The sequence below is a fragment of the Ammodytes marinus genome (genome assembly GCF_949987685.1).
Source record: "Ammodytes marinus genome assembly, chromosome: 2".
In the NCBI taxonomy this organism is placed as follows: domain Eukaryota; kingdom Metazoa; phylum Chordata; class Actinopteri; order Uranoscopiformes; family Ammodytidae; genus Ammodytes; species Ammodytes marinus.
This window is the reverse complement of record NC_137231.1, coordinates 29,085,472-29,203,337: the sequence shown is the minus strand read 5'-3', so window position 1 is coordinate 29,203,337 and position 117,866 is coordinate 29,085,472. Positions and strand designations below refer to the sequence as shown.

The 117,866-nt window shown below is 38.9% G+C and overlaps 2 protein-coding genes across 2 annotated transcripts; both read right to left on the bottom strand.

Moving 5' to 3' along the window:
* Positions 1 to 12,246: 12,246 nt before the first annotated feature.
* npffr2a (neuropeptide FF receptor 2a) lies at positions 12,247 to 26,960 on the bottom strand (the record flags this gene model as incomplete). Its single annotated transcript, XM_080050156.1, has 3 exons — positions 12,247 to 13,123; positions 15,087 to 15,186; positions 26,633 to 26,960. The coding sequence occupies 3 exons, from the start codon at positions 26,958 to 26,960 to the stop codon at positions 12,247 to 12,249; spliced, it is 1,305 nt and encodes a 434-aa protein (XP_079906282.1).
* Positions 26,961 to 54,477: 27,517 nt separating this feature from the next.
* On the bottom strand, positions 54,478 to 110,835 carry slc4a4a (solute carrier family 4 member 4a). Its single transcript, XM_080042712.1, has 24 exons — positions 110,748 to 110,835; positions 102,209 to 102,388; positions 91,400 to 91,535; positions 87,347 to 87,507; positions 85,537 to 85,716; positions 81,350 to 81,426; positions 76,744 to 76,901; positions 75,795 to 75,882; positions 74,774 to 74,928; positions 73,821 to 73,934; positions 73,319 to 73,493; positions 72,776 to 72,909; positions 72,155 to 72,429; positions 70,185 to 70,255; positions 68,923 to 69,108; positions 68,217 to 68,330; positions 67,087 to 67,248; positions 65,959 to 66,137; positions 63,998 to 64,070; positions 63,594 to 63,662; positions 62,903 to 63,076; positions 60,321 to 60,479; positions 56,802 to 56,878; positions 54,478 to 54,623 (listed from the first exon to the last, which is right to left on the bottom strand). Exons 1-24 carry the CDS (start codon positions 110,818 to 110,820, stop codon positions 54,503 to 54,505), a joined length of 3,291 nt encoding a protein of 1,096 aa, XP_079898838.1. The 5' UTR covers positions 110,821 to 110,835; the 3' UTR covers positions 54,478 to 54,502.
* Positions 110,836 to 117,866: the final 7,031 nt, after the last annotated feature.

Below are 117,866 nucleotides of genomic sequence, written 5' to 3'. Positions count from 1 at the left end.
CTCTCTCTCTCTCTCTCTCTCTCTCAGCACTCTTCACCTTTTTAATTGGACTGTTTATACTGCTGGCATTATATGAACTTCCCTTGATGGCATCATGAATCCATGTAATTACAACAACAACAAAAAACAGCCATAGGATGTGTAGAATTGCCCTGCAGATAGGCATTGGGATTTGGGATGGTAACATTGAAATTAATATTAAAAAGGAAAAAGCCACATCACTCTCATTTTCAGTTTGGACCGTGCTACATATTGACATACACATTAAATTTTAACACAATAACATACAATACTTCAAACCTTTACCTACTGCCGGTGTCCTAGCAATTAGCCATAATCTGTGTCAGTTGCTATGCAGAAAACCTAATTCATTAATTACACTGCCTAGTCAAAGGTACCACAAGGAACTTTTAAATATTTCTGAAACAGTCACATTTTTCCTCTGATGATCAAAAATGACATGTAACAGCAAACGAGACCATCAGTGCAAAGAATGCTATTTTTATATAGTTTTTTTTAAATGCCTTTGACTTTGGGTTTGCTCACCCAGGAACTACAGCTGGCGTAGTAAAAACAATAGAGCTTTTGTCTGACAACTTTTTAACAACAGCAATGGCTTCAAGTCTGGGGTACGTAGAATGAATGTAGAAAAAAAATAAAAGGGTATACAGAATGGCTCTTCAAGAATCTCATAAGCTTCAAATTGGAAAAGAGTATGCTGAATTATGTGACCTTTTTTATTAAAAATTAAAGTAAAGTATTACGCTATGCTGGCAGCTCTCTAGGGTTATGAGATACTATCTGAAGCTAACAGCCCTGTGTGTGTGTGTGTGTGTGTGTGTGTGTGTGTGTGTGTGTGTGTGTGTGTGTGTGTGTGTGTGTGTGTGTGTGTGTGTGTGTGTGTGTGTGTGTGTGTGTGTGTGAGTGTGTGTGTGTGTGTGTGCGCGTGCATGTGTGTGTGCGTGTGTGTGTGTCTGTCGGTGTGAGAACCTTTGCCCTTTATAACAGAGCCTTTTTGATCCATGCAGATCAAAAATCTTGACACCAGAGCGCAGCTTTTCATGAGAACAGCTCAGGTTAATCCACTCATGGATGTGATGTACGTATCTATAAATAAATTACTATAACTTACAGAGCTGGCCCGAGGCATAAGCGAACCAAGCCCTTTTTTTCTTTTCTTTTTAAATTTTGTGTGCTTGATATTAACATCATATAATGCAAATGTAGGTTATCATACAAAAAAGGAATAGGGGAGAACGGGGGAATCTGAGGCATCGGGTAATGTGAGCCACCCCCTGTATCTAGGCAACGGAAAACATTTGTGGTCATGAGAGATATATGTTTTCAAGCCCCTCTCATTTCCCCATGGCCCTGAAAGAGTGGACATCATGGTGCTGTAGTAAGCATGTTATTTTTTACCAAAATAGGTATTTTGCATGTAAAAGTAAATGTTCTTGCTGTCAACTTAATCAACTGTTGTGCCAAAGCAAATGTATTCACGTAGAAAAACGTCTATCATATGTGTTGATGAACTACCAACATATGAAACCATGTGATGCTGATAACTGAAGATTAGCCTGAAATGCTAAGAGAATTGTGGTGGTGGGGGAAAGTGAGCCACTGTGTCACTTTCCCCCACCATGAGGCACAAGTTAAGTTTAGTCTTAAACATATTTTAATGTAATATTACATGACATATGTTTTATTTTAATGTCATACACATTGTAGAAAAGCCATCATGCCAAGGAAATACACCAGAAAGACGACCTGGGGCAACCACATGGAAAGAGCACCTTCTCATCTTTCCCTGTAACCTTCAGGGCTGGAATGTAGAGTAGTATATAGGCCTAGTTGCAGAGTATGACAGGCTGATGTTATAATCCAGTTGGGTCTTCTCCTGTGTTCTGAGTCCCAAGCTGTTCTCGCTGGTTCTGATTTTCCTATGCTTTGACCCCCAGACACTAGCTGGCTCTAAGGGTTCTGTGTTCTGACCCCCAGACTGTGTTCTAAGCTAACTGGTTCTATCTTTCATTTGAATCTTATTAAAACCTTTTGAATTATAATATGTTGTATTTGATTTTGTATTTTGTTCAGAGTTACTTTCAAGTGTTTAGAAAATTTGCTTTGCTTAATTGACCAAACCCCATCATTCTTTTACTAGTCCGACATTAGTTCTGGAATGTGTGGCTAACTTTCAGGATTCTTACTGTTACAATATGTGTTGTTATGGTAGTTTCAGAGTGGAAAAAGTAAGTGGATCAGTTTACCCCACAGCTGGGGTAAAGTGAGCCACATGACAACTTTTTTTAAAACAATCATATTTTCACTGCCCTTTGTCTTGAAAAAAATTCTGCTAATGCCCATTTCTAGGAAACATCCTGAATTAATGGGAAATGTGTACATTTGAGTGATAAATCATTTTAGCTCGCTTAGAGGGGAGCAAATGTAAAAATTGGTTCAGATTACCCCGTTCTCCCCTACAATGTTTTGGTCTGAATAATTAATAATCACGTTCACATCGATGCACAGTGTGTATTGAGTTTATTTAAAAACATTTGAAAATGGGGCTGCCCTCAGTTGTCCATGAACTGTCTATAGTCTATAACCTATTTCAGCCTCGTCTGTGAAAAAAAATATAGTTGGACAACAGAGTTATTCTGCTTCGTTCTTCTCACTGCATTTAAATGCATTCATTATATTACAGAGAAATATGTCCCGTAAAAGAAAAAGAGCACCAAGCCCAACCCAGAGGACCGTCCATAATATTTTATTTTAAATTAATATTTTAATGGAAAATCCAATCTTTCTTCAATAGCTTCAAACTGGGTGTGTGAATGACATTTAACAAAAGTAGTTCATTTGGGCAGCGATATCATTGGAGAGGGGCCCCTTAATCAAATTCCGCTTAGGGCCCCATGAAGGCTTGGGCCTGCTCTGAAAACGTATAATTAATTTCCTTCATGGTAATCTTGCATTACTGGCCCTCGCCATAAAAATTAAACTGACTTATCAAAGGTGGAGTCAGTGATTCTGGAGAATGTTTGTTGACAAAATTACTTTTTTTCAAAATCAGTGAAAATCTGCTCATCCACTACTTGTCCATACTGTGTGCTCCCTAACATCTAGCAACATGCCTGTTTAAAGAGCCTAGGCAGATTTTGTTTTCAACAAAGACATATGGACAGGTATCAAATTGTGATGAGATATTCACTGATTTTTGTCAACAACCATTCTCCTGAATCGCTAACTCCGTCTTTAACGTAAACTGCAATGTGTGACATAGTTATTTGTATTATTTAATACACGCTGAATCAGTAACAGTGCCAAGAAAGAGTTTTTTTTAGATCTTTATTGTTAAAAACAATAACTTTATATTTTATCATTTTGCTTTTACATTTTACTGTTAACAAAAACACAGATCCACCCTCTCCTCACATAGTTTTGGGCACATTGAAATACTATATCTCTTGATACAAAGGCAAATACAGAAATGAGCTTGACATAATTTGTTTGAAAGCATAAACACAACTGCAACTCTTTCTCATTGATTCAAAACGCTCATGTACTGTACATAGTATCAAAATAAAAATATAGCCTAGACTCAGTGACAAGAGAAAAATGGAACATCCGCCCTGTTTTATAATGACAGAACCATTGTATTGGCCCTCAGAATATAGATATCAAAATATTGGACAATGTACAAATAAGACTTGATTGGGTGTGAGTGTATATACAAAACATTTTAGTAGTTAAAGGTTCTACGAGGGACTTTTATATTTTTCTGAAACAGTCTAATTTTTTACTCTGACAATCATAAATTCCATCAGTGCTCTGCTATTTTTATATAAGTTTTCTAAACACCTTCGTTATGGGTGAGCTCGCCCAGGAAAAACAGCTGGCGTAGTAAAAACACTACCGCTTTTGTCCAAAGGGGGTGCAAGGTTCTGTATATTTTCTCTCGTCACTGAGTGTAGATAGAAGGCAAGCGTCAAGCTTTTTAAGCTAAATAGGCCGAGACAAAAACAGAAAAGAATGAAAATGAGTTTATCACGAAATCACTCTCACTATAACCTACTCACAATACAGACTTATAGTGTGTTGGGTTCTGTAAATTCCTAAGATACATTTCAAGCGTTATTCTGGTCATGGCTTTTGTGTTAAAAGTAATTTCTGGTCTATACGTTATACTGTGGAATAGTTTACGCTTATAATACTAAAGCGTACTATGAACAGTAAGAAGCCTCACTGTTACCATGGTTCTCTTGGAGATGAAAAAACACATTTACAACATTTCTCATACAGCCCCGGAAAAAATTAAGACACCAGTCTGGATTTTTCTTAAATCTTCATCTCTACATAACTTATTGATAATGCTCTTAATGACCAAAAATGTATATGAATTTGGTAGAAATGTTGTCAGTAATTTATATTATAAAACCAAAATGTTCGTTCTACTCAAACATATGGCTATAAATAGTAAAACGAGAGATACTGAACTTTTGGAGTGGTCTCTTCATTTTTTTCCAGAGCTGTTTACAAAGTAATACAATTTAAACAATACTTAAGTGTAACCCTGTATTGGCAGAATATAAATGATACAACAACAGTATGAATTACATGATAAAGTTTCTTGAAAGAAAATAAAATCCCAAAAAATTAAGGAAAGCACATTGCAAGGAGGAATTCAGTGAACAGATACTTCTATTGTCAATATTTACCATTCTTATCATCACAGCAAAGATACAGAAAAGTTTGTCCCATCCACACTTATAACCAAAGCTAAAATAACATACACAATACACATTAGGGTTATTGTTATTTTTCTTTAAGCTAAGATTTAAGAATGTTTGGGGGGGAGAGTGCAAATTTAGTGGTTGCTAGCTTGTCAAATGTCATTGTTAGAAATGAATGGTGTCCATTTGTATTGAGTGAATCCTCCTCAGAATAGCTTCTAGCTCATTCAGAAATGGTTGATTTCCAGAGTTTGGAATTTGGCCCGAATGAGTCTATATGATGGACGGTATGTTTCTATTCTGCTTCCCGAACTGGGATTGAACCTTTAATGAATCAAACTTTGAAAAAAAATATATCATTAAGCTAAGTTTACATCAGCTATTTTTGAATTATTCCAATAACGTTCCAGATAACAAGAAATGTGTTTTTCGTCTGATTAAGTGTTATTACTCGGACCATGTAGTCATTACTGAATAGTTCTATCATTCATTCATTCATTCATTCATTTTTATTTTGGTTTTTGTGTCCTGCACTCAAAGTGCCCAACCCTCATGGGTTTATAGGACACCATCACATACTACATTACAATCAAAATACAGAATATTGTACAGCTGGGTCTCTGAACAACATACTTCTTCTTCTCTCCCAGGCTTTACAGAGAAAGGTTGCAACATAAAAGGTACACATTTAAAATTGTGTACCATGACACTTAAAGTCTTAGTAGTAAGACCAAGTGTGTAAGATACATTTAATTGCAGACACCCATTCACACTAAGTGGTGCCATAGGCTAGACTGACCCTCCTTGGTGAAACTAACAACGAACACACTTGAAAAAATGGAGGATATCTTAAAAAATAATTGCCTTCCTTTGTCTTTGGTCACAGGCAATCCTTCTCCACTGTAATCTTTTCTGATATGTGAACATTACAGAAGTGGTGGAAGAAATGCCTCTGTTTTAAAACACGGTGTTCTTCATATCCTTGTAGCCTATTATGTTTTAATGAAAAATTAAAAGAACGCTCCTTCTATAGTTCATCGGAGGGTCAGTTAGACCCCAGTATTTTAGCTGAAATGCTTTCTCGTCTTAGCCTGGTCCTACCAGACCATCATACTTCATTTCATTTGTACAGAAGGTCTGGAAATCGCACAATTTACAAACGTTCCCTCACTTGAAGACAGGTGTCTGTTGAAGTTTAAAACTATTGGATCTGCCCATTGCCACTCTGGATTTGCCAAACAAACGCATAACATTTGGTCGTGGCGTATGTCATGTGCTGATTCGACTGGCAGAAATCTGGCTGGATAGAACCCACTAATATACCGCACACTACTTGAGGGAATTGACAAGTGAGCGTAAGTATGTTGGCGGGCGATGCCAGGCTACTCTCGTCTATGCTAGTTGTAACGATTAAAAGTTTGTCAATGACTTTTCAAGTTAGCAACCACGGTAAGGCCACGTTCAGACTGATCTAAGACCTGTGTGAGAAAAGGCAGCGCTCTCATGTATTTGTATGGAGCCAGTTTATCAATGGGGTTTGGGTTTGCCAGAAGGCTGGTGCCAAAAAAGTTTTACCCCAATAAACTAATCAGACAGCAAAACATTTCGCTGGCCATATTTGTGCTGTTTACTTTGATCATTGTGATAAAAAATAAAACTTTTTTCCATTATTACTTTGATAGGTGTGAATCCTTTCTTTTGGGTAACACAAATTGTCGTGGACTGGGTATCTGAAAGCATTAAAGTGGTTAGGTGTACTTTCAGTTTGTGTTGATTCTAGTGCCCCCCTTTGGACAAAAGCGATAGTTTCTTTTTACGACACAAGCGCCTGCCGCCCTTAAGATCTCTGCAGTATGCTTCACAATGAGGGAATGTATTTATATGCGACTATGTCAGATTAATATTAGTAATATGATGATGGGGAAGCAAAGTAACAATCAAATAAATGACATAACAGCAAACGAGACCATCATTGCAACGAATGTCATCTTTGTATAGTTTTTCTTAATGCCTAAGTCATGGGAACGCTCACCCAGGAACAATGGCTGGTGTAGTAAAAACACTACCACTTTTGTCTAAAGGGGGTGCAAGAATGAAAAAAAAATGAAAGTTCCTCGGAGCACCTTTAACTTTTATTTCATCGTGGGAGTTTGCTTAATCCCATAGGCACAGCAGTTTTTAATAATTTAAAATCGTCTAGTAATCAAATTCTAAATCCTCTTTTGTATGTATCATATCACTTGAGATTATGTGCAGAAAATTTGTCATTATACCCCTATTGCCACAAATCAGTGGCATTAACGAGCATGTTAATACTCAAAACCTTTACTATAAACCTTTCTATTATACTTTGTGCTGACAATCAGAGGTAATAGGTAATGTGATGAATAGCCCTTCACAATTAAACAGGACACCTTTTAACGTCACACTCCCTGTAAAAAACGCTACCAGCATTCGTGACCTGGACAAATAAATCCTTAAAATAGTTTTAGTGTTTTTTAACAATATTTAAGAATGTTTATACAAAAAACACACATGCTAACCACATACAAGATATTCACGTGCAGACTAATACAAAGGTACCAAGAGTTTCGAGATCCCAGAAAACTGAATGAACAACAACAAAACTGAAGCAAAAATTGTTTGTTTTTTCACTGCACAGGCACCAAAAAGTACAATATACATTCAATATCAGAGCATCACACAAATAACATAGTGTTTGTGCAGTTTGTCACGCAAGCGATTCTTTAGATGCCTTTCAAGAGTCGTGTATTGTTTCAAAATGTTCCATAACTGACTTCTTTGGCAGGAATACATCAACTTAAATGGCTGCTTGACAACCCATAAAAAAACGTTACACTATTATACTGTAGCTGTTAGAAAACAAGTTGGAAATTGAGACAAACCTTTTTTTTTACATTTGAATGACTATTTTTGTTTGATGTAGAAGCAGAAGTTAGAGAGTAAAAGTTGGTCTGAAACTCTTAACAAAAATAAAATTAAAACTTTTTTTTTCCGCTTTTTACTAGAATCTTTTTAATGTTGCACTATATGTCAAATATCAGACGGGAGAATTTTTTTTTTATGTATGCGGGTACAAAAAAAATTACAATAAATAACCTTGAACCATAATACAACTTGACTACAGACTGAACTTAGAATTTTTTATCGTTTACATGCACATCGATATTCCGATAATAACCTATAACTAGATCATATTCCGACTGAGACTTCACCATGTTAACAGCAGTTTCTCCCCACCTTAATCAGACTAAGGTCATAGTCGGAGTAAACCATAATCAAATAAAGACAGCTGGACTATTCCTATCTTAATCGCATTATTGAGGCATGTACTTTATATCCTACAGCTTAATCACACTAAGTATTACCATCGTAGTTTTCACTGCATTTTTCGGCATTTTCTGCAGTTTGCGACGCATGCCCTGGTTCACAGGTTCACAGTTGTTTGACTAGCATGTGCAAACCATTGTGTCAACTCACTTAACAGGAGAGAGGGTCAGTTTTGGCTGACAAAACAATGCAAGACAACGGTAATGACATAAAGAGTGTTAATTTTCCTTTTCCAGAATATGCTGATTGACGGGTAAATAGGACTATTCAGACAGCTGGTGCACATGTAAACACCTTATTTAGAATATTGTCTTACGAGTGAGGACTTTGATCAGAATATTGCTGTGCATGTGAACGTGACCCATTGTTGAGTATTGAGAGTTGGCAGCAAATGATTGTTCCAATTCTTACTAAGAAACAAACTAAAGACAGTCTTCCTTAAAACTATCATTATCCTTTTAGCTTATATTGTTGAATCAAGGAAAAATAGTTAAAACAAATCTGATATTTAAAAACGCAGCTATTGTTTTGGCATGAATCAATTTGTATGTATTTTTTTTAACAAAGACCTAACAGAACATCAAATAGCAACGGATGAATTTGCAGAGAATTAATATTAGATACTGATCTAGACTTAATTAAATGCCTTGCAGCTAGCATAACAACACACGCATATGCACTAACTTTGTTCAGTGGCCTATAGGAATTTGATCTAATTATAAACTGGAGACAATATGAGCACGCTCGCCGGACAGATGGATGGGCAGTCAGCTAGAAAATCACTGACTAAAATTCAGTCAGAATGTAGAGAGGTTAATTGCAATCAACCCGAGTTATTGGCAGTATTCAATCAGGAAGTGTGTGAACGGGATTTGCAGAAAGACTTTTTCACACATACAGTGCCATAGGGTAGACAATAACCCTTTTCTTCGGTCAAGGTCTTGCATTGTACAAAATAATGATTTTTGGGCACAAAAAAAAACAATGGGGTACAGTTTACAGTGTGGGCAGCCAGCCGTGCATATTGCCAACTTTGAAGTCCTTTCCTCCTCCATAGAAATGGCAGTTTGTTTTGTGATCCCTGTTTTTTTTTTGTTTTGTTTTTACACTGACAGTTTTTCACACCAGCAATTCTCATGTGAAATAAAATGGCTGAAGGGCCCGGCCAGTCAAGACAAGAGACGCAGCCTATTTGGATTGGAGTGGCAAGCAGTGTTCTTGACATTGCGCTGTTACTAGACATCCAATGACCTGGGAGAGTGATTGAATCTTTGACAGGCCACTATCATTCCCAAAGTGTCTGCTTAGGACAAGTATCAAAATAGTTGCAAGTAACCATATCCCCTACAATGCAGCAGAGTTTTCTTTAGGAAATATGTATCAGAACCCGGATGTTAAGGTTCTTATGAACGGGACAGGATCACTTGTACACACTGCCATTGTGCAGATAGAAGAGCTAAGGACCACCAATAGGGATATTTGTGGATTGAGATATTATCATGTTTTTGCTTATAATTTTGCTATGACATTTTTTTCAAATTGGCCCCCTTTTGAAACATGTAACAGACACCATAAAAAGTGGATTAAAAAATGGATTTCAAAACAGTTTGAAAATATGTAAAATGCTTTTTGAACCAAAGGTAGTTGAGTACACTATATACCCTGCAATAATTTTCACAATTAGTCAGTCGTATCACAAAAACAGATCCACATTAGAACTTGTGATGTAAGCATTACACTCAGATACATTGACTTACAGCAGACAATACATGTTTTGGGGTCCAAAGCGAGGCCCATTTTACTGTACGGCTTTAAAATGCACAAGACTGTTCAAAGAGAGGTTCAAAGCAAAACACTGCATCTGAGATTTTTACATGAAACATTCATAACTGGCTCATGAGATATTCATGAATGAATAGAATTAAAAATGAATCATCATTTCACCCTTTCTATGTACGTGTTTGCAGAGCATATTTCAGAATGAAAAGCCTAAATAAAATATTACTTAAAAGGTTTTTAAATACTTCTGAAACATTCAAATTTTTCCTCTGATGATCATAACTGACATGTAACAGCAAACGAGACCATAAGTGCTAAGAATGTAATTTTTTTTATAGTTTTTCTTGACGCCTTTGTCATGGGTATATACGCTCACCCAGGAACATAACTAAACACTACAGCTCTTGTCCATATATAATAGGGGTGCTAGAATTAAAACAAACTGAAAGTTCCTAGGAGCACATTCAATAGATGGCTCAAATATGATCATAATAATAGCGGCCTAACCCTATCCCTCTTCTGTGTAAAACCTTTTTAAAGTCTGATTTAAAAAGTGTGTGTGTGTGTGTGTGTGTGTGTGTGTGTGTGTGTGTGTGTGTGTGTGTGTGTGTGTGTGTGTGTGTGTGTGTGTGTGTGTGTGTGTGTGTGTGTGTGTGTGTGTGTGTGTGTGTGTGTGTGTGTGTGTGTGTGTGTGTGTATTCTAAGCTAAAGCCAAATGACGCACAGATGAAACAAAGAGAGGAAGCTTGAACAACACCAGGAAATACATGTCCAAACTGATAGCAGCAATTACAATATACTAAGGTTTAATTAATCAGTGTAATGACTGTTGGCCATTGGCAGGCTTTCAAAGCGCCTTGTAGTTAGTGAATGCTAATGGGCTGTCTTTGTTCACACGCCAAGGTGTTCAAAACCTACAATAATGGTTGCCATGGTATTCTGTAAAGTGGATAATGGACAGAAAATGACACTATGGCTTTTTGTCTGGACTGGTAAAACAAATTATATATTTCTAAACCAAGGTTAGTTGGATTATTTTTTTAAGCTTTGTTTGTGAAGAATCGATAAAATGTTACTTGAAAAATTCTACTTTTGAAGTGGAATAGCAAAATAGCCTTGAAGCTGTTCAATTATTTACTTCTCAAGCCCACATAACAACTGTTGAACAAGGATTTATGGAGATCATTACATTTGAAAAAGTTTAAAATGGTGTGTTGCTAAGTGGGAATTCACAGTCCCTTTGTTTTGTCAAAGGGAAGCTGCAGGGATTATTCTTTGTAGAATAACACTTGATTCTATGCGATGATTAAATAAACCTTGATCGCCATTAGTTTAGTGTCAAAGCCATTGTGCTATAAGAACATGTTCAAATAAACTTGTTATAGAATGGCTTTTTAACTTCTGCCACTGCTGAAGACTTGAGAGCCTTGTTTCAAACTTTGTACGGCACTTTTCTAAAAATAAAAAAATAAAAATAAAATCTTTATAAATTAGTTGAGTAGTCAAGAGGGCATCTAAAAAGGACATTACATGACTTCATTTTTTAAATGTGCTCTGCAAACATCATAGACTGATGCATTGTTGTACTTGTATACATACAGTACAAGGTATGTCATGGAGCAGGACGGTAGCCTGTTAGGGTCAATGCAATATCAACCGATCCTAATCGATGAATTAAACCAACTGACCAATAAGATCAATTATCTGTTGATACCTACAACTGTAAACAGCACAACCTGCTTCCGTTCCAATATGGCACAATATGTGCATTATACATTGCGTGCCTTAAAAGATGATAAGAAAATATTAACAACCACACACTGACCCTGCATTCCAATTCCCATACTTCCCTACTATTAAGTATGCCAGAAAAAGATTTAGGATGTCCCAATATCTGCACGTCAATTGTAGTATGCTGAAAATACATAAATGCTACGCAGGGCAACTATTGTCTTTTTAAATTGGTTAAATCCAATATTTAATTATAATTTGACATGTATTAATTTCAGGAGAAATCCCTATGAATTGGCATGTTGTCTTAATTGTATTCAATGGTGCAGGACAGGCAAAAAGATCAAATAGTGTTTAACTTAGAGTTGTCCTTTTATTGTCCTAAACGGATATGGAATCATAATTTTTTTACTGCCTCTGTTTTTCCTCTCTTTTTTTTCTCTTTGTCTATTTCACTTTCACACGACTTGAAATTGCCTGCAAAACAATTCTACAATCCCAGTCAGGTGCACCTTGCAATTTTACTCACGCTCTGTCAGAGTGCTGTGTCTGAATGATAAGGAGAAGGGCAATTTTCTTGAAAAACACACACCTTTGCTCATCATCTAGAAGAATGTTCTCTTGTGTCTCTCTCTGTCTCACTTCAAAAAAATTAAATGGACACCACGGTCACCCCCCCGCTGCTGCACGAGCCCTTGTCCAGATCCTCCATGACCAAGTCCTGCTCCGCCACGTGGTTGACCCGCCTGGCAGGGTTCTTCTCCAGGCTGTGGAGAGAAATGGGCTCCAGGGACGTGGTGTTCTGCGCATTAATGTTGTTGTTGTTGGCGGGCAGCACCGAGTTGGCCTGTAGCCTGTGCGAGTAGGTATTTCGCCGCTGCCCTTCCGCCGTGCAGGGGCTGAACTTGAACACGGCTTGGAACCCTCGGCGGAAGTTCTCGTTGAAGAAGCCGTAGATGATGGGGTTGACGCTGCTGTTGAAGAACGCCAGCCAGTGGGCGAACGGGTAAATGTATATGTTGATGATGCGGTACTGTTGCTCCGTCAGACTGGCGTAGTCGCTCAGCATCATGAGGGTCCACAGAGGCAGCCATGAGAGAATGAAAAGCAACGCCACTATAAGGAGCATTTTAATAACGCGCTGTTTCTTCTTGGAGACAGTGTGCCGGTTGTTGTTTTTGTTGCCCGGCTCCACTCCGGTGGGCACGGACGTTTTGAAAAGCGTGATGCCGATCCGTGCGTACATGACCACAATGAGGGATAGAGGGGCGAGGTAGATGTTGGCGAACAATACGGTGGTGTAGATTTTTCTCATTTCCTGGTTGGGCCAGTTCTCTCTGCACCAATAGAAAGGCGTGGTTTTGTTGTCGTAGCCCAGCAACACTCGAATGGTCTGCTCCTTGGTCACTTGCAGCATCACGCCGGAGGGACACATGATGCAAATGGCCAGAACCCAGATGATGACAATGATCAAGCTGGCCGTGGATATGGTCAGCTTCTGCTTGAACGGGTAGACGATGCATCGGAATCTACGAAGAAAAGGATGTAAGACAAGAAAGACTGGATGAGTAAAATGCATGAAGACATTTTAACCTGCTTTCAAAAAAATTGAGTGACAGTGAAGAAAATGGTACTTTAAATGGCACAACATTGTATAGTTCAAAATTGTAAGAAAAGAAAAAAAGGGTATTATCGTAGCCAACTATAGAATACATTAGCATGTCAATAAAAGTTATTTAGTGTCCACCCCAAACTGTGCACTGGACCACAAAAACACACACAACCGTACATTTTTCAATCACTTTTTTAAGAGACACAAGAAAGCAAAAATTTGAGTTTTAATATTAATGAAATAACTGATGAATATATCATGTATCATGTTTGTTCATCTACAGCGTGCGTGTGTGTGTGTGTGTGTGTGTGTGTGTGTGTGTGTGTGTGTGTGTGTGTGTGTGTGTGCGCATGCGTCTGGGGATGACGGCCTCTATGACGTCAGATAGTTTCATGTGACCTCAATAGCTGTGACTCTGCTGTTGTGGTGTCTGATGTGCTTTTTGAAAACCTTTTTGTTTTCTGTTACTGTGCATTTAAAAAAATATAGCGTCACAGGCAGTTACAGGCGCGTTTATACACAGACAAGTAAGAAAGAACACTTGATTTTGATCTATTTATTATCTGGGACATTTGGCACTTTTTGCTGCTGGGAAATTACAGGGAAAGGACCAGCAATCATTTGCAGCTTTAGACTAAACGGCTGACAGGTCAAAGTTTAGCTCTCGCTGTCGGGAATAAATCTTGTGGTTGTTATTTTGGCAACAAAGGCAAACAGAGACATCCAGACACAAAGCTGGTGTTCATTTTGAGTCTAGAAAATAGAAAGGGGATTTTTTGGTCTGCACCATTAAAGGTGGAGTCAGCGATTCTGGAGAAAGCTTGTTGTCAAAATGTTTTTTTTGTCAGAAATCAGTGAATATCCCCTAACGATACGCTACCTGACTGTATTGTGTGTGAGTTGATAAATAAAAATAAATCATACAGTTTAACAGGTAGACAGGTAGCGGATCGTGAGGAGATATTCACTGATTTTGTAGAAAAAGTGATTTTGACAACAAGCGTTCTAGTGAATCGCTGACTCCACCTTTAATATAATAAACTGTTTTCATCAAAACATATGAGTATTTAAAAAAAATGACATACCCTACTAATTAATAATGGTTTGATAACAATACGCTCGCTAGATTGAAGAGTAAAGCCTGCAAAGTTGAATTAAGGTGACTGTGACTTTTGGATGTCAAAGCAGTTTAAACTGCATGGGTCCCTCGGGGGGAGCAGACACCCTGTAGTGTGTTTCAATTAGGTCAAAGTGAGTGACATTGCTGGTCTAGTGCCTGTGGTTCCAGCTCTGTCCTTTTCACAGCTTGGAGAGCTGTTATAACAACACCGAATGTATGTGTTAATTTGTGCTCTAGTGTCACCAACAAGTTAGATTCTGCACCCTCCTTTAAAAGTTTATAAAGTGATTAAGAACAAGTTAATCCAACTGTTATATCTCAATGGACAGCAATAAGGCAATTCAGCATGATCGTTCAAGTCAGGAAAATTACCAGATGAAAATGAGGAGGCTCTTAGATATTTCTAATATGATTTATAAAGCATTGCAAAATAAGGTAAACACAGAAATAAAAATGACGTTTTGTTTTCAAGAAAATATTAAGAAACTTGATGTTTTTTGCAAATTTCTAATGCATTTTTACAGTTACTTGACATACTTAAATATTGGGGGCGCTTGTGGTGTAGTGGTTAGAGCCACTACATCCACCCCCAAAAGAGGCTCAGACCTCATCGCAGCAGACCCAGGTTGGAATCCGGCCCATGGTCATTCTCTGCATGTAATTTCCCTCTCTCTGCCCCATTTCATCTCTGTCTCTCCAAACTGTCTTATAAAGAAAAAGAAGACAATGCCGAAAAAATGAAATACTTAAAACACTGTACCTGTCGACAGCAATAGCGACCAGAGTGAAGACGGATGCCGACACGGAGATGCCTTGGACCATGCCGCTCATTTTGCAGACCATGCTCCCGAAAGGCCATCCTGTTGAGGAACCATTTGAATCAAATCAAATCAAATCAAATCAAATCAAATCAAAACAAATCAAATCAAATCAGTTTTATTTGTATAGCCCAATATCACAAATAGACATTTGCCTCAGTGGGCTTCACATTCCATTCAGTAGGACACCATCTGCCCTTAGACCCTTAGCTCGTCTGAGAAAAAACTCCCAGTAAGAAAACCCTTTATGGGGATTAATCCTGCAATAGATGTCATAAGTAGAGAAAATCACAAAGGAATTCAATCATTCATCACCACTTAAGACAAAACAGCAGTTTATGTTTGAATTCAGACTCAAAGACATCAGAGCACTGATGGAGCTAAAGGGATTCTGGCGAAATTCCGTTTTATTCTGTCACGTTTTTATACAAGCAAGCATTTAGTAGATCGACCCCTAAGTGTTCTGGGGGCAGTGGAAATGCAAGCCAGGTCTAGGTTTACCGAACCGTGCTGCTCAGTGGAAATTAGGCATTTTTGTCTTGAGGGGGAACTTTCCTTTTCTCATTCGAACATGATCTTGAAGCGCTGTTGGTGGCTTGTAGCAGAGGTGTGTTATTGTGACTCTAAATAATCACAATGACTGCAGGCTGTCGTCAGTATAACGCCCAGCTTCTGTAACCTGTACTTGGGCTTTTAATTCTTACACACTTTAGAGGTAACACTGGGGATATAAAGCGTATTTTATATAGCACAACAGTGGTCACTGATTATAGAGTATACTGTAGTAGGTATAAATAAAATGAAGGTAGGTTGTTGCAGCAAGGTAGACTTTTATTTATGAATTCTTGACGGGCACACCAGCATTTTTACACATTAAAAGCCGCTACAAGGAACTTTTAAATTTTTCTGAAAGAGTCAAATTTTTTCTCTGATGATCAAACATGACATGAAACAGCAGATGAGTCCATCAATCCATTTTTTTAATTATTGTTTCTTAATGCCTTTGTCATAGGTACGCTCACCCAGTTGTAGAGCTAGTGTAGTAAAACACTACCAATTTTGTCCAAAGGTGGTGCAAGAATTAACACAAACTGAAAGTTCCTCAAAGCACGTCACAAGCTCAGTTCGATTGCCTCTAGCAGGACTACTCATCGTGTGGAAACGTTTTTATATTGTCCCCTGTAGCTCTGAGGGCATTTCTTTTTTGAAGGTTGAAAAAATTATCCTCAGATAATATATCTGTAATCTTTATTTGGCCTTGAGACTTAAACATTTTAAGTCTGACCGTGGAAAGACAAATAAAGGAGTGCCCAATCGAACCAAACCAAACTGTACCGCTCGGCTCAAATCCTTATCGAGTCCCACAAGGTTATGAAAGTGCATTGCTCAATTTCTGGGGAGAATATCTTTTAAATTGAAGGATTTAGTGGGCAACAGATGATGGCAATTTTTTCTCTTTTTAATATGTATGAAACTTCATGACCATCTTCTGGCGGTAACTGCCATGATGCAACACCGAGAAAGGAAGATGTTTGCCTCGTGGCTGTTTTGTTAGGTCTTTTCACTACATATTTGATGAAATGTGCTCATAGGTATGTGAGCAATCTGTTCCTAAATGTTTGAGGAGCCTGAGGTAGAAAAACCTGCTAGTATGAATAACTTCAAGGTTGATAATTTATTTATTTATTTATTTATTTATTTATTTATTTATTTATTTATTTATTTATTTATTTATTTATTTATTTATTTATTTATTTATTTATTTATTTATTTATTTCAAAATCTGACCACTTTTTTTTTAAGATTTCTTGTTGGCATTGTTATGCTTTATTGATAGTGTAGAGACAGAGTTGAAATGGGGCAGAGAGGGGAGTGACATGCAGAGAACGACCGCGGGCTGGAATCGAACCCGGGTCCGCTGCTGGCCGAGGCCCATGGGGGGGACGCCCTACCAACTGAGCTAAGGGCGCCCCCCTTAACCTTTCATTTGTATTTTATTAAAATGTTTTATTTCTTTTATCTAAATGTTTTATTTCTCAATCGCTTTTATAATGTGTATTTTATACTTGATGTATTCTAATCTTGTCCCTGTAAAGCACTTTGAATGGCCTTGTGTCTGAATTGTGCTATATAAATAAACTTGCCTTGCTTTGCCTATTTTCGATCGCCTACATGTGATCAGTGGAAGAATTGCTTTGTTTTGGCTTGTTTTCCAATTTTTATTTTTGTTTGAATTTTTTTGGCATTTTATGCTTTTATCAGACAGTTTGGAGAGACAGAGATGAAATGGGGCAGAGAGGGGAATGACATGCAGAGAACAACCACTGACCAGATTCTAACCCGTTGTCTGCTGCTTCTGAGGACTGAGCCTCTATGCTCTATAACCACCACACCACAAGCACCCTTGACTATGATGAATTATAAGCTTATTCACCTTCTGTGCCCTGCCTTTAATAAAAAATATTTTCACTTTAACGCTTGTCATTCCTGACCTTTCAAAGCTATTTTCCAATCAGGTAACAGATGACCAAGATTCTTAAGCCAAGGACACACCGGCCCGATAATCGACCATTGGAGAGTCTGGGGACACAAATCTGTTTGTTGTGTTCGGTGACGTCGGCCGTCGTAGATGTTGTCGGGCTTCTTTTCAGTCTTTCAGTCGGAGCAATTTGATTGGTGGAGGGCCAGCGAATCAGTGAAGCCCGGAAGTGAGGCGGGTAGCACAAACGGCTGACAACAGTATCGCATCGCTAGCCATTGTTTTAATGTGTTTGTTTGTTATGTACAGCGAGTACTCACATGCATCAACCCTTCTTGACTGCTCGACACCATGCTCGACACTCTCTTCAAAAAATTGTGCTTTTATGGTCCATAGATATAATACGTATTTATATCTATGTTTATGGTCTAGAGAGCCGTCCCATCATTTCCAGCTTCCGTATTTTTTGGGCCACAATACAGATTAGCGCGGCCTGCTGTTATGGAGACATTACGTCCCTGAAACGGCAGACTCCATTTTCGGGCGACGGTCGGTAGTCGGACCGGTGTGTCCTGGCCTTTAGAGGCAGAAAAATCATCTCCCGATTCCAGGAAAAAAGATTGTTCTCAATTCAAAGTACGAGTTGGCATTTCTTCAGCATGATTTTTCACAGCTCTTCTTTATAAATTATGCAACTGATGCGATGGCGTGTAACTTGGCATCAAGCTCAAGTCTTGAAACTCTCTATGGAGGCACGCAGTGAAGGCTCTGTTCAGTGATTTGTAAACAAAGGGGGGTCACTGTACCTACAAACATGCCCTTTTACAGAACCTAGGCTGCGGATTAACACTGGATTTATTTTCAGCGCTCACACAGTACATTGGTAGCGGATCGTGAGGAGATATACAATCCAAATATGTTGATAAAAAGTGATTTTGATAAAAAGTGATTTTGACAACAAGCGTTCTCCAGAATCGCTGACTCTACATTTGAACTTTTGTCAGAACTGAAACCAGCGCTTGCAGCAGAAAGTCAGGCTCCATATGAAAATGGTTCTCCACTAAAAACAGTAAGAACCACGGCCGGCCCGAGGCTCTGACGGATCTTGAGCTGCCTCCTAACTACATGCTTGTTATCACAACCTACAGGGTAAAAACCTTTTTCAAAAATGTGCTTTTGCTTTTGGGCAGTTCACAAAATTCCAAAGACACAAAAATTGCTGCCGCAGATGGACAGAAACACCCAATCATTGTCAATTCATGTGCAGTAAACATCACCTTACTGGTCATTAAACGAAAGCTTTCTTTGAGAGACCCACAGACTGAACAGGAGGCTGATATCAGTGCAGCAAAGCAGACAAAGTAACATAAACCTCAACTACACACACACATACACACACACACACACACACACACACACACACACACACACACACAAAGGGAATTTGTTTGAACCATCATCTCTGCCTTCACATCATAGTCCTATGAAAACGCGATTTGTCAAATGTCATTGTCTGAGCGTCCCACTCTCTGCTGCTGAAAAGCAACAACACACACACACACACAGCATGGGATGAGTCATCACAAAGCTTCCTGGTAGGGATGCTGATGGACTAGTGATGAGCTGTTATCTGATGGACACAGCCCAGCGACTTCAATCTCCATCTCTGTATCAAAACACACTTCTTCAGAACAGCACATTCACCTTACAACGGATTGTATATGTTTATTTTACATTAGTTTCACTTTCTTTTCAATATACATGTCTTGGCTTTTGTTTACGGTGTGTTGGGTTTATTGCTACAGCTGTTTTTAATGTGCCTGTGTACTAATTTGATTGTAAAGTGTATTTAAGTACCTAGAAAAGCACAATAAATAATACATGTATTATCATTATTATCATTACTAACAAGTATTTGGCATCCTGCTCTCTATCTCTTCCTCGTGCATTTATATTCATACTGCAGTCTGACTCGTTGACCCTCTTTTTCAGGAATCAATTTCTTTGTTACCCCCACTCGGCTCAGATTTGAGAATTTGCTGCTCTGACATTCCCTGCGTTCCAATCCCCATACGTTCTACTACTTAGTTTGGTAGACATATATGTCTACTACATCCGTCCGAGATCTTTAGGGCTGAAATCAGCATGATATTTGGGCGATTATGACCCACAATCCAGTGACGTCACATCGACGGAGCCTCCGTATGAAACCAACCAGGGATGCGACGGATATAAAAGCAAGAGGCAAGATCAAGGCGCAATGTTATGATACAATTAAATAAGGTAAAGTATGTCCCAATTGTATGCCTACTGCATGCTCACTAAAATAATTTTTATGGTCAGATGTAGTATGTAGAATATAAATAAGATAGAGCACGCGATTAGGGACGCAGCCATTATATGGGGAAAACATCTGACTGGGGTTTTTTTAAACACAGGTTTTTCAGAATGGTGGAGATGGAGAAAAAGGGAGGGTTGATTTTTTCTCAAACTTTGGCAGTCAAACCAGCAGGAGCTCATAATAATGTTTGTAAAAAGCATGAGAAAGTGCATTTGGAATATTAGGTGACCTTTAAAAATCTACTGAGGATACATTCCTAATTAAAATGCTGTGTTAAAACGTCTTACTGCTGAAGCCTACTGTGCTGTAATTAAATCCCAACACTTAAGAAATGGCCTTTGCGATTTAGTGGTTATCCATTAGCGGACAAAAATATGGAACAAAATAATGGTGTAGTGGTTGTTTTGCAACACACACACACACACACACACACACACACACACACACACACACACACGCAGGGTGCAAACTAACCATTAGAAGCAATTTGGGCTTCAGTTTCTTTCCTAAGTACATTTTTACATGTGGCGGAGGATTGAACCACCAACCCTGCAATCCAGTGGATGACCACCCTATTCTCGAAGTGCATAACACATTTTCTTTTTCTTCCCGTGCCCCTTATAATCTCCCGCTAACAACATCATGAAATAGAGCAAAAAAAAGAACATTTCTCAGTATAGAAACGTGTGGTATTTCTGATCATTGGTTTGCATTATTAATGATTCACTGAAATAGTCGATTGATTTTCTGTCCACTGACTGATGTTGTTTTGTGGGCCAAAATGTCGTACTGACTGAGTATCAGTCAATGGATACTACTGCCACGCCGCTCGCAAAACACAACATCAAAAGAGATGTTTCTTCTTGTGATTTGCATTTGCTGTGGCCAGTTGAACTGTTGTTCACGACTCAAATCAAAACACATTATCCCTGCGGTCCAACACCCATACTTCCCTACTATTTAGTAGGGGTGTAACGGTACACGTATTTGTACCGTACCGTGACGGTACAGGCACGTATTTGGTGTTACAGAGGTGGACCGCGGTCCGTTCGTGGCGTACATAACGTTATTATATGGCGAATGTACAGGCTTGTTTTGCGGTGTGGAACTTAAAACTTGTCGTCGGAGTTCCCCCCGGACCATTTAGCCTCCAATTACCAATTACTGACAAGCTAGTGAAGACTGAAAGCTAGCACCAGATTTCAGAAGAAATTAATATTTCAGCTAAGATTTTTTCTTCTACTTAATTTTTTTCTGTCCAGCCCAATGGCAGACATTAAAATGGCACTGAGTGGACATGCAAAATATGAACATTTAATTCAAACTTTTCAGAGAGAGAGCGGATCCCCTCCGACGGCCCCAAATGGCACCAGTGCTGATAGCAGTTTGGGTGGCCAGTGCCAGGAAGAGATTGAGAGTGAGGAGGAACTGACAATGCCAATTTCAGAATCCACAATGTGTGTTGGATCCAACTGCACAACGTTCACCTCAAAAGGGCCGCCGGCAAAGCGTAGGTCCCTCCAGAGAGATGACACGTCGGAGACCTCACAGGGCCTCATGCGTTTGATAGGGGCTGTGCTCGAGAGGACATTGGTCGAGCCAGCGGAGGACTTCATCAAAGTGGCCCGCAAAGGCATCGAGCATAAGTATAGAATGATGCCACCACCTCTCGTGACCCGCCTGGACAACACTATTCAGAATGTCATTTTTCGTTTTGGCGAAGAGCACAATTTCCGTTTCGGTGAATAGAACAACCAGACACAACTGTGATGACTCTGCACTGGATCATTGACATTTGTTATAGAAGGGGAAGGGGAGAAAACAAAAACACAACAGAACTGTAAAGGGCCACAGGCTTCCTTTACGAATTCAAGAGTAAGGAGTAAGTGAATTCATGCGAGTAAGGGGCATAATGGGCTCTGGAGAACTGTCACTACCTAAAAACTCAAATTGTCGAGATAAGGCATCTGGCCTCAGATTCTTCGAACCTGGACGGCACTGGGGGTAGCACAGGTGAGGCCGACTGAACTGGGAGACTTTGAGGCAGAGGCGCTGGTGGCTGCAGGGGGCTCAAGGCCCAAAGGTTGGAGTTGAACAGAGTCTGATTCCTTCATGTGAGATGCACAGCTTGGGCCCCAGCTCATCACCTGCCCAGTCCTTCAATTGATGTGAGGGTTGTGTTCCTTGAGCCAGGGGTTTCCCAGAATGAGGGGTAACTGAGGTGTATCAATAAGAAAACACGTGATCTCTTCCGTGTGATTGCCAATGCGAAAATATAAAGAATAAATAATATGCAATAAAGAAATCGAGCAGGTGTCCTTCCCAACCCTACCCCTACCCAAAGGTTGCCCAATCCACTGCAGTAATTGTGAATGGACAAGGAAGATCATAAATGAGTAATTTGAGTTTTTGGGCCAGGGTTGAGACCATAAAACTACACTGCTGCTCCTGAATCTACAAATGCCGAGAAGGTGCACCAGTGTCCATAACAAAATCACTCAAAGGACAAAGAGGTGCGACTATTGGCCACGAGAGGGGATTTATTATTATTATTATTACTACCTTGTCTCCCTGTGTATTGTGTTTCTGAGTGTAGGGCCACTGGCGAATGCAGTGACCCACACTCCCACAGCATAGACAAGCGGCACTGCTCATGCGCCTCTGTCTTTCCACTGAAGTAAGCCGTGTGTGTTCTATTTGCATGGGTTCCTGATGGTCATTGTTAAGGGACCCCCTCAGGCAGGTTAGGTCTCCCACAAGGGAGGTTAAACTCCTCTGACATATGGCGGGTGTACGCCTGTTTTCTTTTTCATTTAATTTAATTTTTATTAACAGCTCTCGGCCACAGCACATGGCATGCAGCACAACAATCAAATCATGACAAAACAATGGTGCACGGCAGGGGCAAACACACTACTTAAACAATGGTAGTACATAGTTCATCTCTCTCTGTTCACGAATACTGTTGTCAATTCTAATAGCCAATGAGATTAAATCCTCAAGTGAATCTGGAACCTCACGGGAAGCGAGCTCATCCTTGACCGTCTCAGACAACGCATGACTAAAAGTGGTTACAAGAGCCTCCCTGTTCCAACATGATTGCGTATAGCTAAAGTTCGGAATTTAATTGAAAATTCTGCAATGCTTGCAGAGCCCCGACGTAATCTGAGAAGGCGTTTGGCTGCTTCGTGGCCACATAACATCGTGGTCGAACACCCGCCTCAACTCGGAGCTGAAAGATTCTGTGTACTCACACTCAGAAACAGCAGACAACCGGTTCGAATCCGGCCCGTGGTCATTCTCTGCATGTCATTCTCCTCTCTGCCTCTCATTTAATCTCTGTCTCTCCTAACTGTCTAATAAAGCCTTAACAATGGCAAAAAGTAATCTTTAACAACAAAAAAACATGAAAATGGAGATCATACACTATTCATAGCGCAGCAGATGTTGTTCACTTGTGTTTTCCTGAAAGTCCAAAGAGGAATGTACTGCCAATGAGATGTAACTGTATATAAAGCTCCCGCATAATTATAATTTTAAATGCGATAATCTACTGCAAAACTAATGAGCTTCCATTTGATGTTTATGTCTGATAGCTGCAAGCTGTTCACAATGTTGGTGTGTGTGTGTGTGTGTGTGTGTGTGTGTGTGTGTGTGTGTGTGTGTGTGTGTATGTGCGTGTGTGAGTTTTTTTTTCAGTTATGTAATCGCAGCAAGGATTTACCCATACACAGCGCTCCAGCTGAATCTTGCCACACTCTGAAATCGCATCCAATTCTTCAGTCAGTCCAATTGGCTTTTTTATGGTTGCCGAAATATATATGAAGGATGGGATTATTTTAACAAATCTGTCATTTAAAAAAAAAAGCCTGAGAATTTGTTTTTCGTGCTGCTTAATCATCTACATTTAAAAAAGAAACTTGGACCATCCTAATTAAATTACTATGTATGGTTTTCGTTTGATGCATCTTAAAGACCTACTTGAAATACCGAAATATGAAGGTGTATTGAAATCTGAGATCCTATGTAGTATAAATGTGCATTTTTTTATTTATTTTTTAAAATCGGTTCATCCTAGCCTGAGAAAAGGCAGAAAGAGTATTTTTATGGTCTCACTGTTTAACCCTAAATTTTACTGATGTGACATCACTTCTGTAAAAATGTAGGGTTAGGATTAACAGGACAGCTGGGCCAAGGGAAGACTGAGGAACTACTGAAGGAAGTAAAACCTTATTCCTCATATAATCGTGATTTTATAATGATAGAACGCCGGTTCCGTATGGGTGAAGTATTCCTTTAACTCTCAGCTACTAACACTAGCAGACAGTGGCCGTAGAGAGCTTTATATGAAGTCTGTGGTCGAGAGCCAAGTGTCAACTGCAATCAGCGCATGTGTAAAAAAGCCCTGGTTATTGTTCATACGAGCAACGAAAGGGCCTGTCGCTTTGATGACACATCAAAATGTCTCCTCTAAGCTTCCTCTACTTCTGAACACCACAGGCTGCTAAGGGGGGGGAAATATGTGGTTGCAAGATTATCAGAATCCTAACCCTCCACATAGATAATAACAATTATGTTGTAATACAATTATTTAAAAAGGTGCTACAAGGAACTTTGAAATATTTCTGAAACAGTCTCATTTTTCCTCTGATGATTATAAATGACAAAAAACAAGCAAATGAGACCATCAGTGCAAAGAAAGCTATTTTTATACAGTTTTTCTCAATGCCTTTGTCATGGGTATACGCTAACCCAGGAACTACAGTTGAAGCAGTAAAAACACTATCGCTTTTGTCCAAAGGGGGTTCAAGAACTAACACAAACTGAAGGTTCCTCAGAGCAATTATTAATTGATTTGAGGACATCATGCCTTTGTTGAACTTTAAACACAATGGCCTTGAACATTGAATATAATTATACTTAGAAAGTATAGTTAAAGAAAAAATAAAAATAAATAAGTAAAAACTGTCTTAAAAATGTATTAAATAAATAGTAGCCTATGTAAAAAAAATATAGATTGAAATAGCAGGAATTTAGTCTGTTCCAAGTCAGACTGCTCTGTTTCCAGACAGTAAATCGTTTATTCCAATCATCTTGGTTTCATTATTATCGAGTGCAAGCTAAAATCTTAATCAAAATTTAAATTCAAGGAATAACCCAGCCCTTCTTAGTATTCCATATTAATGCAAGACTTCACTGGAAAACCAAGGCCGCCCTGCAATGGCTTGAATAACATCACTAACGAGGGATTAAGGGAAATGAAGGTTAATCAAAGTATTAACAGGCTAACAGTCCCTGTGAAGCTGTGGTGCTTATTTATACATGCAGCAGGGTTGGTTGGAGACAGCTTTAAAGATTTAAACACAAAGTGAGAGAGAATGTAATGACAGTGTGTGATATCGGAGTATTTAGCAGCATCTTGTGGTGAGATCCTAGACTACAACGCTCCCTAGCTAAACCCTCACTTTCTGAGAACTTACAGGAGCTACGTTGGCCTTCAAGGACAGGAAGCAAAGATGGCATTATCCACCACTGCCTCAAGTGTTTCCACAATATCAAGTGATGAGGTTTAGAAGATGTATTTAGTTATTTATTCTACTTTTTCTTTGTTTTCCAACAGTGCATTTCGGGGGACACCTACTTTATATAAAAAAATGTGTAAGTCATTTAAGTTTGTCCATTCTGTGCTACCGCAGCAACATGGCGGTGCAACATGATGGCACGCTCCAATGTTGATATAAAACACTCATTCTAAGGTAACAATAAAACAAACAAAAAATTCAAGGGATTTTACAACAATTAAAACATACTTATGAAAATCATATTCCATTTCTACCAAGTCTGTTTCGAAAAGTGCCGACTAATTCTTACACAATGCACCTTTAAAATCACCATGGTGACCATTAATGCTTGTGTCAAATTGCCACAGTAGTATAGTGGTTGAGATATTTTAGTCTTGACCAATGTGTTGAAACGATCTACCAATTGATAAAAGCACTCCCTCTTAAAGGTGCATTATGTAACTTTGGGTGTGTCGGAGAAGTGAACATTTCCTAAGGTATATTCTCATAACTGAATAAAGAAACTTTCCTCACAGGAAAATGTTATCCCTGGAACACTGTTTGAAACTATTAGAAATATTCCTGAAAAGTTACTGTTTCACTGTTGTTGTTTACAGCAGCAGGGCCCACAGTTTGGTTCACAAACATAGTCCTACGTTTGGTTCCAGGTGCCTCAAAATAATTTAGTTTTGATTTATGATTGAAGAATTATTCAATACTAAGAATTACATGTAGAGTATTTTGTAAACTAACTGCAGGCTCTGCACATGTAAATTAAATCCCACTACTTAAAAACTGTGCACACATAAGATCACACAGCCGCCAGCTTGGTTGAAAGTTCCTATACTTCCTTCCTTGATGGCAAAAAAGGGTTTATGATTCTCTTTCAATACTAAGAATTACACGTAGATTAAACATGTTTTGTAAACTAACTGCAGGCTCTGTTAATGTAAAAAAAATCCCGCTCCTTTGAAACTGTGCACATATAAGATCATGCAGCAGCCATCTTGGTTCAAAGTTCCTATACTCTTGATGCCAAAAAAAAGGGTTTGTCTTGAAAGTCAACAACAACAACAACACCACAAAGAAAGCCCTCTGCTCGCTCACCTGTAATTATGTTGTCAAGCAGCGTGGTGGGCATGCAGAAGATGCCCACCAGGAGGTCGCTCACTGCCAGGTTTAGAATGAACAGGTTTGTGACCGTCCACATGTTTTTGCTCCGCAGCACGATGAAACAGACGACTCCATTTCCCACCATGCACACCAGGAAGATCAACAGGTAGGACACAATGAAAATGGCCGCCGTGGACGGGTGGTGAAGGTAAAATCCGACATAGGTGATGTTGTTCCGGGGCGCCATGGACTCCGCCGACGAGTTGTAGAAGGTCCAGTTGTCGTACAGTTCAGTCAAGCTGCTGTTGTCGAATTCGTTCATTTTAAACCTGGAAAAGGGAAAAGGGAAGATATTAAAATATGGTGAATAAGCTTATTTTTTTGTGCAATTTCAAGGAATAGCACAACATTGAAGTGTGAGAGATTTATATATATCAAAGGTGCTCTGAGGAACTTTCAGTTTGTGTTCATTCTTGCACCCCCTATGGAAAAAAAGTGGTAGTGTTTTTACTATGCCCATAGTGAGCGTACCCTTGACAAAGGCATCAAGAAAAAAATATGTTAAAATAGCATTCAAGATTCAAGATTTTTATTAGTGTCCCAAGAGGGCAATTTGGTTTACAGCGAGGAGAGGCGACAACACATAACAGTACAAAACAGTGATGGACACAAACATCACAACATGTACGCAGGCCTGGGCACTAAAGTGCAAAGTGCAAGAATCAGGGAAAAACCAACACAACAAAGTCAGTTCCTTTCCCTCCATAGCTTAAGACGGGCCACGCTGGGGATAGAGTCTTGCTGTACGGCAAAACTCGCCCGAGATATGACCAGAGAATTCGGGCTCTTAGTAAAGAGTGTTCCCGCTCTGAGAAGGCAGTCCAGGGCAACTTTCTCCTACTGTTATCCAAGCTCCGACAGTTAGACACAGGTCATACCGTCATAAAATAAAATAAATAAAATCATAAAATTAATAAAAATTAAATAAAATCATAAAATAAAATAAATCAAACATAAAATCCTAGAATCGTAACATCATAAAGTGCCAAGATAAAGTGCTGTGTGGTCAACAGCAAACAATCAATAGCAGCAAAATAAAGTGCAGAGTGCCGTTAGCAGCCATGCTCACAACAGCAACAACATCAACAGTGCAGTACAATAAACACCATCAACAATATAAAAAATTGAAAACCCAATCAACAATAGCAGCATTTATCTGCTGCTGGCAGCATTGGTTGCTCGAATCGAGGCAGGGGCAAAGGAAAACTTGTATCTGTTTTTGGTGGTCATAGGGACAAACAGGCGACGGCCAGATGGCAACACCCTATATTCAGAATTAAGAGGGTGGGCACTGTCTTGTCATTCTTTGCACTGATGGTCTCGTTTGCTGTTACACGTGATATGATCATCAGAGGAAAAATGTAAAAGTTCCTCGTTGCACCTTTAAAAATAAAGCTTTGTTTTTATATTCTTAGGCTGCAACGCTGCCAGTTTCTCTGCTTTATGGTTAAAAGAAGAAACAAAATAATTTGAAACAAAACTTTGAAATTGACATCCAAAGCCTTTTTTTAACAGCATCCATGTTTAAACGGCTTTTAATAAAGACCATTCTGCTCTTTTTCGGAAAATTATACATTTGGCAATGTTCAGGTTAGGTGTGAAAAGGTTTTAGTTTTTGAGCATATTCTAAGAAAAATACACCAAGCAATGGAAACTAGACACCATTGGCAAAATGCAGCCATTCCTATTTTATTTTTATTTTATTTTTTTATTTTTATTTTTATTTCAGACATATCAAAAACAATACAAAACTAAATGAAAAGCACAAAAATACAACAAACAAAATGTATGTTTAAAAGACTTCACAAAAATAAAAAATAAAAAAAATAATTATCTGTATTGATGTGACATGCCCGAAAAGGAGCAGGAAGAAGTATACACTTATTTAATCCTACCCCTTTTCCATAGTAAAAAAATAAAAATATATAGAAAAATAAAAATAAAAATATAAATATAAAAATATTTATTATATTCGCTTCATGTAATCCATATAATCTCTATACAATTTGCGATCTATACATACATACAACTTAATATACTATGATTTTTTTTATATTTTATATATTTATACAATGCATATATCTATAATTATATTTATAAACGATCAATATGTCCATATCTACATACATATATATACCATCAGTATATAATTAAGTATAATTATACTATTAAGTCAGCAAAGGGTCTAATAGTTCCTTCTCATTATGTGTGAATATAACTGTGTGGGCGGCTGTGGCGTTGCAGGTAGAGCGGTTGGTGTTCGATCCCCCGCCTGGGCAAATCACTGAAGCCCAAATTACTCCTGATGGTTAGTTTGCACCCTGCGTGGTAACTGCTGCTATCGGTACGTGTGTGTGTGTGTGTGTGTGTGTGTGTGTGTGTGTGTGTGTGTGTGTGTGTGTGTGTGTGTGTGTGTGTGTGTGTGTGTGAGAATGAGATAGTGAGTGATTTAGTGAGTGAGTGAATGCATGTGTGCGTTTGTTTGTGCGTGTGTGTGTGTGTGTGTGTGTGTGCGTGTGTGTGTGTGTTTTTGAGGGCGGCACACAGAGGGCAGGGGAGAGCAAAGTGATGAGTAGATATTCTCAGAACACTTCACCTACATATAGCTGAATGGCTCATATGGCATTTTTGCCAAATACTACAGTGAAAAAGTTACCCACCCTAGCTTTAAAGCCCTCTTCTAATTTTTTTCTTAGATTATAGTAACAATGGATCAATTGGCAAAGTACAATGTTCATAGTTACGAAGTTTAAAAAATATATAACCAGACAGATCTGAACTGCATGGATTTGCAAAACACTTAGGGTGTATTCACACATGCCGTGTTTAGTTCGGTTGAAACGAACTCAGATGCACTTCTGCCTTCGGTGCGCATCTTTCAGGCATGTGTGAATACAGCAATCGCACTCGGGGGCGGACCAAACAAACGCTCCGAGACCCAGCTGAAGAGGTAGTCTCGGTGCGTTTCCAAACACACTCTGCTGCAGTTCGTTTGTGGTGTGAATTTGTCCAAACTCGATCCGACCCAAATGCAGGACGCACTGTGCCTTTTCTTTCTTTTCTTTTTTAATAAATTGCAGTCAGCTTCACATTATGGGAAAGTGTTGTTGTCGCCATTGTTAGGACGATAAGTTGTGGTTTGACCGGGAGCCCAGAACAATATATTACTACATTTGATCGAGAGGCCGCGTAAAAATGCTGAATCCCGCACAGTGCCAACAGGTTCACGCTGCGCAAGAAGTGTGTGTTTTTATTTTGCTTCCCATGTACGGGACCGTCAATACTATCCCTGTGTCAGTTTGGAGCTGAACTGCGCCGACCCAGCTGATACACAGCTTAATCAGCTGAGTGTCATCTTGTGCCTATTCTTCTCGCGAGCCGCGTGTCCAGCACCAAAAATACAGTAAAAATTATGTTTCATATCGTAGGCTACAAGCCACATAACGTGGCATTGACATAGGGCTACATATTATAACCATATGAAACAACAATAATTTGATGTTTTTCCTCTTTATTTATAGGTTAGATGTAGGCATTTTTATTATTTTTAACCCCATATTATATCAATGGTATATTTCGCAGTTTTAACTTCGTGCTTCCTGTTTCTCTCCACCCCAGAATGTCTGTCCAATGAATGAATGACCTCAGCTCACGTGTGGTTTTGCTTCGTAATGCTGGTTCACTTGCAAAAGGGGCAATATGAAAGTGGACCACACCAAACAAAAAAAATCAAAACTCTATTTGGTCTGGACCAAAGCAAGTGAACTAGCGGACTTTCCCAGTGTGAATACACCCTTAGTGACAACACTATTCTTTTGATTCCCCTCTTGCAAAACATTATGCATTTGACTCCAAGACATTCAAGAGAGGTGAAATTATTCTGACTTTAATGTTCCCCTGACTTTTTCTTATATTTCCAACAAGTTTTGTTATAGCCTTGAGAACAATCTCAACATCTGCGGTATTGATTAGCTAAAATTTTGCAAATTTTTAGACATAATTTTGAACATGAACGTTCTCAAGAAGATGAATTCTAATGACTGTGTTGATCTACTGACCTTTCCTTTAGCGCCACGAGCAATTTCAAAATTTTATTTGATTTTTTAAGTACAATTTCTTGACAACTATTCGATGGGTTGCCATGAAAAATGAAATTTGGTTCATCTACCCACAATGCACAGATAATGAATGCTAATGACTCTAGTGACCCGCTGATTTTTTCCTTTTGGCACCAGCACAAAAGTAATTTATTTGACAGTACTGCCCCAAGTTCAAAATAATATAGTCTTCATTTTGCTTCAGTAGCCCCTTTTACACAGCCAGTGAAAGCCGGGAATATGTCGGAATTTCGGCCCTCCGCCCTGCTGTATAAATGCGACCGTTGCGGAACGAGGGAAGAAAGGTGCGAGAGATTGTTCCGGGAATTTTACTACCTCGGGGGGGTAGTAAGATTGCCGACACAATCAGTTCCGCCTCTCTGGATAAGTGCGGCCAAATTGTTGTTGCGGAACAGGGGGGCGTTTGACGTTCCATAGCCTACGTTCTAAACATGCGACCATGTTAGCAGTTGAAGGACGTGTGTTAAACATTAACCACGGCGGCCTGATGTTCCGTAAAAATCTCCAAATAAAAGGAACGGTGTATAATCTAGCTGGTCATAAGGTCCGCTGCTCAATACAAAGCCCCACGCTTCATTTTGCAGAGTGTATGAGTCTATTTCTGCCCGGGGGAAGTTGTACAGTGAATGGGAAAGCTAGGCTAGGCTAGGCTAAGCTAGGCTGCGACCGGATCGCCGCCGCTATTATTATCCTAAGTCTGAGCGTATATCCACACTATATTTCTGTCTACAGTAACGTGACTTCACACACTGTGTGTATGTGTATGTGTATGTCTGAATGGCAGAACACTGCTCTCAAAGTGACTCGCTCACAGCCAACCTGTCACACAGACACCCACACACACACACACACACAGGTGACGCAGTGAGCGGATCTGTTGTCAGTTTGGTTAACTATCCCAGAGATGTTGGACAATCGGCACATCACGGGCACAGTAAAATACGGCCCTCTTAGTGCAAGCCCCAGCACTTCTGCTCTCAATTCAGCGGCCAGTGTTGTTGTTGTAAAGCAGCTGACCGGCGTGGTGCTAAATGTTTACGTCACACCTGACGCTGCTTACAAGCACCTCATTCATTCCGGAACCCTGTGTAAAAGGGGCTACTGATGCGCCAACATGCCGGCTTTGCATGGTCCTGTGTAAATAACACCTAACCAAGCAGAGCCGGCAAATTGCCGCTCTTTCGTTCCGTCAATATGCCGCAATCTCTGTGTAAAAGGGGCTATTGTAAAGTTGAACAGTTTACTACATTGCTTGAGACTCACTTTTGTTGCAGCATTGGCCTTTAACACAAGTTGAGACTTTGACACTCCTAACTTTTTTTTCATGTATCTTATATGTTATTTTGTACTGTATCATGTACAGCACTTTGGTCAACTGATGTCGTTTTTAAATGTGCTATAGGGAAGTACGGGGGAATGTGAGATACCCCCTGTATCTAGGACAGGGAACACATGTTTGGTCATGTGAGATATTTGTTCTCAAGCCCCTACAGCTGGGGTAAATTGAGACACATGACAACTTTTTTTAAAACAATCATATTTTCACTGCCCTTTGTCTTGAAAAAATTCTGCTAATGCCCATTTCTAGGAAACACCCTGAATTAATGGGAAATGTGTAAATTTGAGTGATAAATCATTTAAGCTCGATTAGAGGGGAGCAAATGTAAAAAGTGTCTCAGATTGTGTGTGCATATTGATGACTAACCAATATGCAGTGTTTTTAATGAAGGAACTTATGTCTGTGAGTGAGTGAGTGAGTGTGTGTGTGTGTGTGTGTGTGTGTGTGTGTGTGTGTGTGTGTGTGTGTGTGTGTGTGTGTGTGTGTGTGTGTGTGTGTGTGTGTGTGTGTGTGTGTGTGTGTGTGTGCGTTGCGTGCGTGCGTGCGTGCGTGCGTGCGTGTGTCTCCTGTCCGGTGCTATATAGCAGCGCTCACATGTCTGGTTTAATACATTTTAATTTGCTGTCATCTTTATACATTCCCATCCACTCTTCCTACCACACATGCAGTATTTAATACACACAGTCCTGGTGGTGCGAGGCCTCATCATTAAATCAGCAGCATTACTGATTTAACCACATCTACTGTTGCTAATGCATAGCCCGCACTGCTAAACAGTCTTGCTTTACATTCTGATTGGTGAATGTGTTATGTTTTGTGTAACGCCTATACACACTCGACATATGAGGGATATTAGGGATATCAGTGGTGACATTATAAATGCTATGAGGTGAATACCAATTGTGGTGCTCAGTCTGTGTATAAACTTGTGGTGGTAAATTGTCTGAAATAAGAGAATTTTTCCATCAAGGTAAGTCAATCAATCAATCAATCAATCGCGAACAACACTGGGGGATTAGGTGGGAGTGTGCATAGTGTGTGTGTGTGTGTGTGTGTGTGTGCGTGCGTGCGTGTGTGCGTGCGTGTGTGTGTGTGAAAATGCTTTAAAAGTGGAGTCCATTTATTCATGAGTGGGTGCTATTTATGTCACATTTCATGACCACCTCCTTAACGACCAATAGGAGACTCTCAGGGACACTCTTGCAACCTACTGTAAATCGGTGCTTTCTACATTACATTTTTATATTCAGTCCGCGCATAGTCCTGCCCTTATATTGTACATTTTGATTTCTTAGTTTACTGTTCATTGCACATATTGTAAATAATGTTCTTCTTTATATTGCAAATTGTTTAATTGATTTACTTTCCTACTATTTGGTTTATATTTTTTTTTTTACTCATTGCACTTGTGGGTCGGAGAGAAAAAACAGATTTTAGATTCCTCTGTATGCCTGACACATTTTACAGCAATTGGCAATAAAGTCGACTTGGACATGAATACCAATAGAAATGCTGTGCCATTCTGGAGTTAGGCTCCATATGTCCCTTACTGTGAAATCTCCACAGTTGGGTATAATCACACTTAATGCGTTTTTGCTTTCTGTAAACAAGCAAAATAAAATGTGAATAAATGGGCAAATTGAGGCCATGAACTATCGGAGCCGGGGGAAGTAGTATGAACTTGTTGCATTATGATTATTATTGGTTATTTCGGAATAAATAACCACCGCAATTACAGTATGTGTGTTTTTGCCAAGGCCACACTGCCATGTAGTGCTTGTCCTCAATTTTGAAATTGCTCCCAATATTCCAACTTCAACAGCCTGCGAGACACATAATAGGAGCAAGTAGTCAAAAGGTGACTGGGATGCTAATGTAAAATGACACACACAGCCAACTCTCATTCAAGCCTGAAATGTTTTCCTATCAGCAAAAAAGAAGAAAATGGGTATTTTTCATAATGTAATTTTTTTACTTTACTCAGACTCTCCTCTGCCAGGTTAAACCGCCCGTGACCGACATGTAGACTTCTGTTCCCTCTGATTATTTCTCACTGATATTAAAACTGTTGTTCCTATTGTCGGGCTTTGCGGTTACTCTGCCAGCTCTTCATTTGCGATTCTTCATTTTTTGTTTGGCAATTTTTTTTGCACAAACCTCTCCTGGCGAGGGCGTGTGTTTTCTCTAGGGGCTCATCCCCATTGGTTAATTACTAATTTAAAGATAATTTTTTGGCATTTTCAAGCTTTATTAGACAGTACAGAGATGAAATGGGGAGACAGAGAGAGAGAGGGGGGATGACCTACAGTAGAGGTCCACAGGTCGGACTCGAACCCGCGACCACTGCAACGAATGCTGGAGCCGATATGGTACGCCCTCTATCCACAACACCACCAGAGCGCCCCCGTTAATTACTTTTTGATTGACAGCTCAGTGCTGAGGACATTGTTTGGAAAGCCCCTGGTGTGACAAGCTATTTATCAGAGCAACAGCTGGCTGGCGGCTGCTACTGAAAAAACACAGTAAGGTTGTGGGCAGTTACACTTAAGGAATAGTCCATAGAATCAAATACATACTTGACCGTCACAGGCACACCTTGGTTTCCTTCCAGTATGTATTTCGTTTTTTATTGACATAACATGTATAAAAAAATATATATATAGAGCGCAAAATAACGTGGGAAATATCGCCAAACGAATGGACACAAAGTCGATCAAGCCAATCAGCTCCACTAAACTCTCTCTGTGTTTCTTAGTATTGGCAGCGTTTACAAACTGGTGTGTACTGTGCCCACTTTTCTTCTTGGTGGAAGTCAGTTTTTTAATATGATTTGATATTTGGATTTGTGCTCCATTTTTTTACAATAATCACAGAAGTGAAATAAAGTGTGTGTGTGTGTGTGTGTGTGTGTGTGTGTGTGTGTGTGTGTGTGTGTGTGTGTGTGTGTGTGTGTGTGTGTGTGTGTGTGTGTGTGTGTGTGTGTGTGTGTGTGTGTGTGTGTGTGTGTGTGTGTGTGTGTGTGTGTGTGTGTGTGTGATGATAATATCAAGGGAGCGTGACTTGTGACCTAGGCTACTGTACAAATGCTGTTTTCTCCTGTTTGATAAGATCTATATGTCCAAAGGAAAGACAGAAGGTCTAGTCCTACAGTTCCACCAGTTGGTCTTATGATTGTTAACAAACAGACTATAATGGTTGGTTCATATCGGTTGGTTAATGAGGTTAGACTCACATGGTATAGGGGAAGGTTCAGAGGTTATGACTATAGATCAAACCTGACAAAACCTCTTCAGGCTGTATTGGTTGGACGGTTAAAGGTTAGATTCCCACGGTGGGGGGAGGCTAGAAGGATGTTTAATCTGCAAAAAACTACAACAGCAAATTCTGAGCAGCATATCAGTGGTGTATGCTGCTCAGAATGGAGTTAGGTTTTTTACAGTTGTATATCGTCCTACAGTCAAGTAGTTTATAGTCGAGTTGCTCCTCCCGACTATAAAAGGAAATGCACACTGGAAACAAAACCAGAAAGTGCCTGTGATGGTCACATATTATGTGTTTGATTTGAAAAATGACATAACGTGTAAAAATATAGAACGCAACATTAGCTGGTGAATAAACAAGTCCCAACAAGCACACAGGAGTATTTAGTGATGTTGTAGAGTTTATCTTTTGACCTGCTCCCCTTGACTACCAGTGTATGAGCTAAGCTAACCTGGATGAGCGACCTTTGCGCCATTTCTATTATAAAAAACACAGTTGCCCTAACAGTTTCTGTCGCACTTTTGTCTTGAGCCGGAGAGTGAGGGCAAAAAGCTAAATATCCTAAATGTTGAACTATTCCTTTAAAAACAACCTTGAGACCATAACTGTATAACTTCATTAAACCCCACAGATGAGACTGATAATAGCCTCACTGCACTATAGCACGTGCCACCTCCACTAACACTGGCACTCTCACGGAGCTTCATTGATTCCTCTCTGGTCAAACTATCTAATGAGGATTCAGCTGTAGATGTCTGCAGCAGCATGAGGCGAAAGCCATTCACTGAAAATGACCTGATAAAAAAAAAGAATTTCTTCATTTCTTGTGCAGTCAAGGGGCTTTCAAAATCAATGCACAGTGTTAGATCAACAGGAGGACTGTGCTCTAGGTCATGAACATATAATGAGTGCTTGATTATACAATAGATCAATAGAATATGAGTTGTTATTATTGGTATTGCATTGCCTAAGACAGGAGGATCATTGGTTGCAACCACAGCCTTGACACCAAAATCAACTATCTGACAATGTGTATTTCTCGCGGCTGTGGTGAAGTGGGCAAGGGCATTCGACCATTTGATTACAGGGTCGGTGGTTTGATCCCCCGTCTCCCCGCCACATTTCGAAGGCTCCCTGGGCAAGACACTGAACCCTAAATTGCTCCAGATAGTTAGCTTGCATCCTGCGTGGTAGCTGCTGCTATCGGGGTATGAATGTGTGTGTGATTGGGTGAATGTAAAGCGCTTTGGGTCTGTGAAAAACCAGGGAAAAGCATTATATAAGTGGAGACCATTTGAATTGTAAATACAGTAAGTACACGTGAAAATGTGAATGAGTTTTTTAGAAAATGTATTTGTAATTACAATATTCTATTACATAGTAGACCATGAAATTGCTTCTATCATTCCAATACAGCAGAATAATGCATTGGCACACTCATTCTTCTATGTTCCCGTATAGGGTTAAGTCAATCTTGGAAAGTAAACCCCCCTGTTTAACTGTGGTAAGGGACAGATGACATGTTAAATCATACAATTTTGGATGCCTATTCTCTAAGATGTCATCTGAAACCATCTATCATCGCGGGATCAAAACCAATTCTGATATATCAGATGAAGAGGAAGAGCTTGAAATAGGATTGGATCCCACATGGCTTATCACACCATCCTTAAAGAAAAATTCGATTCCAGAGAAATAGTGTGTACCTATCGCACCCAAATCCAATTTAAAGGCTGACATTGGTCTTCCATTTACTGTCTGAAAAGACACTGATGCAAGAGAGACATTTTCTGCTCATTTCTGCAGGTAACTGGGTCCAGAGGATGCATCAAGCTTGTTTGGCATTTTGGAGAAAAAGTGACGTGTGATATAAGATTCAGAAAATGTCTTATTTTGAGCCAAAGTTAACCTTCAGCCACAATTTTGGACTCTCAGTCACACAATGTCCTGCTTAAAGGTGCTCCGAGGAACTTTCAGTTTGTGTTCATTCTTGCACCCCCTTCGGACTGATGCTGTAGCTGTTTTTAATACGCCAGCTGTTGTTCCTGGGTGAGGGTACCCATGACAAAGGCATTAAGAAAAATTATATACAAATAGTATTCTTTGCACTGATGGTCTCTGTTGATGTTACATGTAATTTATGATCATCACAGGTAAAATGAGACTGTTTCAGACTAATTTAAAGGTTCCTCGTAGCACCTTTAAAAATAAAGCTGCACATCCCCAGTTCTGACAATCAGCTACTAGTGCCCTTCATATTTACATGGAGAAAGCTGTAGAGTGCCTTAAGTGTGTCTATACAAACTGTGAGCATTTCACAGTTAGGAGACAACTTAAAATGGCACGTACTTAGAGGAAATGGCCCATACTTGGCTATAGTGCGTAACTTCTGTCGCCCGCATGAGGAATTCTGAGTAATTACAACAACACTGTCGGTGCATCTACATGAGGTACGCCTTCGGTGATGGCACATGGATTTCATACCTTCTGCTGCACGTCCAGGTTTTTTTCTTAGCAGTAGAATCGACAACTGAAACATTTCTTTGGCGCTTTTTCTGAGCTCCTGCGTCAGTGTAGGGGACGACGACACTAGTTTGTAAACACTTTGAAACACAAAGAGAGAGTTGTATGGAGCTGATAGGGCGCTTAATCAACTTTATATCAACTTGTTTGGCAATACAGTAGCTTGAATGGAACTGACATTCATTTGTATGGAAAAGTTACGCACTATAGTTTAATGAACAAAGTTAATGAACAAAATATTCTGAGGAGGCGAATCATCAGACAAGCCCAGAAGGTCAGTGTGACTCAGAGTAAATACGTTTCATTTTCCACAAGAAGCAACATCCAATCATGATTACACGCGGTTGTAATCAGACATACTTAGCAGGGTCCATAATCAAAACTGCTTTGCTTATTTGATACTTATCATACCCTCTCCACCGATTTCACGGGTGTATTCCGTCACAGCTGTTTATTGGCTCTTGACTCTGAGGAAAACAATAGAGTATGACTTAATGTTGTTGACCATTTAAATTGTAGTTACACCAAGGAGGGTACTTAACGCTCTTATTAGTATGAGTCTGTAATAGCGGTGTTGCTTGATTTGTATACACACAGCCAGGGCAATTTGATTTGAATGAATCAATAAACAACTTGTGAAAAACAGCCAAAAGTTACCAGAGCCCAAGGTTTGTAAGTGACATTCAAGCCATCGCCAAACGAATGAAAACAGCTAATTTTTAATAGTTTAAATGACTTCAGAAAAATTAAAAAAATTAAAAAAAGTATCTGTATTGATGTGATATGCCTGAAAAGGAGCAGGAAGAAGTATACACTTATTTAATCCTACCCCTTTTCCATAGTAAAAAAAAAATATATATTTATTATATTCGCTTCTTGTATTCCATATAATCTCTATACAATCTATCTATACAATTGGCGATACTATATTTGACATTTACGATCTATACATACATACAACTTAATATACTAATATAATATACTGATTTTTTATATTTTATATATTTATCCAATACATATATCTATATTTATATACAATCAATATATCCATATCTACATACATATCTATACAATCAGTATATATATATATATCCATATATATCAATACAACCCATATATATATATATATATATATATATATATATATATATATATATATATATAGGGGAAGGTGGGGTGATTTGTGCAACTTTTTACTCAAAGTGATTTTAAAGTGAGGCCTTGACAGTTATGTCTCCAACTCAAATATGTACATATATTTCAGGATGTTGTGCATCCCTGGCAATAAAAACTTTGGATCTGGAATAAACTGTTTAAGAAATATAGCTTTCGGAAAAAAAGTTGTCTTGTCGCACAAATCACCCCACGTAGTGGGGTGATTTGTGCGTCATTGTGTCACAATGACAAAGTCACCATCATCATCTTTCTGGCCATCTGAACTCTCATCAGTGGTGTCGTTAAGTGGAATTGAGATGTCACTCTCTCCTGAGCTACTGTAGACTATCACTTTCTTTTGGTGACCAGCGTATACAGCCATGCCACTGGCACAACTCTCAGAAATGTACTTTGCACTAGTTGCTCCGTGCTTGTGGAACCAACTGCCACCTGACAAATGTGATTCCCCCTACATTTCTGCCTTTAAATCAAGGCTCAAAACCCATATGTACACCCTGGTGTTTCCTCCCCATTAACCTCTGCACTACTTACTTACCTCTGCACTACTATCTGTGTTTATGTGGATGTATGGGCTTTACGTCTTTTATTTTGGTTATTGTTATTTTACCTTCATTGTTTACCTACTGAATGCACTATGTACAGCACTTTGGACAGTGCAAACTGTCATAAATGTGCTTTTATAAATACATTTTACTTACTTACTTACTTATAACTCACCCAGGCCCTTGCGCACAAATCACCCCATCCCCAGAATTTTGGATAATAGGCATGATGCAGCAATTTAGGGTTGACATTGTGCTAACTATATAGACTCAAAGTGTAGCATACCAAAGCACTAAAACATGTGTCAAATGTTTTCAAACGTGTCTATAATTGTTCAGACACAATAATCAAAAAACCTTGATCATGGAAATTTTACTTTGAAAGGCAAAACACAGTTTTTTGAGCTTAAATGTGCTTATATCTTATTCCTTGTGTCTCCCTTCTTTACAGGATGAGTCAAATGGATGGCTCTTCTTAAATATGTGGTCACATTTCCAATTTCTTCCACGGTTTTCTAGAAACAAGGGGTTTTGCAACTTCCAAAATGCACAAATCACCCCACCTTCCCCTATATATATATATATATATCATCAAAACTCTTTCTCCATTTCTCAGTATGGCAGCGTTTTTCTCAGTATGGCAGCATTTACAAAGACACGTATTGACAATAAACCATTACATCTTCTGAATTAAACTCCCCATTTTACAATCAATAAAAAAAACAGAAGGAAAGACAATGAATTGTCTTTGTCTGTATGTCTAGACACAGACACAGACACACACACACATACAGACAGACACACACACACACACACACACACACACACATTGCTATTGATCTCTGTGAACCTGCACATACAGTACACAGCAAACAAGTAAAGCTCCCTCTAGGGACGCTCAAAGTCATATTGGGAAATGAAAGTAGCTGAGGGTGACTGAGGGTGAGCAGACAGACCAATTTCACATCTTGAAATACAGTGCCCTATGACACTCACTGAACATTATACAGACTGACGTAAGAGCAGAAAGATCAATGGTACATCCAATCACATTGTTCTTATCCTACTCTAGTCATTACAGCATGGGACAAAGGTTAAACCCCTTTATCATGTATCTGTCTACTGAATTCGTTTAACTGAAATGTCACATTTTTTTTTTTTAAACATTCATTTTCCTCGCTGTAACTTCCCCCATTTCACGTATGGCCGCCTCTTTAGTCTTGACTAAATGACTTTCACTCCCCCCCCCCCCCCCCCCGATACATTAATTAATAACACATTTTATCTTATCGGGATCTTAACGGATGGTTTAATCACTGAACGCTTGCCATTAAACTTGTCAAAGTTCCTGGAACATAGCCTACCGTACTTTTTAATTTTTTTATTACAGTGAAATATGCGTGAAGAGCTGCAATCTGTGTCTCATATAGGCCTAAGCACACACAGGTGAGCTCAGTCAACCAATGTGATTATGCTGAATTATTCACACTCCACCTCATACATGACTAAAAACGACATCCATTAGGCCTACTTACACGCTGGCTAGGCTGCAATTTTATAATTTATGTTAACGTATCAATTAGCGGGTCGCTCACGGTGAAAACCAGACAAACGAGTTATCTCCCGACTGTTCCGTTCTTTTCAACTGTACAGAGCGTTCAGTGTCTTTTACGCTTAAAGAACAGTACAACATTTTGAATTTGTTTGAGCTTTTTGCCTCACTCTCTGGCTTAAGAGAAAAGGCGACAGAAACCGTTTCTGTAACTGTGCATGGATTTTTTATAATAGAAATGGGCAAAGGTCGTACATCCAGGTTAGTTTAGCTCAAACACTGGTAGTCAAGGGGAGCAGGTCAAAAGATAAACTCTACAATATCACTAAACGCTCCTGTGTGCTTGTTGGAACTTGTTTATTTTACCACTGTATGTTGCGTTCCATATTTTTACACATTATGTCATTTATCACAATCAAATACATATGTGACCGTCACAGGCACTTTCTGGTTTCCTTCTAGTGTGCATTTCCTTTTATAGTCGGGAGGAGCAACTCGACTATACAGGTGAAACTCGAAAAATTAGAATAGCGTGCAAAAGTTCATTTATTTCAGTAATTCAACTTTAAAGGTGAAACTAAAATATTATATAGTCTCATTACATTCAAAGTGAGATATTTCAAGCCTTTAGTTGTTATAATTGTGATTATTATAGCTTACAGCTTATAAAAAACCCAAATTCAAAATCTCAGAAAATTAGAATATTACATGAAATCAATAAAAAAAGCTTTTTAAATGCAGAAATGTCGGCCCTCTAGAAAGTATAATCATGCATAAGTACTAAGTACTTGGTTTGGGCCCCTTTTGCATGAATTCTTGCCTAAATGCGGTGTGGCATGGATGCTATCAGTCTGTGGCACTGCTGAGGTGTTATGGAAGCCCAGGTTGCTTTGATAGAGGCCTTCAGCTCCTCTGTATTGTTGGGTCTGGTGTGTATCATCTTCCTCTTAACAATAGTCCATAGTTTCTCTATGGAGTTCAGGTCAGGAGAGTTGTCTGGCCATTCATGCACAGTAATACCATAGTCAGTCAACCAGTTACTAGAGGTTTTGGCACTGTGGACAGTTGTCAAGTCTAGCTGGAAATGGAAATTGTCATCACCATAAAGCTTGTCAGCAGACAGAAGCATGAAGTGCTCTAAAATCTTCTGGACTTGATAACACAGTGGACTAACAGCAGCAGATGACATGATGCCTCAAATCATCACTGATCCAAATTAAATGTTGCGTTTCATTTAGAAATCAAGGTCCCACGGTCTAGAGGAAGAGTGGAGGGGCACAAAATCCAAGGGGCTTGAAGACCACTGTCAAGTTTCAACAGTCAGTGATGATTTGAGGCATCATGTCATCTGATGGTGTTGGTCCACTGTGTTATCAAGTCCAAAGTCACCACAGCCATCCATCAGGAGATTTTAGAGCACTTCATGCTCCTGTCTGTTGACAAGCTTTATGGAGATGCTGAATTACTTTTTCCAGCTAGATTTGACACCTGTCCACAGTGCCAAAACCACAAGTAACTGGTTGACTGACCATGGTATTACTGTGTTGATTGGCCAGACAACCCTCCTGACCTGAAACCCATAGAGAAACTATGGAGTAATGTCAAGAGGAAGATGATACACACCGGACCCAACAATACAGACGAGCTGAAGGCCTCTATCACAGCAACCTGGGCTTCCATAACACCTCAGCAGTGCCACAGGCTGATAGCATCCATGCCACGCCGCATTTAGGCAATCATTTGTGCAAAAGGGGCCCAAACCAAGTACTTAGTACATATGCATGATTATACTTTCTAGAGGGCCGACATTTCTGTATTTAAAATCCTTTTTTTATTGATTTTATGTAATATTCTAATTTTCGGAGATTTTGAATTTGGGGTTTTCATAAGCTGTAAGCCATAATAATCACAATTATAACAAATAAAGGCTTGAAATATCTCACTTTGCATGTAATGAGTCTATATAATATATTAGTTTCACCATTTAGATTGAATTACTGAAATAAATGAACTTTTGCACGATATTCTAATTTTTCGAGTTTCACCTGTAAATACTTGACTGTAGGCCTATGTACAACTGAAAAAAAACAATCTGAGCAGCATACACCATTGATATGCTGCTCAGAATTTGCTGTTGTAGTTTTTTGCAGATTAAACATCCTTCTAGCCTCCCCCCACCGTGGGAATCTAACCTTTAACCGTCCAACCAATACAGCCTGAAGAGGTTTTGTCAGGTTTGATCTATAGTCATAACCTCTGAACCTTCCCCTATGCCATGTGAGTCTAACCTCATTAACCAACCGATATGAACCAACCATTATAGTCTGTTTGTTAACAATCATAAGACCAACTGGTGGAACTGTAGGACTAGACCTTCTTTCCTTCGGACCTGTAGATCTTATCAAACAGGAGAAAACAGTGTCTTATTGTAAAAAAAAAAAAACTAACCACAAATCCAAATATCAAATTGTCTTAAAAAACTGACTTCCACCAAGAAGAAAAGTGAGGACATGTACTGTAGTACACACACCAGTTTGTAAACACTGCCATACTAATAAACACAGAGAGAGTTTTGTGGAGCTGATACGCTCAATCGACTTTGTGTCCATTCGTTTGGCGATGGCTTGAAGAATGTAACTGACAATCACTTAGATGAAAAGGTTACGCACTATAGCTTTAAGTTTGAGTTTTGTTATGTCTGTTTTTCTTTTATATGAAACAAAGAAACACACCTTGGGCTCTGGTTACTTTAGGCTGTCCCCAAATCCTAGACTTTGGAATAAGCCCAACACACAATCCTCACCACACACACTTATTTGAATCCACTTCATAGTATCATCTTTACATTGCAGAGAGATTATGTTTGGTATTAAGTCACATTCTTTCACTGAGTGTGGGGAAATAACCATTGTAAATACAGTAGCCTATGTGTGCTTTTCCAAGGCTGCACGTTTACAATGCTTGTCCTCACGTTTTAAAATGGTTCACATACAATGCTGCTCAACAGCCTGCAATGCATTGCACGAGATATAAATATTACAGAAGAGAAATTGATGTTAATTGAAATGGCACAATGCACAGCCAAATCCTCATTCATTGAGTTGCCATGTTTTTTTTCAAAAAGCCACAAAGATGAGTATTTAAAAGTGTTTTACTTTACTCTTGTTCATAGGCTATGTCCCCAGAGGTAATAGACATCCCCTGACTAACATGTAGGCTATACTATCTGTTACACCCCTGATTTCATCTCAGTAGCACTTGGAAGTAACGCGTGCACTCACACACGCGCGCGCGCACACACACACACACACACACACACACACACACACTGTCTTGCTTGTAACTTTTACAGTGCCAACATAAATTGAGCGTGCAGCACAGGTGAAGAGTATATGGGAATCGACAAAGAGAACACATACGGATGATCATTTGGTGCACACAATGCGCGCGGAAAAGTCGTTGCGCACATCTCACACAAAAAAAAACTACACTATCTCATAATTGGTCTCATCTGCTGGGAAATGTACGCGTCACATTGCTCGTTAGAGCAAATAAACCTGATGAGCTGACAGTGCGCAAAAAGCAAAGAAAAAAAACGCATGGCTGACCACTTGATCTGGACAAAGAGGTGCCTGTGCATGGCGCTGGGGGCATCAAAGCGTATAGAGACTTGGACAGGGGTGACACCGAGGCACTGGTGCATCTGACACGAATGTCGTGCCTGGGTCAGGGTGGCGTTACTGGCGTATGTTACAAACGCCTATGAGCTTTGAAGGCAATGAGTCCCATCCAAACTTTAAGAACTCAACTATAAGGGAAATAAATTAGTTTGCAAAAAAAAAATATATATATATATATGCACGCATGGGCATTTTGTGGGCACTGGTGCAGTTGAGGCATGACGATTGATTAAGCACTGAAGGTTTCTGTCACTGCTGGCAGAGGGGCTTCTCTCTCCCTCTTCCAAAATACCGACAATCAATGCGCCTCTAAAGGGTTTGTGGTGCGGTGGTGAGTAGGCAATAATGTTGACAGCGACATACAAACAGGTGCATCGCATAGCCTATAATTGGAGTGTTGTGGAAAAGTTAATTTTTTTCAGTTATTTAAATGTCACAGATAAATATGGCGCTTGTGTCACCTGGCGTTTCATAAAACATATAGCCTACTGTTTAGATTAGTAAATAACGCTTAGAAATACACATGACTTTCTTGACTAATAAACTTATTGTCTTACCTTTGGGGTTGTATTACAAGTCAAGCTGACGAAGTGGGGGCGGTGTGATCTGAGGAAAAGAAGAAGAGTAAAATAGGTCCACTATACTTTCCTCTGGATGAGACATGCGTGTTGCTCCAAAAAAAGACACAAAAAATACACAGAAAAAAATAATTGAAAAAGAAAAATTTAAAAAATATCAAGTCAAGCTCCGTGTCCCTCGCCGTGCTCTTGTGTATATAGTCCGACTCATGTGGATGATAGATGCGCTCAGCCGGCCGCTCAGCGCGCGAGTGTGAGGATATCCAGACAGATCTGTGCGTAAAGGGGTTGATGCCGTGTCGTCACGTGTGAAAGGGTTGGGGAGGTGTGAGTGTGTGTGTGGGGGGGGGGGGGGGGGTATTGAGAACCGGCTGTCTGACTGAAGAGGCTATGTTTCAGTGATATGCCCCGCCGTTGATCTCTGCAAGCGAAATGTCAAGAGGCTGCCGCTATTACTGTAAAACCTCATGCCGTATGTGGGACCGGGACTGATGGAGGGCACTTCACAGATGGCCCGAGCTGCTGATCGTCTCACGGTGTGTGTGTGTGTGTGACTGTAAACACAGGATTTTTTACCAAACGTGTCACTGGAGCTGATCAGTTACCATCATCACCTGCTAAACTCATTCCAAGCAACACACTCTTCACACACGTCTCAAAACAGACACACACACACTGTCACTCAGAACACACTGAGAGTAGAAATACTGGCATCAAACACCAATACACAAATTAAAAACTTTTAATCTTTACAGTTTGAATAATTCGAGGGACTTCACACAAACCAATATTGAATATATTTATGACTTTGAAGAAATCAGTGACATTTTTTCACATGATTTTTTTTATTTTGCAGTACAACATAGGTTACCATTGTTTTGGGTAAACAAGTAATGAACATCTTCAGTTTGCATGAACATATTGTTTCAGTAAAAACTGTTGGTAATTATCTGTGTAGATATTCTATAAATGCAATACATAATTCAATTCCTGGAATGTTACTGTATCATTTACTGTAAGGATGCAACTCTCACCTGTTTGTTCTGTGGAAAACTTCCATCACAGATGCAACTGTAGATATTTGCAGACTGGGTTGCTCCTTGCACACTGTTTCTCTCAATGAGACACACACCCTGCATTCCAAATCACATACTTTTTCTTTTTACTACACTACATACTTAAGTACAGAAGAGTTTTATGGCCACAGGAGAGAAAAATAAATCAAATAAGGATTTTTTTTCCCATTATGTCCAGAAATGTCAAGGATAAAGACGAATACTCCAAAATGCTATTGGAGTTAGAGAGGCATTTATGTATTTTCAGCATACTACAGTTGACGTGCATGTATTGGGACGTCCTAAATCTTTTTCTGGCATACTAAATAGTAGGGAAGTATGGGTATTGGAGCGCAGGGCATGATTCGCAACAGGGTCTATCAGTGTTGCCGTTACTGTATTTCATCAGATATTACAGCTCCAGGTCTTCTAGGTCTGCCTCCACACACTCACACTCTCACTACCATTCTTCCCCTCCCACAACCTGTCTTCATTGGACCATTTCACCAAATAAACTATATTCACAGCTTTCCCTTTATGCTGTATATGTTCACTAACAAGTCTAAAACAAGACACCTTCTTAGGCTTTCAGCTGAAATTTAAATCAGCAGTTTTTTACAGTTTTTACCGAATGCTTAGACACATGTTGCAGAATTTGTCTCACTGTGTCAAAACTTAACACACAGGCCGAATAAGACCCAACACTTTAAATGTCTCACTTTTATGGCAAAATGAAACTCCTGAAGCAAAACCAAACAAGCCCTTTTCAAAACTGTATTTGGCATCACCATGATACACACATGCACCTTTGAATTACTCTTTCAAAGTAAATAACAGGAAAATAAAAGGCACAATGGTAAATTATATGGTATGTTGATCCCAGCTTCTGTTGGAATCTGGTCACATGATCTCATCCTGATCACACACAATTCATCATTTGCCAGGCAACAGGGGAGATATCACCTTCCAACCATGGACTGACCAAACCTCTTTCAGTGACAGTCGGTGTTACTGCAATGTCCTGTCCACATTATAGAAGTTACAGTTCTGTGATTCATGTTGGACTGGATTATCTGTATAGGTAATGTGTCTAATGTAAGAATCAGTGTTGAGTGTTTATCAAGTGTGTTGCAGGATTTCAAACACAGTGCAAAGCCGAAATTGTGTTTGTAGTGTTGTTGCTTTGGTCTCGGGCATGGCTAGAAAGGTTGAAGGTTGTGTGATGCTTTGGTCATAGTATATAATCACTTTTAGCTTTCAAGCATTTGGCGAAAACCAAATGGAAGCCTTTCTGTTTTGAATGAGTGGTTGACAGTGGTGACAGCAGTGTTTTAGCATTGGACCAAAGTGCTGGAAATCAACAGTGTTGTGCAGGTTGTGATAATGCCATGGGATAAGTGTGTAAAGTTTTGAAAACTGTGTTCAAGCAATGAAAAACGATCTAGAGTTTGGTCCACATAAACTGCTGAAAAAACACACACACACACACACACACACACACACACACACACAAACACTCACACACACTCACAAACACTCACACACACACACACACACACACACACACACACACACACACACACACACACACACACACTCACACACACTCACAAACACTCACACACACACACACACACACACACACACACACACACACACACACACACACACACGTTGTGACCCTCATCCTCAACTCGTGTTGGCCCTCTAGTGGAAACAAAGAGCAGTTTATTTTTTATTTTTTTTATTATATATATTTTAACATAATATGTGTGAATGAGTGTGTGTAATCAGGTCATTCACGTTGGCCTGAAATCAAGTCATTTGGTGATTTGCTGATCTGGTGTTTATCCGCTTATTAACCGCAGAGCTCCCAATTAGACAGAGCGAGAGGGGGAATGGTGTCACCCAATCTATCAGCACTAATTTAATTCGTCCATCTTGGTTTTATAGCGTCCAATTAAATCTAAGTATTTTTTTTTTATCTGCTGGAGAGACATTTGGAGTATTTGCCCTAGACTACATTCAGTTTTCGCCTTTACAAGATGCTTCTTTGGTTAATGGGGTTTAGAAAAGGGTGCATGTTTCAGTGCACATTTGTAAAATGATCTCCAATGGACAACCAGGTTGTTATTTTCATACAACTTTTATTATAATATTATATAATATTAGTAGGACTATGTTATATTATTGCAGCAGTACTGGTGAATAGAGCTTTGAAAATCTATTTTTGGACATTGACACACATCAAAATATCTATAAAAACAACAGTAATTATAAGAAAATAAAAAATGTATAATGACAAAAGCAAGAAGAAATAATAGACAAGATAATAAGATGTATTTGATTGTTTTGATTGATTAAAGAAATGTAGGGGAGAACGGGGTAATCTGAGACACTTTTTACATTTGCTCCCCTCTAAGCGAGCTTAAACGATCACTAAAATTGACACATTTCCCATTAATTCAGGATGTTTCCTAGAAATGGGCAGTAGCAGACATTTTTCAAGACAAAGGGCAATGAAAATATGATTGTTTTAAAAAAAATTGTCATGTGTCTCACTTTACCCCAGCTGTGGGGTAAACTGAGACAGATCAGAAAAATCAAGGGGCTAAACTGAACCACTTACTTTTTACACTCTGAAACTACCATAACAACACAAATTGTAACAGTTAGAATCCTAACAGCTAGCTTGAAAACCAAATATTACAAAACTAATGTCGGACTAGTGACAGAATCATGGGGTTTGGTCAATTAAGCAAAAACAAATTCTAAACACTTGAAAGTAACTCTGATCAAATATAACATATAATTCATATTCAATAATTAACATTCAAATGACATTTATAACCAGTTAGATTAAAACAGAGTCTGGGGGTCAGCACACAGGACCCTTAGAGCCAGCTAGTGTCTGGGGGTCAGAGCAAAGGACAATCAGAACCAGAACAGTCTGGGACTCAGAACAGGACTAGACCCAGCTGTCATTTTCCATCTTTTGAGTCTTTTTTTCTGCATTTGTTTTATTGGGATCATTCATTGAATAAAGACATATTTCTTAGAGTCTATTGATGTTAAAGGTCACTCTCCTGTCCCCCACATACATACGTGCCAAACCATGCCCTTGCTGACACCCCTTCAACCATATAACCCCCACCTCCAGCCCACATAGTCTTTTTTGTCTTTTCAAACTAGTCTCCTTGCTACCTCAAATATAATGGATTCATTAAAAGAGGGCACAGACACCTCACCTCACTTTACCCCACAGCATTTGTCTCAATTTACCCCACTGCCACAATTTGAGAAAAAAGTACCTCTATCAGCAAGTCAGGCTAATCTTCAGTTATCATCATCACATGGTTTCATATGTTGGTAGTTCATCAACATGTGTGATAGAAGTTTTTCTACCAGGATCAATTTGATTAGGCACAACAATCGATTAAGTTGACAGCAAGAAATTTAACTTTTACATACAAAAAATACATTTTTGTGAAAAAAAACATGCTTACAACATCACCATGAGGTCCTCTCTGATGAGAGGGGCTTTAAAACATATATCTCACATGACCAAAAATGTGTTCCATTGCCTAGATACAGGGGGTGTCTCACATTACCCGATGGCTCACATTCCCCCGTTCTCCCCTATGTTTAATTAGCCACAATAACTGATAGAAACAGCATAGTAGGAGTGCATACTTTTCTTTAAAGAGTTATGCAGCTTTTCTTCTACATACGTTACAATTAAAGTACAGTATGTACTGAGACCATAAAGGAAACCAATCCTGTGTTCCAATACCCATTTACTTGCCCACTATATAGTACGCCAGAAAAAGATTTAGGATGTTCCAATCCATGCACCTCAATTGTAGTATGCTGAAAATACATAAATACCCCACTAACTCCAATAGCATTTTGGAGTATTTGTCTTTATTCTTGACATTTCTCGACATAATGAAAAAAACCTTATCTGATTTTTTTCTCTCCTGTTGCCCTAAAACTCTTCTGCACTTAAGTATGTAGTGTAGTAAAAAGAAAAAGTATGTGATTTGGAACGCACACCAAAGATCTCCAATATTAGTTAAATGGCTCCTGTTGTAATGCAGTGGGTCAGACACTAGAGGGAGCTACTGTATCATAAATCATGAGACACCTGCCGCGTCAGGAGTGTTTACTGTAAGTTTGATAACGTATAACTTATAGATAATGTGATATACTTTAAAATAGAGATGTGTGTTGTGGATTGAACCTGAAACTGTATGTGCTTGTATCTAAATACTGTACTTGAATACAAATGTGAGGACATTTTTACTTTATTTGACAGCTTTATTCACCATTTACTTTACAAATAAAGATTTTTTCATCAAAAGATATGAAGAGCTTTTTCCACTGACAAAAAATTGATATCAATTGCCGTTTAATAATTTTTAATTTAAAAATCACTCATGGTTTTGTGGAGGACTCTGCTTTACCTAGGAATCACTGCTGTGTTTGAATTAATGTTAAGCTTTGGTCTGGAGGTAGGATTAAACAAAGCATTGTGTTGTGAAATTTTCCTGATTATGTTTATGTAGTTTTACTTCTAGTATTTTTACAGTGTGGCACTTGTATATTTACTTCACCGGTGGAAATATGAAGGTGTATTTAGCTCTGAGATCCTATGTTGTTTAAATGTGCAAAACTTTTAGAAATCGGTTCACCTTAGCCTGAGAAAAAGGCAGAAAGAGTGTTTTATATTCTCACTGTCTAACCCTACATTTTACCATGTTTGACATCACACATGGTAAAATGTAGGGTTAGGATTATCAGGACAGCTGGGCAAAGGGAAAACTGAGGGAAGAAAAACCTCATTCATTATATTATAATAGCGTTTTTATAATGATAGAACGCCGATTCCGTATGGGTGAAGTATTCCTTTAAGTAAAATATCTGAATATTTCCTCTGCCACTTGTATTAGAGTCTCCAGGAAGCCTTCAAATCTGTCAACGTTTGTGAAAGACAAGCAGCAAATCTTCACTTTCTAGATGCTGGAACCGATAATTGTATGGAATTTCTTTGTGACTTTAACCAATTATTCAAATAGGCTATCAATACCCAATGGCAAAAATAGATTTACTTATCACACAACTCAAGGAAAAAAGGCAAACCATTCAAATAAAAAAAAATTTGATTGATGTTTTTTGGTATTTTTGCTTGAAAAATTAAAAAAGCCTCCAAATAACTAGCAGTTTATGACGTTGAGAAACCATCATTAAAGATATCAATGTGTAAGATGCTGTGATCTAGGTGTCTGAAAACTTGCTTTCATTTAAAAGTTTTTTTTGTTTTTTTTCTTCAGACTGAAAAGAAGCACACCGTCTTTGTGTTTGATCATTCTGTTTATTTTCAATATGCATTTCATTTGAAAAATATAAATTCTAAAATAAAACATTTCACCTGTTCTAAAAAGTCACAAAAAAAGTTAATCAAAAAAACAAAAACAATAATAAAAAGTATCAGTATTCTGTGCGCTATAACATTAACAAGGTTTTTATCATGTTGTAGATTTAATTTTTTTCGTCCGACATGTTTTCACATTACGACATGACGTTTGAAGTAAGAACTCCTCCCACATTGTCCCTGCGTTCCAATCCCCATACTACCATACTATTTAGTATGCCAGAAAAAGATTTAGGATGTCCCAATACATGCACACGTCAATTGTAGTATGCGGAAAATACATAAATGCCCCACTAACTCCAATAGCATTTTGGAGTATGTATTCGTCTTTATTCTCAACATTTCTCGACATAATGAAAAAAAATCTTTTTTATCAGATTTTTTCTCTCCTGTGGCCTTTAAACTCTTCTGTACTTTAGTATGTAGAGTAGTAAAAAGTATGTGATTTGGAACGCAGGGTGTGTGTCTCCATTAAGTCACACTTGTCTCCAGTCTGCTGCTAAAAATGCTAAAATGACTTGACAAAAAGCAAATTCAACACAACACGTGATTGGTTAAAGGTGCTCTGAGGAACTCTCAGTTTGTCTTAATTCTTGCACCCCCTTTGGACAAATGCGGTAGTGTTTTTACTACACCAGCTGTTCCTGGGTAAGCGCACACAATGACAAAGGCATTAAGAAAAACTATATAAAAATAGCATTCTTTGAACTGATGGTCTCTCGTCTGCTGTTACATGTCATTTATGATCGTCAGAGGAAAAAAATAGACTGTTTCAGAAATATTTAAAAGTTCCTCGTAGCACCTTTAAAAAGTAACTTTTTTTGCATTTTGGTTTGAGCCAAAGTTTTTTTATTTACACGTTGATTTGCAGAGGAAAGGAAAGGCGGTTCATACATCACAATATTAAAACATTTCATTTATATTTAGTATATTAATTTATATTTCGTAGTGGTGTTGAAGACAGGGACGGCTGCCATCTTTAAGAAATAAATCTTTCGACCCACTTAAGACTTTAAAAATCCAAGAGAAAAAGTGATTCTGGCGATAGATAACTGGCCAATAAAAGTTGTGTAATATCTCCGAGGCTTAATTTCGTTCTGTATGTAACTCCCTGGCCACTTCTTAGGAAAAAATCAAGTGAATACTGAGTTTGTACAACATATTTTAGCCTTTTTACAGCAGTTTAAGTCCTTAAAAAAAGATGCTAGAATTTTTTTGTTGTTGCCATTTTTACAACCTGTACCTTAGTGTACAATAAGTGCGGGTTTTTAAATCAAAATTAAAATGAACATACAGTAGATATTTTGTTTTTCAAATCTATCATTTAATGTATAACAACAAAAAAGAAAAAGTCAGATAATTCCAACGTCGCCATAAGCATTTTTCAGCCCGGGTCGATCTCTTAATAAGCCACTTAGGTAAATGTAGTTTCTGCAGCACATACATATGCACGAGATGTGCATTTTTCTAGTAAGAGTGTAAGTTTGGCTGAGGAAAAATTGGATGATAAATGAATCGCTGAGCACATTTTTCTACCCACAAAAAAATGAAGGAAGATAATGGACACAGGAAAATGTTATCGACATATCACGTAATCATTAAAAAAAAGGAACGGTAAAAGATATTTATGATTTTTTAATTTAAACACGTTACAAAAGCTCTGACGTAAAATTTGTGAAAGAAAAAGATTAGAAAGAGAATGTGAAGCGATCGAAACTGCATCAAAAAGTGATGATAGAAATATTTAACCTCATCACATGCACATACAGATATGCATGTTGATTAGCTGTTAATTTAACTTAAAAATATCTATTTATACGCACACGTTTCTTTTCCCTCACAAGCTATTATACAAGTGAATCTCTTGAATAATCTTTTCCGATCCTACGTGCGGAAGACAGAGAGAAAATGATCAAAACCCCAATGCATGCTGCGTCAAAAATCAACATGAGGAATTTTTCTTTTTGAATCTAAAACAAGAGGTAGAGCTATTTTAAACAAAAAAAATAACAAAAGAAAATACATTTTCCTGCTACAGGAAAAAATTGTTATTAAGAGTAAATCGATTTATATAAAAATTCAGTGAGGTGATATTTATATTATAATATATATTTATATAAAAAGAGCAAAGGGAGGGGGCTTTCCATGCGTGGTCGGTAAGCTGCAGCATCTACAGGGGCAAAGTTGCATAGACCAAGTAAGTAGTGAAGAGTTACACACACACAAAGGCTGTTTAGTGTGGGGCTGAGAGGAAATAAATTGTGTTAAAATAGCTTCATTGTAGGCTATGTGTGCATGTATATAAAGGTATATGTATATATGTATAGATTATTTATTTTTGTTTTGTATAATCATTGACAATAATGGACAGTGTTTTTCATCTCGTTGATAAACTTTATAAAAAAAAAGTTTGTTTGAGACCCCTTTTTCCCCCCGTATTTCATATTCAGAACAAAGTCGTGACAGCGTGGAAAGTATTTAGAAGTTAAAACAACAGTGTGAGTGAAAGGGGGACAGTTAGCAGTGAAGTGAAGTGATGTTGCATTCTACAGAGAGGTTTCTGATCCTTTGCTCTTCCAGTAGAAAGCGTTGTCTTGGTCGTCAGGGTCGTCAGGGTCCATGTCTATAGTGATCTGAGGGACGGACTGCAGCGGACGCATCTCAGGGCTGAAACACACACAAACACAAACACACACACACATAACCTGCTGTTAGCACATGACTGGAAAATAAAATGAATGTGATACCCTTAAAATAAGGATGGATGATTTTTTATCTATCATATATGGATGGATAGATAAAAAAATCCAGTGTTTATACAGCCCAGGCTCTCCCTCCCTTATTTACATACCAGTTTACAGAGCCTAGGTTATGAATTATCTCTCGTGAGGAGGTATTCACTGATTTTGACAAAAAAAATATATTTTGACAAAAAGCCTTCTCCAGAATCGCTGACTCCACCTTTAAAGCTGCTCAGTGTCAAATCGTTTTGATCAGTATATTACAGATACATCTTGACAGGGGAGAATCAAAATTAAATATTTGTTTGACGGTGACGCAGGTTTTACTTCATTTGGCCTCATTGGTTTGAGTTCAACCGTGAACATGAAGCTTGTTGTCATGTGTCTGTGTGTTTGTAATCATCTCTATTGTATAAAATAATATGTATTATAAATTCATCATGGAGATAAACCATCACTACATGCATGACAACGTGTACCACATCGCTATTTTGATCGGAAGAGCTCGGAAAACAACCAGTTTTGGTGTTTTTTTGTTTCCTGAGGTCGTCTTGAGGTCAGAGCAATTTGGCTTCAGCCTCAGTAGGATGGGATTAGGTTTAAGGGGAGGGTGTGTGTGTGTGTGTGTGTGTGTGTGTGTGTGTGTGTGTGTCCGTGTGCGTGCGTGCATGCGTGCATGTGTGTGTGTGTGTTTTTGTTTAGTGTTTACTGCGGAAATGTCTGAGGTCTTTACAGTAAGCGATATCAAACTATTCCGGTCGGATTTCACAGCAAGTTTGTCCGTCTTTAAGTCGACATTTCCGGTCATCAGAGGAGATTAAAGATGTGTTTTAAATCAGTGTGGGACCAATTAAAGCTACTTATCAATATCAGGCAAACACTGGACTCAAAGGATATAAAATGAAGTCAATAACATATTTTAAGCTGTTAAATGAATTCATACAGACTGCAATGCTGTGAATAGACAGCGGTGGAAAGTAGCCAATTACATTTACTTAACTTACTGACATATTAGTATTTCCATTTCAAGCTACCTTATTATTCTACACCACTAGGCCTACGTGTATCTGATATTATTTTATGATTATGGTGATATATTGTTCAGAGCTACAAAAGTAATCGGTTATGTTATAGTGAAAATATTTTGACTCATTATGCTGCCTGATTCTTTTACTTTTTATCCTCAAAGAACTTTGTTGCTATACATTTTGCCAATTTTACTTCAGCAAACTTTGACTTGCATCTTTTCAGTGTCATATTGCTATTTTTACATACAGTTAGTAAAAAACCTGAATACAGGGTGGTAAAACTAGTGGTGGCTGGTATTCCATCTACAGTGCCCACCCATCTGTACCATTGTGTCCTTGAGCAAGACACCCCGCTGTGACCCCCCTATGGAGTGTGGTAACTTGAGAGGGGGTATGCAGAAAAACACATTTCAATGTAACCATTGACTAATAAAGTAACTTAACTTACTTCTTGCAACAATGTCAGTTGCTATGTAAACTAAAGCCAACCCTAACCCTAACCCTAACCCTAACCCTAACCCTTCAGTCAAGAGCAATTCAGGAGAAAAGAAATCCTGTAAATTGTGTGTTGTCCTCACAGATGTGTTGTGATCACAGCTGCTTTTCACACATTGTCTTAAAACACTAATATAATCCTCCTCCGTCAGCACTGTTATGACAACCATAGAGCAGACGATCTAATACTGAAATACAAGTTTATGTACGCAATGTGTTGTGTGGACACATGACGGAGAAACATAATCTTTTCTGGAGCGTCATAATCATCGCTCAAAAAATAAATAAACAAACTGTTTTTAAGACTGAAGATTGTTTCTTCTAAAGCTCATATAAGAGAAACACACTTTTTCATTCATCACACACATTACACACACACACACACTAACACACGCACAAACACACACACACACACACAAACACACTCATCTGTTAACTGTGGCAAGGTCAACACCGGCACAATGACTGGGACACTTTTAGGTTGTTATTACTGTAATACATCTAAAAGCCATAAGCTTAATTACTTAGAAAAGAAAATCGGAACCACACAGACACACACACGCACACAAAACACTTCTCACCTGGACAAGGAGTTGCCCTGATAGTAGCGAAGCTTCTCAGCACGATGTGTGTCGGTCAGTAAAAGAGGGGGAATTATGGGAATTATTATCTCCTTTGGGAGAAAAACAAAACAGAACAGCCATTAGTGAACGTATGAACATACAAACATATAAACATATAGCCCATTAAACATGTTAAGTCCTCTGAAAGTTTAAAAAGCATTCAGAGCAGGAACTTATGCAGACTCCAAGCACAACAGCAGCTGATTGCACTGATCAACACTTTCAAGCAGAGAGTGAAATGAGTTGTTACATGGCAACCAGCACACAGTAGCATATTAGATCATCCCTCCAAAGTAACAGCAATGATGATTTAGAAATGTTACAAACCAATTGAAAAACGCTTTAACAAATGGTTTAGTAAAGTTAGGAAAGGAACAAAGCATCTCATGCTGCTAATACACTCAAACTGTAATTAAACATAGACAATATAAAAATACACTTCATTTGTAACAGTCCAGTTGAAATTATAAAACAGAAGACAAGAAGAGTTAAGTCAATAAGGCAAGCAAGAATTACGATGGTTAAAAAGAAGAAAAAATAATGTTAATTCAAAGTCACAGGAACACTTCATGATCCGAGATAAAAGAAAATGCAATGGAGAAGAGAGTGAGTTACATACAGCACATGCAAGTTTTAGGGACACACAAGACAGACAAAAGGCACGGGTATTATGTAGTTAAAAAATGATATAAGTTATGAAGGCAAAAAGCCACATGGACTCTTTAGTAACAGAAGAAGTCATTGAGACACTGAATGAGGAAGCAGAGCAAGAGCGTCAGCAAATAATCAAGAGAAGAAGAAGTTGTAGTTTTTTCCTTGGTCGCAGGCAGCGGGTCGTTTTGGGTTTCTACTCACTGTCCTTATCACCTAAGAATGGCTCCTGCTCCATCATGTCCATTGGGATCTTAATGCTGGGGACATTGTCACTGTAAGGATAGTCAGACTGTAGAGAGGGAGGAAACACACACACAGCCTTAGACCAGGCTTTTGAACGCAGCTAAACTAGCTACAAAGTTGGATTACATTTTTATTTAATTCTTTTACATATCGTTAGCCTCATAGCATAATTGCCTAAATCATATTTACTCTACTCTACTTTTACTCGACATCTACTTTATTCTACATCTACTCTACTCTACATATACTTCTCGTTAGCCTAATAGCATAATTGCCTAAGTCATATTTTAAGGGTTATAGAGTAGGGTAAAGTAGATGTAGAGTATAGTAGATGTAGAATAGAGTAGATGTAGAGTAAAAGTAGAGTAGAGTAAATATGATTTAGGCAATTATGCTATGAGGCTAACGATATGATAAGTGATCAAATTTCCCCTTTTTTGGTAAGAATCTGGTGAATAGTTTCTTAGATAAGCATACGTACTGGAATTTAATAACAATTTGACCAATTGTTGCAAAGTAGCGATCCACTTTCTGCAAAATTATCCACCGCAATTGGGGGATGGCTTCTGACTTAATTTAATTTAAAGCTGACTCATTCAGCTACTGTAAGAAGTTATTTGTGGGCGACCGTGGCTATAGCAGGTAAAATGTTCATCCCCAGCCATATGTTGAGGTGTACCAAGACAAGAAACTGAACCCCAAATGGCTCCCGATGGTAACAGAGGTGAATGAAAGGCAAAAACAATGTAAAGCACATTGGGGAAAAAAAATATATAAATACAGTAGGGGAGAATGGGGTAATGTGAGACACTTTTTACATTTGCTTCCCTCTATGGGAGCTGAAATGATTTATCACTCAAATGTACACATTTCCCATTAATTCAGGATGTTTCTAGCTAGATACAACACACTCAATTAAAATGAGACACAAAAACAACTTCAAAAATGTAGCCGCATGGAGGAATCCGACATCTGTAGACCTGGACATGTGGTACATGCAGCTGCGAATGGATAACACTGGGAGTTGGGAGGTGAGGTTGACTGACTTGGGAACAGGGTTTTCATGTACAAAAAAAATTTAATGCATTTTCCTGTTTCTACAGAGATCCTTCTCTGTTGCATTCAAGTGTTTTCACCAGCGTTGGGTTCATTTTCATGCATTTATTTCTGGCTCGTGAACATAATAACATGGTATGGATGGACGGAGCACAAACATACACCATTAACAACTAAACAAAACAAAAAATATGCCTGCTCAAAGTACATCATGTTACGTTAAGACATTCTTGCAGCAGTCTATCGCGTAGTCATACAGTCATCCAAAGTGGCTAGCTAACACCATCTAGTGGCTAATATTCACCGGAGAGAAAACACACACCGCCATCATCACTTTGGTCTGTGAACTCCAACTGACCGTTTATTCTGCGCCTGCTTACATGACAATAACAGTGCACGTAGGCACGCACGCTGACGTAATGACGTCCCTGAGTAGGCTATTTAACATGGCTTTGAACCTGCACTTATATTCAGTATTATGCTCAACACTCCCAAAGACATGTGTATAGCTCTCTCTAATAGTAAACAAAAATGTACAGAACTCCAAAAATAATCATTTGGCTTATTGACAGAGTTAATAACAAAATAAAAAACGTTTCATATGTCAGTACACTTCACTCTCCAAACAAATACCTCTTGAACTTGTCAAGCTTAGCCTTCACCACTAGTTTATTAAGGATATCAGCTACCATGTCTGCAGTAGGGCAGTATTCTATAGCTATTTTCCCTTCTGTGTGTGCGGACCTTATAAAGTGATACTTTATATCTACATGTTTGCTTTTCTGTCGACATACTGGGTTCTTTGATAAAGCTATCGCCCCATGGTTGTCCTCGTATACCTTCACTGGTACATGCTGGTTGCTGCTGTCTATTCCTTTAAGTAGTTGTACAAGGTACATACTCTCCTGAGTAGTGGCTGCTAGTGCCATGTACTCAGCTTCACAGGTTGACAGTGCCACTGTAAGCTGTTTCCTACTTTTCCAAGATATAGCTGGACTATTTTCAGTTAAGCTGAAGCAGTATCCAGTTGTGCTTCTCCTGTCATTTTGATCGGCTGCCCAATCATGCTCTATATGTCCATGCTTTGCACCTGCACTTATATTCAGTATTATGCTCAATCAAATATTACTTTATCAGTTGAAGGACATTTTTCAAGAAGTTATTTTATTCAAATGTTTTATTTCTATTAATTCGCTTTTCTAATGTGTATTATGTATTTAAACTAGCCCCTGTAAAGCACTTTGAATGGCCTTGTGTCTGAATTGTGCTATCTAAATAAACGTGCTTTGCCTAGCCTATCTGACCTCAAAAGCATGGACTAATTTGAACATACAGTAAATGGGGCATTTCACATTCAAACTGTCAATTCAAAAGCTGGTCTTACGTCTTCTTCTGTGTCACAAAAAGGCACTTATTTTACCAGTAACTTTTGGCCTATCAGACCTCAAAAACCAAACTCATTCAAACATACAGTAGATGGGCAGATTCACAATATAAAAAAGTGTTAATTGAAAATCTCCTTACATCTTCTTCTGCGTCGCTGTCCATGCTCCCTCGTTTCTTCTTGGTGTCGTCCTCCTTCTTCTTCTTGTCTTTCTCTGGAATGACGTCATCCAGGAAGCTCAGCTCGTGTTGGGAGAACATGATGTCCATGGCCTTTCTGACCGCTACAAGGGCTAGGATCTATAAACACATAGGACAACAATAATGAAGCTTTTATTGCAGACACAGCTCCATTTAACACATCATACAGTATACAAAGGAGATACAAAGAAATATATAGAAAATACAAAAAATACATAGACATTAATAAATGACATATTGGCCTATAGGATATACAGGCTATTGCACCAATGCCGTCTTAACCTAGACGTGTATCTGTAGCAGCTTTTCAGAGGGCTGACTAGGGCAACAGAATGAATGGGGACCGAGAGGCAACGTTTGGTGGGTATAATGTTTGTTTGATTGATGGTGATGTTATGGGGTACATGACAAAGCAACAACATCATTGATACCTCTTATCAGTTCAGACAATGAGGTCAAATTGACCCCAAAGATAACTGGTGTGTAAATATGTGTAGAGGACATTGAAAACATGTGATAACGTTCATTTTAAGTTTACCAAGTTGTCTCCGTAAAATAATGAAAAGTCGTGAAATATGAAGCAAAAACATTTCATGAATAAAGATGTTAAAGCATTGAATGGGGTTATATTGACCCAAATGATAATAGCAGGGTTACTGTATCTGCTCTAAAGTCTTGAGTGCCACTTCATAACCCTGAAGCATTATTATGTAAGGCAGTCGTCACTGGGTTTTCACTATAAACAATAGTCTGGTTCCAAGCAGCTGTAGCCTTCAGTGGCCGATATCAAACTACTATGATGTCACGTGATAACAACTGAATCTACAAGACAACTGACAAACTGATGAAGGCCAATGGATGCAGCTGAAAGTTTCAGTAAATGTGAAACCTTTTATTCTATGGAAGATTAAACTTGCAACACGTGTCATTTGAATAATCAAGGAGCTGAAAACAAGCGTGATGAAAGCTTAAAATTGTTGCATACTGTCTCCATCTTTAAGAAAGATCTAAAGGAAAAACGGCTACATATGATTATTGATTGATTGCTCATATATTTGTATATATTATTTAAGTATGTACTGTATGTAGAGAGGTGTAGTATCTTTCTGTGAATTGTGTTATAGTTGTGTCTGTTTATTCTCTATTTAAATGTTTAATTTTATTGGGTCTCCTCCGAAAAGCTTTTGGTAGCTTATTTGAGTTTCCTACCTTACCTCTCACATTAACAAAAAAAAAAGTGATGATAGGATGAATTGTGAATGAACTAAAACTAACCCAAAACTAGTCTTAGGGTGTATTCACACATGCCGTGTTTAGTTCAGTTGAAACGAACTCAGATGCACTTCCGCCTTCGGTGCGCATCTTTCAGACAGGTGTGAATACAGCAATCGCACTCGGGGGCGGACCAAACAAACGCTCCGAGACCCAGTTGAAGAGGTGGTCTCGATGCGCTTCAAAACGTACTCTGCTGCAGTTCGTTTGTGGTGTGAATTTGGCCGGACTCGATCCGACCCAATTGCAGGAAGCACTGTGCCTTTTCTTTTTTAATAAATCGCTGTCAGCTTCACATTATAGGAAAGTGTTGTTGTCGCCATTGTTAGGAAGATTAGTTGTGGTTTGACCGGGAGCCCCGAGCGAATATATTACATTTGATAGACAGGACGCGTAAACATGCTGATGTGTTCAGCGATCAGATGAAGGAGAGGGGAGCGTCTCCCGCACAGTGACAACAGGTTCACGCTGCGCTTTGTATGAAGTGCGTGTTTTTACTTTGCATCCCATGTTACGGTACCGTCAATACTACCCCTGTGTCAGTTTGGAGCTGAGCCGCGCCGAACTCACACCCAGCTGACACACGGCTAATTCAGCTGTGTCAGCTTGAGCCTATTCCTCGCGAGCCGCGCGTCCAGCAGCAAAAATACAGTAAATATTATGTTTCACATCGTATAGGCTACAAGCCACACATTGACACAGGCCTACATATTATAACCATATGAAACAACACTAATTTGATGTTTTTTTAAATTTTATTTATAGGCTAGATGTTGGCCTATTTATTTATTTATTATTTTTAACCCCATATCGTATCAGTTATATATTTCGCAGTTTTTACTTCGTTTTACCTGCTTCTCTCCACCCCAGAATGTCTGTCCAATGAATGAATGACCTCAGATCACGTGTGGTTTTGCTTCGTGATGCTGGTTCACTTGCAAAAGGGGCAATATGAAAGTGGACCACACCAAACAAAAAAAATCTAAACTCTATTTGGTCTGGACCAAAGCAAGTGAACTAGCGGACTTTCCCAGTGTGAACACACCCTTAGCCTCATAGATGCCGAACCCTTGGCACAAAATCATCTTCATTTGCATCATCAGGTCAAAAACATGAGCCTTTAAAAGATTTAAATTTTTCCATTCTTAATATTGGCAGGGCGGGGATCGAACCGCCACCCCTTCGATCTTTGGCCGACCCACTCTACCACCTGAGCCACAGTCGCCCCAAAACATATAAATGTGTCTTACCATGACAGGGAAAATGATAGCAGCGACGGTGGACTTTAGGACCCAGAGGAGTGCCAGACAGAGGATCTGGATGAAGGTGAAGAGATGGACCTTCCTGAGGGGCACGTGGCGCAGGTACACCAGGTCAGGCTGGTGCTTGGCTGGCATCAGGAGCAGCTTCAGACGGTCCATAAACTATAGACACAGAGAGAGAGACACATAGACACATAGACACACACACACACACACACACACACACACACACACACACACACACACACACACACACACACATAGACACATTATAGGATGCACTGCATGTATATAAGAACAAGAGTTAGTAAGATTGGACACACTGAGGTTTGTTTTGATAAAGATGGTTTAGAGTGTGAAGGTTGGGCTCACAATGTAACCGGTAACAATTAACAATTAAGATACATTAATTCACTGTTAGTTCATGCTTAACTATCCATTAGCTAACCATTATTAACTCAACATTAACAGTTAGTTAATGCTCTATAAATATTAACTATCATTTAATTGATGTACCCTTATTGTAAAGTGTAACCTGTAGGGCCTTCATTTGACTAACAAGACATGAGTCAGGTGGGGAAAGTTAGACCATAATATTTATAATGTTTTTACAAATTAGTTTCAGTTGGTCTTAACTCCACATTTTTTATTTTATTTTTTGATAATAATAATATGTTACCTGTACTCCATTGAGAGAAGCCACTCCCATGTAAAGGAAGACTCCATACAGCACAGGCATGGGGATGAACTGGAGAAAAACAGAAAGGAAAATAATAAAATACATGCATGGAAATGTAAACTTAAACTTCAAACAACACATAATCATTATAAAAGTGATTTGCATTCAGAGCATTAAAACAAACTAAAAGTTCCTCGTAGCCGCTCTAACTTGCCTCTGCATCTCTCAGATAAGTAAGAATGTCTGTATGTCGGTATAACTAGTGAATATGTCATAATTCATGGACCTGAACTGTTTTTGTGTGGTTGTTGTTTGTAACTTTAAAAACAGTTAAAAACAGTATAGAAAATGGTCAGTTAAACAATGAAAATCTTTATAAATTTGACTGACATCTGATTAATTACCTTTAAAATAGGAGCCATTAAAACAGAGAGTCCGGTCAAGATGAAGACCATCACACCAGTGACCCTTTGCTCTCTGTAACAAAGAAGAAAGGGAAGGAAATACAGTTAACACAAGAAAAAATAACTCAAAAAAAAAAAAGGGTGGTAGGATGGCCTTGACGAAAGGTGACCGACCAGTAACCATGAGGTCGCTGGTTCGATCCCTGGCACCGGACACAAGGGTGTTAGTTGTAAAACTAGCAGAGGCTGGTATTACGTCTACGTCTGGCCCACCATCTCTACCATTGTGTCCTTGAGCATGGCACTTAACCCCAAACTGCTCCAGGGGCGCTGTACTATGGCTGACCCTGCGCTCTGACCCCCTCCAAAGTGTAGTAACTTGAGTGGTGATATGCGGAAAGACAAATTTCAATGTAACCATTGACTAATAAAGTAACTTTACTTTTAATTTCATTATTTGGACATTTCCATCGCCTTTTTGACCCACAGTCCCTGTAAAAAGCCTCAATAATAGTGCTGATTTGGTACATAATTTCATAATACAATTCATTGTAGCCAAAGCAAAGACAATCCAAACACTGGTGTAGGCTGTAGATGTTTCAGTGTATTTTTCATAGACAAGAGTTTGTTGGTTCAGCTCACAGCTGACGCATCAGGAGGCTCAGGAGGGGACGTCGCAAAAACACACAAGGATGAAAACAGGGAGAGAGAAATATTATCTATGTTCCAAATCACATACTCTTATTTTTACTACACTACATACTAAAGTACAGAAGAGTTTTAGGGCCACAGGAGAGAAAGAAAAATTAGATAAGGATGATGTGTTTTTTCATGATGTCGAGAAATGTCAAAAATAAAGACGAATACTCCAAAATGCTATTGGAGTTAGTTGGGTATTTATGTATGTTAAGCATACTACATTTGACCTGCATGTTTTGGGTCATCCTAAATCTTTTTCTGGCATACTAAATAGTATGGAAGTAGGGGATTGGAACACACAGAGTTTCTCTACAGTTTGTACATAAACACAAAGAGACAGAACCTGCACATGAACAACAGCAATGTTTTAGTACAGCAAATTATTATTTATCATTTGATTTTATTCATTATATTATACGAGTAACATTTATTTTATTGAATGGGGGTGATGAAGTTATTCAACATGTATTTTTAAACATGACAGATATGGAGTACTATTCCTTGGATCTTATTGAAAAGTATTCAACAATCTGCAAACAACTTCATTTTAGTCTTAGCTGAAATACTTGGTTATCATGTGTGTTTTTGATATGCTGTACTGGTGCTTTCTATTAGCATCAAAAGTTATTTTAAATTGTCATAACTGCAACCAAACTATGATTGATTCTGTAACACATGTCACCTATAGATGGTGCTATAGCAACAGGCTAAACGTAATTGACTATCAATCAGTTCAGTGGAGTGGAGAGACAGAGATGAAATGGGGCAGAGAGGGGAATGACATGCAGAGAACGGCTTGGGCCGGATTCTAACCCGTGGTCTGCTGCTTATGAGGACTGAGCCTATATGGTATTCGCTCTAACCACTACACCCCCACCCACCCAGCCAGGATTCTAATATTCTCAGCATGATCATGTGTCAGTGTATATTGATGCTAACCCAGATGCAGATGTGAAATTTCAAACCCTATCCGTTCATGGTACTATGAACTATCTGACATACCCTGAGTTCCAACCCCCATACTTCCCTACTATTTAGCATGCTAGAAAAAGATTTAGGATGTCCCAATGCATGCAAGTCAATTGTAGTATGCTGAAAATACAAAAATGCCCCACTAACTCCAATAGCAGTTTGTAGTATTCGTCTTTATTTTTGACATTGCTCGACATAATGAAAAAAAAACTCTTCTGTACTTTAGTATGTAGTGTTGTAAAAAGAAAAAGTATGTGATTTGGAACGCAGAGATAGTGTACGTGTCTCACCTCACTCCGAGGAACTTTGGCTGTTCTCCGGGAGCCGAGGTTTCCGTCTCCATCTTCAGAGAGTCGATGTGCGCGATGGAAATGACGGTGGCGGCTACGTACCACGGCAGACCCATGAATGAGCAGACTATCAATAGGATGGCCACCCAGAACAGATCCAGGTGATAGCCAGCTCCTTTCTGAATACAGACAATAAACACAGGGTCAAAAGGTTATGTATAGGCATAGATGTATCCATCCATCTGTCTGTCTGTCTGTCTGTCTGTCTGTCTGTCTGTCTGTCTGTCTGTCTGTCTGTCTATCTAGGTATCTATCCATTTATCCATCCATCCCTCCATCTCTCCATCCAACCATCCCTCCATCCATCCATCCATCTGTCCTGATATCAAAGCAGTCTTCCCTGGACTTCACAGTGACCCTCTGAACATCTCGAGGAGTTGCTTTTTGAACTGAACACCGTGGAGTCACTGAAACATGTGTCACTCCCATGAGAAGAATTACAACAATATGTAACCACGGTGTGAACGGGGACAGTGTGCTGTACAAACGGAGGCTTCTTCTGGGAAATGCATGAAAATTCTCACTTCACATCAACCATATAAGACAGACTTTTTTTTTCTTTTTATAGTTGTGGGTGGAATGTAGTTTGACTAAAGCATGCTATGTGTGAACATGTTTTAGCTTTCTTTTATTGGAAAAATACAGATTCAAGCATTTCACAATACATTTTTCGAAGCATAATCTTGCATTACATTTTAGGTCATTTGGTCAAATAATGGTAAAGCCAATTGTTTTAATGCAGATCCCCTCAATATAAAAGACTCCTATAACTTCCACACACATTCAGAACATTAACCCTTTGAGCACTGAAAGCATTTTTTCAAAAGCATTACAAAAAGACCTTCTCCTTGGTAGGAGATCTCAACCTGGCTTTGAGTAGAATACATTTTGTGATGATTTATCTTATGCAAGCCTAATTGAACAAGTGAAACGACAGTATTTTGGGAACTTGAGAAGTGCTACTTTTTTATTTTGCTTTTTTGAACATACCATTAGGTTTTTGGGTTTAGCACTACACACAAAAACTCCATAGTTGAATCTCAACCTCCATAACCTTTTCATATTTACCTTGAGCATGTGCTCTTTCCTGTTGACAATGACAGCAGTGATCTGTTGGTCCATGAACACCAGGATAGTGACAAGCAGAGCGGGGAGCGCAGTGCCAAGGTACACCCACCACGGGTTGCCTCCGAACGGGGGCACGAACCAGCCGCGGGCCGAACTGGTTGGCTGGGAGGGAAGACAGAGGAACAATTCAGCACATAGGCGGCTCAACACACACACAAAAATGATTCGATTTATACATGTGAGATCTTCTTTTGATAAACAAGGTCCATATGTTAGCTCAAAATATCTTATTACATGTTTTTGTCCACTAGAGACTTTAACTTCTTTTGTACACTCAGCACTTTTATGAAGAAGAGTAAAAGGGCCAGGGGTGAGATAAAAAATTAAAATATTTTGTTAAAATGTTGTCGTAAGGCAGCCCATTGTCTCTCTTACTGCGATAGTAAAGTTGCATCTTTTGTGTTAAAATAACGTAAGTGAGTTATTGATTCTGGAAGTTTGAATCTGTCAACCTATTTCCAACTTCACAGAAGGCTTGAACTATCAATAATATTCTCGACATTTAAACTTTCCCCGTCAAGTGAATGAAAGGGAAAAATCCAACTTCACTTTATGATTCTGGTTCAAACAAACAACGCTACATTTAATTGTCTTCTACAACTTAGCTCCAGTTCCTGCTTTTAAAGTAGCCACTCATTTCTAGTTCATTTCGCTATAGTATTGACAGCAAGTTAAAGGAGCGGGATACTCAAAATGTTATCTGGCAAATACTGCAAAGCTGATTGACTGGGAGACCTGTGTTGTGCATACTGTTTAAGTCATTAAACGTTAGTTTGAGTCATTTACGTATATTATCAAAAAAAAATCGCTTACTTCTCCTTTAAACTGTAGTTACTAAAAACATGCTCGAAAGATGTGAATTATCAGAGCAAATAAGTAGATATATTTTTGTCTTAGCTATAACATGGTGCTGTAAACGCAAGGTGACTTCAACAATGGTGTTTTGATCCAAACCTTTTTGACAAGAGTCTGTTGGGAGTATTTTTACGAAGCAAATACATCCAAAACAAAATGCACTAGAATTGTGCATTCTGCTTGAGGGATTCATAGGGCCGGGGAGGGACGCTCACCTTGAACTCAGTTGGCACAATAAGTTTGGGAGTCTCCACCCCCACCAGCATATCCACTCCACAGAAGATGAGGATGGCCAGGATGATGGCAAAGTCACTGATCAGTTTCCTCACCTGAACGAATGGGAGGAACACAGGAACATTTTATACACTTTCTTCTCTGTGATTTGGACACTTGGTTCATTTCATTTTAAAAGAGAATACAAGGATTTTTTTAATGTTTTTGAAAATAAAATTCAAATTTTTCCTCTGATGATTATGAATGTCCTGTAACTCAACAATCTGAAAGTTCCTTGTAGTCACATGACAACTGGAGTCAGTGATTTTGGAGAACGCTTGTTGTCAAAATCACTTTTTGTGAGAATCAGTGAATATCTCACGTTCCGCAACCTGTTTGTACTGTGTGTGTGTGTGTGTGTGTGTGTGTGTGCTGAAAAGAATCAAACACACATCCTAGGCTCTGTGAAAGCTAGGTATGTTGATATCTATGATGTGCCCCTTTGATAAGATACCCTTTATTAACAAACCCTGTTACAGAGTCTAGGCTGTGTATAAACACTTGATTCTTTTTTCAGCGCAAACACAGTACAGTCAGGTAGCGGATCGTGATTTTGTCACTGATTTTGACAAAGACAGTGATTTTGAAATCAAGCCTTCCCCAGAACCACTGACTCCACCTTTAAATTGGAGCCGTTTTTAGACTCACAGTGGTGGGGAAGAAGGAGCTGGTCTTGAACTGCTTCAGACACATGGAGGTGGTGTAGGTGCCGAAGAACAGGATGAAAGACACGAGGGCGACGTCGGGCACGTACTCGCAGGCCTTCCCCACCAGCTCTCCTTTGTACTTCAGACACTCTGTCTTTGAGAGGGACGACCAGGTGGCATTCATCGGCTAAACAGAGGGGAATAAAAGAGGATTGTGGTTATTAAAAAAATAAATAGTTAAATTCTTCTGCTTGTGTACATTTTGTTAAGTTTATTTGTTATTTTGTAGAATTCATTATTTATAATTTTTTTTGTTTTAATTTAATACATCATTTTTATTTTTTAAATGTTTTCGTTTTTATTGCACAAACACACACACACATATACACACACATACACACACACACACACACACACACACACACACACACACACACACACACATACACACACACACACACACACACTTAACAAATTCATCCCTAACAAAGCTGTGTCTTTTATTTTTCTAGTTTTGTAATCATATGTGTAAATATTTGTAAGTGTTTCCAATGGGGTTGATACACTCTACAGATAACCGTCTCAGTGTTATTGATTACAGAGAGATACATCAATACAACTTAGAGTGTCACTGTAACCTCACAACGTAAACAATGTGGTTATCAGACTGTTTGCCTTCAAACATTGTTCAGCAGAATAACAAAGGTTCCTTATCTGGACACTTGTAGCTGGTATGTGATTCATGACACCATTCAACAAGAATTTCAAATCAAAGACCTTCAGTTTAAACACTTATTGACATACATCTGAAAATAAACAGCACAGCACACTACAGGCTATATAAGAGCAATGGATATAGTGGTTCGGCAGACAGTAGCATTACAAATAATAATAATAATAATAATAATAATGGATTGGATTCATATAGGCACTCAAAGCGCTTTACAGGGTTCCAGGTTCCATTCATTCACACACAATCATACAGGTGGCGGAAGCGTGGCTGCCATTCAGCGCCTACGGCCCCTCCGACCACCACAAACATACAGCAGTCAAACACATTCACACGAGGTAAGGTCGGTGAAATGTCTTGCCCAAGGACACAACAAACCATGACACAAGTGGCAGGGCGGGAATCGAACCGACAACCCTTCAATCATTGGCCGACCCGCTCTACCACCTAATATCATTATCACATAAAGTATCACAACTACTCATAGAAAAGGGCTCGTAGATTGATGACGTGATGTAAACCTTTACACTCACCAGGTCAGTGTTGTTCCAGTACCAAACTGAAGACCCTTCTAACGGATCACCAACCACGTCCGTACTGTTCTCTGCAACAACACAACAAGACAAAACTCTGTTAGCACAAGTTTTTAACACTTTACACACTGCATCTTAAGTTTAAATTTGAAAAGCAAAACAAAGGCAAGTTTGCCATGACACATTTATGAAGTTTAAGGCCAATCAATAACAGGCCCATACGGAGATAATAAGTGGCCTTGGGTCCCTTAAAAAGTGTTATATAAATAAAATTATTATTATTATTATGAATGTCTGCAGGAAAAAATCTAATAATTAATCCTTTGTACAGAGGCCATTTTTGTACAAAAGATACAACTTTTTATCTTCCAATTGTTTTATCAATTAATTTATACTGTAATATGAATGTTATTAAACTAAATAATATATATTTTCAAAATCCATTATTCATTATTTTTATGGTTTTGGCTCTTTTTTATGAGCGTGTTGTGTCTCAAGTATAAATAAAGGTTATAAACTCTAGATTTAATACAATTTGCCTTGGTATCAGACTTGGTTGGACTTAATTAAGTTCATAGTAAATGCTAATGTGTTAAATGTAGCATTAGTGGAATTAAGACTCCACTCCAAGCCGTCCATCCAGCATGGTACAATCCCAATATAAGTGAAGTTAATTATTCTCACATATAACCTTTGAACTAATCTCAGCGCCGCTAATATCAAAAGGCTTAGCTATTAACACGCGGACTGTGAACCATAACCCGTATCAAGTCAAGCTGGTGGGGACCTTTGTTGGATCTCTCTCCCTCGTTTCCTGTCCTCTATCTACTATAGCCATATTTTAAAACAATATCAAAAATAAAATAAAAAAAAGCTTAAAATCCCCTTAAATTGTATTTAAAATATATTTCTCTAGGGGCCCTCCATGAATCCAATCCACCAGCTCAGTTTAGCTGCCAGGACTTTCCCTGATTTACAGAGGCCTACAGTCGGTCTGCTCTGACGATGTGTCAACTGCTCACTTGCCAAAAAGTACTGTTACCATCTGTTGCTTGCCTTGGTCTGGATATGTACTGAACTCTGTGTGTGTGTGGAGCAACACGGAGCGAGTGAACATATTTCTCGGTGCGTCAGAGAGAGAGAGAACGAGAGAGAGAGAGAGAGACAGGCAGACAGACAGACAGACAGACAGACAGATAGAGTGAGAGAGAGAGAGAGAGAAAGAGAGAGGTTTTTGAAAGCAGCAGGGGATTACCAATAATTCAGGGTTGACCCCTCTTCATATCCCATTCTCTATCCTAAAAAAAGGCTGATCACGGCACCTGTTCATTTTTATAGTCAAAACAAACAGAGTAACTATAATATTATACATAAAAATATATCTCTATTTCGAGGCGTCTTTTATTTTTATGACCATTATCTGTTGGACCTGAAGGTGGAAGTGAGTGTTCATATATTTAAAGGCAAAACTCAAGACTTACTGTTTGAGTTGGGCTTTTAATTTATTCCTATGTATCCAAGTTAATCTTTATTTGATTTGATTTTCTTAAGCTTTTGATTGGATTCTATTATCTTTACAATTATTATATATTTAAAAAAAAAATCATATGTTAGCATTTCCTCAATTCATGTTTTAACAGTTCCTGTTTTATTGATTTTGTGTTATTATAAAGTTATTTTTAATAAAGTACTCCTGTACTTCTCTGTTTGTGGGTGTGGAGAGGGTCATGGCTATTCATTGATTATGTAAACTCATTTCTGCTACCTTCTTTACCCGGAAAAGTTTTGCATAAATTATGTTTTATTTGATTTGAGAGAAATTTGAAGTACTGTCTACTTTAAAGTGAATAATAATGTCTACACACTTCATGCTGCACGTAAAAAATGCCGCGGAGATGGACAGTATACATAACACACAGTGCTCGTTCAACATCTAGATATAGGCTACATGGGCTAAGCTAAAGCCTCACCTATAAGAGCAGGGGCCATACACAGGCAGTCGTATTGCGTGACGTAGTCCAACCTATAGTCAGAGTTGATGGGGTAGTGGTGCCCCAGTTTGAGCATCTTCTTAAAGGCGTCGTAGATGAAGATGAAGCTGATGAGGCAGGAGAATCCCTCTTCCGTGAAACGCGTAAAATACTGAACCAGGTAACTGGCGTCGGTCGCCACCAGAGCCAGGCAGAAGAACGCAGACCACAGGCCGATCCACAGGCGCATCTCCAGGTAGTCAAATTCATTCTCTCTGTACAAAAAATATTATCATTATGAGAAAATAACATATTTTTTGAGGAAAAAGTAAAATTTAAAGGTGCTACGAGGAATTTTTAAATATTTCTGAAACAGTCAAATTTTTCCTCTGATAATAATAAATGACAGCAATGTAACAGCAAACAAAACCATCAGTGCAAAAAATGCTATTTTTATATAGTTTCTCTTAATGCATTTGTCATGGGTATACGCTCACCCAGGAACAGCTGGCGTAGTAAAAACACTACCGCTTTTGTCCAAAGGGGGTGCAAGAATGAACACAAATGGAAAGTTCCTCAAAGCACCTTTTAAAAAAGGTCAAATTTAAAAAAAGAACATACTTGCTGAAGTTGAATAGTAGCCGTTCAAACACCAGCACAGGCCCCGTGCTGCTGAGGATGATGAGCGGCTGACCACCCAGCAGACAGAAAACCCCACCGGTGATCGCTGTGCCCAGGAAACTCTCCAAGACACCCTGCACACACACAGAGGGGAACACTTATTTTTTTACATTTATTTATAATAAAAAAATTATAAAAATATAAATGTATTTCTTTAATAGATAATTATCTATTACATTTATTTTTTTATTTTTTCATTAAAACATTAATAATAAAGTCCAGGGTTAACACACCTAGGCTAGGCTCTGTAAATTGGTTTAAACCAGTTTACAGAGTCTACACTGTATAATAACACCATATCTTTTAAGTGCACACGGACAGGTAGTGGATTTTGAGGAGATATTCACTGATTTGGACAGAAATGTACTAGATACAGCAGCAATGTGAAGTGCTTAAAGGCAGGTACACATTTAAAAGTGCTGAAGCATTTGTATACATGTTTATATTGTGTAAATAATCTGAATATAATTAAGTCGGTCTAACCTGCATGTTTTCCGTAGCGTCCCCCAGCAGACCTCCGAAAGTGATGGCGTTGGTCACGGTTCCCAAGTAAATAAACAAGATGGCCGACAGAGCCTGAATGCCAAACGCGTCCGTGAAGTCGCTGACGAAGAAAGGCGCTTTTCTCTTGATGTCCAGCAACAGACCTCCACAAAACCTGAAAACATAGGTATAGAAAAAGAATAGGTGTGCTGTTTATTTCACAATATGAAATAGTATGCACAACAAAAAACAATATTCAGAATATGTGTAGTATAGTGATTCTCAACTCAAGTAATCTAAAGCCCTTGCGGAGAGTTTAAAATCAGTTGGTGGTGTTGTTTGAGTTAAAGTTAGGTAAAAATGTGAAAAAGAACTTGTGAAATAACTGTTTTTTGCTTTATGCAAATTAGCTTAAAAAAATCCATCCTGAAGCCTTTCCCTCGGGTGTTTTTTTTTTAGAACGATAGCTATCCATTATTCTCATATGTAATCTCCGTCCTACCTTCCAGTCTTCTTCAGTTCGTCCCCCGTAGCGTGCCCCCCTCCCCCTCCGTGGCCCCCGTCATGAGGCATGTCCCCGTTCATCTGGGCATCTCCTCCTGCATACATGTTTTTCCTAAAACACACACAGTTTGGTTTAGGCAAGGCAAGTTTATCTATATAAATACGTAAATATAGCATAATTCAGACACAAGGCAATTCAAAGTGCTTAACAGGGGCATACAAAATCATAAATATTAGACTGAAGAAGATATTGAGATTGCATTTAAGAGCTAATAAAAAAAATAAAATAAAAAAAAAACAGGCAGACAAATTCTTAAAAATTTAAAGAATTTGCATTTAAAAGACGATTAAAAACAAGCTAGTGATTTTCTATTTTATTTGAATGAGCTGAGAGTTACTTGCCGTTTAGTCTCTCAACACAGTAACATTGTATCACATGAAAACATTAACATGATTCAAGTCATATATTTGAACAAACATGTCATTTATCTACTGATGTGGACAAAGGCTGCGGTTTCTGCCCTTTAATAATTCAACACTGTCCTAAACACCTCAACGCACATCAGTGATTCTGCAACAACAGCTATTCTATAGAATAATGTAGATGCTGTTTTGCATACGCAGCATTCACAACAGATGTGACTTCATACATATTTAATGCAAGATCACCTTTAACTTTGTCTTTCCTATTATATCTTGTTTTTTAAATGTTATTGTTACACACAGTACAGACAGGTAGCAGATCATGAGGAGATCAGAGTGATTTTAACGTCAAGTGTTCTCCAGAATCACTGACTCTACCTTTAATGTAAGCACCATGTTTTTGCAAGGTAAAACTAAATAACTGATATTTGCTGTAGATTTTTCGCCAAGTCACTTCAGTACGAACACACACACACACACACACACACACACACACACACACACACTAGAACACTATAACACACAGACCTTTTGTCAGCGGAGGGGATTGATTTGGGCGGCTCTATCCTGATGGCAGGGTCCCACTCCCCAGGCGGGAGCACAATGACCTCATCCAGGAACTCATCGATACCGGCCAGCAGGTCGTCTCTGTCCTTCGCCTTGTACGCAATGTCATGGAACACCTGGACACACCCACAAAATCAAAATCATTATTAAATTATTATTAATTTAAATTATTAATAAATGCTCTGTTTATTTTATTTTATATACAGCTCCGGAAAAAAATTAAGAGACCAGTCTGGATTTTTCTTTTTCTTAAACCTTCATCTCTACATTACTTATTGAAAATGCTCTTAATGACAGAAAATATATATATTGGAATTTGGTACAAATGTTGTCAGTAGTTTATATTCTAAAACCAAAATGTTCATTCTACTCAAACATATTGCAGAGAGACACTGAACATTTGGTAGTGGTCTCTTAATATTTTTTCCAGAGCTGTATATCAGCAGAGGGAGAGAGGGGCCAGCCATTCATTCAAGTGTGAAAGAGGATCTGTATAAAAACAAGCTGTATGTCACGTACAGGGCAGCCAACTGGAACATCAAATATGAGCGTTATTTACAATGGGAAGAGATTGAAGATGTTCACACACACCACACACTAGACCTTTAAGGGACAGACACTGCAGACACATTTTCTTTTAAAGATTGTTGGCTATTTCGCTTCGATAACATGTTCCTTCAGACTAATAAAAAGGTCCAAATGTACATTTATAATTGTTTTAATGTAAGTAATCAACTGGATAAGATCAATTGGGAAGAGATTGGGGATGCACACTAGGCCTCAAAACACACAGTTTAATATTTGAGGTAGGAATACACTTATAAGTCCCCTTAAAACCTGTTAAGAGGGACACATCTGTGCATGTTTGGGATGAGGTGTGTGTGTGTGTGTGTGTGTGTGTGTGTGTGTGTGTGTGTGTGTGTGTGTGTGTGTGTGTGTGTGTGTGTGTGTGTGTGTGTGTGTGTGTTTATGGCAGCCTGACCTCGTCTGACAGCAGCGTGGCGATCGCTCGGCCGATCTCATGGTACGACTTGGCTTTACCTTTGGGTCCGAGCAAGATGAAGAGAAATCTGAAAATGCAATAAAAATAATTTGCATTAATAATGCCATGTCTCTGAAGTCTCTGAATTGATTAAGTTAACAAAGTACTTTTGAGTTGAAGAAAGAATAAATCCTTGATAAAAAGAGATAATATGAGTAAAAGCATCTTTACTTTGAATATACACAACTTTGAAAACGCTCCAAAGAAAGGGCCTGCTTTATTTGAGTTGTTATGTTTTCCAGGTGCTGTCAAACACTTCTGTATAGTCTTGGTAATAATGTAACTCAATAAACATATTGTTTGCACACAGACAAAAAAAAAGCATAATACCTGCTTTACTCACATCTTTCTGCGTTATGGACATATTCACTCCACACTTCAAAAGCAAAAAAAAAGACTAATTCTATTATAGGAGGAAAAGTGTTTTAAAATGTTAAAATAAATGTATCTATATTTGTGAGTATGAGGAAGGCTGAGTAGCACCTAGACAACTCCAACTATCTCTATTCACTACTCCAAACCCTCCATTAAACTTTATCAATCCTATCCTATATTTAAGCAATAGCTCACGACAGGCTGTGGAATGTGCTCATTATACCACAGTTAAGGGGCGTTGTTCGACCCGACACACACACACACACACACGATTTTACTCTAAATCTCCTGTGGTTACCTTGTGGGAACAGGGACCTCTGTCAAAGCTCCCAGCAGTCACACACACCACACACACACACTCACACTCACACACACACACACACACACACACACACACACACACACACACACAACACACACACACACACACACACACACACACACACACACACACACACACACACACACACACACACACACTCACTCACTTCCACTCTAGATCTCCTTTGGTTACCTTGTGGGAACAGGAACCTCTGTTAAGGCTCCCAGCATCACCGCTTCCCGCAGACGCACAAACGCCACAAACGGCGAGTCCAGGAAGTCCACCTCCCCCACCAGCACGTTGGAGGCCTCCGCGTCTCTCGGCAACTTCTTCATGAACTTGTTCCTCAGCTTTAATCAAAACACACAAAGAAGAAAAAAATAAATTTAGTAGAGACATTTAATGTTATGTTCACACCGACACACCGTATTAAACAACCTATATATAAACGGGACAATCACCATTCTTTTAAATACCAAACCAAGCGGTTAAGAGGCGCCTTAAATGCGGCTGTATATCTTCTTTCTTTGACGCGATGGTGAGATGTATGAAGACAAGAGGTCAGACGCATGCTGAGCGCGACAGGTTCAACATTTTACCTTCAAAAGGAGTTTTCAGTTTCCAAGGAACTGTTTGCAATTATCTGACTACCATTACTTTTGCTCTATTGACGGACTGATTAACTGCTTTAATGTGTTTGTGTGTGTGTGTGTGTGTGTGTGTGTGTGTGTGTGTGTGTGTGTGTGTGTGTGTGTGTGTGTGTGTGTGTGTGTGTGTGTGTGTGTGTGTGTGCATTTTCTCCAGCTCTCTTACACCACAGAGATAAAGGAACATAAATGAATTAATAGTTTGATATAACTGACAGTGTTCGGAAGCGTATATTAGTTTTTGATGTGAGAATCCACTTGAATAGGTGAAGACCTTATTAGCAAGTTGTGATTGTTAATAAATAAAACTTTAAACACGTAGAGTCGTTAACATCTAGATAAGATTGACATGGAAAACTAGACTGTTATACATTAACTTTTCAAACAGCAGAGAACAGGCAGGGAACATTTACTAGGACACAGCCAGAGACATTTCAGATGACCTCAGTGTGTCTTCACGGTCACATTAAAGAAGTCGAGGTATTGTAGTACGTAATAAGAAGAAAGCAGAACCAATACAACGACAAAGTGATATGTTATAAGAAAGATGGACGCTGCAGTTTAACTAAGTAGTTTCTGTTGAATATTGCTGTGTTGTCTTGCTTAAGTTGTTGTGTTTTTATATATTGTTGTCTATACTGTATATGTTAAACTGATATGGACCTTTGTGTCTGAAATGTAAATGGAATGGAATTGAATTGTTGCTTTCTTAGATCATTTTTTTTTAAATGTATTGTCAGGACATTTGTAAACGTCAAATTCCTTGTTTCAAAGGTTAAACATTGCTACAAAAAATGTATTGATTATTCACTCAACACAGGGTGCTCCGGTGGCGTGTTGGATAGAGCGCGTACCATATCGTCTCAAGCCTTTGTTGCAGTGGTCCCGGGTTCTGATCCGACCCGTGGACCTTCACTGCAGGTCACCCCCCCCCCTCTCTCTCTCTGTCTCCCCATTTCAACTTTGTACTATCCAATAAAGCTTGAAAATGCCCAAAAATAATCTTAAAAAAAAAAAAAGAAATCACTCATCATGACAGCATGAATTTTATCCCCTATCCAGTGAACGGTCTAACAAGTTCAAGAAGAGACCAAGCAAGGGTATCGGATGTTAATCCAAGTGGCTTTACAATCAGCTGTGCCAAGATTTCAATTGGATTACTTCATTAACGCTGTCATTCCTGCCCAACCAGTGTCACCCTAGCGTTAGCAAGCTAAAGCTACACATAGCCTATGCCGTATAAACGCACTCAAAAAACATAGTCAGGGAGTCGCACTATCCTAAAATAAATTCAGTGTCTAAAATAAAATAAGAACTGACCTATTTTTTTGTCCCCCTTGTAAGGACAGCATATATAAATCAGGACAATAACCAGGGTAAGAATAACAACAGAATCAAGGGCTGAAATCTCAGGGCTGAAATCCCATGTAACCTTGTGCACTGGTGCCTTCCAGACCAGATCGGCTCAGGAGGCAGTTGAGCCCTGTTGGCTCCGGTGTGTCTGTAAATGATTGAGTCGGGAGGTTATACCAGTGTAAACGAGCACACACACACACACACACACACACACACACACACACACACACACACACACACACACACACACACACACACACACACGCACATATGCACACACACACACACACAATGACACACACACACACACACACACACACACACACACAGGCACACACGCACGCACGCCCACATATGCACACACACACACACACACACAATGACACACACACACGAACACGCACAATGCCACACACACACGCACACACAATGCTCAGTGTCCCATCACTGATAATCCACGTCAAACTGCTGCCCTCGTAAACTACATACGCCTGGATCTATTGAGCATTCTGACCTGAACCAGATTCTCTCAGACAGGAACACCTGAGATGCAAAACTTGGAAGAAATGAAGGCTGTGTTCCAAATCGCATACACTTTCTTTTTCATCTATTCTACATACTACAGCTGATCATAAAAAAAATCTAGTTAGCGTGCAGTACATAGGCATGTTATTGTGCCTTGATCTTGCCTTTTGCTTGTATATATCCATCGCATTGCTGGTAGTTTTCATACGGAGGTGACGTCACTTCTGGTGCGCACTGGATTGTGGGTCAGAATCACCTTAAAACTTGCTTATTTCCACACTTAAAATCCTGACCGGATAGACATCTGGGTATTTTTTAGCTTTTGGACGGTCCAAAAAATGCAGTAAAGTAAATTCACCGTGTTCTTCATTTTAGGAACTTACTCCAAACTTTAGGTGTGGTTCTGCATTACTCTCATCTTTGTATCCACCTCCATTGTATCTGTATTGACAATAACCAAAGGTAGTCTCTCTTTCTAATGTTTAGTTGTGCTGACTTTTTGTTTTCACTTCTGTAACTATCTTTTTCGAAATGTTGTGTAGGCCTACAATGTATACTTTCAAAATAAAATAAAATAAAATAAGAAAATAAGTTATCAGCCATGTGTCCAGCCAGTGTAGAGATGACCAGTGGCCCCACAATCTTAGTGGTATTAATAGTTGTGAGTGGGTGTTGAAAAACTTGAGTTTAGGAGAGTACTTCCCTGACCTAGTTCCCTTCTCCCAAAGGGGGGCCCAGGTCTGGGGTGAGACTGTACTAACAAACCTCTGCTGTCATGTGTGTTAATCTAACTATTCCACTATGAGAATAAACTGAGAGCGAACAGTGTGTGAAGTAACCGGTCTCAAAAACACCATTTTGGTGTTGGTTTAGATATTTGTATATACTTATGAACAATACCACACTAGATTACTTAAGTACATTTTCTAATTTTATTTTCTTCATATATGTATGTAGTATATTACTTCACCCATACGGAACCGGCGTTCTATCATTATAAAATCCCTACTTTTACATAATGAATGAGGTTTTTCTTCCCTCAGTCTTTCCTCAGTCTTCCCTTGGCCCAGCTGTCCTGTTAATCCTAACCCTACATTTTACCATGTGTGATGTTAAACATGGTAATATGTAGGGTTAGACAGTGAGACCATAAAACACTGTCTGTCTGCCTTTTCTCAGGCTCGGATGAACCGATTTCTAAAATATGTGCACATTTATACTACATAGGATCTCAGAGTTCTATACACCTTCGTATTTCCATCGGTGAAGTAAGCCTATAAATTATTATTAATATATTATTTTGCAATATATATTTAAAAATGTGTAGGATGATGTAGGATAAATAAATAAATAAATAAACACCATAACAATGCACACAGGATTAGTTTGTGTTTATTTCTTTGGCTATTCGTAATCCAATTTTTCAAGAGTCGTGAATCCACTCAAATCCAGAAATGAAATAGGTCTATTCATAAGCACTGCTAAATGGTTTATGGTGCTATCTATCCCAGTTCAAGTGCTACAACATCACACACTGACTTAAAAATTTATATTTAAAAAGGGTTATCAATTTATCATACAACACCTTCTTATGATCCCATTTTGGTTTATACAGCCCTTGCTTTCTCTCTGATCCACTTAAATGGACAGAAATCGGAAATATTACTGGAGCAACAGTATTTAATCTGCTTTTCTTGGCACTAGAGGTGACAAGGGGGAACATGTTTTACTACGTGGAAGGCTTAAGCTTTAGAAAAAAAAATATTTCAACATTTATTTATTCTGTTTGCTGTTGATATTCAAAAGTAAAAAAAAATGATATGTCATTTCTTGTTTCACTTGAACTATCTTAAACAATCTGTTTCTCAACATTTAACATATATTTATCAGATTCGACTAACAAAAATCCTCAAAAGGAATTTTCAGACGTAAATCTTAAAGACAAAACTGAACTGAAGTTGATCAAATTGTTGCTGTGTGTGTTGGGAACCTTGGTTTCCCTTACAGTTGTGTTACCTTAACTGAACCATCCAGCTGCTATTTTAATAATTCTTCTTCTTCTTTCAAATATTTTTTTATTTTGTGATGCACTTTGTTTGGCCTTCAATTTGTAATGAAAAGTGCTATGAAAAGGTTGATTGATTGCTTGAAGGTTATCCTTGTTAACATTGAACAAACACTTTATAAAAATCCGACAACAACAGCCAAAAAAAATCAACATTACATGGACATGGATTTCCACTATTATAACTATTCATACAGACACTCACCTGTTCTTTCTCTGGTTTGTCGGAGATGTCGTTGAGGCTGTTAGACGTCAGGTTACGATGGGTTGTGGTCGGACTATCTGTTGAAAAAACACATCAACCCATTTCATCAGTATAAAAGTGAATTTGGTTTAAACTCTAGAGGGAGACGGAAGGCAGAGAGAGAGTCCCAAGGAAAGACAGTGGCCCAGACAGTTTGCTCTACATGCAGCGCAGAATAAACGCTTAATAAAAGCTTATATCTGCAAAACTAATGCGGTTCAATTCAAAGTCAGGGGCCACTAATTATAAATCAAAGCATCATTAATATTTCTTATTCTTACTAAGGTAAATATTAACTAAATCCTCTCCTGAAACAACACAACAGCTATCCCTATCAACTCAAAATGCATGCAATGTTCAACCATTTACCACAAAAATGCTTTTGATTGAGTGTTTAAGTCTACAACATGATTAAATCTCAAGTAACAGAGCAGTTATCGATTGGTCCGTCTTTATTCTATAACAATAAAGCAATTATTATAGTTGTTGTAATGTATTATCTGTCTCTAAACTTCCTTGGCTTCTGGGGTATACGCCAGGATGACAAATGCATTGCTCACTTTCATTTAAAAATCATCTTGTGTATCCAACCTATTAACCTAACAAAAAAAATATATATACAGCTCTGGAAAAAATTAAGAGACCACTCCAAATGTTCAGTGTCTCTCGTTTTTTACTATTTATAGGCATATGTTTGAGTAGAAAGAACATTTCGGTTTTAGAATATAAACTACTGACAAATTCCCATAAATGTGTTGTCAGTAAGAGCATTTTCAAAAATTTCAATATGTTATGTACTGTAGAGATGAAGATTTAAGTAAAATCCAGACCGGTCTCTTATTTTTCTCCGGAGCTGTATATCCCGGCCAAGCCTTCCATAAGTGTTTTCGTCATATGACGTGGGTGAAACGCAGACTATGCTCGACGCAAATGCTGCTGACTTTAGATTTTTCTCACTCGTCAAAGATTTGACATGGGAGCTTGACCTCGCTTTATCCCTGGAGCTGTCACACACACACACACACACACACACACACACACACACACACACACACATACACACACACACACACACACGGTAATAACGGTGTCCACAGAGAGACAAGTCTCCAACCAGCGCAGCAAATGTTCTGGTGCCACTGTAGTTCAAATTTGTACATCTGCCCCCCTGAGAATTGAGGGTAATAACATGCCTGTCAGTTGGATGCAGCCTGGATAAATGATGAAGTAGAAGTTCTCAAATAAAGCAGATTTTTTTTAAATAATTGGGAAAAACAATTACATGGGGATTTTAATAAGGGATCACATTTTTAAATCTTGAAAATGTAGCTGGAAAGTTTTTTTTAAATAAAAAGGATAAGGATTAAAAATGTATTGACACGACACAACTACATGAAGCACATACTGTATGAATGGGTTCTATTTGCTATATTGGGTTTGAATTACATTATACGTGTTACACTGTTATGTAGTTTGGACACGACTACGTTCAAACTGCAGCTTTAAGTTCACTAGTTCTGATTTTGTTCACTCTCACGTGACACATCTATTGTCTTTTATTGGTTTTTATTAGTAGTAGTTATTGTAATCATTTTAGTTCTTGCTTTGGCAACACATGTCTATTGTGATGTTTTCAAATCAACGAGAAATGTTTAATGGATTTGATATGTGCTGCTATAAAGTGAGATACTCAAGGATTGGACAGTACATATAAAAAATATGATAAGGGCTTTCGGCACAGCAAGTGTAATGATACGCTAAACAGTAAGATAACTGAATTTAATTGAATCTAATTTCAAATGTATTTATTATTAAAAACAATTAAAAAGCTTAAATCAAAAGAAACTGTCCAACACTTGCTCCACATGTCTTTATATACTAACAGTATAGGCTAAGTCAGAACTGGTCTTGGTACTGCAGTGTGAACGTAAACCGGGCCTTAGTGGAACTTACGAAGCCAGTCCATGCTGGCACTCCGTTGGCTCTGCAAGTCCTCCATTGATATGCGAGCCGACAGACACGTCATTGACGCATCGAGATTACCGCGAGCTTTGGGTTAGCGGCGACAGGTTAATCAAAAACCCCCAATCCACGGAAAGCAGGAAAGAAAAAGAGGAAGAAAAGAGATGATAGAAAAGCCCAGTTAGGTCAAGGAAGAGATTAGTTTGAAGAAGCAGGAAACAAATGGTGGTTAAATCTGTAGAAACATGATTAACGTGGATTTTTACAGAAGCTGCACAGAAGGGAGGAGTGACCTGGTTAAAGGTGGAGTCAGTGATTCTGGAGAAAACTTGCTGTCAAAAATCAATTTGTCAAAAAATGTGTGAATATCTCCTTACAATCCGTTCCCTACCTGTCCATACTGTGTGTGTTCGCTGAAAAAAAAATCTGGTGTCAATACACAACCTATATAGGCTCTGTAAACTGGTAGATAAACAAAGGGGGCCCAACTTGCAACATGCCCATTCACAGAACCCAGGCTGGGTATTAACACTGGATTTTCTTTCAGCTCACACACAGTACCGACAGGTGGCGGAACACGAGGATATATTCACTGATTTTGACAACGAGCGTTTTCCAGAATTACTGACTGCACCTTTAAATCAGGAGGCCATGGGTCGTTGGACAGGAACACTGTCAATGTTAATACTTTGATTTATGTCCTTGATCCTTGGAACGTTGTAATCGATGTATGATTATTAGCAAAGCTCTTAATCTCTGTTCTGTGATCCTGATAAGAGGATTCTATATGGATGGAGTTTCCATAGCAACAGAGGGGGCTTTTCTTTTGATAGAGTCATAAACCGGACTGAACTGTAGTAAATACCTTCACTCTCCAAAGACCCACGGCCGCCGGTAACAGATTAATGACATTGTCAACGTAGTAAGACATCTAGTCAGACCATGCGTCACTCATGATCAAAGCACACACGTGTTGTTCAGGTCAGTTAGACATCTGCGTGTGTGTGTGTGTGTGTGTGTGTGTGTGTGTGTGTGTGTGTGTGTGTGTGTGTGTGTGTGTGTGTGTGTGTCTGTGTGCGTGCGTGCGTGCGTAAAAGGGCTGTCACTTTGCTCACCTTTGAAACCACCTCAACTGTTACGTCTTTGAATTGTCTTTTTGCTTCGGCTTAATAAAGTTTGCTAAAGTTGTACAATGAATTTCAGTTGAGCCTTGTTTGAAGAGTACACTAGAAGTATGAAATCAATTTCATATCAAGTACAATAAGGCCAATTTCAACAGTTTTTATTGTTTTTTTACAACCACAACATGTGTATTTCTGAATGAATTTGAATTACGTTACGTAAATTATTTTTTTTTCTGTGTGAAGATTTCTCTGGAATGAGTTTCAGTGAAGCAAGGTGACAGCCCGTCCGCCCTCTGTTACATACTGCATTAAAAAAAAAACACGAATCTTCAGAAATTTCAACAAAATGTGAAATAAAGTTATTTAAGTGAGATTTATACGACCATAAATCAACTGCTGAATATGATTATCTATGAATCATACCCTATCAAAACACTTTATGATTTTCCATTGGCCCTTGATCCTTCACACATGTGTTATAAAGTCGAGTATTAACTTTTTTTTTATCAAATTTGATATTAGCTCCACCTGCTTTAACAGGTGCTACTGATAAATGAGGTCTTGTGTTAGTACGGTAGTCTACAGTGAGTAAATTCATTAGAAGTGTTAACACCAAATGTGTGTGATGATTTAGAAGAATGCATCTACAAACTTTAGTTTTACAAGTTAAATGAGGTTATGTGAGTAGGTAGTAGTACTATAGTGACAATAACATGAAGGAGTTCTGTGTCAACACCTTTAAAATATAGTATAAGGGCCAACATATCAGATATGGCTTCCAGTAAAAACAGCTTTTTTTAAGTAGAATCTGTTTTATTTTAATATATAATAAATGCCATTTTAGTGGGTTCATGCAGAGGAGGGCAGTAGTGTGTCCTTCAGTACACACTGCTTTTCCTAACTTCCTTTAAAAGGAACTATGTATCAAAACAAATATATATCTAAATGTATTTTCAAAAGGGGTATAAAATGGCTAATTTTGGTTCTACTTTGCATCATTTAAAAAATAAAATATACAGGTATAAACTGTATATGACTGCACCAAACTGGCATCAGTATTACCGTTCTCCGGGTTGGAAAACAGCCTACTTGCACTGGAGACCGTCTTGCCGATGTCGGCCAGCGAGCGCAGGTTGGACTTCTTGGTCTGGTGGCGATGTCGCCGTAGCAACGTGTACATGACTTTGTCCTTCAGCTCCGGCTTCAGCTGACCAATCTCTATCTGGTTATCACTGATCAACTCTGGAGAAATGGAGAGAGATGGATGGAGAGAGAGAGAGAGAGAGAGAGAGAGAGATAGATAGATAGATAGATAGATAGATAGATAGATAAATAGATAGATAGATAGATAGATAGATAGATAGATAGATAGATAGATAGATAGATAGATAGATAGATAGATAGATAGATAGATAGAGAGAGAGAGAGATAGATAGAGTGAGGGAGAGATAGATAGAGTGAGGGAGAGGGATAGAGAGAACAGAGAGAGAGAGAGAAAGGAAGGGGACAAGGGAAGATTATTTCAGTCTTTTTATAGATAGAATTTTGAGAAAACTGTATTTAGGACATGACTGCATTATTATATATATATATATATATATATATATATATATATATATATATATATATATATATATATATATATATATATATATATATACTATATATATATATATATATATATATATATATATATACTATATATATCTGTACATATTTCTTTCAAATCCTGTCTCATTTTGTATAAAGACATCTTAAAACATAACTTAAGCAATTGCCCCAAAGCTGAATGAAATATCTCTTCATACTCAATTAGTGCCTCGCAGACTGTGATGCTCCTGCGTTATATGAAACAGTTTAATCAAAAGGTCTTTGCCTATTTTTAAAAAAGCAGGTCAGAAGCCTGAATGCTGGTAGAAAGCCCTGCCTCCGGGGGTAGTGCTGTTAATGGTCCTATCAGTCAAGCCGGCCCGGCCTCAAAGCAAGAGGGGCCCGTTTCAGCTCAGCTCGGCCCTGTGCTCTGCATACAGCACACTCAATTACTTCACATTAATCACTCCAAGAGGGAACGCTTCCTCCTGCTCCCTCATGCAGGCAGACAGGAGGGGAGGGGAGGGGGGGGGGGGGATGTCCTCACAATACCAAAGTTTGTGTGTGATAATAAGGGACTTTTTTAGATTCATCCTATCGACATATTTAAAATATATGGATTTTACTGAATGGGGTCCATTGAGACCGCAAGAATAAACTACTGGAAGCAACAAAGATTATAGCAAAATGTGAATTTATTCCTTCTTAAAATAAGTATTAGTTATGTAATTAATGTAATCTAAGAAAACAAAAGATTATTGTTGTTATAGAGAAAGGTTCAGCTAATTTGCAAATTGTATAAAGTGAAAATATATGTGTCTTTAATACAAATTCTAATATTTTCCTCAAGTACATTCCAGAATAGTACTCAAAAGGCTTATTTAATAAAATGAAGCATACGATAATCTAATAACTAATGAAGTTAGAACTGTTCACTGCAATTAAGAAATATAAAAGGCACTTCCTGGATTGTACCTCCTCTCTAACCACACTAGCCAATGCACATTAGCTGTTGCCGAATATTTTGTAATTTATCGTCAAGTCAAGAAAACTTTAACTATACGGCACATTTATAACTACTGAGGGAGACCATATGATGTGTTTTTTGATTAGTATGTATTCATTTGATTGTACTTGCTCGTATGTATTTTGTTAAAGCACTTTGTAAACCATTCTTTTTAAAGGTGCTATATAAATAAAGATATTATATTATATTATTACAGTAAAACAGGTGTGTGTGTGTGTCAGTTATGAGTTGATTAGTGATCCAGTGTCAACCTACCGACGACCTGAGGCAGTGTTGAAGCTTCCATGTCCAGCATGATGGTGCCTTTCTCTATGCAGGTCCTCAGCTCAAACAGACTGTGTAGGGACAGCGTGGCCACATGGGGTTTACTCCAGCGCTCTCCGCCTTTCTCCACCTTCTCCTCAAACTTGATCCACCTGCAGAGATGAAGAAGGACTCGATAACTATGGACCTTCCATTAAGTCCTTAAAGGCCTACTTCACCGGTTTGAATATGAAGGTGTATTGAATTCTGAGATCCTATGTAGTATAAATGTGCGAAAAAAAATTAAATCGGTTCATCCTCGCCTGAGAAAAGGCAGAAAGAGTGTTTTTTAACCCTATATTTCTCTTTCTCGTGACATCACAGAAAGAGAAATATAGGGTTAAAAAAAAAACGTACTTTGTAAATATTACTGTGATGTCACAGTAAAAGACATCACAGTAATATTTACAAAGTAAGATTTTTTTTAACCCTATACTTCTCTTTCTGTGATGTCACGAGAAAGAGAAATACAGGGTTAAAAAAAACACTCTTTCTGCCTTTTCTCAGGCTAGGATGAACCGATTTAAAAAATGTTCGCACATTTATACTACATAGGATCTCAGAATTCAATACACCTTCATATTCAAACCGGTGAAGTAGGCCTTTAAGGAATACTTCACCCATACAAAACCGGCATTGCATCATTATAAAATCGCTATTAAAATATAATGAATGAGGTTTTTCTTCCCTCAGTCTTCCTCAGTCTTGGCCCAGCTGTCCTGTTAATCCTAAACCTACATTTTACCATGTGTGATGTCACACATGGGAAAATGTAGGGTTAGACAGTGAGACCATAAAACACTCTTTCTGCCTTTTCTCAGGCTAGGTTGAACCGATTTAAAAAATGTTTGCACATTTATACTACATAGGATCTCAGAGTTCAATACAACTTCATATTTCCACCAGTGAAGTAGGTCTTTAATAAAGTCAATATAATTACTATCATTATTATTAAACTAGGAAGTTACAGTTACAAGAAACAATAGTACATGGAAATATTCAAAACAGTTTTGGGAAATGAATATCCATTATGATGACATTTATGAAATATTGGGTAAATCATTAAATTAACTAAAGTGCAATTAAGTACCTTAAAGTTTAACTGACCAAATGGTGAACCTTTTGGGACATCATGGTACAATACTGGACCAAACAACACACCAACACACAGAGAAATCAATATACAAATAGTCACATAAGCTGAAGTTAATTCCCAAACCATAAAAATCATCTGTTTCACATGTATCAGGTTGTGTCACACAAGCAGTTGATGGCATTCTCCCCCAGGCAAATTAAATATGGTTACAAGAGAATGCAATGCACATATGTGTCATGTATGCATCATGTACAAAAGAGGTTTAGCAGACTCATCACAAAACTAATAGCAACCATTGGAGAATGTATTATGTGTGATTAATGCGCCGTGCATGTAGCCTGCTCCACTTTCTTTTCTCACTTTTATTTTCTGTTATTAACACTTGAGTGAGTTATTTTCTTGTTTTTTCTTATACCTATTTGTTAATCTACACTCTCTCCGAATATGCTGTTAGAGAGAGTTCTGGTATTACCGTTGCTATTATTGCATTTGTTATGCTACATAATTTAAGCATAAGGCAAATACTCTTTCAATTAAATTGAGACAACTAACAGAATCTCCCCGGTGATTAATAATAATAATTGAAAAATGTGATTAACTGTCAAATGTTAATACACTCAAAGACAATTTGTTCAAGTAAATGGTTAAAGAAAATTTTTGTTTTTGCACTATTTGAATACTTCAACACAACGTAAATTATTCCATGTTGTTCATTGTTAAAGGTACATAAGTGTTGGTGCATAGACAAGACATTTTTCATGTATTTCTTCTTATAACATAGTCTGTGTGAATACTCTATTCTGATTGGCTGAAGAACATTCCATAGGTGTGGACTAACCCCTGATGTATGGACACCTAGATGGAACTGTTAAACATTCTGTCCACTTTAATGCGTCATGTGTACATTTTTAATCATTCGCCCTCTTTCCTCCCTGGGAGTCATGGAGTTGAGAAAGTGAACCGGTACCGAGCAGTTGCTTCTATACCACGGTTTGTATTAGGACATTTTCGCTGCCAAAAACTGCACTTGACAGTTAGCCAGCACTTGTGAAATCTTTTATTCATTTTGAGTCCCCAGAGTGCACTCGCTGACACATTGGACCGGCTCTAAATCGCTCCAGTGCTTGGCAAGAGGAAACATTTGTCACTAAGGATAAAAGATTGATTTATTTCATTGAAAGCTTGAAAAATAATTAATTATTAAGTAATTAATAATAGTTTCTTTAAGGATCTGGAGCTGTACGTAGTCTTCTTTTCAACATTTTTAACTTGCTGAATCTCTTGTGTTTCATTCTAACTTGTTGAATTGTAAAGTGCTACTTCAGCTAAAACTCTTAACTGAAGAGAAAGTTTTGTTGGGATGTGTTTCACCATCACCCAACTTCTATCGTATTTGGTTTGGACCCTTTTTTAAATTAGATTAGTTCTTATTATGTGAACTCTAGCATTGTAGAAATGCAATTTTGTCCCCTTGTATACTAATCATTATAGAGAATATAGAGCAAAGACAATAGGGCATGACAATAATTGATATCCTGTATATTTCTGTACCTTAAAAACAATCCAAGTTAACTCATTTGTTGGCCTGTTTTTGGTTAACATGACATGATCAAAAAACTCAACAAACTTCAAAAACATCATAATGCATTCACTCTTCATTTGCATTTTGACAAACATGTACCAGCCCCTTTAAACTAGGGCTTAATCATGCATACCAATCGATGGTTGCTGCAGGACTGACAAGTCATACTTTCAACGTTTTAAATGTTCTAATATCCATTTCGTGTGCATGACGAAAGGTGACAGAAACTGGACTAATTTTGCATTTGTCAATAAACAATGACTTAATCATATTTCTTTTTTTAACTAACATAATGTAGAATTTGGTCAACGTTATGTAAATGCATATCCAAATCACACTGAAAGAGACTTTTTCAGTGGTGTCCTTCTAAAAACGTTAAATTAACAATAAACCAAAAATATAACGCCTAGCTGCTGCAGTACAATTGGTCAGAGGTTAGGGTAACAAACCAACTCCTTTTGGAGCCTCGAACAGTAGCCCCGGGTTCCACTTGTTCAATACTAATGACGTATAAACAATCATCCCACCTCATCCCAATAGTGGGCCCAAGAGGAGAAAACTTGTCAAACCCTGTATGAATGTAAATGGACTTGACTTATATACCGCTTTTTAGCCGATTTTCTCAGCCCCAAAGCGCTTTACATTTCTTACCACATTCACCCATTCACACACACACACTCCACCGATATGCAAATGTGAATCATGCTGCTCCAAATTTCACATTCAAATGCACACTGCAAATGCCCTACTGTGAGAAAAACGGATTTTAGGGTGCCAACTTTTCAGAGGTTGGGCCAGTTATTTAGCTCTGGGATGTCTGTTTAAAACTATAGTGGAGAAAATCACCACAATCAATTTTACAACAGGATCAAGACAAAAATCATGGTAATTTGAGTCTGTTAGCATGTGCTGCAAATGTAGTTAATTGTTGTACTTTGTGTGTGCTGCTAATACAAAATATATATTCTCTATGGTCTGTGGAGATGGCGTTTCACAGTTAACGATTTAGGGGAGGTCATTGGCAAGGACTTCACGACACGCATCACGATACATGTGTCACGATACGATATACCACGATACATTGTGATACGATACATATTGAAATAAATTATTTTTTTTTCTATTTTTTAAGCTGAAGATACAATACAGCTATCACAAAAATAAATATCACGATATATTGCCATATCGATTTTTTAGCAGGGCCCTAGAACGAATGGCAAATTCTTTTGAATGATTTTGTGAAAGTCAACCAAGAAGCTTTTCTTAACATTACAACTGTACAACACCACAACACACAGTAAGCCTTAGACTGATGTTTTTTTTTTACCTGGCTGTCTCCTTCCACTCCATCTCCTGCCCGTCCACCGACAGCAGCTCGTCCAGCTCGGTGAAGAGCTGCGGGGGCGGGGGTCCGTCATCGTCCTCCCCGAGGATGAAGCGGATCCTCTCGGCGGCCGGCGAGACTGTGGACAGAGGAAAGATACTGCGGTTCAGATGCTGGCAGTAGTCCCCATTGGGCAGAGGTTTGGGCAGGGGCTTCTCGTCCTCCACCGGACCCTTCCCGTTGACCTCTGGAGGGGGTGGCGGTGGTGGGATCTTCACCATGACTCCCCCCTCCTCTTCCTCCTTCTCTTCTTCTTGCCCTTTCTCCTCTGTGTCATCTTGGTTATTGTTGTTGTTCGACATCTTTAAAAAAATACTTCAAAATAAAGTCAAGGACCCCCCTCCATCAGCTGACCAATAGGGGCTTTTTGTTGCTCGGTCGGAGATGCGACACAAGCTCACCCAAAAGAGAGTTCCCCTCCACAAAAAAAGAAGAAGCAACAGCTAGACCCTCATTAAAGTCCGGGGTGGAAGTGACACTCTCAGCTGCCCGTTCCAGAACTTTGTGATCCAGGTAGGAGGGGGCCCGATGGAGTTTAGGGGTCCCCTCAGTGACAGTATCCCCCCCCCCCCCAAAGCTAGCCCCTCTTCTTCCCCTCTCATCACTGTTCAAACAGGCCTTCAATGATTGGCCCCTCCAGCCTTGGCAATCTGCCCTGGAACCCCTCATTAACAATTAGGAAATGGTTCACAAACTGGCCTATTCTTCGGCAGGGGCTTGGCGTTCTTTCCCCCCTTGAATATTTAGAGAGCAACACAAACCGAATCTCAATAGCACTGATACATACATTATACTTCTCAGTGGCTTTTTCAAACAAGTTGCAAATGGTCAACACCATCAAGGATTGTTTTAACAAGTGGAAACAATATTTGAACTTTGAATGAACGTCCACAAACGATCACTAACAACCCCCAACCCAACCCCCCCCCCCCCCCACACACACACACACGCACACGCACACACACACACACACACACACACACACACACACACACACACACACACACACACACACCCTTTCCTGGAAGCAGGGCCCATACATGTAGAAAACTGTACACAAAGATTATAGTCATCAGTGGGTGACCACACAGGACCAAAGCATTATGCATCAGTAGAGCTAAAGCTTGTCCGGCAACAGTGTTAAAGTTGTAAATTGCTCATCTCTTGTGCATTTGCTGTATGGTGGAGATTACTGTCAAATCAAAGCAAGTTTTTGTTGATTCTAGCGCCCCCTTTGGACAAAAGCATTAGTTTTAATACAGTATGACATCCGGGCCGGTTGTAATAAAGATCTTTGCATTTTAAAAGTTCCTAGTAGGAGGGTTTAGTTGAGGACTTTTTGTCTGGTTTCCTTTCTTCAAAGGGCGTTTTGAGAATTTACATTTTAAGATTAAGATTTGGGGCTGAAAATAGGTTTATGAGGGATGAGCATGGTGTAATGATTGTGTTGTGTGAGGGTCCTTACAAGTAAATAAGACACAAACATAAATGTATCTGTTTGTATGTGAACATAATAGCAAAGCTGCCTGAGCTTATTACATAACAGTTTGCTCATACTGTGGCACTATTAGATATTGACTATACTTCAGTGACTATACTCAAAATGTAGTTATTTTGGGTTCCCTCTTAATCTCGTCAGTCTAAAAGAAAAAAAAATTTTTAGGAGAATGTTAGAAAATAACTGTCAGGACATGAAGTGAACTGAAACGGTTGGCAGGCTCCGACAGAGAGAGAGACCACCCACCACCCAATGAGATGGTACATTCATTAAAATGGGAGAAGAAGAATTCAGACCGACCCTGTTGTTGAGTCTTTAACTGGACCTTCTGTTTGCAAGCGAAATTTAGACATTAACATACACACACCAGAGCTAACATTATTACATCACCCAGCACATTCTTTAATTCATTCATGCATTCAGTCACTCAGTCAGCAGTAAATGGCCAAACAGTACATGAGGTTGAAGGCTTGCAGTTTTTTCTAAAGCAAAATAACAACAACAGCAGGTACAGGCCAGACAAGCTGCTATAAGATTACTAGGTGGAAGGGGGATAAACTGTCTGCAGACGCGCACGCACGCACGCACGCACACACACACACACACACACACACACACACACACACACACACACACACACACACCAACTAGCTTAAGTCACCCAAACCTGTATAATCACACCTTAGGTGAAATAATTTATACCTGTGTTTCACACACTGAGCTCACAATCATATACATCGCTTTATGCTAATTATATAAACACTTAAGACGAGCTTTAAATATCTATATGGCCCAAAGAGACAAGCAAACCATAGTAGCCTAGGCAGTGCAAGGCCTCTGAGATGTAGGCTCACAAAAAGCACCTCCTGCTGTATTCCTTAAATGTCCCAACATGATTAAATACAAATATGTTAAAGAATACTGTGAATGTGTTGTATTTCAAAGAAGGTAAAACAACTGTCATAAACCATCGACAAATACTAACCTGCTATATTCTTCCCTGTCAAATCAAGAGTGAAGATATCAGAGAAAATGCATTCGCTGAGCAGAAACACATTTTGGCACGAGATCAGGAAGACGCAACCTGACACCCAGTGTAGCCTATACAGATGTAATATGCTACTTCCTCTGCCTATCTGTGCATTCAAACATTCAAGTCAGTACACTAACAAGAGGTTACAGAAGATGTATTGTGTTCAATAGACTGAAACTGAAACTTTTAAAATAGGCCTATATCTTAGTCCGACAGACCAAATAACATTTCTCAAACTCGAGCAAACACACAGATAATACGATTGGGAGTCAAATCATAGCATGTATACAGTCAATCGGATCTTAATGTGCCTAGGCAGTCTGAGCATGCTCTACAGTGCCAACCAAGGAAGATGAAGAAAAAGATGTACAGGACCAGTTTACTGCTTGCTAACTGTTAGCTGCTGGCTGGCGTAATAAGTCAACCGGAAAAGGGTCCAAAACTGACAAGCTGAAAGCTGCCGAAAGGGGGGCTTATCACATTTTTCGTAGTTTTTCGCTTGTATACAGGGACAAGGACAGTAGCAGGCTGATTAAATGGCCTAGTCGAGCTATAACCATAGCTGGACATAACTGCATGTAAACATACTGTGTTTTATGTAAAGGAATGGAGGGAGATACCTGTAGTGGGACATAACAAAATAGGTGCAAGTTTGAATCTGTCTTGTACCTACATTTAAAGCAGGTTTCTGAAAGAATTTGGAAATAAAAATGAATTATCTGAAGCTTTTTTGGAACGTCTAGCAGCCATCTAAAACTGTCTCGATTTGATCCAAAGAGATATTTTCTAATTGTGCATGAGTAACTGATACTGCCCATCATTGAAATTAAGCAAAACACTAAAGCTGGTAACATGCACAGTGTCAATGTCAATGCAATATTGTCCCAATACTGGAGCAATTGCTAAGAGAAAGGTGGGAGGGGGTGAGAGAGAAAGAGGGAGAGAGAGAGAGAGAGAGAGAGGTTAGAGGGGGTGAGGCTTGCTGCACGGTGAAAGCGAAGAGAGGGTGAGAGCGAGCACGGAAAAGGAGGGATAGAAAATGAAAATCCCATCGTTCAAATGCAATTTCAAAGCTGTGTGTGCTCTCGCCAAGAGCCATGGGGCACACAAAGAGCACTTTGTCCCGCTGCAGCAGAGGCTCATGGGATAGGGGATGGAAGAAGAATGCCCGGCTGCCCTGTCCGAAAGCTTAGTGTGGCTGCCACTAAAGGCCTGTTTAGTCCCCACTCTTGACATGCATCCTACACAAATACCTTCCATATCTCTCTCCTCTCAGACCCTTTTTCTGAACAAACTCAACACAGCAAAAGGGCTACACGGGATCTAATAGCACGGCCATTGTTTGTGACTGTACACGCGGTGATAACACAACTCGCCTCGCATCACCTCATTCAGAGCAAAGAGCAGATCACGGAGTATGAGGGAAGAGAGAAGGTTTCCTTTTTCTTTTCTTTTTTTTTGCAGAAAAACACAAAGTGTTACATTCAGTATGCAGGGCAGAGCTATAGCTAGCACGCAGGGCAGCCAGCGGACGGGGTAATCGGGGTTGAATGCAGAGTATTACACCCAGAGGGGGGATTCATTGAAAGGCAAAAAGGGATTTCTCTACCCCGGGACAGTCCAGCTCTCTCTGGAATTCTGTTGTGATAGCTGAGGTGGGCCGGTTCTGATCATAAAGATACAAATACCAGCTGGGGGGGGTTATGACCACTTTGCTGTCCTGCAGGTCAGGCATTAGGGCCAAGGGAGAGAGAGAAATAAAATGCACTTTGAGAAAAAATGCTAAATGTCGAGAACAAAGTAGAAATACAATGTTGAGAATAAACTCGACAGGTAAAGACTGCAGTAAAGTAGGAACAATGTTATTTGAACTTCCAGGATCAATAACTCATAAGCAAAACACAAATGATGCATCTTTGCTATCAGACAATGGGCTACAATCTATTCTTTTTACTGAAAGGAGACGTACTCTAAGCTCCACTAATAACATTGCTCTCTATGTGCAGCGGGCTGTGAGACGAGACCACAGGGACCGTCTACTAAAGGGCAACAACACAGAAGAGAAAAACAATATAATACAATACAATACAACCACATCACAGTAGGATCAGGTTAATGTGTGTCTATAAAAGGCCCTACATGCATCTCTTTGTCCAGGAAGACTCAGCAGCATTACCAGGATGTATTGTCAATGCTTTAACCTTCTGCCAATAAGGCTAAACCCATTAAAGTCTCATTTCATCCCGATTATCTTCCAACTTTTGTCAGTTCTTTCTCTCATATTACCTCGTCATAAAGCAAGGTGTATCTTAGCACCAAAGCAGAGGCAAGAAAAAAAACACTTGGACCTAATGTACAAAGACATATCGCTCAATCACTTGCCTCAAATGTGCACATTTAGGATGTGTTTTCTTATTAATTAGATGTATGACGATAGAGAATAAACTTAAAGCCTATGCAGTTTTTGCTGAACTGAATTTTTCCAATTTCCAAAGATTAATAGTAGTCACCCTTAAACTGTATGGTGTTTTCAGCACACACACAAAGTACATGTAGGTAGCGGATCATGAGGAGACATTCACTGATTTTGACAAACAAAAAATGCCAATTAACATTAGCCTGAATTGCTAACTCCACCTTTAAAGTAGATGAGGCAGGTTGCCACCTGGCCAAGCAGACACAACAAACAGTCAAGTGTGTAGCTAGTTAGCTACTACAGTATGTTATATTGCGTAGCTTAAATTCTTCACTGCAGGGCCAGTTTATACAATTCACTGTCTAAAAATATTGATTATCTTTATTGCAACCCACTAAAATGTCCTTTCCTGGTTGTTTACAGCAGACAATTAAGCTAGAAGACGAATTACACTCGTTCAAGAATATAAAGAGATTATAGAAAGTAGAACAATGTGATTGGTCGGGGGACATGGTTGATCTATGTGTCAATCAATGAAGATTAACTCATAAAAATAACTCACGTCCAGGAAGTCAAATAAAATGATGGCCGTTCAAGGGTTTAACTCGTTTATCCAATCAATATCCAGACCAGACCTTTTCTACTGACGTGATTTATGTTTTATCTGTGACAGTGAAGAATGTCTCCTACTGTCTGTTTAAAAGGTGATTCTGGCGATCGCTTGTTGTCAAAAATCACTTTTTGTCAACATTTGTGAATATCTCTGTTCTGTGTGTGCGCTGAAATTGCTAATACACAGCCTAGGCTCTGTAAACGGGCATGTTGCTAAAGTCTCTTCGGTTTAAATGGCCGCCTTCATTAATCTCAAGGAAAAAGGCACCTTTGACATAAGTTGGGCTATGTCTAGTACTGTGTGTATGTTGTATAGTTTACTCTCACAGTGACAAATGGCTGTAAATGTTTAGGAATGTAACAGATATTACTGTTGCCACGTAAACGGGCAGGGTAGCTTCAGAATGTCAAACAGCCCTCGACCTTTGCGTTTATCTAATCAATGTTGAAAGTCTTCATAAATCTCAGATTGCCCTTACCACTGTGAGAGGAGCTGGCTGCATTCTTTAAAAGAGATTACATTGGAGACTAACTTGAATTCACAAAAAAAAAGCTTACAGTAGCTCAAGGAAACAAACACAATGCGATTGGGACGTCACCTCTGTTACCCAGTCTTTCCTGACATATATAATATTACTTCACCTTGCTAAATGTTTTCAACACCAACAATGGGGACATGCAGCCAGGGACGTCTGGTCTCCTTATATTAGCTTGCTCTCCCTTGTCAAATTAACTATATAAAAGAACCATGTTTCTTAATAACTTTTTTAATCCTAATATTCGATCCCTCTAAAAATAGAGGGAGAGAAGTGGGTGGGGCTTTGAAAAAAAAACAAGCATCCCAAAATGAGCCATATAGGTCAATTGGCCCTGTGGTGGACATACACAAACACACACACAAACAGTCACACACGCACACACACACACACGCGCACACACACACAGTCACACACATAACCAGGAAGTACTGTCAGCGCCCGCAGTGTCCATCTGACTAAACAAGAGCATTCCAGTCAACAGTGTAAAAGGCTTTTCCTCTGGGAGCAGCCCTGTATCCCAGGGCGACTCACACACGGTGAGGTCAGGGAATAACAGCAGGACATTAGCTATCCTGCATGCTAGACAATTCCTGCATGCATGACAGATGCCGGCACATCCAACGTTTGAGACAAAGGGATATGGCAGCTCCAGGGTCACACACAGCCAAGTGCAGAACATAAACAACCTTTTTTATTTGTGTAGCAAAAGGTTGGCTTATTGAAAAAACTGCCTGGAAGAGCTTAGGTCGTGTAATAACACAAGATTAACATTTTCGTTTTTTTTTACCATTTATTTATCATGATGACTTTACCATTCAAGATGTTGAAAGGTCATTGGGCTAGCAGCTAGCTAATAGGCTAATCTTCCCCCATAAGAGGGCACAAGAGGGTTTGTATCGTTTTGTGCTTTAATTTGTAACCCATTTTAAAAGGTGGAGTCAGCGATTCTGGAGAACGCCTCTTGTCAAAATAACTGTGTCCAAATCAGTACATAGTATCTCTTCAGGATCCGCTACCTGTTAATTAAATGGGTAAATTGAACCTATTCTTTTTTTTTTTTTTTTAAGATATTTTTTGGGCATTTTTATGCTTTATTGATAGTGCAGAGAGACAGAGGTGAAATGGGGCAGAGAGGGGAGTGACATGCAGAGAACGACCACGGGCAGGAATCGAACCCGGGTCTGCTGCTGGGCCCGGCCCGGGAGGGGGATGCCTTACCAACTGAGCTAAAGGCGCCCCCAATTGAACCTATTCTTAGTAGGCCTACATGTCATCAAGTGCTGCCTGGCATTAAAGCCTGCAAGCTATAAATAAAGCATTAGGAATCGTTGCCATCCTACATGGCTAATGCAGTTTAGTGTATTGGGACTGGGGTTAGGAACCAGAGGGTCGTTGGTTCAAGTCCAGCATGGGACAAGTCTTGGAGTAATGTGGACTGGCAGCTGCAAAGGGGCTTGTTAACCTCCTTGGCATCTTGAGGTGACCCTTGACTTATAAAGCACTCTCTGTGTGTGTGTGTGTGTGTGTGTGTGAGTGTGAGATGACAACACAACAGTGAAACAGTTTAATTTTCCCCCAGGAGGGATTAATGAAATAGCCTAAATGTCTTTTTCTCCTAACTGTCACAGTGTTTTTGTATAATCTCTGCCAATAAGATTATTTTGGTGTTTTTCTAATTCTAAGAACTGTTTGTCTTAACAAAACCTCCAATCTGTCCTAGCTCACTGCAGGTGGGCTCAGACCCATACTAGCATTCCTTACGAGTGCTATTTTCCTTTTGGGGGGCCTTGTTTATTTAGTTTTTTAGAACTGCAAAATACAGAAAAAAAATCTGTTGCTGAGAAATTGCTGCCTACGGTCCAATTATTTTTATGTGATGTAGCGTAATTTCCCCCTATTTTCTTTGCTTATTCAAGTGTTCCTGGAGTCGTATTAAGTTATTATATAATGCTGCACTTTGAAATACTTCCCTATAAAAAGCTACCGTCTATTATAAGAAACTAAAAACGTTTTCGAAAAAAAAAAAACAGTTACCAGCAGAGACCAATACAAAATTACCTTTGGCATCACATACAAAGTCTGTTTACATGCAATATAGTAAATGAACCACTGACTGTCTGGTCTTTGTTTGTGTTTTTTTCCCATTTCACTCAGCACCTTCATTCCATAAAAAAAAATGTACATGATGGCAACAGCAGTTAAGCTAGTGTATGTCGCCCATATGAACCAGCCAGCAGCGTACCTCGGTGTTGACTGCTAACAAAACGTCAACGCTCACAATATCGTGCCGACGTAGTCACTTTTCCATCAATGGAGATTTACCAATGTTGCTGTAAAGAAACCGTGGCGTCCTAGTCTGACGTAAGGGATCATGTACTGTATGTGTAATGCACCTTCAGTTGGCACTCCCAATTTCGTTGTATAGGTGACTGTACAATGACAATAAAGGCTATCTTATCTTATCTTATCTTGAAAAGTTTCAGCAAGTGAAAAAGGTTGGAATATTATTAACCCAAAAATACAGTGGATCCATAAGCTTTGGTTAGTAAAACTGCATCTCTGCCAGGTCGGTCTAAATGTTAAATATCCAGACAAATAAACACTGGATAAAGGTTAGGGATAGGGTTAGGCTTTAAGAGAGAAAAAAGAGAGAAAAAAGTCTAAAACATCTTCAGGGATCTAAAATATAGTTTACCCTTCACACTTTGTATGGGTAACAAGTGTTTTCTTATAAACCCATTGTGTAAAAGCCTAGAAGAAAAATACTGAGGAGCCAAATATTTTCAATTTGACATGAAAAACACAAACAGTCGTCTCACCTCAAATTCAGCAGTCCAACTCCAAGGAAGACTATGTAGGTGACCTCTGATCCCAATTCTGGATATTTACATACCAACATTTCATAGACAGCGCCTTCTGGTTCCGAGATATAACGATTGTGACAACCAACCCGTGTGACAAATTACCCCGTTCTCCCCTACAGCATTATGCTTTACCTTTAGGCCTCGTAAAAAAAAAGTTGACATTTCTCACGTTGAACTGCTAACAACTCATGGACATACTCAACCTTCGACAATAAGTTAGTTAAAATAAGTTTTGCTTGAATTTAAAAGAGTGTCAAAAGCGCTGTATTAATGTCACAGTATGGCTAAAACTAAATGTACAAAATATACACACATTCTCAGACTACACTGCTCTCATGCTTCCCAATTCAAACATCTAAGAACGTGACATCTTAATCCATGACATAACATTAATAATCTCTTCTCCTGACACTTTGGAAGGTTATTACTGGTACAAGAAGCTCAATACTTCCGACAATGATAAAGGTACATGCCGCAAAAAAATCTATAAAAATGTATTTAGCAAAATATGATATACAGTATAACCTGTAATATAACAATCAGTAGCAACAAGCAGATATGCCCATCCCGGCAGTAATCTATTCACTGATTGGATTTATGTCTTAAAGAAAATCCCAGACAATAAATGATCTGCGGACATTGTGAAATGGTGTTCCGGCGTATATATATATTCCCGTCCCCTTGTCACATCTCCACTCGTGTTTGAAAATGACGTAATGTTCTAGAAAATGACAGCGGCTGGAACGCCTCATTAGAGGATTTCAGAGAACGGAAGGAAATGTTAAGCCTTATTCACGGAGGACCACTGTCACACATGGACATCATTTAATCAGTAGAATGACCCTTCTATCTTGTGTTCAAAATAAATGACTGCATGTTGTACACCGAAAACATTTGGCTTCGGACCTTTGACGGCTTTGAGCGAATGTCAGAGGTTCAGCCAAAGTGTGATGTCACATTTTCATATATCCGATTTGATTGTTATTACTTTGGCATGAACTGATTTTAGTGACTAGAAAGGACTCAATAATATTTAACACGAAAATACATCTCGCAACCTCCTTCACCTGGTTCCTTGGGCCACTTTAAGGGTACTAAATTGTACTGAAGTTTCATTTAAAGAAAGGTTGTTCTAAAATCACTGGACATCTACAGGTTCTAATCTTAAAGCAAAGAGTACTTTGATATAACGCCCTTTCAAACCTTAACTCGAAAATGACAGAGACAAAACTATATCCCATATCTCAAGTGGCAGTCACCCGATGTAACCTTTCCCTAGATCCGGCCGCGGCTTTTTGTCCAAGTGTCTGTAGATAACACTAGCTGCACCTCGGAGCGCTTCTTACTTTTACTTTTACACTTACATTTGTACCGTTGTAAGAAGCTCCAGCTAGCCTACAAAGACTGAAGGCACTTATAAGATATGAAAAGAAAATGCTTACACATCCTGATCTAACAAAGACAAGATACACTTTACCACCCAAGGACAAAAAAGCACAGGAAGCCACGACTAGTTCTCCAGAGGCTCGTATCAGCACTAGTGCAATTAGAACTAGAGTGAGTAGCCGAATGAACTTCCAAACACACTCGTCACTCACAGGGGGTGGGGGGGGGGGGGAGGGGCGTGCCTAGTCTATTTCTGGCCCTCGTAGTATAATCCGAATCAGCAACAATTTGCTCTAGTCACTCACGGGAGCAGTTTTAAAAGGGGGGCGGGGGGGCGACCTTGGGAAAAAGACAGACAAGAGCGCTAATCGGCGCTGACGTTGTGAAGTCCACCAGGAACTTACTTAGAGGTTTGAGGATGCTGCTGCTGGCCTCCTCTGTGTTTTCCGTGTCAGACTTGTCAGAGGCGTTCTCCGTCAGCTTCTCCTTCCTGTCTTTGTGGCCGCCAGTTTTGCTGCGACGGTGGCGCCGCCGACGCCGGTAGCTCTTGGGCACGTGCACGCCGATGTAAACGGTGTGGTGACCTGGCGGGTTAAAAGAAGAAGAAATTACACATGAATGCTTTTGACACTGGATTTAGATGGCTTGTTTTTTTTATTGTTTTTTTTAATGCAATCTTTACATTTTTATAGGTGTTCAGAGGTGTTTTCACTTGTTGTTGCTTCTCTTACTGTAAAATGCAATTTTATCATGGCCTCATTTTTTGTGTTTTTGTATGCCCCTGTCAAGTTCTTTGAATTGTCCTTATTATGCTATTTTAATAAACTTGCATCTTCTTGTCTAGTCTAGGGATGGGACCGATCCAATCAAATATTAGTAATGGATTCCAACCCAATGGAACCTTATACGTAACACAGAAACAACAACATATAATAATTGTGATATAATGATAATCAAGAAGAAAAAAAAGCTCTGGTATTAGAATCAGAACCGGCAGATATCAAAATCAAGGAAGTATTCTAAATCGGATCAGAATCAACTTCAGTTGATTGCATATTGTAATTATTTTTCATCACATTACACATTTCAATTTAACTTATCTACTTTTTACTCTCTTTTCTATTTTAAATATACAGTGTTATATTGCACAGAAAATTCCTTGCACTACTTAGTATTTAGAAATTGTCTTATGTACTGTAAATATTGTTTATGTTTATCTTATTTAACTCTATTTTAATTTAAATTTTATCGTTCCAACTGCACTGTGGGGCAGAGATAAACGCCATTTTGATTCTGATGTACGTCTTGCATATCAGAACTGACAAGAAAAGACTTTGACTTCCTATGAAGCAGAAACAATAATACATCATGATTTGAACATTTCCCTTCTTCAGAATAAACTATTGAAATACTAACATCGCCCTATACCTATCCTGAACACTTGTCAATTCAGTTTAAAGAGGGAACATTCTCACGTCTATAACACAGTGTATAGCAGGGCACGGATATGTATGGAGTTGTCAGTACACTGTCAAAGCAAATATTTGGAAGAAGTCAGACATAGCAGTGAAAAGACTGCTCGCATGACTACATCCCTGTTATACATTTTGGGACATTGCCAACAGGACGTGCGGTTTTACATGGATTTTGGGCGCTTTATGGTCAATAATGTCCTAATGTCAGTTTTCTATATATAACGTACTATGCATGGGAATCTAGATGTCAAACCCTCAACAGTTTAACATGTCCAATGTGGTCAATATGATAGAATACTTTGTAGGTTGACAAATTGTTGCCCTTCAGTTCCAGGGTTACGCTGAAGTGATTTGATATTGTATTTCAAGTAAATATAAATTATTATTGTTAATTTCTTGACTTCATTAAAGGTGCAATGTGTAACTTTGGGTGTGTCAGAGAAGTGAACATTTTCTAAAGGTATATTCTCATAGCTCATAGAACGAACAAATTTAACTCGAACAAAATTGGAACCCTAGAACACTGTTTGAAGTTAGAAAGCTTCCTGAAAAGTTAGGTGTTGTTGTTGACAGCAGCAGGGCCCTGCAGTTTTGTTTACAAACATATTCTAGACTTACGTTTGGTTCCAGGTTCCTCAAAATAATTGAGTTTGGATTTACGATGGTAGAATTATTCAATACTAAAGGAATACATGTAGAGAAAATATGTTTAATAATCTAACCCCAGGCTCTGTGAATGTAAATAAATACCCTACCCTGAAACTGCACACTGCTCCTTTAAATACCTGCATACATTTCTTAAAAGTTTAAATGTCCAATTTCGCCTAGAAAATAAATGGAAAATCCAACCATCTTGACCACATTTCTGGTGTTTAAACAGAGGATAACTCCAAAAATCAACATTTCACACAGTAAGCATCAAATATCCTCCTGAAAACAAAAGGCTCTATATGCAATTAGTGTCAAACGTTGCCTTCTGCTTCTAGCCGGGTGAGACTGAGCCAAGCACTGACACATGACCCAACCAGGAAGTACTGAAAACCCCTTCCACACAACAAACAATGATCTTGATTCAAACACAACAGCGTTCATTATTCAGTCAGTACTACAATGCCTTGTTCTCTAGGACGGGTTCATCTAAATTCACTGACACCGGCGGCTCAGCATACCAAGCTAACACTGAGCATCTGACAAGAGGAAGATTTAATATGTTTTGAACGGACCTAGATGCTGTAAATTTTGAGGGAATGTTTTGTTTTTTATTTTTGGATAAATTTGGTTTTCAGAGTTAAAAAAAGAAGGAGTGCAGTTAAGTTGTGGAGTGGTGAATAGATTATAGACCTGTTGTTTAATACTAGATGTCAGCTTTGAGCTTGTTAGTTAGTTAATAGCATAAAAAGCAACAGTTTAATTTGCTTTGAAAAAATGGCGTTTAAAATATGTCGAAGAAATAAGATAGATGCACAGATTTGGAGAGACCATTCCAAATGATATGTGTCCATGGTTTCACTGTTTATAGGTATGTGTTTGAGTGGAATGAACATTTTTATTTTATTCTATAGGTTAGTGACAAAAAAAAAAAAATTTTATTAGAGCATTTCCATTCATTAGCTTAAAGATGCTGATTAAAGAAAAAGATTGGAGTGGTCTTTTAATTTTTTTCAGGAGCTGTATAACAATGGAGGCCAATGAAGAAATATTTGGTTAAGGAAATTATCAAAGTAATTTACCATTCTTTGGGTCCATCAGTCTACTTAATAATTAAAAGAGTGTCAAATTAATTTAGTAATTTTCCCCTCATATGATACGAGGTTGAAAAGCAGCTTCACCCCCATCACCACCCACACTAGAGCTGCTGCCCATTTGGCTTTAGTTTCAACAAAGATGGAACCTCGCCAGTGTTTATGGGAAAACATAAAAACACTAAATCAATCATGCCCGTCCAGACACTGCCAGCATAGTGGAACAAGACATACAAAGTAAAAATAAAAAACTGAATCATATTTAACTCCAGGGGGGAAAAAAACTCTAAAGTTGGTAAAACATGAGTAAATAAATGGCATTTTGGATTGTAGTTGATGCAGTCTGTGTTTGATATTTTTATACACCGTAAAACATAGAAAAGTTAGGGAAACTAAAAATTTCAAGGCAAATGTCTTCATTAGATTTTCAAGTGTTTTAGGCCAACATATTTTTTTTTAAGTTTGAAGGAAAACTGCCTACATTAGAGCCAACTAATTATCTTCTGTTGAAATAACTTACCATTCATATATAATGATGATGAATGTATCTTTCATATGTACAAAAAGTTCTACATCCTGAGAATTTCATACAATAACAGTTGCGCCAACTCATTCTCGTCATACACAGAACAAGCTAAATCAAGTCGGTCAAAATGTTGATTCAAACATAAATCGTGTTGAAACTTTCTGAAAAACATTCTGATCAAAAAATAATAAGCTAGTGCAACTTTTATTTTTCGGGAATTCTTAGTAAGTCAAACTCAAAACCTGAAGTTGCATTACACATGCATAATACGTTATCTAAAAAAAACATAATAAGTTAGCTCAAATATGGGCCGTTAGCGTGACGACAGTTGCCTTGAAATGTTCATTTTCCCTAACTTTTTTTATGTTTACATTGTACAAGATGTTCAAATAACTACATCGATGAGAGTCGATTTTGTAAAGCCTGTAACTGACATGTACGTTCTGTAACTGCCTAACCCTAACCCTGTCTGGGTCACGGTCCAGTAGATAGAAAAAAACTCTTAAACATTTACACCAAGTCGTGACATGAAAACTCCCCTCACCTATTCATTACACAGAAACACAACAGTTTGAAACGCTCTTTACACCCACTCACACACACACACACACACACACACACACACACACACACACACACACACACACACACACACACACACACACACACACACACACACACACACACACACACACACACACACACACACACACACACACACACTGTTAGATTTTTGGAGAGCCCATGTACAACCATGTACATCACCACCACCTAACAGAAAGTTAGAAAGTAGCTTTACATAAATTCCCAGTATTAATTGTTTACCTCTAAAGTGGTTTATTAAAGCTGTGGTGCGTCACTTTTGTCAACCCCCATGAGGAGTTCTGAGTAAAACAACAACACTGTCAACACATGATGAAAGCCTTCGGTGGTCGTGCATGGATTTTATTCCTAGACTGTACGTCCAGGTTTTTTTTTTTTCAGCAGTAGAATCAACAACTGAAGTGCAGGGCGCTTCTTGAGCTGCTGCACCAGTGTCATAGGGCCTCAACAGTTTGTAAACGCTGCCATACTGATTAATACAGAGAGACTTTTGTGGAGCTGATAGGATTAAATGATTAGGTGTCAACTCATTTGGCTATGGCTTGAATAACACCGGCTTTCATTGATGTGAAGTTACGCGCTATAGCTTTAAGTAACATTAGTTTCGACTGTTGACCCAAAATGCTATCTAATTGGCCGTACAGCAAGTGGGCATACAACAAGCAGATGGCCGGACAATGACAGAGGACAGAGACACAAGGAAAGGCCAAAATAAATAAAGACAGCGTGAAGACGTCTCGCAAAGGCCCGAACAACAACAAGACAGACGGTGAGAGAATGAGTGTGAGGAATAAAAAAACAGTCGAGTCAAGGGACTGTAAAAGGAAGATTTGCACACTGCCCCGAACAGCTTTGTGTTACCACTTCCGATGCTTTTTTTTTGGGGGGGGGGGGGAGAGAAGAAGTTCTTTTTGGGGTTAGTGCTGTTGTGTTTGTTGGGACGTTCGTTGAGCTCACTAAAATTTCTAAGGAGAGGCAAACGCTGCTGCAAGTTTCCCCGGTAACCGTGTGCCGGGGTCCCAAAACCCAAGTCGGGAGGGTGGCAACGCGCCACGTAGCACTGACAGCATGCTAATAGGAAACAGCTTTAGAGATATAGTGTTGTCGGAGTTGGGCAGGGGACGGGAGGGGGGGCTTTAACCATGAAGAAATTAATCACTCTTCCTAATTACATTACTCAAATGCAACAGGCAACATCTTAAAAACTTTGACCCGTACTTAGAGTATATTTTTTGATTTATAAAATGAAAAGGGGGGGGGGGAGTGGGGCGCTCGTGTTTTAGTGGTAAGAGCACCCCTCCCACCCCCCATATAGAAAAAAAAGGGGGGGGCGAGTTATTAGTTAGTTATTGCTAAATTTGCATTTTTATTCAAACATATCTGAAAAAAGTTCTAACACAAAAAATTATTGTTTAAATGTTAGAAAATCGACTGGCAAAGTTTCACAATGATATCTAGGAGTTAAAAACGTAACCCCATTGCCCTGCAGTGTCTCGCCGTAACATCACATGCCAGATAGTGAATGTTTTGGTGCATGTGTTACTTATTTATCTATCTTGATCATTACCACTGTCTGTGACGCAGAGTTCAGATACCAAACACTGAGCTTGAGTGAAAGTCCCCGACTGATCAACGACAGATAAAAAGATACATTGGCCATTGTACCAAAGTACACTTTATATCGTTTGCAATGTGACAAATATCAAGCCACCTCATCTCTCTCTGTTCTGTTGTATCAGTCAGCCTTTGAGTGGAGCAGGGGGGGAGGAGACTGGGCACAGTGGAGAGGACACACACATACACACACACAAACACACACACACATATACTCAACGCACACACAAGCCCACACACAAACAAGTACACGCACAAAGAAGAGCACACACACACAAACAAACGCACAAACACACACACACACACACACACATACAACACACACACACACACACACACACACACACACACACACACACACACACAAAAACACACACACAGCTGAGAGGCTGGTGGTTATGCTTAGGAAGTGAGACAGATTGCAGCAGGGTTCAAGCTGAGGTGACACCTGACAAAGACACTGCAGTGCAAATTCCATTCTTGACTTTTTTGTTTTAATCATGTGTAAAACTCAGTTACTTTAGAAGGACATAGCAGTGGTTCTTCATGTTACCTTCAAGTAATATAATCTTTCTAATATATACAATTCCTTGTTTTTCCTTGTAAGGGAAACAAAACTAAACTAATTTACTACAAATTTGATAAACCTTATTTCACATTTAACAAACCATGCATACAGCCTTTCTGTTTTATATAAGTTTGTGTACAGTGTGATCAATCCAAATCACAATTATTGCATTATTGCTGCAAAGAAATGCACTGCTGATTTGAAAAAACTTCTCTGCATTACATCATAATGTAACTTACAGTAAGTTTCACTGTGATGGATTCTATTACTTCTGTTTCAAGAGTTGAATAGATTTCTATTGTACATGAATGAAATGGAAACCAATTGTTGCCTGTAATGGAACAGCAGTATCTATAGTAGAGGTACTGTATAGCCGCCCCTTTAATATATGAAAATATTGGAATGTATTGAAAACAATGAATTTGAACAGCACAATTTCCCAATTCAAATTCAAAGCTCCTCAGATTCTCTGAACTCACTAGCGACAAAGAACCAGTGATGTAACCCTTTTGAATACATCCGCCAAAAAGAAACAAAACAAAACACTATGTTCTTGGATGGTAAGACAGACTCAGTGCCAGGCAGGCGCTTTAATATGCTGGAAGACGACCCAGAAACTCCTGATTCTGGTCGCACACTGATGACATCATCACCATGTCAACCTAACCGTGGCAACAAGAAGCATCATGAGCGGAGAGGAGAGGAGAGTTTGAAAAAGAGAAATGATATTAATTCTAAATTAGTTTAACTTGTTAAAGGTGCTTAAAGGTGGAGTCAGCTATTCTAGAGGACGCTTGTTGACTTTATCAATTTAGTCAAAATGAGTGAATCATGTTCACGATCCACTACCTGTCCGTGCTGTGGACGCGCTGAAAAAACTTGTGTGTTAATACTCAGAATAGGCTCTGTAAACTGGTATGTAAACAAAGGGTATGTAAGCAAAGGGGGCCCACTGTATCTAGCAACATGCCCGTTTACAGAGCCTAGGCTGAGTATTAACACTGGATTACTTTTCAGTGCACACACAGTACGGACAGGTAGCCTATCGTGAGGAGATATTCATTGATTTTGACCAAAAAGTGATTTTGACAACAAGCAGAATAGCTCCAGAATAGCTGACTCCACCTTTAAGCTTTTCTCTCTGTCCTCTAGCTCCCTGGTGGGGGATTAGAGAGGTAAACACAGGATCAAATATTTTGTGTTCTACTTCTATCCCGTGGCATCAAGCTGAAACAGGTGAACGTCACAGTGTACGTCTGGGCAACGCATGATATTGGGCAGTCTCCAAAAAAGGCTTTATGGTGAGGCCCTTCCTGTTTACCACGATGAGGGCTCTTATTTTGAAATGAGAAACCAATTCAGACGCAATTCAGTTGATACAAATTTGGGGAAATAACGGGAATTGAAAGACAGGGTAGGTTTTAAATAGCATTAGTTTTTTTTGACAAATTACGCTTACTTTTAACTTCATCTCCTTCGTAATATTTAACCAGATATTGGTATATTTAATATGCTTTATTGGGTTTGTATGAGTTGAATGGAATTTAATATCATATACAGCATTTATTCATTATAACTTTGAGCAAATACAATTACTTTCAACATAAATATCATGTTAAATATCATGTTCATCAACATATTATGGTCACGGTGATGTGCAAAATTAGAACTTAAATTTGTAACATGACTTGTAACCATAACAGGCTATCTATTATTTCTATGAGGTATCTTTGCATTTACTTGACACTTTCTATAAACACTTTGTATTTTATATGTTTCACTTATTTTGTATTAATTGATTTGTGACTGTAACTTAGTTTGGAGCAACCTTGCCAAATACTTTGCATAAAGTTCAATCATATCTTATCTTATCTTAGAGTCAGTGACTTGAGAGTAAATTATTTTGATCACATGCAGAGACGGTAAAGTGATAGTTCAGTATGTTTGAAGTGGGATTGCATGATGGGCTACTTAGGCATAGTTAGTGTGTTACCTTATGGAGATAGCGATCAGTCCATACACTAGGAGTTTAGGGGATATGTTGCTATAGCAGAGGTTAACATTGTATTGTTGCATTTATATATGTGGGAGAAAACGTTTTTTCTTCTGGCCCCATCTGCAACAGTACAAGGCGGAAATCTGCCCTAAACCTAAATATACCTAAGTACCCCATAATACACCATAATACACCGCTTCAAAATGACTGAACTATCCCTTTAAAGTGTAAAGGAATGGTTGTGTGGTTGTGGTGTAGTGGAGTGTCCTCCCCCATAGAGGCTCAGTCCTCGTAGCAGCAGACCCAGGTCGTTCTCTAACCATTTTCATCCCTGTCTCTCTAAACTAACTAATAAAAAAGCAAAAAATGCAAAAAAATAAAAAATAAATAAAAAAGCGCACTCAAAAGGTTGAACTTACCCTCTACCTCCTGCTCGTCACACATGTGCTTGAGATGGGACGCCCCCCGGTCCAGCACCGCCTCGTCCTCCATCCTGTAGTAGTAAAAGAGGAAGAAAGACTGTTCACACTTTTCCTCCAGCGACTGTGTGGAGCCATAGCGCTTGGGCTCGTTCACCTGCAGCAGACTGGGACTGGGAGAGGTCAGTCTGGTGCTGCTGGTAGCCTCGGAGCTCATACTTTACAACCCATTCATAAAAAATAAATAAAAATCGCTCATCGATTATGAGCCCACAACAACCCCTCCCAAGATCTAAAAGACAGTGTAGGTATGTAGGTAGGTCTGTGTGTCTGTGTGTCGCCCTTGGAGGAGCTCAAGGCAAAGGAGTTGATTGAGTACAGTACGTTGTCATGGATTTAATCTGACGGAGAAAAGGGGGGAGGGTGGAGGGGTTAAGGAACCGGACAGGAAGTACTGCCGCTAATTCAGTGTGATGGGGCAAAGAGTTGTGAAAATGACCGACTGACTGGGATTTGAACCCGTGGAAGAAAAAAGACAAAAAAAAATCTGGCTTTTGGTTGTGGCTTCAATTCACCTGTTAAAAAAGACACTCTATAGAGGGGTTGTGTTTAAAGCAACTGAGTGGCTGACTGTGTCTTGTGGCCTAACTTTATATCTGTGGGAGGGGGGAATAGAAGTGTGTGAAATAGTGTTTTGTCTAATCAGTCACACACCCACGCACACTACAAAGCCTGTCCATCTGCTCGGTAATGCCCCCTCCATCTAAAGAAACAAGTGGGGCATCACATGTCTGTATACTCATCCGCCCTTACAGGATTACGCAGGCTTTGCTTAAGTGACAAGACCATACACACACACACACACACACACACACACACACAAGCCCCATGACAGGTCTGTTAGTAGGGGCCTCCAAGACGATTCACACAAACCACACTCTAGTTCACCAACAAACATCAACGTGAAAAAAGGTTAAAAGCATTTTTCATTCAGAACGGCTCAGTAGCTAAAGTTTTGACGGAGCAATGCAGTTTTTAATAAGGCTGCACAATAGATCCAAATGTAATTGAAATCACAATATGAGCGACTGCAGTTGACAAATCGCAGAAAGTGCAATATCTATTAAAGGCTAAATGTGTGTCAAAATACCATTTGAAATTAACTATTGGCGTCTTGCAGAGATGTCCTGACTACACATCATATTCTAAAGACTTAAGAAAACATCTTTGTTTGGTCATATGCCAAAAAAATAACTCACCATGATCTTTTTAATGTTTTTCAAAAAAATATATATAATTATGGCCAAGTGATCATTCCCTCTGATGTCCCAAATCATATCTTCATTGCAATATCGGTCCCAATAATCACAAATAGATATTTCTTACTAAATCATGCAGCGCTACCGTGTACAATAAGTAAATCGCTGCAGTTTCTTAGGCAAAGAGCACATTTAAATAGTCCCATAACACTTGTCTTCATATTAGGAATTATGGCAGGATGAACAGTGTAAGCAATGGAGTCAATCAAAAAGCAAAAACACAGCCGCACCTGCCATGTTGCCAGTAATACATTAAGCCCTGGGTTTATCCCAAGCAAATCACATACTACTAATTAGTTTGCTTTGTGAAATTATTGCAATAACATTCATTGTTTTGTAACACAATTAAAAGAAATGGATTATAATTAGCCTTCATTTTGAAAAAAAAATCAAATTTGTTGTTCGGAGTAATTTTTAGGCCATAGAATATCAGAGCTTGTTCCTTAACTAATATTATCAATAATTATTAGTGACACTAGGAAGAGAAGTAGCGATAGGATAAGTATTTTAAAGTGTTGTCTGTCCATTTACATAGTAAGACCTTAATGTTACTATCCAGATAATTCATAATATTTGATATGATTATGTCATTAATACTCAGTCCATTCTAGGACAAAGTGGACTGGACAGCATGGGGCGGACGTAAGAAGCCCTTGAGATATCCTGCACCCAGGGGTCTTAGGGGTCGGAGGTCGGCCACACAACAATACTCTCCCAGCTGGTCCAGGATTCAGGGATCAGCACGAAAACACATTCTCTCATCAGTGTCTTCATGTCACATTTACAAATAGATTGAGGGGATCTGTGTTTTATTTTGAAAAGGTATAAACACAGATTATTATTTTTTGTGCAACAATCCTACCCCTGCAAAATGGTCAGTGTTATTTTGAAATAACTGGATTTAACAGTATTTCTAGGGGGCTGTTTTATAACTTGCTGATGGCGTTTAACAGACACCAAATAAACAGTATAAGTGCCATCACTTAAGAACACACCCACACTAACAGTCGTGTCTTATTTTGAAAAGTTATAAATACAGATTTTTTTTTGCAACAATCCTACCCCTGCAAAATGGTCAGTGATATTTTGTGATTACATCATTCAACAGGTATTCTAGTGAGCTATTTTAACACTTGCATATGGCTTGTTCTATGTGTAGATAAACACCCCCTTAATCAACACTAGTGAAATAAAAGAAGTATTATTAGTATGATTTTATTACATTTTCAGAACACACCAACACTACCAATAGTATCTTATTTCGAAAAGTTCAGATTAACGTATGCAGCAATCCTACCACTGCCAAATTGTCATTGTTATTGTTATTCTAAAATGACATGATTTGTAGTGAGCATTTTCCCACACTTGTAACTGAAAGTATATAAAATGTCATCTTAAGATCCTCATGAAAGTTATGTTTTCTACTACACTTTATAATGTTTCAGTAGCTGTGTCAATGTAATACTATAACCTGAAATATAGATACAGTAGACTGATTGATTACTCAAAGGCATCTGAACGTGAAACTAGCTCATCAAGCTATAGCTCTGGTGTGTTACTGTCTGCTTAGTTAAAGGCTGTGGGCTTGTATCTCTGCCTGTACCTCACCAATATTTGTCCCACCAAAGTTGGTCTTCCAACTTCCTTCATTGCCACCTATGGAACAACCATGGACATAACAGGCTTGTCCCGAGCTGACAGCCCACACACACACACACACACACACACACACACACACACACACACACAGCTGCACCCCAAGTCAAAATTCTACTCTGAGCTACACACATTACTGTAACAGAGAAGGAATGGGTATGAAGACAAAAAAAAGTATTCTCTCTTGCTTATGACTATCAACCAGAAATTATACATTTGTTTTCGAGGCATTTTGTGTGCACTGTTTCTGTGTTTTTTAGGACTCAATTTTCAATGCCATTATTGTATTTAGCACATTTTAATGTTTAAAGAGTTTGCCCACTTCAAAAACTAATGCCAGTTTGTGAAGCCACCTAGGGAATCTAATGCAGTGTTGTCCTAGAGAAATAAACTTGATTTGACTTTACATGTTAGGGTGAACATTTTTATAAAACTACAAATGCCATTGGTGCAAAAGCATCTTTGGATTCTTGTGCAGGTTGAGATATCGGCTCGCATCAGTTCAGAAAGGTGCTATGGAAACACAAAGGAGTGTTTAACTCTAAAATCAAAAGGCCTCAATGCAGAATAACTTTTATTTTCATGTTCAATAATCTTTGTGACCTTATGTAATGATTTCTACTTCTATCTACAATTCAGGCAACACTGCAATTTATAGGAGAATGCTTGTTGTCAAAATCACTTTTTTTACATACATACAGAGCCTGGGCTGTAAATCAACGCCAGATTTGTTTGAGCATACACACAGTACTGACAGGTATCATATTGTGAGGATATTTTCAATAGCTTACCCCTTCAAACAACCTCATTAAAAGCAGTGCAAAAAATGGCGCCTTGACGAGCTGTTACTTTGCACTCTTCATTGTATATTAGCTGCTATCTGCCTGTCGCCCCACCGATAACTTATCAGCCCGACTGTCCTTGTAGGGCCTATACTGTAATCTGCATGTAGCCTACATTCACTATCTGTTTGGAGGGGAGAGTGTATGTGTGTGTGTGTGTGTGTGTGTGTGTGTGTGTGTGTGTGTGTGTGTGTGTGTGTGTGTGTGTGTGTGTGTGTGTGTGTGTGTGTGTGTGTGTGTGTATGTGTCTTTGTCTGTGTCTCTGTGTCTGTGTCTGTGTGTGTGTGTGTGTCTGTTGAAACCATTGAAACATCAAAGAGCCTCAAGGCGTCCCGACGTGTGTTATTATGGTAGACACTATCCGCTGGAGCCATGTGTGCACGTCACATACAGTATATCTGGTGTCTTGTACTCCAATCAAAGTTTAAAAACAGTCAAATCCTTGATGCAACTGAAGGCCAAATGTCATCAGATGTCTTCCTGAATCTCAATAAGGGTGTTTTGCTCTCCACACAATTTACAATGATAGCCACACTGGGATTTGAGCTGTCAGTAGTAGCTTTCACTTGCAATTTGTTTGTTTCTAACTGTCACAGCAACCGCACGGAAAGTTTTGATTGCTTAGTCTATACTAAGTGAGCGGGGGTCACACACACGGGAGGCAAAACGCAGGGTTCAGCATTCAGAATAGCTTAATTAATGCGTGTTTAATGGTTAAATCAATTTTGAATGCATTTTAACCTATGCTTCTCTTTCAACCCACAACCTTACTTGAGACTATCAGAAATACTGAAACAACCAATATACATTTTTCAACATGCGCCTATTCTGTGTGTCTCAGAATTTGAAAAAAACTGCACAAGAATCAAGGTGATTGACTTAATTCAAAATCTTGCTTTATATTTATTTTGCATTAGCACCGAAAAAAAGTTTAGCCGACGACTTTTCTAACAGAAAGCAGAAAAGTGAAAAAGTCACCTCAACGCCGTGTCACCCGATTGCCCTCAAGTTGGAAGATCTAGCCAACAGTTTGTAAAGGTAGTAGTCCGCTTTTAAGGGGATCAAATCAAGGCTTGCTTTCCTTTGAGATCCACTATATAACAGCCGTGATTGTGCAGCATTAGATAAGACAACAGTGGTAGAAGTGTGTTTAAGGTCTGTCGACTCTTCATTAAATGGTATCTGAGGTATGCTTTACTCCAGGGCTCCGACACTTGCAAAGCAAAAGCATGACTTTTCATGTCTTTACACTCTTTAACATGTACACACTTTGAATTACCTTAGGGGAGTTTGCTTATAAAAAAAAAGTGGCTTGTCATGCAGGTTACTAGAATAGCTCACATTTAAGTTAGATTTGAATTGCATACACATTTGTTGAAAGAATACATTTCACAAACTCGTCGACCCCATTACCGCACCACTTGTTCCTGAAGTAAAAAGCATTTATTCTCCCAATATATATGTCACCACCAGCTTTTTTAAGGCTATTCTACTGACAGGTGTCCCTTGTTCAATTAACTTGTAACTTCTTGTACACACACTGCTAGTATTAACTTTTAAAGTACCTTGACATATTTCGACTGCTAAACTTTCAGCAGTCTTCAATGAGAAAGCGTCAACCTTGAAAAGTCAATACTAGTCTGTAGTATGCCAGACCAGTCAAGTTAATGTATCACTTTCGACTGAAATTAACCTTTTTTTTAGGATTAGTTCCTTGTTCAATGTATTGTAAAAAAAATGGTCAAAAGTTGCTCCGCGTAAAGTGAAAAAAAAGCTGGATCAAGTCACTTACTTCTTGCTGCTGGCGCTCATCTCTTCGGGTTGCGTGTGATAAATCTCCTTAGAGAATGTGCTGAGCAGAGCCGATCACTGCTGCTGATGTTTCACCTGACAGACTAACACATGGGGGGGGAGGAAGGGGAGGGGAGAGGGGAGGGGAGAGAAGGGGAGGGAGGGGGGGTCATTCCTTAGTGGACTCCACCACGCCTACTCACTCACTCACTGAGCCCTATTACAACACACACAGAGAGGGCAAGTGTCTTAAGCTACAATGACAGATGGATATCATACACAATATGCATCGCTCTGTGACCTATTATAGACATTCAGTGATTCCAAAAGTTAATGACTGATTTAATTTTAAAAGCACAATGCATCAGGAGCGTACCAAATTGAAAATGTCTATGGTTAAGTGTATTTAAAATGCATTTACATTTTATCAAAGTATGTTTTGAGTACATTTTTATAACTTTATACTTATTTTAAATGGATTGAAAGCATGTGTCGTGTCAAGGGGGTCTTTTTTTTATACCACACTTAATTAAAAAATTTGTACTTTCAATGAGTACACACTAGTACACACAAAATATATTGTTAGTCATATAATACTTGAAGTCTTTATAAAATGCTGCAGTTGCCTTGGCTCCTCATAGTAATCAGCACAGGCGTTAGAAATAGTCTCGTTAAAGTGGCGCAACGAACCGCTTGACCAAAACAAAACAAAACAAACTCCAGCTGCGCCTTTACGCACGAGCCACGCTTTTGGCATGAGACAATAATTAATCATAGCACAAGTTATTCAACAAATGACTTTAGACGGCGCCAATAACGTTCCTTGAAATGTATTAGAAGTGACATTAAGCCAACGATTAGGTCGCATAAGTCCCGAAGAAGACCGCACAGTGGCACATATAGGAACAGTGGCCTGTATAGGAACATTAACAGAAATATTTATTTTGATTTATATCCAAGACGCCTCTTCACACATGCACACGCGGTCCGATTTTACATTCAGTTGTAGAGTAGAGTATAGGACTTACCCCTGAATTCTTGATCTGATGCCTTTCTTGTGTGTCTGAGTGTGAAGGCATATGTATCTGTGTGTATGTGTGCGTGCCTGCGTGTGTATACCTGTGTGTGTATGTGATTGTGTGTGTGGGGTCTCGTTGTCACCCGGTGGTGGCATGAAGGTAAAGAAAGTCTAGTCCCAGTGGTCGGGGAAGTTTGTCATTGTGCTGCGGCGCTGCGCTCAGCGTGCGGCCCCCTCTCTCTCTCTATCCGCCGGCCGGAACATCCTTCTGTCATCGCCACTCCTCCGGTGGGAGGTCAACCCGCTCCATGCTGCACCATCATCGTATCATCATACACACACACACACACACACACACACACACACACACACACACACACACACACACACACACACACACGTGCGCGCACACACACACAATGGTCGTGTTTTCATCACTTCCAAGGACATAGAGTTACATTAATTTCCCCACTACAAACACTTACCCTAACCC

Coding starts and splice junctions, on each gene's coding strand:
- slc4a4a (XM_080042712.1), bottom strand. CDS start 110,820: ATGGAGGACGAGGCGGTGCTGGACCGGGGGGCGTCCCATCTCAAGCAC. Junction 72,910..73,318: donor ACGCTACGGAAAACATGCAG/GTTAGACCGACT, acceptor GTGTGTGTGCAG/GGTGTCTTGGAGAGTTTCCT. Junction 69,109..70,184: donor ACTGGAACAACACTGACCTG/GTGAGTGTAAAG, acceptor CCCTCTGTTTAG/CCGATGAATGCCACCTGGTC.